This window comes from Miniopterus natalensis, chromosome 9 (genome assembly GCF_054644295.1).
Source record: "Miniopterus natalensis isolate mMinNat1 chromosome 9, mMinNat1.hap1, whole genome shotgun sequence".
Classification (NCBI taxonomy): domain Eukaryota; kingdom Metazoa; phylum Chordata; class Mammalia; order Chiroptera; family Miniopteridae; genus Miniopterus; species Miniopterus natalensis.
Window position 1 is genome coordinate 38588357 of NC_142089.1, and position 144179 is coordinate 38732535.

General features: G+C 43.9%; 1 protein-coding gene across 2 annotated transcripts; it reads left to right on the top strand.

Annotated features, from left to right (window-relative positions):
- Positions 1 to 1915: 1915 nt before the first annotated feature.
- On the top strand, positions 1916 to 48487 carry PGM1 (phosphoglucomutase 1). Of its 2 annotated transcripts, none has more exons than XM_016208430.2 (11): positions 1916 to 2235; positions 21883 to 22045; positions 22398 to 22544; positions 23954 to 24079; positions 26927 to 27117; positions 28353 to 28507; positions 30991 to 31106; positions 39612 to 39747; positions 42812 to 42995; positions 45407 to 45541; positions 47827 to 48487. In XM_016208430.2, the coding sequence occupies exons 1-11, from the start codon at positions 1990 to 1992 to the stop codon at positions 47914 to 47916; spliced, it is 1689 nt and encodes a 562-aa protein (XP_016063916.2). In that variant the 5' UTR covers positions 1916 to 1989; the 3' UTR covers positions 47917 to 48487. The 2 variants fall into 2 exon arrangements, with proteins under 2 accessions (XP_016063916.2, XP_016063924.2); XM_016208438.2 differs by lacking the exon at positions 1916 to 2235 and adding an exon at positions 17622 to 17936.
- The last annotated feature ends 95692 nt before the right edge of the window (positions 48488 to 144179 follow it).

Consider the following 144179-nt stretch of genomic DNA (forward strand, 5'->3'; position numbering starts at 1 on the left):
CCTCTTAAGTGAAAAGCACCATCCTAGTTCTGAAGATAATGAACACTGTAGAAAGGGCAAGGGATCTGAATCTGAGCCCCGCTACTCCACTCGACAGTAATGAGTTACCAATTATTGGATACCTACTAGCACTGTATTAGGAGCTCTATATTTGGTAGCTAATTTAATCCATACAGCTCTGTGAGGTAGCTATTTCTAACACTCAGTGATTCGATGCTATATTTTCATTTTGTGGAGTTAGGTACCTTTGATTACATTCACCATTATATCAATTCTCTAGCCTAAAAAATGGGGTTGATTATACTTAATTCACAAGATTATACTACTCTATAAGCTTTGTGAATTTCTGTGTAAATACTGGAAATCTTTACCAGCAGTCCAGGATTCAGTTTTCACGTGTTATTTTCCCTGCAACTCATCTATTATGACTATATCAAAACCTCTCTATATTGACATACCACCAATATCAACATGTATATCAACACTTGGTTTCTGAGAGTCAGCAGTCATGTGTCTTTTTTTTTTTTTTAATGTTTTTATTGATTTCAGAGAAAGGAAGGGAGAGGGAGAGAGAGATAGAAACATCAGTGATGAGAGTCATTGATGGGCCGCCTCTTGCATGCCCCCTCCTGGGGATGGAGCCCGAAACCCAGGCATGTGCCCTGACCGGGAATCGAACCTCCATCTCCTGGGGAACTGCTGAGCCATGCTGGCTGGGCTCTAAGATAGGTTTTATGTGCATTTTTAGAGTAAAGAAATGGATGCCCACAGATATTAACTTTCCCCAGGTCACATATCTTGTAAGTAGGAGGAAAAAGTCAGTTTTTCCCCACTTCACCAAAATGACACACTTCACCAAGCAGAGGAGACAATCACTCTCAGCAAATCGAGGGAGATGCTGAGCTCAAGATTCCTACTAAGTAGTCAGTCCCTTCCCTTGACTCTCTTCCATGAACCCTTTCTGGCCACCTCAGTCCTCTTCGATCTCTTCACCAAACTTCCATTACGTGAATAACTGGCGTGTTTGGATGGTAATCATACTCGGCCTTACCTTATATTATTCGTACCCACATTTACCAAGTCCTCCCTGTACACTTATTTCCTACTTGTTAAAGCTGGTGACAACGGCAGGCAAATCATGGTAAGAGCCCTGGTTTTGGAGCCACACCCATGTGAGTTGGCCTCCCGCATGTACTTATCTCTATGGCCTGGATGAACCATTTAATTTTTTGAATCTCGGTTTTGTAAGCATAAAGGGGGGGGGAGGGGGGACCCCTGTCCTTGAGCAAGGATTAGAAACATTCTATCCAGGGAACCTTAGTTATTCGTATACCCCCCCTAACCAGTGGAAGTGACATGGAGCGTAGTAGGAAGAATTAGACCTTTAGAGCTGACTTATTTTTCTAACACGAATACCCTGATATTTGGAGAGAGAATGAAGAAACGAGGAGCCAAAATCCAGTTATGGCTGCACTTTTATCCCTCAGAACAGGTGTCCAGGGAACTGTTTACCTGGGATACTGTGGCCCAGCCACAGGAAATCGTTATGCTCCGTATTTCTCTCACCTGCGTCAAGTTCTCGTCCTACGACCTGGCCCCTGCCCCAAGCTCTGCCCTTCCGTTCCGGGAGGAGTTGAGGACTTGGTTTTATAGCGGTTTGGTGGGGGTGGGGGTGGGGGTGGGGGCGGGGGCGGGGGCGGGGGGCGGGGGCGGGGGCGGGGGTGGGGGCGGGGTGGGCGGTCTGGCCCGTCAGAGGCCCCGCCCCTGTCGTTCGGCCCGGAGGCGTGCGCGCCCCATTCCCCTCCCACGGACAGCTGCCAGGGGGTGGGCTGCGGCGGAGGGAGGGCCCAGGCCCGGGCCCTTTAAGGAGCGGGGCCGGCGAGCCGGCGTCGCCCCTGCCCCGCCCGCGCCCAGAACAGCTGCCGCCGCAGCTCCGGCCGCCCCTCGGTTGAGCAGAGTCCGCCCGGCTCCGGGCAGCAAGGCGCCGACATGGTGAAGATCGTGACCGTTAAGACGCAGGCGTACCCGGACCAGAAGCCGGGCACGAGCGGGCTGCGGAAGCGGGTGAAGGTGTTCCAGAGCAACGCCAACTACGCGGAGAATTTCATCCAGAGTATCATCGCCGCCGTGGAGCCGGCGCAGCGCCAGGAGGCCACCCTGGTGGTGGGCGGGGACGGCAGGTTCTACATGAAGGACGCCGTGCAGCTCATCGTGCGCATCGCCGCCGCCAACGGGGTGAGCGACGCGCGGCCCTCGGGCCGCGTGACCCGGGGCGCGGGCCGTGCGCTACGTGCGGCGGGAGTCGCCCGCCCCGCAGCCCCCGCGCCTCGCCGCGCTCCGGCCTCTTCCGCGCGCGGCCGCCCCGGTCTCCACCCCCGCTGCCTGCGCTGCGCTCGCGGCCGCGCGCCCCGAGGCCGGGGCAGGTCGCCGTGTGCGGGACCGTGGCCACGTAGCGCTGCCGAGCTGCTCTCCCGACTCCCTTGGGGGCAGGGCGCGGGCGGGGGAGCAGGGCTTGACCTTGGGGAACCCCTCCTCCGCCTTCTGCTCCTCCCATCTCGCCTCCCTCCCGCCCGCCTCCCCCAGCAGGGCCTCTGACATTTACGTTAACCTTTCCTGCGGCCGGAGATACTGTTACCGAGCCGAGGGCGGTCGCCCCGCTCGGAACCCGCTCGCACCCAGCCCCGGGTGCCTTCCGTTCCCGCCCGGGAGCGGGCTTCCCTGGCTCAGCGCCCCGCGCTCGGGGGCAGGACGGCGGGGCGCGCGCCCCCTGGCGGGTCGGGCCTGCGGAGCCGGGGAGATGGCTGCAGTCTCGGTCCCCACCCCTTAGTTTGCTTAGGGACAGCTCCTGCCCTGGCGCTGCCTGGTTGCTGGGGCCCAGGGTTCTGAACCGGCTGGTTTTGCCGGCTGGTGCTTCTGGATCTGTTCCTCGGAGGGGGCCGGAGCTGAGTTTTCATTGGAACAGAAACCACATACTCCAGGGCGCCTCTGGGCAGGCAGTTGTGGCCGGCCAGGAAATTGAGGCAACACTTTGTGTCCCTTCTCTGCCCCTCGATAAGGAACGTTAACGGACTTAATTGGGCAGGTTCACTCGAATAGGCGAAACTTGGAAGTAGATTTTGCAGTAAACCTGATATATGGGGAAAAAACGCATTTATAAAGTAGGTAAATCAGGGCGGATTGTTCACTCACTTTTATAAAACGTTTTCTGACGAGTTTTTCTAAAGAACACGTTTTCTTTCTGTATTTGAAATAAGATTTGACCTTTACCCGAGTCTTCTGAAACTCATTCCCTTTAGTAATAGTTTAATTCATTTTAGTAGTACCTTACTTATCTTATTAACATATTTAGTGCCCTTTTGCCAAGCCCCACGGGAAGCCCTTCACTTGTAGTAACTCATCTGCTGCAGCCCTGTGAGTCAGTGCTGTTGTGGGCACCTTCAAGCTGCCAAGGAGAAAACTGCCGCTTAGGCAGGTTAAATAATTTGCAGAAACTGTAATGGCAGCACAGAGAACACAGTACAGAACTTGCACAGCTTCTGGGAATGAAGGGACCCTTAAATCTAAAGATCTGTTTTCCAGTAGTCTCCAAAATCTAAACTGGACCTAACTAACCTATGTCTGCCTCCCTGGGCCAAATATTGTCTGGATTTGTTTTATTCATGCTCGAGTTTTTGGACAACCTCAAATTCTCTTGAAAGAACAAACTAGCTGTGTCCCAGTAGATCCCTTCATTTTTCTTTATCACCTGTGTTGAATTTGCATTTAATTCATTCGTTCAACAAACACTGAGCCATTCACAGAGAAATGTGTGGAGTAAAAAGACAATTCGGACGCAAGACTTGTCCTTAAGGAGCTTATAGAATAGTAAGAATTTTGGGGGTTCAGGTGGAAAATTGTCTATTTGGTAGTAGTATGGGGTGGGAAGGAAAGAATTAGCTAAGACTAAAAAATTATGTTCTTAAAACCTTGTCACCTTTTAGCGACTGCCCTGTTGCTTTCACCCCTTTAGGCCAATCCTTGTAAAACTTGGCTGTGTTCACCATCATTGATTTCTCACCTCCCATTCACTTCCCACCCCACTGTACTACAATCTGGCTTCTGCTTTCTCCACCACTCCACTAAAATTTCTCGCCAAGGTTACTACTGACTTTCTGGTTGCTAAATTCATTGAACGCTTTTTAGGCCAAACCCACCAGAGTGAAGGTCACAGACACTGCGGAGAGCTCACAATGAACCCATCAGTTAAACTGAGCTGACTCTTAGGATAACACAGAGAACCAGACAAGCCCAGTGAGTCCTCCCCCACTTGGGACTTAGAGCCGAGAAGGTTTGTGTTGGAGGACAGGTGGGTTACAGACAGCAAACCAGCAACTGCTACAAGGTGCAGTCAGAGCTATGATAGGGGTGAGCAAGGCAGGCTGTCACAGCAGAAAAGAGGTGCACGTGATTCAGGCATAGGGAGCAGGGAAGTGACAACTACACCCAGACCTGGAGGTGAAGAGAAAAGAGTGTTCCAGGTGGAACCAAATGTGAGAGAGCATAGCATGTTGCAGAGGTAGGTTGGAAGCTCCCTTACCCCCAAATCTATATTTTTGTTACATACTCTACAAGAATTAACCTCACTAAAAACACACCTCATGTTTTATATTTTACGAGATTCCACACGCACTGCTTTATTTCCTCGCTACAGTGAAGATTTCAGGTGTCACAGGTCACAGAGTCAGGAACAGAGATGGGGAACTGCCCTTTCTGTTCCTAGAGTTTGAGAGATGTGACAGTACAGATACACCAGGACTGGGCTCTAAATACCAGGCTCCCACTGGGAGTGGCTGAGGACACTGCTAGTCTGAGGGAGGTTTTATGTAAGTGAGCATTTGGAGAGGAGACATGTGCAGACCTTCCTACTTGGGTTGAAGCCACTTTCTCACACTTAGATCGAATGGAAACCAGTTCATGGAATCACAATGTGAAGAAAGAGGCAAAATCCACATTACAACATGACTGTTTTTCTTCCTTTGATGATTCACATAAAAAACAAAAATAGCCAGTAGAATATAATTCTAGGATCAGCTGGCCTCCCTGAAGTCAATGGGGGAAAGAAACCATTAGCTGTCATCCAGTAATACTGGGACGTCACATTTTATCATGGGATGGTGTCTCAAGTTAGAATGGAAGGCGAAATTTTAGTATAGTCAAAATCATCCTTAAAATCTTTTAGGAAAGTACCACATTGGAAAACAAAATATGTCATACAATATGTATGTCTTTAAATCCCAGGGGCAACTAGAAATGTTTTGCCATGCAGATAATCATGCCCATTCTTCTTTCCACCCATGAAACACATCACTCTACCCCAGGAGAGGAGCCCCAGATTCCTTCCAATAAATACAGAGTTGTAAGTGGAGCCGTCACCAGCTGTAGTGTTCGCAATCCACAAAGAAAACCCATTAGCAGAGCCATAACCTCCATATATGCCTGCAGAGCAGCTCAGCCTTGCCTGAGCTCCTTTCTGTATTGTGGCAAGAAGCAGTTACCTTACACTCCTCTTGTGAATTCTCCCAACCATTTGCCTAGAGCTACAGAGTTGGTTGGCCAGTGGTCTGCCTTCCAAGGTGGCAGTGGTAATGCTTTTGCCATAGTACAAAAAGTATGCCTATGCCACACACTTTGGATTCTGTTTTGGTACAGAATACCAAATTTTATTATTAGTTAAAATGTAGATTTGGCTGCTGTAGCAGTTTCAGATAAGTTACTTAACCAAAATAAAAGTTCATAGTAACAGAGGTCTTTCTAGTAGACTGGGTATGGGCATTCCACTGGGTATGGGTGTGGTGGCTCCATTGTATAAGGGGACCCATGTTTCTTTCCTTTCATTGCTCAGCCTTCCCTTGTGAGTTGCCCTGATCTGCATGATCCACAATGGCTGCAAACCCCCGTAGGGTCAGTATGGCCAATAGGAAGGGGAGACAGGATGAAAAGCACTCCTTTTTCAGAGACTGTACATAATTTCACTTGTGTCCCATTGGTTAAAGCTTAGTCTAAGGCCTATTCTAGCAACAAGGGAAGCTAGGAAATATAAGTAGTGTTCTGGGTGCCATGTGTCAGACTAAACATTGTGGATATCAAGCTAAATGAAAGGGAGCATCGGTGTTGAGGAAAAACTGACAGTCCTCGCTATCTTAAACATGCTTTCCAAATTTGGTGAAAACCACTCAGTCACTTTCAAGTGAGATAGTTACAGAGAGATGACAGAAACTTAATTTTCCATACAGAAGTAGATTCTTAGAAGAGACCTTGACCATCATGTATTCTAACCTCCTTCTTAGAAAGCAACCAAGGCACAAATACTCCCATTGTGGAGGACTTTTATTTTTTATTATTATTTTTTAATATATCTTTATTGATTTCAGAGAGAGGAAAGGAGAGGGAGAGAGAGAGCTAGAAACATCAATGATGAGAGAGTCATTGATCGGCTGCAGCCCGCAACTCGGGCATGTGCCCTGACTGGGAATCGAACCCTGATCACCTAGATCGTAGGTCGACGCTTAACCGCTGAGCCATGCCCGGCGGGGCGTGGAGGACTTTTAAAGTAAGCTACTTTATTGAGATATAATTTGCATACCTCACAATTCACACATTTAAAGTATACAATTTAATATTTTTAGCGTATTTACAGATTTTTGCAGCTGTGAGCACAATCTAATTTTACTATATTTCTGTGACCCTAAAAGAAGCCCATGTATTAGCAGTTGATCCCTCTTGCTCCCTTATGTTTTCAGACATAACTAAGCAACCACTAGCCTACCCTAGGTCTCTACAAATTTATATGGATGGATTTTACATGGACTAAGTGTTCAGTTTTGGTTGTCCGACAGAAGACGTTTATTTACCAAGCGAAGCCCCCAGGAGCATGAGAAGCAAAGGCAGAGGGTTTGTGTCCAGAACAGGAATCCGTGTCCCAGCCTGGGGGCTTCTGTGTGCACTGCCCTGAGCATAGAGACCCAGAGTTGAATATGACCCCATTCTCAAGGAGACTGGTTGAATGGGAGAGGACTGACACACAGAGAGGCAATCGCCACTGTCTAGTGTAAGAACTAATACCTGAAGGAAAAGAGATGGCTGGGGGTGCTCAGGGCCGGAGTGCTTGCCCCAGCCTGGGGTGGGGCCGCCTGTCGAGGGGTAGTGTGGCCAGCGAAGGCTTTCTGTATGAGATGAGTCTGTTTTGCTCGGCAGACTCCCTGTCCAAAGCAGACCAGGCTGTCAAAAAAAGGGAGAAGTTTCTCCAGGAGAATAGCTTCTTCATTTCCATGAGTGTAAGCAATCAGGTTTCCTTTTTTACAAACACACTTGAACTTATATATCCAAATTAGTATTGTACCCTGCCAAATCACCACTCTGGGAACCGTACACTTATCCTAGTGCTTGAAGCATTTGCAGCTCCTCTCTGGGAATTATTTCTCAGCCAGTCGGTTTATGGGTCACCTAGGAAAACCAGTCACATTATTTTAGAGTCATGCCTCATTTTTCACCTAAAACGAAGTAACAAGATTTGATCACCCACTTTATTCATTAGACATGGCTCCAACCAATTTTTATCTCTTTTCAAAGTTCAGATCTATTCTCCAAGGATGACATTTGTTATGACTGAAGACTTTCAAAGAAAGTGCCACGGACTGTAAAGCCAGTTGCCCAAAAGAGTTCCAGAAATGTTAATACCGTGTCAGCATTGCTCGAACAAATACGTTGCTTTCCAAGGTGATTGTATTGAAGGAGGTGACATTAGTTTATATGAAAACAGTCTGGCAAAACTTTAAAATGAGTTACCATATTTTATACTGTACAAGCACACTGCCCCATTGAGAGGGTCTGAGAAGACAGTTCATGCTTTGGGACAGTCTGGCCTCTGCTTTCCTTCTGCAGTCTACCGTGGTGGCCTAGGGACACCGTTCTCTTCCATTCTGTAAGCATCTAAGCATGCTCTGGTTAGGCATTTACAAATTGTACACAATGGGGAGGTTTGCTAAAACAAGTAGACAAAACGGCCCTGACCTAGGATGAGAGTCCTGTCAACTCTAAGCCACAGAAACCTAGATATTAAGCCTGCTTCTGCCTGACTGCCAAGAGATCGTCCCATGGTTACAAAGAGCCCAGAAAATGGAGCTGGGATGGCATACCTGGATGGAGATGGGGAAAGATCTTTAGCTTTAGTAGGAAAACTATCATGTTATACCACCTCCCCGGGACGTTGAGAAATGCATTCTGTGGAGCGAATGGAAAGCCATTTAAGAAATGAAACAGAAGGGAAATAGGTATAGGAAACTCAGGTGGAATTGGTAGTAAGGTTGGCACCTGTCACTAAAGACAAATTGTCTCCCTGAGCTGGGCCACAAGGGGGCTGCCAAGCCTTCTGCTATCAAATCCATAAGAAAACCACTTACCACACAGTTTAGCCAGTTCCCCGTATGTAGATTTGGTATAAAAAGACTAATAATATCTACCTTGAAAGATTCATGTGAGGTACTTGTGAAGCACTTATCACAGAGCCTGACATTGTTTTTAGTAAACAGAAGATTCTGACGAGTCTCAATTATTATGATTATCCCAAATGCTGAGGCCACTGGAGGGCAGAGGGAGCAGAGGGAGCGTCTTCTCCCACCACCTGGATGTCCTGTCCTATCTTTGTCCACATGGTATCTTTTGAATTCGACCTGCGAGGCAGAGGTTCATAGTTGCTGTAAGTCTCAGTCACAGGCCCATTGATGTCAGACCTTCACCTTGTTGGAGTAATGAGCTAGCAGTGGATAGTCAGAGATGGATATTTTAGGATGTACCCAGACCAGTGCCATGTTCCAGGTGGGAAGCTGTAAGAAATGCCTGCTGACATTGCTGCAGACCTGGGCTGCATGGATTTGTTCAAGCCACAGCATTGTTGACCATCATTGAGCACTCTGTGCGCCAGGAGCTGTGTGAGATGGTTGGGGCTACAAATAAATGAGACAAAGTCTTAGGATGCTCATGCTAGTAGAGGAGCATCCATAGGTGGTTACAAAAATATGGTGTGAATACTAGGGCATTTGTTTCCTTTGGCTGCTGACAGATGACTACAAACTGGGTGACTTAAAACTACAGAAACATATTTTCTAACAGTCCTGGAGACCAGAAGTCTGAAATCAAGGCATTGGCCTGTAACGGCTCTAGGGGAGAAGTCTTCCTTGCTTCTCTCAGCTTGTGGCGGCTCCAAGTATTCTTGGCTTTGTGGCTGCGTAACTCCAGTCTCTTCCTCCGCTTTCACATGGCCGTCTCTGTGCGTCTTCTCTTCTGTGTCTTTTAAGGACACTTGTTATTTGATTTAGGGCCTACTTGGGTATTCCAGGATGGTCTCCTCGAAAGACCCTTAATTACATCTGCAAAGACTCTTTTATCAAATAAGGTCACATGATCAAGTTCTGGGCGGACATATATTTGGGGAGGTGGGTGGGGGTAGCTACCATTCAACCCACTGCAACTGAATGAGAGGAGATATTCAGGGAGTCATGGGGACAGAGGAGTCACCCAGCTCCACTCTGAGGGGGGGAAGAAAAGAACAAGGATGTCTTCTCTTCACAGGCGGGGTGATTTTTGAGGCCAACGAGAATGATAAGGAGGAATCAGGGAAACCTTAGTGAAGCGGGATGTGATGGTGGAGGCAAGGCCCAGTCTCTGGTTTCATGCATATAACTAATACCTTTGTAGTCCTACTTGAAAATATACTAATGGTAATAATTGGCAAGGAGATTCCAGAGCTCCATGATGCACGGTGCTTCTGTAGACTCTTGACATAATGCTAAATGGAAGACATGCCACTTGGTGGCTCCCTAATCTTACCAAATAACTTGAGTTCACAGTGATGGGTTGGAATTGAAAGTTTCAAGTCTCAGTTGTACAGTTGACTGTGCAGTGTCATGTATTATTCTTAACTGGTCTAAAGCCCAGTTTTCTCGCTTGTAAAATGGGATTAATTCTAATATCTGTCCTACAACAGAGTTTATGAAAATTAAATAATGGGCTTGTGAAAGTTTGGGGAACTCTAAGGTGCAACCCAAAGGTGAGTTGTTATGGTCATTTTGAAATTGCTCTAGGAAAGTCATCTCACTGAACTGAGGTCAGCCTCTTGCCAAAACGAATCTCAACATGCAGTTTTATCTAGCATCTGTCAAAGTCCAAAGCTCAGATGGCTAAAGAATAACCAAAAAGTAAAGCTATCACACCATTTTGAGGTTAGCAGGATATCAAAATCATTTCTTTACGTTAGAATTTCATTGCAGTATAACTTTGGTGTCAGACAGACTTGAGGCTGATGTCTGGATATACTGTTATTTATTAGCTGTTTCATCTTAGGCAAACGTCTCAAACTCTTATTTTCTTTACTCACTGATAAAATTAAAGTAGTATGTCATAGAGGTATGTTTAGGAAATAATTAGATAATGCATAGGAAGTTACCTAGCCTAATGCCTCACACATAGTCATAGTAAGCAGGCTGCTCCATTGGGCAGTGGGGATTTTGATGGGAAATACAGGCACTTTAAACTTCTCTTTGCCGACAGTCCCCCAGCCATCTCGCACCTTCTCAGTTTCACCTTCTCTTGTTCTCAGCTGTGTCAATGACCTATCAAGATGCTCCACAGCTGTCAGCCTATAAAATTCTGAACAGAAGTGTCTTTTGTATAGAGAGTGTTTCATGCACAGGGCCTGGGGGTGGGTGGGGGACCTGTTCTACGTAACTTTAGGTTTTCAGTAATATGTTATCTGCCTGATACTCAGTTGTCTCATCTCAAAAGAACACAGTGGCCATCCCCCAAATAAGCACAATTGCCCCAGAGTAGCTTAAGTACTAGTGAGAGTGTCTGGTGTTTGCATGCCGGGTCTACCCACGAAGGTTTTAGGGCAGTGGTTCTAGTAAATAGTTGCTTGGGTCAGCTTGCTCCAGCACCTTCTCCAGAACAGTATTGGAGGGGGTGCTTTCCATCTCTCGGACATTACTGAGCATTTTCTTGTTGCTGTTTAGTGCTGTGCATTTGGGGCATGCAAGGTGCGTACACAGTCTCCCGCTTCCTGTGGGGCTTAGCGGCCAGCGGGCATTGCAATAGAGTGTGACAAGTGCCTCCTGGTGTGTCCTTGGGAGCCCTAGGGAGGGGCGCATGGAGAGGTGGTCAGAGGAAGCTTCTAGGGGAGATGCAAGGAAGCCAAGTCCTGAAGGGTAATGAAGAGGAAGCCAGGGAGAAGTGGAGACGTTCTATGCCGAGGGAGCAGCCCAGGCTAAACAAAGAGTCCCTTGTGGGAAATAAGACCATGGGCTTAGACTTTAAAACAGAACTGTCTGAGCTCCCGCATTGCAGGAAGGGAGGAGGCGACAAGCAGCATGATGAGTTACCACCACACGGGTCCTTAACCCCTGAAGTTCACTTTATACACCGCTAGCCCAGGACCCAGTCTCAGAATTATCTTATGACCCCAGTGGGAAGGCAGAATCTTAGAGAGTTGGTAAGCAAAACTCAAAAGTTACTTGTAAGGTGGACTGGGTCACAGTATTTGTCCAGCAACACATTAAGGCTCTATCAGTGTGCCGAGACTGTTTTAAAGGAAAAAAAAAATTATTAAAGCTATTGGAGTAACATTGGTTAATAACATGTATTTCAGGTGTACAACTTTATGTGACATCTGTATACTCTATTGTATGCTCAGCACCTGAAGTCTGGTTGCCTGCCACCATGTATTTGACTATCTCTACACTCTTCGTGCCGCACCCCCCCCCCCCCCCCCCCCCCCCCCCCCCCGGTAACCAGAGTGTGTTCCATGGAGTGCCAACCACTGTCTGCCACAACTCTCCAGGGAGCATGGTTCCCATTGTATTCCAGACGAATGGGCCCCCCGAGAGTTGTGCATTGCTGCTGGAGCCAGATAGTGCGCCCCCTTGTGAGGCTATGGGAAAACTTGCCTGTTTTTCCTTTTGCTACCACAAGAGGGAAACATACAACCATGAATGATTTGAAAAGAAAGCAATTCTTTAGGTAGACCGGTTTCTACCAGGGGATTTTAATACAGAGTTTTGGGTAATAGCTAAAAGTGGAAAAATATTCTGTTAGCTCCAAATGAATATTCTGAAAGGATTTAAATGGAAAATTTTCTTGAGGATATTCCAAAAAAGGAAATTTAAAAAGATATACATAAGAATTTTATATGAACCATATACATTGCTGTTTTTATAGGTCAAAATGGTTGAAGACTGGTAATTTATAATAAAACAGGAGTCCTCCTCATATGTTCATCATGTATGAAAGGGATTGCTAAGCCCTAGTAGAAGGTAGTAGAAGGATATATGTGAATTATACCTCAATTTAAAAAAAAAGCCTCTCTTAGAGTTAAAAAAAAAAAAATAGTACCTACTACATAGGAGGTTTGTTGTGTAAGAACAAATTAGCAAGATTGTTTTTAGATTTAAGCACACAAATCCAGAATGGCATTTGTAGAGGTGGGGAATCCCTTCTGTAACTTCTCTGTCTCCTCTGAGTGCTCATAGCCCCTTGTAAGCTGACAGATTAGCTCTTTTTACTCCATTTCTAAATGATTTGTTGGCTTACCTATCTTTCCTTTTAGACCAAAAGTTTCTTGACAACTTGAGTCTGGCACCTTCCCGTGGTGCACAGTGCCTGGTGAAATGAATGCAGTAAGTCCATATATTCAATAACTGTCGGGTACATGGGTGGATAAACAGATGGACAGCAGACCAACGGATGCTAAAGGATGTACATACTCTGAGGCAGCTGTTTTGTCTTTAACTTCAAAATAGCTTCAGGACTTTTTTGAACCTGGGTTTCTGTACAGCTCTAAGCCATCTGGCCCTTATAATTCTCCTGGCCTTGTACCTTCTTTATAGTTGACTGTAATTTTTCCTTTTCTTTAAAGAACATTTCCTACCTCTATTAAAATGCATATACCCATAAATAGGTATGAAACAGAGCTACATTTCTCAGGTTGGTTTAGGATAGTAATAAAAGCTAACACTTATATAGGGCTCACAAGGCCCTAGAACCAGCCAGTGTGAAGCTCCTTGCATTTATTAACTCATTGTATCTTTATGCAACAAACCTATGCAGCAGGAACTGTTTTCTTTTTTAAACTCTCTTTAAGGAGAGATGCATTTTTTTAAAATTGAAGCATAATTTACATATATCATTCTCTTAGTTTTAGGTGTACAATATAATGTTTCGGTATTTGTATGTACTGTGAAATGGTCACCATAATGAGCCTAGGTAGGTACTATTTTCAATCCCCATTTCAAAGATGAGAAAATGAAGGCACCAAGGGCTTAAGTACTTTGCCCAAGGTCACCCAACTAGTAAAAGGTACTCTTGACTGTCTTGCTGTTGACTGAAGTTGCTCACTTTAGAGGTGAAGAAATTGAGAATCGGTAGGGTGAGGGGGCTCACATTTACTGACCATTTGCTACATGCTAGTCATAGTACTGAGTGTTTTCACATATGTTACTTGCTTCAGTTCTCAGAACAACCTTGAGAGCGATCCCCATTTTACAGGCTCAGTTCAGTTGAGTAACGTGATCAAAATTGTACCTCTCATATGTTTTAGAGTCAAAGGGTTGAACCCTGGCTGTATCTGGGTCCTAAACCTGTGGTCCTCACATTATCCTGCAGTGCCTACCCTGGAGCTGGCATTTAACACATGCTTGAGTATTGGAGAAATGAATGACTTTTTCCCAGCTTATGTGTCCTGTCACTGGGCTCAAATACCACAAGCAGTCAGGGGCAGGCACCTGCAGCCAGTCACAAGCTCAGGGCGTCGGTCCCCAGGGTCTGATGACCCCTGCTGCTTTTAGCCCAATTAGTAGCTTTCTTTCCAGTGCTTGCGCTTAGAGACAGGGTTAGCAGTTCCATGCTCTGTGCCCACTCCTGTGGCACTTGCTAAAGAAGAACTCTTGGAATGAAGAGGTGAATCTATTTAGGCCCTGGGTTCAGCATTAGCTATGAGCCCTGGAACATAATAAATACTTATTGCCGGAAAAAAACAAAGAAGGGTAGAATGCATAAAGGCTTGGCAAGTCTACTGTGTCTGCTGTGTTCTAGTAGGAAGGCATCATTGCTGATCAGGATGGGAGCTGAAGTCTTTGCAAGGCTGGGAGCGAAGGGGTTCATAGCTCTGCCATCGTGAAATTGATTGGACCCAAGACCAGTATGAAAGTTCCTTGTCTGAAGGAAGTAATCCTTAAGTCCCCCACATGGTTTAAATGTAATTTGTGTCATTGTGAAGGAGTACTGGCGATGCAGGCAAACTCATTAGGCCAAATTGGGCCCGCTATGCTCGACAGTAACGCTCCCGAAGATGAAGTTCACCCTTTGCTGGAGAGCTCAAACAAATGAGTTCCTTAATAGCCGTCCCACTTAGTCGGGGCGTCTTTGGAAGCTTAATGCTTTTAATGCCTCTCCTTTTTTACCACACTTCACAGGCCATCTAACATCGCTGCTTCTGGTAATATTTTTATATGGGGTTGAGCACTTTAGTGTCCATAAAATTATGACTCAGGCCCATTCTTAGAATAGATACTTTTCTAGGGTAAGGGTTATGTCTTTTTTTTGGGTCTGGTTTTGTATATTGACAAGCATCACGACAGACACGTAGTTGCTGAAAACATTGCTGTCTGTTTTGGGCACAGAACTCTTTCCTCAGAACCTTTGATTTGGTATGCATTTAAATTGCTGGGTGTTCATCAATGTGTGCGAGAGCCATGAGAGACAGGAATCTTCCCCAGCCCATGCCTGGCTTTACAGCTGCCTCATGCACAGGGAACTAAAACTGTGCACTTTCCCACACAGACATTCCCATGCAAGAGGGGGACCCTTTGTTTACCTGGTGACCTTTTTCCATAGACATATACGATCTCTCAGTGCTCAGACACTGCTCTCTATTTCCACTTGTGTTAAGTAATTTTTTGAATATGAAGATGACCGACTGGGGAGGTACATTTAAAAACCTTGAAATGAAGCGACAAACAAATAATGAACTCCAAAGGGGGAATATCAAGTATTTGGAAAGCCAAGACTGGAATAACACCAGCATTGTTAAGTGTGCAATAACTACTTTTAGAAACATTTTTTTTTTTTTTTTTAACCTTTAAGAATCAGAATACTTATATTTGGAAGACTTTCTGTATCAGTCAGTTTTTAGATCATTAGAAACTGGCAGGAGGCCCAAGAGTAGGCTTAATTCTAGAAGAGTGTAGCTTTACAACAGGTACAATGCGAAAAAATGTTTTTAGAAACAGGTTTTGGTTCACATGAATGCACACTGATAAGCTGAGGTGTCCTAGTATCCGATGTGGGCAGGATTTTCACATCCTTTGAAACAAGATCTACTATTGGATCTCATGCTGCGCACGAACCTACTCTTAGGAGTGTAATTTTGTGTTGAATGTCTATTTTAAATTTGCATACTTAAGCCTTGAGTCTTCATAATTTCTCATTTTATGGAGCCTATCAACCACAAACTATAAATAAAATAAATGAATGTGTGGGGAAAAACCCAACAAAACGTGATTCTTCTAGTTCTAGATTAGGGAAGAACGTCACCAGGACGGTGGCCGACCACCAGCAGAGAGCATGCTGGGGGCGTGGGCGCAGAGCACCCTCATGACCGAGTATCCCTAGATCTACCCTGGGATTTCAAGACCTTGTTAAGAAAACTACCAATTACGTGGTTGGCTGCTCTGTTATTCACAATGAGAAGATTATTGGGTTGATATTTCATGAATCTGCATCTATTATTAAATATGTCAGGATGCATATGCTGGCCTAATTTGCAAGCCTATCGAAAACCGGAGGAAACTTGGCAGGAACCTAAAAAAATGTGAATTAAAAAAAAAAATTGCATTGTAGTAAGTTGAAGAACAGAAGGTGTGTAAAAACTATTAATAAAGCAAGCTTAGTTTGTAAATTAACTTCTAAAGAATCTTAGTTTTAAAAACTAAGCAAAAATAAGCTATAAAAAGTCACTATCCTTCAGCCAACTGGTTTTCAACTGAATAGCTGTGTCTTGTGAATTGTTTAAATGTTATGTCTTGAGGTCTTCCCTGCACATGGGCCAGCCCGTGTATCACTGGAAGGAGAACATGCTCCCTTCCTGGTAGCTGCTTTCTGCTCACGGGGCTGTTGGTTCTGGTCCTGCTCAGAACAGACCGGGACACCGGGGCCTTTGTGCCTCAGAGAGGGCAGCCCGCTGCTCTCGGCACTGCTTTGCTTTCAGACCTTGGTGAAAATCTGGAACATACTCAGATTTTGTTTGTCATTGGATTATTCGCTTTTTTCTTGAAGACTTGACTCCTCAGTGCATGTCAAACTCCCCAAACATGTGGTGTAACTAGTCCTGGTTTACTTTTGATGCATCCTAAACAAGCCCACCAAAACCTTGACAGTGGCGCTTAATTAACAACTCCTGCTGAACCAGATAAAGAACACAGATGCATGCATTTAAATAGGTTATTAATAAAACCTCAGGGATCAAATGGGGTTGGACATCAAATATATTCAGGCAGTAGGTTTTAAAACACTTCAGGTTCTTCAAATGCAAAGGACTTAAACTGCTTCACTAAAAACGTTTTCTTAAAAGTCAACTCTATTTGAAATGGAGAAAATTAAAACACAAAGTTTAATCTCATGTTCATAGTATTTTTCCAAATACTAACTTGGTCAAACCTCATGTGCTCAAAAAACCTACTTTTCCCCCTGCTCCTGCTTACGTTTGCAAGGGCTCAGTGCATCTTCATGCCTACTTTTTCGTAAGTTCAAGGGAATGACCACGCTGTCTGTCATTCACGGCATATTTGTAGGTGTGCCTGTTCTCCTAGAACTGAATAGTATTTTGTTAAATCCTTAGTAGTCAATGCATAAATGTGTTCTGTTAAATGATTCCCCCCCCCCCCCTTCTAACTGGAATTGCAAGTGGGAAGTAAAAAAATCACTTGGGTATCAAAATGACGGTGATGTAAGAAAACCAGAGGTCGCTGATTCCTCACTTCCATTTTAAGATTGACCTTTAACTTGCTAGATGGCAAGAAACAACTTTAGCTTCAGATGGCCTTCTCGGCGAGGACTGCCCAGAGAGGCCCTGGCTCGAGGGGTGTGAGGAGCGGCGGGAGCCACACCAGGGTGGCTTCCTCACGAGCCTGCTTGCTGGGCCTGCGCTGGCTGCGGCTGGGCCCTGAGAGTGGAGTCTGGCGGCCATCTGGTGCCTGTGACAGTCTGCTGCACGCAGCGCCCTTCGGAGCTATCTCCACCCCAACGGGACATGAGGCAAAAATAATTGAAGGGTATTTGGCTTGGTTATGTGGGCAGAAGTGTCCTCATCAAAACAACTTTGAAGATCTGCTTTGTGTGTGGGTGTGGGTGGGTGGGTGGCCCTGAACTTTTCCACAAGGGCCGACGACAACAAGGAATTAATCCAGCTTCCTCCTCAAGGGCGATCATCCAGACAAGACCGCTATTTAAGTTGCTCAGACAACACTGTTGCAGCTTCGGTTTGGACAGACTGTTTGGGGGACTCTTGACTGCTTTCTGGATACCCTCGCTGAGCCCAGGGGTGGAAATGAAAGATGAGTGATTTTAATGAATGGATTTCTTGGAAATCCAGAGAAATGGAAGAAGGCCCTCTCCCTCTGTTGACTTTTGCTACAGCTCCCTACTATGACCAGAAACCGGGAACTAGTGGATTACGGAAGAAAACCTATTGTTTCGAGGCAAAGCCATGCTACCTGGAGAATTTTATGCAGAGCATATTCTTTTCCGTAGACCTAAAAGATCGCCAGGGATCCTCACTGGTAGTTGGTGGAGATGGGCGGTATTTTAATAAATCGGCAGTAGAAACAATAGTGCAGATGGCGGCCGCCAATGGGGTTGGTATATGATAAGTATTGTTGCGTTTCTGGCTCCCCACAATCTCTTAATTGTGCAGAAATATACAGAAGTACAAAGATTTGTTTGTGGTATACATCTCAGTTCTACTAATATCCAGTTAAGTTTCATTGTGACTTCAAAGGTTGACTTGTGAAAATACTGCTGAAATTACATGTCACATTGGGGTGTAGGAATGTAAGTTCAGCTTCTTATGTGTTGTGCTCTGTACCTGTTGCTTGGACAAGTACCTGTTGCTTGTTAGACGTGTAAAGCTCTCCACAGCCTTAAGCTGTCTTATCTGCGTTCTAACTGGTTTCGAGGGCACTCTGTCCTTTCTAGGAAGGCTCTAATGAGTAGCAGCGAGAGGGGGATTTTTGTTTTCTTTCAATGGCTTCCTTGTTGAAGTTCAGTCGCTTGTCAAACAGGAAAACTAAAGCCAGGGCATGCTGTTGTTCATGAATCCCGGTCATCATGCGGAAATACTAGGAGGGGTTGGAGAACGTTAGGTGTGAGCCTTCCGAGAGGACCTGTTACAGGGGAACCAGCTTATAATCACCTTGGACACAAAGAAACCCTGTGTGCGGTGAATTTGTGCAGCAGGCTAGAGATAATCACTCCTGTAAGACTATCCTGTAAGGAGGCTCTGCTAACACTTCACATCGTGAAAAACTGTGTTGGAAGAATTAAGCAAATCAGAAGGAGTCTTGCGCCAGAAAGCACTGGTCTCGATAATCTAACAATTTGCACAGTCCCACTGATTTATAGGAAGGACATCGCTGTTTTTGCTCTGCAAATTCTCTGAGACTAAAAATATATATTTTTAGTGTTTTGGATTATACTTAGCAATAATTTGGAGCACACAGTCTTTTCGTACTCATAAATTCAAGAAATCTTTTGTATTTCCTTTCTGGAAGAGATTCTGTTTCTGGGATCATAAAATTTAGCCTTGCCATCAAATGTGTTAGGCATTCATTTTCACTCTATTTTAATCATATGTCAAGCAGGTGTGATTGCAAAAGCCAAATTAAAAAACAAACGGACTACCAAATTAAAATTTAAAATGTGTGTAGATCCTATTGCTTATAATGCGAAGTTTCCTTTATACATAGTTTCAGAATCCAAATGCCTTTCATGTAAAAATTGCTGATAAAGCACTCAGCTATGAAATTATTATGACACACATACATTTTTAAGATAAAATGTGATATGCTGTAAATTTCACCTTTGAGGAGAGCTGCAAAGGGAATGGTATTAAGATGCTTTTACTCTTTTGAGAGAGAATGAATGGAACATTATTTCTCGGCATATATCTGGATTGTTGCGTGCATCTGGTACACTGTCCCCTTTGCTGTGATATATTTGGCTTCATTTCATTTTTGTGTGGAGCTGAAGGATGTGGAAGAAGTGGTAGGAATGTGTAATTCAGGCAGACCCTATAGACTTCCTCAGTTTTACAGTCTGAAGTTTTGCTAAATTATACATTTAAATGGTAATAATTGACTAAATATGGCAACTGCCTGTGTATAATGCTGTTATGAATACGGTGTATAAGTTATTTGTTTGAGTCTCAGCTTGCTTTTGTGTCTATACCTAGAAGTGGAATTTCTGGATCAAATGGTACAGGGAACATTTTTGAGTTGAGGGACACAGAACTACAGTTTAGAAAGGTGAGCTTGTTGGGCCTGAGGAGGTAAGATCGATTCAGCCAGGGTAGGGCCACGGGGTACAGGTGGGAGAGAAGCAGAGGCGACTGAGTCAGGAGCTGTTACAATGCTTCAGACTTCCTTAACGGAAGGAGGCTAATAGAATACTATGTCCCCAGTATCACGTGGAGAATTAATATTCCTGAGGGTGATTCGTGGGAAAGGGTCTGCTCTGGGAGGGGATATTTTGGCCAGCTATACCTCTTCTTTGGCCCAAGAGACAGAAGCTACTAAGGACTTCCCTTGCTTCTTTCAACTTTCCTTTTTACTCTTACCCCCTGGTGTAGTCCCCTCAGTCTTAGACCGTTACTGACTGTGGCTATCACCATAAGGAATGGCAGAATTAAGGGTGGCATAGCTTAATATTTTTTTATCCGTCTCCCTTTCCACACCAAATACATACAAAATCGAAGTAAAAGTCAGTGTGCTTGATGTGCAGATACACTTTCCAAATAACTAACTCCACCAGCCACTCTGGCTGATTAAGTTGCCATCTCTAAGCCTCTCCTATTGAAATTATTGAACTCCTCAGCCATTGGCTTTTATTCTCATCAGAACCATACCTGGAAACTGCTGGAAGTGTGAGATATCACCATTCCCACGGTACTGAGTCAGGAAGTTTCAATGCTTTCCCCAGCTATTGCCACTGGATGCCATGTGACCTTGTCATGTTATCTATCCCAATGTCTGCTGTAGCACCTTTCCATAATTGCTTGTTCTTATTGTTCTTAGATGGATGTAAGACTGAACAAATGGGCAGGATCATGACAACTCTGACCTCAGCTGTTTGATCTACACAGTGGGAGGAGCACTTGTGAGAATGAATCGAAAGTGCCATGGGCTGTGGAAAGCTCTCTGCAGCTCAGTAATAATCATACTGTTGATTTCACACCATCTTCAGGTTTCTCTAGTTTATAAAGGAGCCTGCTTACAGCCCGTACCTTGATCATTACAACTTCCTGAGGGAGGCAGGATATAACTAAAATATTAGTATAACAAAAATTGTTCAGAGATAGACATATGAGAGCCAAGAGGTGACTGAAATTGAACCAGCTGCTTCCTGGGAGGTGGGTGGTAGTGGAGGGGTGGAATTATAAGGCAGGGACCTATGGGAGGGTGACCTCTGGGAGGGTGGGTGGCAAAGGGAAGAGTCCCAGAAAAACTTTCCAATGAATCCAGGTATCTCATTGGCATGTTCACCATAAGAAACACATCTTCTACCATCAATTCATTCATTCGGCCATATTTATCTCTGGTGGGGCCAAAGAAAAATAACAAATGGAAAATTTAAAAACTTCCCCATCCCTTTCTTCTCTCAGAAGGGAGCATGGAGGGAGGGTACCAGCTCCTCACTTTATAAATCTTTTTATGCAGCAGTCACATCTTCTCCAAGTATGTCAGAGCAATGAACAGAACTTTATTTTGGTCCCATGTGGGTCATGTTGAAACAGATATAAATTACTATCATTTTAGTGAAGGAAGATCTAGGAGCTGTGCTGATACCATCTTTGAGAGCATGGGAAGGTGAGTTACGAATGCAACGGAAGTACTACTGGCAGCCCTTTCATGAGGGCAGTTCTGACTGGTTTACCCAGTAGCAGCTCCCAGCACTCCAGGCCTTGTACCCGGAGGTGACTCAGGGAACCCTGACATGGTACTGTACTGAAATCCAAGCTCAACTGGAAACATAAATTACAAGATACATTTTATAGTAGTCTTCATATAAAGTTTGCGTTTTTTACTTTTCCGAACATTGTAATTTACAGAAGTCTTCTCTTTGGGTTAGAATTTCTTTAACTAGCTGAACTCATGGTCTTCTCCCAATGTGGACTGAAAATGGAATCGGATAAAAATGTGGGTTCTCTCATACTCTTCAGTATCCAGATTATGAACCTGGTCTGGAAAGGCTTTGTTTTGCATATTCTTATTTTTTCTTGCCAGAGTCTTACAGTACCCCCAGCTCATACACTATTCTAAAACTGCAAAGTACGAGCAAACTATCTGAAGGAATGGCTTTGTTCAACAATAATGATTCTATTTCAGTAATAATATTATTCAACAACAACAATAATATTCTACTTTGAAATAATAATAACCACCCAAGCTGTAAAAATTCATTGAAGAACACCTTTCCTGGTCCAATAGGATAGTTCTTGGTTCATCTGCCTGTTGTATGGTGTTTCTGTGTAGTAGCTCTGGATGTATTGATATGAAAGTGTGTGTTCTGGATTTCTTCTTCTAGATTGGCCGCTTGGTTATTGGACAGAATGGAATCCTCTCCACCCCTGCTGTATCCTGCATCATTAGAAAGATCAAAGCCATTGGTGGCATCATCCTGACAGCCAGCCACAACCCTGGAGGGCCCAATGGAGATTTTGGAATCAAATTCAATATTTCCAATGGGGGTGAGTTTGCTGACATTTTTAGGACAGTCAATTTTATGTTCAATAGGATAAACCAATAATCAATGCCTTGGGAGGCCAGGGTTCTGGTTCTGGTCCTTAGCAAGAGGGTTCTTTGTTTCCTTTTGGTGTAAATGAAATGCTTCTCATTCTGCTGTACCTGAGTGTGAGGAACCATGCACGGATGGTCATTAACAAGAAATTTTCCTTTAGAAAATCCTGATACTTTGCTGCCTGGATGATGAAATGAATGGCAGATGTGTGAGTGAAGAGGAATTGATTGATGAGTTTTGTGTTTTTTGTATTTACATGTCAGCTGCACAAAGCAACCCACTGTTTGCTGTTTGATTTCCAGGTCCTGCTCCTGAAGCGGTAACTGATAAGATTTTCCAAATCAGCAAGACAATCGAAGAATATGCAATTTGCCCTGACCTGAAAGTAGACCTTGGAGTTCTGGGAAAGCAGCAGTTTGACCTGGAAAACAAGTTCAAACCTTTCACAGGCATGTTTACCGCCCTGCCAACGACTCCCACTCCTCCTGCCCACTCCTAGTTCAACTTGGGGGATTTGCCTTTGCAGGTTTTAATAGAAAGATTGTGGTCACTGAGCTTTGCATGCATTAATTAGCAGGTCTGGAATTGGGTCTGGGAGTCTAGAGACCTGGGCTCTCTGGCCCTGCATTGATCAGCAGTGTGACCCTGGGTAAGTCATTTCCAAATCTCAAGGCCTCAGTTTCCATACCTATAAAGTGAACTTGGCTAGAAGACCTGTAAGATTACATTCATAGCTAACTTTTATTGAGCTTTTATTATGTGCCAAGCTCTTACCATTGATTATCTAATTTTATTCTTTCAGTAGCCCTGTGAGGGCAGTACCTTTTCCAGATGAGAAAAAAAAGGCTGAGAGAGTTTAAGTAACAGGCTCAAGGTCTCACAGGAGGTGTGAATGATTCCAAAGCCTGGGTTTTAATTTTCTTTTTCCTGCCCTAATATTCAGTAAAATTAAATTAGACCATTTTGGGGGCTAAATTGAAACTCCCTATCTTATCAGTAGTGGTGAACATTTTGTTGTTAAAAGTCAAGGTGTTACAGCTATTGATGGAGTACATGTTTATGAAATTACTCATATTAGTCAAATGAGGATGAGATGGTCAGCATCGTGACTTGCATTCTGACTTTGCTGTACCGGGTGTTCTTCCCTCTGGACCACAATGTATGGGATGCATTTTTTTGTTTAAACCCACCCATCAAGAACTGGCAGTTGCATCCTAACAAAGAGAAGATGGTGCTTTGCTACGTCTTGAAGACATGCTTAAGGTTTAGAAAACACAAGTAGAGAATTTCTTAAATTCGTAATGTCTCAAAAGTGTTCAGACCCCTGAAAATCCAACAATACTGAGTTCTTATATTTCTTTTATTTCTTCAGTGGTGCATGTGAAAGTGATTCATTAAAAAATATTTTTCCCCGCTTTTTATCATGAAGCCTTGATGGCAATGGGCCTGGAAAAAAGAAAGGAAAGTCGGTGCCACATTTTCTGTTATTTGTGACACCCAAATACACTCCTCATGGAGATGGATAGGGAATCAGTGTGGCAGTAAAACAGAGTTTACTGCCAGGCAAACCTCCGTCAAAAATCCCCTGTATGCTCCATCCCAGCTGCGTGGACAAGTGATTTAACCTTACAGACCGTGCACCTCCTTGTCTACAAAATAGGATTCGTATCATTAACCTCTCAGGAATGTAGTTAGTATTGAATTCAAGATCGTGTACCAGTCCTGGCATCTTGGGGCTGCTCAGTAATTGGCTTTGTAACATAGCTATGGCATGTTTACAGCAGCGTAATCATTGCAGAGGATAACATTTCCAAATGTGCTTAGTTCCTCCATCTTTCAATATTGCCTGTTCCCACAGTGGAAATTGTGGATTCGGTGGAAGCTTATGCTGCAATGCTGAGAAACATCTTTGATTTCAGTGCACTGAAAGAACTGCTTTCTGGTCCAAACCGACTGAAGATCCGCATCGATGCCATGCATGGAGGTACGGAGCCACTTCTCTTCCACTCCCTTCTCTCAGATGCAAAGCTGCTCTCTGCTCTGTGCATCATGATGCTCTAAGAAGTCTTTTCTTAAGACTATCTCTGGCTTTTACCCCATCATTTTTAATTTAAGTTTATTGGGGTAACTTTAGTTAATAACATTTTATAAGTGTCAGGTGTACAACTCTGTCACACACCATCTGTATATTGTATTGTGTGCCCACCAGCCCAGGCCTAGTCTCCTTCAGTCACCGTGTATTTGACCCCCTCTACCCTCCTTCTCCTCTGCACCCCACTCCTCCCCTCTGGTAACCACCGTACTCTTGTCTGTGTCTATGAGTTTGTTTGTTGCCTTTTGTTTTATATCCCACACATGAGTAAAATCATGTGGTTCTTGTCCTTTTCCGTCTCTGGCTTTTTTAAACAATTATTTTGCAACCATTTCAGCAGTATCCACACAGATAAAAACCTAATCGTATGCAGCAAAGACAGCAGAGACATTCCCCGTGGTAAGGTAGTGCGAAGGGCAGTGTGTCCCCATTAAGCATCAGGCTCGTGCCATATGCAGGTGTGTTTGTGGACTCTTCCTGTCCCTCCAAAAATACCTTACATTCTTCCTAAATGCCCCCCCTATTTCCAAGGGGGTGTTCGGTCATTTACTAGACCTGGCAAACACATTCCTGAGCCCCACAGCCCCGCTCGCCTGCCCCCACATGCTCCTTTTCTTAGAAGAGGTAAGCAAGCCCAGGATTAAATTCAGGAACAACAGGATGTGTGTCTCTCCCTCTTCTTCCTCTGTGGGTTGTGGCCAGGTCAGTAGAGATGACAGCTGTCATTATAAACCCGAACCATGAAGCTTTCTTGCATGTAGGAATATGGAAATTCCTGAGCACTTAGGTGGTTCATTTGTTTTGTAATGATTTAGAATTTTGGAATCTCTGAGTGGCAGGATTTCCCCTGCTGTTGGAATCCAGCTGTTTGCCTGGTTGGGAAAGACTTTCTACCTATGCTTGAACCCTTTTGATGATGCTGTTCAGAGCCTTCTGTTAATACTACATAACCAGGGTTAGCAAACCTCCTGGAGGGCTGAATCTTTCATCCTGGAACTCCTCCCTGTGTGGCACTGGAGTCCCACAGAATGGGTCTACTTTTTTTTTTTAAATCCTCACCTGAGGACATGCTTAGAGAGAGGAAGGGAGAGAGAGAGAGAGAGAGAGAGAGAGAGAGAGAAACACTGATTGGTTGTCTTCTGTACGTGTCCCAACTGGGGATCAAACCCATAACCCAGGTATGTGCCCTGGCTGGGAATCAAACCGGCAACCCTCCGGTGCACGGCATGATGCTCATCCAGCGAAGCCATTCCAGCCGCGCTGGGTATACTTCCTTATTCAGACAAAAGCTATTCTATCTTTTCAAACCATGCACTGGGCATGTATTGAGTACCTACTACATGTATGCTTGGCGGGTAGGCAGGGACTCAGCAGGTAACTTCCTTTAAAGAGTCTGCAGTGCTTGGGGAGATGAGATGGGTAAAAAACCAACGCTCGGAAGCCAGCAAAATGAGGGTTAGATAGATTTCAGGTGTTCTCTTTGAGGGGGTGGGGGGTGGAAGACGGCATAGTTTGATGAGGGGGTATTAAAAAAACATTCTTGGAAGAAATGGCAACCAATTGAGCTTTTATGAAAGAAAGATTGAGGGTGGTGGAAAATCAAGTGATGGTCATTTCCAGGTGAGGCAGTGGCTATAGCAAATGCATGAAGTCTTATATTTTGAAGACGCCACATTAGAGGAATGAGAAGTCTGGGTTGGCTCAGGAATGGGACTTATGATGGAGTCTTTGCTGAGAGAAGCTGGTCACGAAGTAGATTTCTTTCTCCAGGCCTTTCAGTTGTTCCTCTAATGCCCCTGTTTCTATATCCCTTACAGTCCTGGCTGCCTCGATCTCCTTCTGTGTTGTGTCAATAGCCCTCTTAACACGTGGCCCCTAATAGGAGATACACATTCTATTCTGTTCTGATCTCTGTGACATGGTGTCAGGACCTTCCTTGAGGAAAACACATTCTCATGGTTTTAGAGATGAACGTTCTTGGTAGTTATACTAGATGTCACCATAAAGTATGGGACTAGTTTTTCGTGTTTTCGTCTGACTTTTTAAAATCAATTTGTCAGATAGCTTGTTAGAGTGGAAAGATTAGGGCTCTGAATTCCAGCTCCCACTCCTACTTACTGTATAAGCTTGGGCAGATAGCTTCATCTTAGAACCTCAGTTTTCTTATCCATAAATTGAAGGTGATAATCATAATGCAAACATTTATAACATGTGCCATATTGTTTTCAGTGTTTCATATTTATTAACTCATTTAACCCTGTTAGGCAGCTACTATAATTACCCTCATTTTGCAGGTAGGGTAGACAGAGGCACAGCGAGATGAAATAACTTTCCCAGAATGGTACAGCACGGGATTGGCAGAGCTGGGATTTGAACCCAGGCACTCTGATTCCAGAGTCCAAGCTCTCAAACACTAAGCTGTCCCACCTTGTGGGCCTTTTTCAAGCACCAAATGAGAAAACAGTTGAGGAGCATCTGACACAGGTGTGTAGCAGGGCCTAATTCCCCACTCTTTCCTTCATCAACTGTCCCCACCCTTTCCAACCTAATCTCTCCTTACTCCTTCTCATAGAACCTTCCACTCCAGCCAGGCTGATGTCTCCGTTAGCCCCTGAGTTCAGTGTGCACGTTCTCATTGTTGTTCGTGCCATTTCCCCAGAACGCCTCCACCTTGTCCCCCCACCCTCACAGACTTTAATAAGTTTTACTTTTTGATTCTTCATCTAATGCTTTACACAGTCGTGGGACCGTATGTAAAGAAGATCCTCTGCGAAGAACTCGGCGCCCCTGCAAACTCGGCCGTCAACTGCATCCCTCTGGAGGACTTTGGAGGCCACCACCCTGACCCCAACCTCACCTATGCAGCTGACCTGGTGGAGACCATGAAGACCGGAGAGCATGACTTTGGGGCTGCCTTTGATGGAGATGGGGTGGGTACAAGTGCCTTTAACGGAACTGTGAGGCAGGCCAGGCCTGATCCTACAGGGGGGGAAAAGGTGGGCTGTACCTGCTGGACCCTGTGGACCTAGTGAGTGAGAGTCAAAGATCTTTCATTGCACCTGGCGTCAGGGCTAAATTACTAGAAGACTCTCTCAAACAGAAATAAGAGTCCTTGAAATGAGCCCTCATTTTTTAAATTTCAGACATTGATGTTTGCCAGGAGTGGCAGGATTTTTCGGGCTTTGTTATGATCTAATGACTACTGATTCATGAGCTGGGTTCTAGATCCCCATCCTAAGATAGGTTTCTACCCTCAACTAGCAGCTAGTTACTTACGCAGTCTCTGGAAAGGATTTTGGAAATATAATATCCCCATTCATTCATTAACATTAGCTGAATGATGGAACTATAATGAGAGAACTAATCTTTTAGCCCTTCTTTATAATTAATATTTTTGATACCCTCTGTTTTATTTACAGTGGCGAACCCTATACCAGACAAGGAGAAAATGTGTTTTAGGTTTGCATCCTTGGTATCTCAGAGATCATAAGCACTACATGTTTACCTCATTGAAAAAAAGATATGTTTATTGTCGCTGTTGTTCTTTAACATCAGCTAGATTTCACTATTTCCTAAAAATTAAATTTTCCCATATCAAAATTTGGAGAAATGGAAAAGGTTCATAGTTGACACTATTTTGCAACGCATTTATCTGCAGCAGTGCATGAGGGGAGTTTCTCTTGCCAGGCACCAGTATGCCACGCACCGAGGAAGCAGGGAAGGTGGCAGCGTGTCTTGTTGGGTCCTTCACCAAATGGACAGGCCATGATGTAGAAGCCCGGATAGGCCTACCAAATTGTATAAACAGCCAACATTTCCATTCTTGTTTCTACCTCTCCTGTCCTCTGGGAGGGAGGTGTTTGGTTCCAGAGTTTGGAAAGGGTCTGGCAGGTTAAAGTCTGCTGGGCTCTAGAGGGGGAACAGAGTGTTTGGTTGAGGAGTTTGTGCTTGCACTTTTATTGAAAACAGTTTTAGCTCTTTGGCCCAGCAGAACTGTACAGACCCATTAGAAACAAAATCCAGTGTTTAGAACCCACTGTGAATAAATGAATCAGTTCGAAGTTTTATAATTTAAATTTTTATCCCCTCCACTATGTAAGATAGTTTGGTTTCTTCTACAGCTTAACTAAAAGCTCTTTCTTTGAATCCCCTCCCTCTCTCAAAGGATCGAAACATGATTCTGGGCAAGCACGGGTTCTTTGTGAACCCTTCAGACTCCGTGGCTGTCATTGCTGCCAATATCTTCAGCATTCTGTACTTCCAGCAAACCGGGGTCCGCGGCTTAGCGCGCAGCATGCCCACCAGTGGTGCCCTGGACAGGTGAGTCTCTCCGTTCTCTTGCCCCTCAGCAGGCCCTTTTCCATGCTTGGAACACTCTTCCTCCCCTCTCAGCCAGGGCACCTGATGTGTAGTATGTGCTAAATAAGTGCTTATTTTAGGAAGGAATGGGTGAAGTTTTTTTCTGGGTTAGATGTCCTGGCTCTCTGACCCCTTAGCGCCCTGTACTTCTTCCATCCCAGCACATACCTACCACACTGTGTGCTGATAGCCTGTGTACTTGACTGTCTGCCCTGCTGGACTACAAAATTCCACAGTGAAAAGACTGATTTATTTACCATCCTAAGCTCTGCCTGACCATAGTGTGCCCAGCGCATAGATAATAGGGGATACATACACGCATGTGCACACACATGTACACACGCACACGCAAACACACAGGTTTAAAAAAAAGGAATGATTGAATGTTAATGAATAAATGAATGGATTGCACTCCCACTGTAGCCAAGACATCATTCTAAAGAACACCTTCCCTTTAGCAGTGTGCAGAGTGTGGGGAAAGAGCAGTTTGAAGTAAGATCAATGTTTCAATAGAACTTTCAAGGAAACATTCCTTATCCTTCCCTCATGGGATACCCATGCACATACAAACACAGTAAATGCTCATTTATTCAAAATCTAAATAAAGTGAAAGCTCAAATAGTTTAAAAAAAAATACATTCAGGTTTTATAAGAAAGAAAGGATCCAGCGACAATAAACAGTGGATATCTCTGATTTCCTTATTTGTTTACTTATTACATATAACCTCATTTATAAAGGCTTTAAGGTAGATTATAAGATCACATCTAAAACTATTGTAAAATATCAGTAATAAATAACAAATGAGGACCAGTCAGGAAGAATGTTAATTAGAATGTTAGGTGCCCAGGAAATGTTTGCCGAATGAGGGGTAAAGAGCAAGTGAGTGAATAAAAAGTCAGACCAGGTAGGAAAGCAGAATGTGCACGTCTAGGCTCTTGTAATAATAACTGATATCTATGGAGCATTACCTTGTGTTAGACACTAAGTACTTGATATGTTTTAAGTTATTAGTTCTCTGACCAACCCCATGGGGTAAATGCTATATAAGCCCTACTTTCCAGGTGGGAAAACAAAAGGGCCAAAGAAGTTAAGTAACTTGCCCAAGGTCACCTAGCTAGTAAATGGCTGAGTCAGGATTTGAACCCAGAATCTTTGCTTCTAACCACTGGGCCTTGCAGTAGTTTCCTATTGTGGGTCTGAGTGTGTGTGTGTGTTACAGAATAGTGCTCACTTCAGCTAACAAGAAAATAATGACATATTTATAGAGTGGTTTGTAGTTTACATGGTACTTTTTGACATTCACCATCTCAGTTGACCCTCACAGCAGTCCTTATTTTCAAGAAGAGGAAACCAAAAGAGAAGTTAGCAGTCTCATCTAGGACCTCACAGCTAAATCAGAGCTTGAATTAGAACCCAGGGCTTCTGCCTCTGCTTCCTCCTCCTGAAGTCGTGAGCGGGTGTGTGGCCTCACATTGTACATTAGAACTGTCAGGTCCTGAAATACCTTCTGTGTCATCCAAGAACAGTTTAATTCCAACTTCTGGAAAAACTGACATTCCACATATAGAATCACAATGGAAACACCTCATTACCCAGATAAAATTTTATTGTGCTTTCAGAGTTTTCAAAATCATAGGTTAATTTCCCTCAAATGTTGGAATCGAAACATGACACTGTTTTGCCAGCAATAAGGCAAATATTCCGGAAAGCAAATTTCACTAAAACTAGATGAAATGTAGTAACTTCTCCTGTTCAAAGGGAAAGACATCTAAAAAAAAAGTCACAGAAGGTTTTAAATAATTTAAAGATATATAGGGAAAAGTAAAAGATGTGTTGGAGGGGGCAGGGGGCCAGTGTGGATGAAGCTGATACAAATGGGAGAGCCCGCTGGGCACTGACCTTGCGGGGCCTTCTGGTGAAATGAAAGGAACATTGACTGGGCAGCTGAATAGCAGGCAGCTGGGCTTCCTGGCTGTGTGACCTTGGGCTGATCACACAACATTCTGTGCGTTTCCTTCTCTGTAAAATACTCACCTCCTAGACCTATTCTATTATTTTGTGATTATAAGTACATCAAAAACGTCATTCTTTTTTCTTTATAGAGTGGTTATAGATGCTGACTGTTTCCAAAACACATGCGTTTAAATAACCCCCCGAACAGCCTTGCACATTTTGCTCCTGTTTCTTCTTCTAAGATATTAGAGTCAGTGAGCTGAATTAATTCTTTCTTCTTCCTCTTTTACCCCCTCCCTGGAGTCCACATAGAATAGCCCATTGTGCACAAGTTTTCTCTTACGATTTTCCACCAATCTTAGAATTGTGTGTACGTCTGAGCGATGCTAAATGGGACCCTTGATTACAATAATGGTTGCTATTTTCCATCCCTCACATGGCTATGCTAACAGTCCTGCTGTGATGTAACTTTGATTTCATGCCTTTGAAGGGTGGCTAATGCTACAAAGATCGCTTTGTATGAGACCCCCACTGGTTGGAAGTTTTTTGGGAATTTGATGGATGCAGGCAAACTGTCCCTCTGTGGGGAGGAGAGCTTCGGGACTGGTAAGTGTGCAGCCCTGCGCTACCCCTTTCTTTCCTGTAAACACTACCTGCAGTGAAAGCTTAGACGGCGAAGGCCGCACTGAAATAGCAACGGGAGCTGATGTGTCCTAAATCAAGATGCAATTTATTTATAACAACCCTGGTGAAGTGTACACATCACTTTGAAAAGCCATGAGCACATCCAGCCAAGGAGGGCTAATTTTACTTTCAGGAGGATCACATCTACCGAGACAGGAAGCTTGGGGGCCTCCTCGGCAGCCTGGTCATTGAGTCTGTGGGGATTAAACAGAGTGATAAACATATTTTTCTTCCCCCAGTGGTCAAGGAAACCTTTATAAATGTTTTCATTTCTGGGAAGAAATATGGTGGAGCGAGTCAGTTTTTCATTTTTATTTAAGGGAACGTTTCAGCACAGCATTAAATCATTCTCTTTAATAGGCCCAGGTTTTCTATAGCAATGAGTTGTGATTTATTGAGGTTAAATGAAGGGAGACTATTAGGGTGGGACTAAGTTGCTAGGTGATCAAGAAATTAAAACGATGTTCTTAACCAGGAGGATGAATGTATAAATTGTGATACAGTGAAAGAATGGAATGTGATGTGTTTGGGGGGTGTCCCAATACCCTTAAACCCCGCTTTCTGTGCTCTCCCTCCCCCCCTTTGCCTGTGCAATATTGACCTGCCTGACGTCCCACCTCTGTGGCCTTCCCTACTACCCCATCCTACCTACATCAATCTCTCTTTCCAAACATCCATTTCAGTGTGTGGCCCTTTCCCACGTGTTAGTCTCCAGCTGCGCTGCAAGGTACTTCAGTGGCTATATTTCTTCTCCTCCTATTCTCTCTACCCAATATTTTGAAGTAAAAGGGCCAGTCTTCTTGGTCCTTCAGCACTCTACTTCCATTCTTTAGCAAAGAAAAGATCAAAATCTAGCGTTTGGTGAGTCTTGCCATTGAGTTGCAGTTCATGTGAGGTTGAACAGAATAGAATGCTGATTTCATTTCTTTTCCTGCCAGTCCTGAGGTAGAGTGGAAATTTTGAGAAAACTATTTATAAAGTTCTAAGCAATTTAATATCCTCAAGGGAGTGGCAATACTTCTTGGTAATGAATTGGCTTGATAGAATTGGAGGGAATTAAGAAAGATGAATGGGTTGTGGCATTGAACAGTTTCCACAAAGAAGGCTGGATGATTCCCCAAGGTTCTAGGTCTTTGGTCAGAGAGTACAAGGCCACTGCTTAGTCCTTTCCTACCTCATAAAATATGGATGGTGCTGCATTACTCCACAGGACATTATTTATTATTTTTTAATATATCTTTATTCATTTCAGAGAGAGGAAGAGAGAGGGAGAGAGAGAGAGAGAGAGAAACATCAATGATGACAGAGTCATTGATTGGCTGCCTCCTGCACGCCCCCGACAGGGGATCGAGCCCGCAACCCTGGGATGTGCCATGACTGGGAATTGAACCCCGATTGCCTGGATCCTAGGTCGACGCTCAACTGCTGAGCCACGCCTGGCTGGGCAGGACATTATTGAACACCCAATAAACCTGTGATGTGGTCTTCTCCATCAAATCCCCCCTAGTGTTACCCAGTGCAAGCTTGGTACCAATCACTCTTCTTTATGGATGAAGCTATCTTTGAAGGCAGACACTATATCTAAATCTTTGGTTTTCTAACTCCTTATACCATGTACCTATTTCAAATGATGAGGCTAGTGAAAGAGAAAAGTCTAGAACAAGGTTTCCCAGGGTGTTTGGAAGAATACTAGTTCCATGAGAGGATTCTGAGTTCAATGAAGATTGGGAAACTTGCATACACCTCCCTCTTGGCGATTCACAATGGTATTAGCAGCACTTGAAGATTCCAAAACATTCTACTGTAAGAAATCCTGTCTGTACAGTTTTAGCTAAACATAGTTAACTGCCCATCTCTTTTTTTATGGTATATCTGGTAATGTCTTGCTCCACACACCCATGTGGGAATCACTGGTCAAGGTGGGTCAGACCCTTGGAGCCAACTAGGTGTCCCTGGTATTGACTGGCTGGGAATAGGCCTGAAGACAGGATAGCACAGGATGCTCCTCTCTTATGTGACATACCTGCAAATACTGGAAGGCAGCCCTCAGGTTCTCTCTTCTCCAGGCCACCCTCACTTCGCATTATTTATATACCCAAGCCCAGCTTCTGGATGCTTCCAAGTTTACAAATGCTCCTCTTAGAAAATCATGTCCAGTACTGAGCCCAAATCCTCCAAGGTTGACCTGGCAGGTAAAGAATGGAGTGGGATGATTATTTCTAGAGAACTGTACTCTGTATTTGGCTTGACATAACTTTCATGTATGTTAGCTTTTAGAATATTTTATAATACTGTTTGGCCCATATAATGTTATAGATAATTAAACCCCTTTAAGTTTTTGCTCAGGAGCATTTGCCAAGAAAAGTTTCCCATGTTACATTTGTGGAATTGATTTCTTTAAACTCGAGTATTAGACTTTAAATTATTCCTTGTGAAAGTTTGTTCTTGTTTATTTGTTAACCCACTCAACAAATACTAAGTGCAACCATGGTTCTGTCTTCCCTTACATATCTATTTTATTCAAAGAGAGGATGCATCATGAGAACATCCACAAACTCTCTCTCTCTCTGAAAATAAGAAAATTGTTCTGTAATATTTCTGTGCTAAACATTTTAGAAACCAGACTGGATAGCCATGGGCCTCCACTGCTGTGAATGAGTGCAACTGAACTTATTTAACTTCTGGTCTCCTAGCTTATAGGAGTTAATTTCTACCTCCTATGTCCCTTAATGGCAAGTGTTTCTAACAGTTCCTTTACAGTTTCTCAGGGTTGACATTAGAGATTCTACAAGCTTTGAAATATTTAATTCTATAGCTTAATTGAGCACAGGGTCATTTATTTCTGCATTTTTTCCAGGCTAGAGCAGAGGCAATTTCTCAGGAAAGCCTGCTTGACTTTCCAGAGTGGGTCAAATCCCCTGATTTTTGGCTCTCATGGCACCACACACTTCTTTGCCCCACATATTACAGCTGTCATTTAACAATTATTTATGATTATTTGATTAATGTCTGTTGGCTCCACTAGACTGTAATTTCCATGAGGACAGGAGTCACATGTGTCTTGTTCTCCACCATATCCCCAGAGCCTCCAATAAAGCCCAGCACATAATAGGTGCTCAGTAAACACTTGCTGAATGAATGAGAGAACACACTGTTCCCTTGGCACCCTCCATTTATACAGATAGAATCCTGGTGTTAGAAAGGAAAGGACTTTAAAAGTCACCTGATGTGATTTCCTATGAGTTGCTGAATTCATAAGTAACTAGTCAACGCTCTTCTGCTTAAACACCCACCTCAGTGGGGAATCCCCACCCCACCTCTTGCAAATCACAGGGGGACTCACCATCACTTACACTCCACAGTCCAGAGTTGGGGACCCAAGGTCTTTGTGAGAAGAGATGAGCTTATATAAAAGACAAAGCGAAGTTTACTTGCAAAGAGGTGCATAGGAGTCAGACTTCAGAAGAACTGGCTCACCGTATAAAACAAACCACTAGCATTTAAAAACCCAGCCCATGATGTTACTAATGTTACCAACTATATATTAGCCTGTTTATGTTGGAGAAACAGCCTTGGATTATCGTAGCCACAGAGGCTGGGACACTTCTCCTGACATCAGCATTACAAACGCCAGGGATAAAGGTGTTTTCTTGTTCAGGACTCAGAAATGGGCACTGGAACTAGACAGTGTGAGCCTGTTATTTTTGGTTGAGCTCATGGTGCATTGTTATTCCCCCCCATGTGGATGTACATGTTTATACACAACGGCAGAGGGCAAAGTGGTCAGTTCTGTCCCACCTTGAACTTACTGGGAAATTGGGAAGATAATAGAAAGTGAAGTCACTGAATAGAATAGAATGTCACTGCTTTTGAAACTCTTCATGTTTGTCCTTCTTTTCATCAATTCATCCCTCAAATATTTACGGAGCTTCGACTGTATCCCAGATGCTGGGTGATGCTCTGGGGACACAGTGCTGTCCTGGGGGAGGGCTCTGTGGAGTCCATGTTTGGGGAAGGAAGCCAGATCCTGGCCAGGTAATTACAAGTGTGCAGAGTGATTGGAGGCAAAGCACAGATGCTCTGGAAGCTTTATACTCAGGGCACCTAACCTGTTTCTGTGGTGTAGAGGATCAGATTTTCTATCTAGTTCCCTCTCCTTCTAATCTGCATACCTCTTGAGTGCATTTCCCTGTAGGTAAAGCCCCCACAGGAAGGGTAGTGTATCCCATCTCTGGAGTTCCCAGAGAGAATACGCCAGTGAAGCTAGGCCAATATCCTAATTATAGCTAACTCAGGGCAACTGTTACCTGCACGTCTGTCTCCCTCACCTGCATGTCTGAGCTCATCTGTGAGGGCAGGGAGTGTGTCTTACTCATCTCAGTATTTTCACCTGTACTTGGAACATGGAAGGCACTAGTTCGTATTTGTTGAGTATAAAATGGAATTTGGGTTGAGACACAATTCCTGCTCCTCAGACTCTTGCTACCTTTCTTCAAAGGAAACGAAGTTCCAGGGGCAGTCACAAGGCAGTGTGGGATCGATTGCTAAGTGGACAGTCTGGGGGTGGCTGGGGCAGAGCCCCATGAGGGCTGGTATGATCTGGATAAGGCTTCCTGAGGAGCTTACCTGGACTTTCAGAGTGAAGTCCTTTGTGCAGTGAAAGCCAAGGAGGACAGGACTGTGGGCACAGCGGGTCTGCTGAACTTCCCAGCCAGTCACTGGGGTCTGACCGTTCTTTGGGTAAAGCCTTATTGAGAGCTGACTGTGTGCCAGGCACCAGCCAGGGACAACTCCTAATCTAGGGCGGGGTGAGAAGAGACAGATGGTGATAGAATTTGCACAAAGGGTGAGAAGGAAGGCACGCTGGACTGAATGAAGTTTAAAGTAACTGCAGAGGGTGTTAGCCAGGTCCGTGTGGAGTAGAAATTTCCAGGCAGAGAGAATAGCATGTTTAGGAGACTGTAGGAGAGATAGAGATGGGCAGAGAAAGAGAGAGAGACAGAGAGAAAGACCGAAAGACAGACGCTAGAGCTTTCAGGGAACTCCGTGTAGCTCTTTTTTAGCTGCCACTTCCCCATCCGCAGGCCTGTCGCCTGGAGAGGGCAAGAGCCGGGTCCCTCCTGAGATGCCCATTGTCAATGGAACCTAATCCCTGAACCGTTAGCTTTTGGCTCCCTGAGCAGGGGTTGACATTTTTCTTGGCTGAGACCCAGAAGGTGCCCTGACTGAGCTGAGTTTATACTTATCACAAGGTGCTGATTAGGCCGAAGTAAAGCGACAGGTGGGTGAGGGTGCTGAAAGAGCAGAATTCCCGTGCGCTCAGTCCCTGAGCGGGACCAGGTATGAAGAGACCTGTGCGAAACCCGCAGCCACTGTGTCAGCCGGGACCAGTGGCGCTTCCTGACAGTGCTCTCCCTCTTCTCACAGTCAAGTGAGCTTGGCTGTATTTACATTTTTTAATTTAAAAAAATCGTACCAGTAATTCACATTTATAACAGGAAAATTAGATAAGGGAGAAGAGGAAAACATGACAATCCCACTGCCCAGAGAAAAGAGCATATTGGATGGTATTCTTTCATTTTCTTCCCCAATATGTACAGTTAAAGAACATTATTTTTGAAAACTTAATAACGCAGTGGAAAACTTTAATTTTCCCTAAATGTTTTTGGTTTGTTCCCTTATTCATGATGGTGTCTCACATTTATGTAGCACTTAACAGTTATAAAATATTTCCACTCTCTGTCACAAATGTCTTACAATTGTGTGAGAAAAGTGGCTTTATCCCCATTTTATAGTTGAAACTGAAGCTCAGAAAAGTTAAGTGACTTGTCCAGATTTTAACAGCTTCTAGATAACAGAGTCTCAGATTTAGGTTTTCTGACTCTTAAAGTACGAAGCATCTTCCATTGAACCTTAACTACCACAATTGTAAAAAAACAAAACCAATAGCTTTAGAAATACACCAGGGCAGTTATTTTGTTTATAATATTAGGTGTGTGACTTAATTATCCTCAAGTAACTTGATCAGAGTTGGGTAAGATTTTTAGATTTTCTTTTCATTTTCACATAAAAGAAAGCTAAATTCTTTATTTAGAGCAGGAAAAGAACAAAGGAACATTGCTGCTTATACTTTCAGTCTATCCTAAAACAAAATAAACAATAATAATAAAAGAATGAAGGAAGGAAGAAAAAAACCTCAAGAGTGCACAGACAAATAATTCCAACCTATATGCTTCTGTGATGAATTCTCAGTATAATGGGGAAGCTGCCAGGATCTTGCTTCCCAGATGAACTATTGCCAAAACATATCATTATTTGCAAAAGCTCTAAGAGTCAGAGAGCTAACTTTTTGTTCCTTGAAAGAGCAATAAAGGCAAATAAAAGTCTATAGATAATAAAATTAGGTAAACATTTCCAAAATATGTTATATAACACATTAAAAATCTCACCTAATATCTCTAGTTTTACCAGCACCCAGTTTTAAGAACTGCTGTTTCTAAAAGCGGTAACTTATTGAGAAAATCTTTTGAAAGAAAATGTGGATGTTTTTATGCACTTAGAGAAAATGTAGATTAATTAATTGATTAATTTATTCATGCACTTCTTCACAATTGGCTATTTATACCATATTTCATGTTAATTAGAAGCCTTAGTTACAAGGATAAATAAGAGATGCCTCCAAGAAATACATGGCTGGTGGGGTGAAAGGCTTATGAATAGATGTTTGATGCTCAAGGAGGATGGGGCTGCACCAGATGTTTTGAGTAGGTTGCTCTCGGAAAAGAGAGAGAAAGTAGCTCATAACTGCCTTGGGAAGCTGGGAGCTAGTCTCAGAGATGAGAGGATACTTGAGCTGGGTCTAAAAGGATGAAGAGGAGAAGGAAGCAAACCTACCTCATGCCTACTACTTAGCCAGTATTGTGCTAGATACTCTGACGGTTCTAAGAGGAATAAGACCCAGTGGGGAGTCAAGAAAGGCAGACAGGCACATAAATAATTCAAGCCATGATAATATACAAAGCACTAGTAGAGAGGGTTCTTATGGAGTCCTACTCAAAATCAGAAAGTAGAGCTCAACTTTGTCTGCGTTTTTTAGAATAAGGAAGTTAATGGCAAAAAATGAGAGTTGTGTTCCACATCAGGCTCTTGGTAAAGGGTCTCTATGCATATAACCACATCCAAAGGAGTCAATTTGTTACTTTGGGTAAAGATTTTAGCAAGGACTTTAGCAGGAGACAGATGTACCATAACTTATTTGACCAAATTCCTATTGGTTAAGGAAAGATGTCTTAAAATTAGAGTAGCTGGATTCACAATAGTTCCGTTTTTAAGGCTTTGATACTTTTTGCCAAATTGCTCTCAGAAGAACTGTACCCCTCCCAACAGCAGCATGTTGGAACCTCATTTCCTTTACCCCTCCCCTGATACTAGGTGTTGTCATTTTAAAATCTGTAGCCATTCATCAGGCAAGTAGCAGTTTCTTATTGTGGTCTTAACTTTAATTTAATTTATTTGGGAACCTGTATTTTTTCTTTAGTGAATTGCGTATTTATATCCTTGGCCTGCTTTTCTGTTGAAGGTTTGCTTTTTTCTTGTTAAATATAAGATTTTTTTCTATATTGAGTATATTAAACATATACTTTGTATTGCAAATGTGTTTTTTTAAGTTTGTAAATGATCTTTTTATTTTATCTATAATAGTTTTGCTGATAGAAATGCTAATTTTTAAGTAGACAAATACATTGATTTTTTCCTTTATGAATTCTGAATTTACATGTATTTAATCACTTCCAAGATTTTAAAAAAGCATTAATATTTTTTCTAGTATTTAAAGGTTTCCAGTGTTGACATTTGAATATGTCATCTATCTGTACTTTTTTTTTTGGTATGGTGTTCTATAGGGGAGAAAAAACTGAATTTTTTGCAAGTATTTAGCTAGTTAACCAATTGCTATTAAAAAAGTGATCCATTCTTTTCCTATAACCTTGAAGCAGCACCTTTTTCATATATTCAAATCTCATATAGATTTAGGTCTCTTTGTAGGTACTTCATTTTGTTCTATTAAGCTACCAGATTGTTTTAATTATTGAAAATGTATAATGGTCTCATTCTCTCTGTTTACATAAGATTTATTTTTTTACCACTCACATTAATAATACTTTATCATTGATACATCAAACTGCACCAAATTATTCCACTGACATTTTTATTGGCCTTTGCCTTAAAATTTTAAATTAATTTGGGAAACATCAACTTCTTTTCAATATTATATTGCTTTATTTAATATGTGATTCCTTGCGTGTACCCAAGTTTCTCAGTAAAGTTTTATGAACTCTTTGGCTGGATCTACATGTTTACTGTAGAGTTTATTCCCAAGTATTTTGGAGAAATCACATTTCTCACAGCTGTTTGCTCTCCCCACACCAGGGTCTGACCACATTCGTGAGAAAGACGGGCTCTGGGCTGTGCTTGCCTGGCTCTCCATTCTAGCTACCCGCAAACAGAGTGTGGAGGACATTCTCAAAGATCACTGGCAAAAGTATGGCCGAAATTTCTTCACTAGGTAAGCCACAGCCTGGCTGGCTGGGTAGGAGGTAGGGTGGGGAAGTGAGCAGAGAGAATTCTCACACATACAACTTCTTTCCTGTTTTAACTGATAATAAAACTCTACTTCATCCCACCTCTACCAATTGGGGATTTTAAAAATAATTCGGTCAGGGCCAGGATGAAGTCAGTCTTTACGTTATCCATAAAGAACGAGGCTCGCAAAATTTAGTTAACATTATTCAAAAGGATAAAATTTTTTTAAGCCTTTTAAATGCACCTATCAAGTGGATGTGATAACAGCATTGGATTTAGATTCAGAAAAATGGATTCAAATTTTATTTCTGCCCCTTGGTAGATTGGGAAGTCATTTAACTTCTCTCTGTACTCAGTTTTCTCATTTGTAGAAATGGAAATAACAGTCCAGCTATTGAGTGAATTAAATGAAATATGAAGGTAAAAGTGTTTTATAAACTCTGGGGCACTAAAAGTACGGGAACTTTTTTCTGAAATTATGGAAATGACTATGCTTAGTCCAAATTAACTTTTTGGACTCATTAAAATTGGTCCCCGAAGGCTGTGTAGTTGTCAATACTTCATTCATTGATTCAACAAATATTGACTGTGTACCTGCTTTCCACCAGGCACTAGAGATTCAGCAGTGAACAAAATACTTAGAATGTTCAGTAATTCTTCTGTACCCTGCGTACTTCTATTTTTAAAAAGTATTTATTTATGTATTTATTTATTTATTTATTTTTACCAGTAGTGCTTTTCATTAATTTCAATTTGCCTTTCCCCCAATATGTGTAAAAACCTAAGAAAATTTCTCCTGTGCCTCTAATTAAGGAAAGGAAATATGAAAAACAAAGATAGTAGGTTAATTGTTTATCTGTAAAAAACGTATAGTTGTAATTTCTCTGGATCTCAGTCGCCTTTTCTATAAAATAGGTGAACTAAACTAGAGAACTGAAAAAATGTATCACACACCTCATGGTCTGTGATCTCTGGATAGTCAAAAAAAGAATTCCACCGTAAGCAACTTGGCCTCCTTCATCAGAGTTCTTTGACCAGCTCTGGACAAGTTCATTGTTCTCTTCTTCCTTTAAGCTATTCTTTTGTGGAAGGTATAAGTAATGACTGCCACACAGTAGCCCTGGGAACCAAGGCAAGGATCTCCATTCTCTAAGAACCGGGAAAACCTGGTAATTCAGAACAGCTGTCATGAACTCTCTAGAGCATAGAGTATCACGAAAGCAGGACCACGTCTGTTTTTGTGCTCCATGGCACCTCCAGACACCTAACTCATAGTTGACACTGTAAATGTACTTTGAATAGACAAATGAATGAGTTAACAAGCAAACAATAGCCAAGGCGGAATAATGTTAGGAAGGTTGTTTAGAAAAAGGGTCACTCTTGAATGAGTTAAAAGTCTCCATCTAAAAACTATTTTAGAATTAATTTCAAATAACTGCTAACCAAGAATTGCAATAAATGTTGCAAATAAAATGGGTAGAACCTGCATTGATTGTTAGTTAAGACTCCATCATAGTCCACTTTCGTAGAACAAAAGTTCTAGGCACCTTCACACACATTGCTTCATGTCAGCCTCAAAACAGTTATTAATAAGGCGACTGAGGTTCTGAGAGAGGAAGCAACTTGCCCACAGTCGCACAGTTAGTAACCAACAGAGGATTCATAGTTTGTTCTGTCTGATTCCAAAGCCCAGATTCTTTCCATTATACCCCTCTGTGCCTAGGATTTATAGAACATTTCCCCTGAACACCCAAAGGTCACAGATGTAAAGCACAAACACCTGGTTGTAATTTCTGGCTGTTTATCATTTTAACTGGGGGAAAGAGCTGACTTCAAGATGAAGGCGACTGCTGTCCTTGATTCATAGAATCCTGGAGCCAGAATCGGTTGTCCTCCATTCTCTGGTATTTCTCATGTCTCAGAGGTGTCATCTTGCGCATATCATATTTGTTTCACTATTGCAAATAAATATAGACTCTGCTATCTTGAGCCTCTACAAAATAACCCTCTCAAGAGGGTGTGTGCCACGAGGTCAAGAAAAGCATCCTGGAAGAGTCTTTCACCTCCTGAGAAAGAAGTCAAAAATAGTTCTTGGAGGAAAAAGAGTAGTCATAAAATTTTATTTCTGATGCACTTTTCCCCCCCCTTGGTCCTTTTTTTAAAAATTAACTAAATTAATTTATTTCTTAATCCTCACCTGAGGACATGCCTACTTATTCTAGAGAGAGAGGAAGGGAGAAAGAGAGAAACATCAATGTGAGAGAGAAACATTGATCAGCTGCCTTCCCATATGCGCCCCTGATGGGGATGGAACCCGCAACCTAGGTATGCTCCCTGACCAGAAATCGAACCCACAACCTTTTGGTGCACAGGACGACGCTCCAACCAACTGAGCCCCACTGCCTAGGTTTGTCTTGGTCCTTTTGCATCCATGCCAGGTCAGCTCTGTCAGGGTGAACCCAAAGCAGTTTGGATTAAAATCTCCTCTCACAGGAAAGGACGGAGGCATGCCAGTTGTAAAGAGTTGGGGTTTGGCTCCTTCATCTGGTCACTGAAAACTTGGCCTTGCTTTAGGAAGCTCCTGTGGAGACTGGAACTCTCCTTAGCCAAAATCTCAGCAGCCTCAGGCCCGTCCCAGACTGGGAGCAGCGCCAGCACTGATCCCACAGAAGCTCTGGGCGTCTGAAAGAGAAGTTGCCTGAGTCACGTGCTCCTTTGTGCACAGTTCCCGAGAGATAACAGTGCTTTTAATTCTACGTCCTCAGGATGTGATGGTTAAATGTTAGATAGCATCTCTCCAAAGCCTTTGAAGCTTCTTGGAGCTTTCTTCTGCAGAAAAGCTCCTAACCCTTCCCCGAAACCCTCCAATCCCTTCCTTTCATCCCTGGCTGCTCCGTCCCCAGGGACTGACGGCTCATCTTTTTGCCAGCCTCTTCTGAAGCGAGGTGGTTTTGGGAGAGGGCCAAGCGGATGATGGAGAGAGTGCGGATGTACGTTGGTGGGATCTGAAGTCAGCCCGTGGGTCTCAACTTCGTGACTTCTTCCAGGTACGATTATGAGGAGGTGGAGGCTGAGGGCGCCAACAAAATGATGAAAGACTTGGAGGCCCTGATATCTGATCGCTCCTTTGTGGGGAAGCAGTTCCCAGTGGGTGACAAAGTTTACACCGTGGAGAAGGTCGATAACTTCGAGTACAGTGACCCAGTGGATGGAAGCATTTCAAGAAACCAGGTAGGAACAGATTTACCTGGATGTGGGAGAGAAGTCTCAGAGTGTCATCTCTGAAATCTCAGGGGGAAAACAGAAAAAGGCCTTGTGGTCATTTCTCTCCCTCTGCCCTGTTTTTCTGGGGTAACCCTTCTCCACAGGCTTTCGGCTGCATCACACATGACTTGCACATGTACTCGCTGGGGAAATGGTTTTGCCTGGTTCTTTACACCCCCTCTTAGGAACCTCATTCTGCGATGCTTAACATAGACTCCAGAGGGGTTTTTATACCCTCTAGATTCATATGCAAGATGTTGTGTTGAGTGCAGGTGCAGAAAGGAGCCACAAAATCCAAAAAATTAACCTGCTGCCTTAGGCATCAACCTCCTTCTTTTCTCTCAAGAGATTATAGCAGAAAGCCAGCATGAGTCATTATTATACTGATATGTTCCAATTTCTAAAAAAGAAGAGAAATAGATAAGCCATGCACAGAAACGTTCATTGTTATTACCCTGCAGCACGTGACTTACGGCCAACCCTAACATCATAGTTGAGACCTTGGCCGTATCTGGATGGAGACAGCGCTGTTAGGGTTTCCCTCATGGGTGCCCTGGACCAAGGCTGCAGGCTGGGTCAGCCCTTCTCCAGGCTTCTCACAAACACTCGGCCCATGGTCCTCTCTCTGGTTCTGTTGTTGCCGTCACAGAATGGACTCATCTCTAATAATTTAGAAACAGATAAGAAAGAGGAAGTTGCAGATTCTTTTACAACTTTCCAGTTTGCTTTTTCCTGATAGACCCTGATTTTTGGATTGGTCCCTCTCAAGGCATCTGGCAGGCTTTGGAGGAAACGGGGTGCAAGGCTTATTTAAAATCTTTCTCTGGAGAGCAGATAGTGGTTGGAGCATGATCATATCGACCCTCAGTGCCTGGGGTCTCCCTTTCTCAAAATTCTAACACTGGTTTTTCTTCCGTATGCCTTTTCACCATCTGTGAGAACTTTGGGTGCAGTATAGGCGATTGTAAATTATATCTGAGATAACTAGAAAAAGAGAGGCCTAGGGTGGAGGAAGGGGGTGGGCGTACAAAAGGGGAGGGGAGGGTGGGCGGTGGGGCCCAGGGGGTGGCAGAGCAGAACAGAGCAGAGGTTTTTGTAGTAGAGCCTTCAGAGAGAGAGAGCGCGACATTGCATCCAGCAGCTGCTGGGAGGGAGGAGGGGAGCAGTGGGGTGCAGGAGGGGTGTCGCCATGAGCCCCAGCACTTCTCTCTACTCTGTAAGGAAGAAGTCCACATTCTAGAATAAGAAAGTCCGAGTGTTTAGATGGAGGACCAGGTAGGAGGGGAAGTCTTCTGAAGTAGATTTAGCATCTGCAGTCAAGTGCAAAGAATTCAGAAAGTTCAAGTGGAAGCTGTGGGAGAAGAGACCGATCCTGGTGTGTTTCTAGAAAGCACGACATGGTGAATGGGAATTAACTACATCTTGCCATGATGACTAACTTGGGGCTGTCCTCTGTGTATTTCATCTGCGGTCTCCACTGCTGGATGGCAAACACTGGATGGGGTTTGGCGACCACTAGCAGGTGTGGAGTGGTGTCTTTCCTTCTGGTCAGCCTTTGGCTTTATACAAAACTCTTCTCTTTATGGAAGAAGTCATAAACACTGAAGCATCCTCAGAGAACTGTCTTGCCCATCCTGCTTACCTCAGGCTGTGCATTATCTACTCAGTCTTTTTCCTCTGATGCAAGGAGATTATTGAGGGTGAGAGATGCGGCCAGGGAGGAAAAGGAGGAAGGAGAGGGCCCAGAGAGAGGGGCCTGAGCTTGGCACTGCACCCACGTGGACCCACCTCTGGTCCTCAGGCATCAGTGGGAGATTGGCCTCTAGATCCTTCTTGATGGGTGGGAAATAGCCAGTCGGTGCCACTTGGGGCATGTGGCCTCCTATTCTCTTTTTGGGACTCTCCATCAGTGTTCTGCAAGGAGTTTTTCCTCTTGCCTGCCTGAAACCTCTTTTGCTCAGGTTTCAGCTTGTTCTGTCCACGTTTCCCTCCTGGTGTGGAGATCGATTTTCTGCATTCAGTGGCTTATTTATTTATTTACTTTATTAAGCTCCAAACTGGAATGGTTAGTCCATAAATCACATGGAGCGGGGAGGGAAGGGTGGGCCTGGTGTCACCCAGTGTTCCCGGGATCCGGTATCCCGCCTGACCCTGAGAATGCTTCTCCCTCATGAGCTCAGCCCCCATTGCTTGGATATGGCAACACATTGACCAAGGCCAGGCTCCCAGGGCTCTGCTGCTGCCATTTATCCAGGATCTAGTCCCCTGATTGATCAAGTATAGATGCGATTAGTCTCCAAAGGGACCCCTTGTAATTTGCTAGCCTTCAATCTCCCATCCAGCAAACGGGGGAAATGATCTCTGTTTATCTTTTCCAGGGCTTGCGGCTCCTTTTTGCAGATGGTTCCCGCATCATCTTTCGACTGAGTGGCACTGGGAGTGCAGGGGCCACTATTCGACTGTATATCGACAGCTATGAGAAGGACATCGCCAAGATCCACCAGGACCCCCAGGTAATGCCCAAGCCCTGGACCCTGCTGACTAGCTCTCTCTGTTGGAGAGAATGATAGTGGTTCCATCAAACCTGTGTTACTACAGCCTGTTTCTCAAATCATCGAACAGGTGTGCTCACTTTCCTGCATGTCTCCTTCAGTACATCATCACAACAATAATAGCTAACAATTATCTGAGCATTTGCTATTTGCCGAGCTCTGTTCTCAACCCATTACATGGATATCCTCATTTCATTCTCAAATGAGGTAGACTCTGTTATTATCCCTACTGAAGATAAGGAAACTGAGGCGGAGAGAGGTTAAGCAACAGTTAATGGGTTCACACCCCTGGAAAGTGGCAGATTTGGGACAGCTAATGTTTAAATCGGCCCCTCAGCTGGTGTCCTCGTCTTTCACTGGTCATTTACCACTTTGCTTGGCCCGATTGCCTGCCTTGTAGAACACGCACTGGTTCTAGATTTGGCGGTGAGGGAGAGAGTTTCATGGCCCAGCAAAAACTGTCTTTATGAAAAAGTCTGTGGACTTGTAGCCTGGTTGTTTGGGTTCCAAGTCCCATCCAAAGAGTCTACAGAAGTATGTCAGCGTATGGAGGGATCCTGGGAGCCAGAGATGGGACAGAGAACTTGGAGGACAGACGCCCAGTGGAGGAACCAAGGGGAAGCAGTGACACACAGGGTAGAGTTTTCCCATGTGCGTTTCTTGTCTTGGCAGATGCTCCCCAACCAGAGCTCCATAGCCAAAAATGTTTAGGAAGTGTTGTACATTAGCCCCTTCTTGGCAATTCACAACACACACTGCATCTGAGAGGCTCTGAGAAGACACCTGTTTAAATGGCATTCAACATGTTTATATTTCCACAAAGCCTTTTTTCTTCTAAACACCTAATTAAAATCATGTGAAACTCACTTGAAAAGCCCTGGCATGGTGGTTTCGATCATACGTTTTGGAGTTAGAGAGATCGTGCTTTTAATTTGGTTTCTGCCACTTGGCTCTCTGTCCTGGGTAAGTCGTTTCAGTGTTCTGAGCCTAGGTTCCCTTGTCTGTGAAATGCCAGAATACTATCTACTTCATAGAGTTGTTACAGGGATTTAAGGAGACAATGGATGCAAAATTCTAAACACTGAGCCTGGCATATAGGATTAGCTTTTGAGTGGCTCTCTCTTTACATTTTTCCCAGTGGCCAGGCTCCAGCTTCGGTCATTGCCAGATCTCTGTTGTGTTGCAGGCATCCCTAAAATGTAAATGAAAGGCATAGGTGTCTGCATTGTAGACCCACAGAATAATAAAGAGAAAGAGAAAAAGAGGAAGGAGTTGTGTTTCTTTGTCTTAATGCCTGTCAAATAATGGATGAAAGATAAGTTTCATCTGGACCATAGTCCCGAGGAGATGGGAGGGCTCTGAAGGGTACAGGGTGCCCACAGTGACCAGGTATACCACCATTCCAGCTGGGGAGATGCCTTCCCTCACTCTGGAGCTGCCGGGCCACACCTCAGCACTTTGTTGGGACTTTGGGAGCCCCAAGGGGCAATGGCAAGAGGCGTAGTCAGTGTGTGGAGTCAGTTCTCCAGTTTTCACCTAGATGTAATGAGCTGGTGGATTTGGTGAGGGAAAGCGACAGCGAGCAATAGAAAATGTACTAACTACTCTTGGCTCCTCCCTGGAGTCACTTGGTCAGATCACCTCTTTGGATATCTGTTTCCTCATGCAAAATGGGCTGTTCAACTGCATAAGTAGTTTTCATTTTCTTATATTAAAAATATTTACTTATTTATTTAAGCAATAGAACTTTTTTTCCTTAAGTGAGAGGAGGATGAGAGAGGGTGTCGTTGCCTTTTGAAAAGCCCTCTTTGGGTTCAGGGTGGGAAACAAATTGGAGGGTGTAGAAGTGGATCTGGAGGCACCGTTGTTCTAGGTGAGAGAGAGAACCTTGATTTAGCAAGAGCCGTGGCACGGGGATGGGGAGAAATGGGGGCCCTCGGGAGATATTTAGAAGATAGATTGGAAAGGGGTATGTGGGAGAGGAAACGTCAAGAGCGACTCTTAGTTGTTCCTTTGCTTTATGTGATAGATCGTGGTGTCAGTTCACTGCAATAGAGAATGCCAGTGGGGGAAAGAGCATGTCTTTGTCTTTAGACTGGCAGAGTTCGGGGAGCTTTTGGGATACAGGAGTAGGCAGTCAGTCAGACAGGTGGGTCAGGAGCTCAAAGGCAAGGTTAGGGCTGGAGCTATGGATCTGTGTCTAGAGAAAAGTGATGGAAAAGGTTCTTTCTTTGTGTCTCCCTCAGGTCATGCTGGCCCCCCTTGTTTCCATTGCTCTGAAGGTCTCCCAGCTCCAGGAAAGGACGGGACGCACCGCCCCTACTGTGATCACCTAAGAAGACAGGCCAGATGCAGTACGTCTCTCCATCCTGGGGCCCTCAAAGCCATCTGATTGAAGAACATGGATAGAAATAACATGTATTCACCCTGGCTTTGTAGGATTTGGTTTTTCCACTAACTAGTTTTTGATGAATGGTACGTTTGCAAAGCACTGTCAATCAAGATGCATGGAGAGCCATGTGGAAAAGGGGCAAAAAGAACCCAGGGGCTTATGCTAACGTCTGTCCTTTTCCTGCCCTTTCCCACGGCTGCTGTGTGGGTGTTTGTCTCCTTAGCACCAAGTTCTGTTTACACTACAGTGTAAGGTGGAGGTTGGGCATCAGCTAATGAGGCCACTTTTCATCCTTAGGATGTGCCGGTGAAATGACAGTGCAACTTTCTCCTTGGTGAACCTTTCCCCCACTTATTGTTTACATGAAATCGAGCAAAATGCAGTTTCTGGTGCCTTCTTTCCAATCAGTTCTTTCCTCAGAGTGAGACGTACTTGTCTACAGATTTCTGCCTTGTTTTGCAACATAGCCCCATTCACACAAATTTTGGGGGATATTAAAGCAAAATAAGCTGCTATTTCTTGATGTCTTTTTTTCCCCTTAACTATAAAATGCCTGTTTTATTTCAGAAAGAAAACAGATTTGTTTTTGAGAGGGAGGAGGGTATTATATTTTGTTTGGATGTCCTAGCTAGAAAGAAAAATAGTTCTCTGTGCTAGGTTTAAAATCCTTACACCCAAGACTGTAATTTCATATCTTAACAGGGTCAGTGCAGCCCTGGATCCTTCCGAGGTAAACAAAGTAAGCTTGGCCTGGTTAACTTGGAATGAGGGAAAGGAAGCTGGTTTTCAGGAGGTCTTAAATAGCAAAGCACTGCCATGTGCCTGGTGGTGCTGAGGTGTCATGATGCCTATTGAGGGATGGAGGCAGAACTCTCAGAATCTGAGAGCAAGATTACTGGCATTTGGCTGGATATCTTGAGCCCACTGGCATCTTACTCACCTTAGACCATTCAGTCCACGGGTATATTGTAGTGGCTAAAAGTATAGGCTCGGGAGTCAACAGACCTGGTTTTGAATCCCACCTGACGCCTTGAGTCACCTTTGAATATATTCTCCTCTTCTTTAAAATGGGGATGAAAATAGCTCCAACTCTATAGGGTCATTGAGAACCTCAAGTGAGTGGACCTGTGGGCACAGTATCTAATTCATGGTAGGTTGGTTGTCAAATAAGTGGGAACTAGGACTGTGCTTATTATAATATTGTTTCTAGATTTTTAGGTATTGGAAAAACAAAAACTCTAACACTAACATTTGCTATGCATTTTATGGTTTCCAGTTGGTCTTATTCCAAGAGAGACAGCTCTATACCCCTCCACCACCCAGAGTGGAATCCCTGTTCCAGGTGACAGGGTCTCTCTCTGGGATGAGATTTCCAATGTGGCCATTTAATAAGGGAGTCCAGCCCAGCAAACACAACTGAGTCTTGGCAATGAGGAGATGAAGAAGAGTACTTACTGAACATTCAGTGCCAGGCATTGTAGTGCGTTCCATGTACTCTTTTTTTTTAGAGTGGGAGGAAGGATGGGGGGAGAAACATAGATGTGGGAGAGACCCATCAACCAGTTGCCTCTTGCACGCGCCCCAAGTGGGGACTGAACCTGAAACCTAGTCATGTGCCCTGACTGGGAATAGAATCCCGACCTTTTGGTGCATGGGACAACGCTCCAACCAACTGAGCCACACCAACCAGGGCTCCATATATTCTTTAAATGCTCCCAGTAACTGAGGTAGGTACTGTGAATAATCCCACTTGACAGATGAAGCCCAGTTTCTTGCCCAAGGTCCCACCACTGCAGAGTGGTGGCATGCCCCCAGCAGTGCAGCTCAGCCCTGCTCCATTTGCCAGTACTTTGTATTGCCTCTTCTACTGACTGGCTGCTTCTCACAGGTGGAAGAAAGGCATGCAAATACCCCTGTATTTTACTTATTAAAGGGTAATACTGTGTGCCTGGGTGCCAGAGGCTCTGTTAGTTTCAGCATTATTGTCTCTGCCCTCCCCAAGATCTTGATGTTGGGGTGTATCGGTCAGCCAAGAAACATGTATTGACCCACATTAAGGGTGAGATGCCGTGGGAATGAGAGAATGTATAACATGGGTACTGTCCTCTAGCTGCCTGTAAGACTAGCCTGGTGAATGAAATCCGGCACAAATAGAAGGCTGTATAGGATAAGTGCCTTATGAGTTGTGTGGGCAATACCTGCAGTTAAAATCCAAGTTTCCCAAACACTTATTGTGTTTCAGGTGTTGGGCTAGAGGCTTTCCAGTAACCTGCAAAGCGGGGCGTTATTATTCTCATGTCGGAAGGGCAACTGAAGCTCAACAGAATTCAGTAATTTCCTCCAGGTTCCCACTACCATGTGGTGGAAATGGAATTTTGACCTGAATCTCACTCTGTTTCCATGACCCTCCCCTACCTCCCCATCTGTTGAATCAGCTGCAGACACTCCCAGGTCTGTGGCCCCTGGAATGGCTTCACAGATTTCCTCCTTGTCTCGGATCATAATTCAGCTGCTTTCCCTGACCCCACTTGGCTACAGGTTTGGGAGCTAAAAGCTCAGGGGAGGAAGAGGGAGGTGGCTGGGGCCATGGAGCAATGGGGGTGGGCACGGGTAAGGGCTACTTTCCCTCCCTTTGTGGCTTCCAGAGAAACATCCCAACACACGTGCCCCCAGGACTACCAGGAGATGGAGCCCCGAGGGGCTGGCCAGCAGCAGCCGAGCTTCTGCCTCTCAGCATTGATGTGGCCTATGAGTCACGCCTGCTTGCTTTGGGGTGTGGTGAGGATTGCGGTGAGAAAGTGGGGTTGGAATTGTTAGGGGCCCAACTCTGAAAGTTCACTTTTCTCCTCCCTCTTGACATTCAGCTCTCATTTAGGAGAAGCAGATTCCTGTGTAGGAATGTTCCCCAGGCCCAGAAAATGGCCAGGCTTCCGGGGGGCTGTGCCTCAGAGAACCAAGGCAAAGGCTGAGCTGGCGCGGGGCGAGGAGGCAGGCTCCGGGCCTGTGCCCCTCTGCCAGGCTCCGGGCCTGTGTCCCTCTGCCAGGCTCCCGGGCCTGTGTCCCTCTGCCAGGCTCCCGGGCCTGTGTCCCTCTGCCAGGCTTCCGGGCCTGTGTCCCTCTCCTGCCTGCGCCCCAGGTTCATCCATGCTGCTTCCCGCCGCATTTCTTGTTGACTCATTGGACAGAAATTGGCCTTACTATAGAAGAATCCTCCGGGAAACCTATTCCAATGTGTAAGAGATGCCCGCCTTATGTTTTCACATTCCAAAACCCCAGTAGACGAGGATGGGCACTAGTCATCATGCTCTGAGTCACTGCATCTCACCTGGGTCACAGCAGGACCCTCCTCATGGCTTCTGGCCTCATTGTCCCCCTGATCCATTTTCTACATTATCAGCTCAGTGCCCTTTCAAATGCTGAAGTCCAGATGCTCGTCATGCAACCTGCCTTCAAGGTCACGCAACCTGCCTGCCACCTACCCCAGCAATTCCTCTCCCTCTCTGCCAGCCTTTGGTCGATGCTTCATACACATGGACCCATCTGCAGTTCTCTGGAATTCCTACAGCCGCAGAAGGGTTCACCAAATTTGCTTGAATATAGAAAGAAGTTTTTTTGGGGGGGGTTTTGATTTGTTTTCAGGGAATAGAGTCAACAGAACCTCTAAGCCCTGCCCTAGCTGGTTTGGCTCAGTGGTTAGAGCGTTGGCCCTTGGACTCTACCTTGGTTGCAGGCTCGATCCCCAAGTGTGTGTCTCTGATATCTATGTTTCTCTCTCTCCCTTCCACTCTCTTGGAAAAGCAATGGAAAAAATATCCTCGGGTGAGGGTTAAAGACAAACACCCTCTAAGCCCTGAACCCCTCCCCCCCGCGACTGAGCAGATTCATGGAAGGGAAGCCATGAGGGTGCCAGGTGGGGACGCTGTCCTGGGCCTCCCTGTCCATGGGCAGGGCACACAACATGTACTTCGGGAAGGCTCAGAGCTCTTCTAGGTCCCTGTTATCTGAGCAAGAAGCATTCCCACAGCTTGGCTTATTATTAGACAAAAGAAGTGAGGTCATTGCCAGCAAGAGCGTGTCTCACGTCTGTCTGCTTGTCCTATGGGAACTTCTGAATGCTTTGGTTTGGTTTTCACCAAATGTGAAAGCTCTACCTAGGGCTTGTGGGCTGGGGCTAATGACTGTTTTCCAAAAAGCATGTCTTCTGTGACTCAGAGCGCTGCTCTCCAGGTGACAGAAAGACTAGTTAAGAGTAGCAATCTATTTGCTTTTCATGACTGTTGTTTGGGAAATCTTTGTCTCCATTGGTTTCTGACTGCATTTTTGGGCTCTGCTGAGAGGGCTATTATTATCCCAGCTCAAGAAAGGGAAACTTTGAGGGTTTGTGTGGCTGGTTAGAATCTAACAGTTAGGAAGGAGAAAGCAGACCTGCCAACTCCACCTGCCCTTGGTGTTTGGGATTCTTTTCCTGGCATAGCATTGCTGTATAAGAAAGCACCCCAAAATCTAGTAGTGCTGCACTTTTGCATGATCTTATTATGCTCACAGATTCTTATGTCAGGAAATCAGATAGAGCACTGTGGAGATAGCTCTTGTGTGCTCCACAGTGTCTGAGCCCTCACCTGAGAAGACTGGAACAGCTGGGGATGACAAGTGCCCAGGGGCTGGAATCCTCTGGAGGCTCCCAGACTCAAAGGCTGGGCTCAGCTGGGACTGTCCACTGCTGTGCCTGCACATGACTTCTCCACGTAGCTTGAGTTTCACGGCATGGTGTTAGCTTCTAAGAACAAGTGTTCCAAGACAGCCAGACAGAAGGTGTATTTTTCTTTCCTATCTAGTTTCAGAAGTCCTGTGGCATCACTTCTGCTGTATCCAATTGGTTATGACCAAGTCACTCAGACCAGTCCAGTCTGAGGGGAGGGGTAGTGCACTCAACCTCCTCTTGGGGGTTGGCGGGTGGCAAGGTCACATTGAGAAGAGCATGTGAGATGGGAGCTCCTGTTGCCATCTTGGAAAATACAATCAGTCACAATCCTCAAGTTAGTATTTTTTGCCAGTAAATGTACCATTCTGAGTCGTGTGTATGAGAACAAATTTAATTTAGAAATTCTTCTCACCAAGAACATTTTGTCAGTTATATAAGTATAGGCATGTGCTGTCATCTCACATTCTCATGCCCATGACAGACATAACTAATCAATTGCAGCACTATTTCATTAAGTCCAGATAGACTCCAGAAATCTCAAGATAATGCACTGGACAAGGAATATTAATCAGCGGTAGTGGGGATGTAAATGAAATCTTACTTGCTATGTCTGTGGAATATTCCTACTTGCTTACTTTTACAAATGTTCAACTAACATTTGTGGGTGTGGAAGCCTATTTGAAAATAGACCAGTTAATTTATAAGCTGATGAAAAATATGTGTCCAATATGAAGAAAATTAGTGGTTATTGCTAAATGAAATAAATTCCAATTGATTTCAGAAATAGTACAAAGCATATTAATATGCTGATATTTTTAAACTCGGAAGTGAATTAAAGGTTGACTTCACTATTTTAAGCCTTTTTCTATACTTTAGCTCTTTCCGTCTCCCACTTTGCTGTCTCAGCTGTAACAGTCCCCTTATCTCACTTCGTGATTCCTAAAGCTCATGTAGCACTTCCCAAAGCACTTCAACTCATTCTTTTATTTAATCTTCTCAACTGTGCTATGAAATAGGTAGATTTGCTATGAATATGACATTTAATAATCAGATTATTTGCCCCAAATCATACAAGTCACTAATAATAATGTATATTGATCACCTTTTAGGTCCCAATACCATTTAATCACTTTAAATACACCAGGTCATTTAAGCCTTAACAACCCTAAAGGTGGGTTTATTAGCTCCACCTTACAGATGAGGAAATGAAGACTGGAATTTGCCTAAGGTTGAAATTAGCCAGTGATGGAACTGAGATTTGAAACTGAGTTGATCAGACTATAAAGTCCAAGTAAAACCTAGAACTAGAATGAAGGCCTCAGTTACTTTCTTTGGGAAATAAAGTTTTATTTATATCTAACCTTTAATGATGTTTTTAGCAAAATGAGCTAATAGAATATTTTGATGTAAACTTTGATAATATAATGTTTTTGACTGTTGGGTGGTGGTAGCAGGGGAATTACACACTGATACTTGGGGAGAGGTCAAGTCCACTTTAAAATAGAAGCCCAAGTTCAAGGGTCCCAAGTGTCATTAGTGGATAACCCCTTGCAATGTGGCTGATTTATGGAAGGGAGGAGAGACTTGGAGGTCTGCCCCATGTATGCATTTTCTCTGACCCAGTCTGGTCCTGATTGTCCTGCTGGGGAAGTGCTTGGCATGATAGGAACAGATCATCCCAGGACCCTAAGTTCATGTTTATGTTCCCATCTACTTGCTTAAGGGAGATTTTCTTTTCTGTCATATATAATTTCCAGAGGATTAAGGGTTAGCTTCAAAATGTCTTTTTTAGAGTGTGGGTGGGAAGAGGGACCTCTAATAACAATGACCAGGGATCCCCACTCTAGTTCCCAGTGTGGTCTCTGACGCAGAGTGGGCCCACAGTGAGCGTCTGTGGGATAATGACTTGCCACCATCACTCCTGCCCTGCAGTGAAAGAATGTCCTGGCTTCCAGAGCAAAGGGACAATGGCCACCCAAGCTGGCTCCTCCCCAGCCTCCCTCTCCATTTTATCTCCCGTCACAATCAAACTTATCCACCTGCTACCCCCATAATTCCCCAAATATCTTGTACTTTTCCACAATGGCCTGACTTTGCAACATGGTGTTACGTCTGTTGGAATTTTTCCCCCTGTTACACTAATGATGTGTTGTCTGCTCCACCCAATTCCCTTTCTAAGGGAAACTAGCTCCTACTATGGGGAGGGAGGGTATGGCCATGCTTTGTACCATGAGCCACCATCACATTTCCTGGCCATGGCTGGCTGGACCAGGGCTAAGTACCTGACTCAGGGGCAGCCAATCCACTGGTTAGTCAACAACCTATCACTATGACCTGTGGCTTGGTTCAAAAAGGTGAGCTAGAATAATCAGGCACTCTCTCTCGGTAAGAGAGGTTAAGAGGTAAGACAAGAACAAATTTGCTTGCTCTACCTAGCCAGGAGTAAGACTGTCTGGATGACCACAACACTTTATAACTCCTTACAATAGTCATTGGAGGAGAAAAATGATATGTCCACCAAAATTAATTTTAGACTGTAATAAGGAGTAAAAGCATTTATTTGAATAAAAAGAGCTGCAGCCTGGGAGACACTGATTCAAGTAGTGGCCTGAATTGTGCTCTGTTGAGACAAAGCAGAGGCTACTTTTTATAGAGAAACTTCTCATCCACAGTTTTCATTTTGGTCCATTTCATTGCAAATGAAGCTTCCAAATTGTGTGGTTCTGATAGGTCAGTGAAGATGTAAATGAGGTTTCCAAATTGTGCAGTTCTGTTTGGTAGGGGCAGGTCACAGTCTCTTGGCTGGATGGTAGCATGGCTACTGAAGGGGGATCTTCCCGCCAGTGGTCAACTGAGAGGTCAAGGCAGACAGTAACTGTGAAAAGGCAGGATGGTGCAGCAGGTTACAAATCAGTTTGTGGTTCCTCCTGGGGTGGAGGTTTCATGAGAGGCCCCTATCAGCAAGTGGCAGCTAGGCTGTAGTTTAAATTTAGGTCCATTTAATCCCAGGGAGCCCATCTTGACAGGTAAATTTCTTCTCAGGGTTCACAGATATCTTGCATTGTATTCCCAGGGTCCAATTCAATGCCTGGCCCAAGAAAGGGACTCAGTAAATGTGTAGTGAGTCCATAAACTCAGACAGGCAAGGAAAAATTCACATTTCTTTATTATCTTAAAGCAATTTAAATCTGGCTCTGACTCCTATTCCACTAGGCTGTCAGGATTTTTTGTTTTACTTGGATACTTTACTCATTTAATACTCATAACAATAGAGGCAGTATGATTTTTATTCCCATTTCTAGATGAAAAAGCAGAGGTTCAGAGAGTCTGAGGAACTTGCTCAAGGTCAGGGTGGAAACAAGTGACAGATCAAGGATAAAATGTAGGAAGTCTGGTCCTCACTTTTCATCACTGCCTCTCAGATTTCATCTTAGTCGTGGGGATGGACCAATGAGTGATGAAGATGCTCTTCTGACCTGTAACTCCTTTCCACCATTGGTCGCCCTCTCTCAGGTTTCCTCAGCACTTATTTCATTCATATTTAATTTATCCACACCTTTGCCGGACAGCTTCCTGTAGTGTGATAATTCGAGCTAACGAGTACTTTCCTTGTGCCGGCTACTGTTCTAGGGAATGTGGAGAGAAAATTGATTAAATACGGTTGAAAATTATAGATTTTGAAATATTAATTCAAGTTGCTGTTAGTTCAAGAGGGGATTTGTTTTTGAAGCCCATCTGCTTTCCTCCTTTTGAAAAATTACATTTTGGAGGAAAATCTTCCAGATTGTCAAGTCCAGCCCTTACATGCTTTGCTTTGGAAGTCAGAGCTAAAGTTATGAAGTGGCTCCAATAATCAGGATATTTTCTGTAGATCATGTGAGGTGTGATGTGATAAAACCTAAACAGTATGTTTATGAAAGTTTTTTTTTTTTAATGGATCTTATTCTTAACAGATTGCTTGGTAATTTGAAATTATTTTGTGATACTGCAAATTAAAGTCACACTGGTCAAGTCAGCATTGTGAGTGAGCAAGGTGTTTTCCTCAGTGCCCCATAAGCTGATTGCCATTATCCCCATTTTACTGATGAGGACACTGAGGCCCAGAGACGGTGTAACCCATCCAAGGTCACAGAGCTGTAAGTGGCAGGCAGTTAGACTCTAAAGTCTTTTAAAAATTTTTAAATTTAGATATAACTCACATACTACTGGTACCCATTAGCAGTCACTCCCATTGCCCTTGCTTCCAGTCCCTGGCAACCAGAGATCTCCTTTTTGGCTCTATGAATTTGCCTATTTGCCTGATCTGGACATTTCATATAAATGGAATTGTAAGATGTGTGACTGGTTGTATCTGTGGGGCTCTTATTTTAACACAAAGTAAAAGCCCCTATATCGAGCTCTTCCAGCATGAAGACTATTGTGTTCTTTGTTTTCACAGGGCTCTGAATCTACGTACTTATTAAATGGGCTACTGAACACACGAATGAATGATGAAGCGAGTACACACAGACACTAAATAAACTTAGAGTGTAATGTTTGCCGAGTGCCTACTAGGCCTGGCACGGTGCTCAGTGCTTTGCAAAGGTGACCTCACTTCACCCTCCTAACACTCTTCATGAGATGAGCGCCTTAACATGCCCATTGGATGGATGGGAAGCACAGTGAGGTTAAATAACTTGCTGTGAGTCCTAGATAGGGGCGGTGGAGCCAGGCTTTGAACTCCTGTCTCTGGTCTCTGCATCTGCATACCTAAATTGTAGGCACAGGAAAGCCCTTTAGAAATGGGGTCTAATCTCTTCTGTCTGCAGCCAGAAAATGGAGTCTGTAATGCATTTGCAGCTATTTACTGAGCCCATATTATGTGCAGCCACTGCACAGTGAGGCCACACGCCAGTCAAGAACAAAGGTAATTAAGCCACCAATGGCAATCCCCTGGGATGGGCACTGGGGTGGAGGTAAGTGCATCAAGAGCTATGGGAATGGTGGCTCCAAGGCACTTGCCCAGGGCACACAGCCAAGGGCCTGAGCCAACCTTTTTAAGCACGCTGTTAGCAAAACACGTCTCCTGTGTGAGCTCATGGGGCTTCACTGTCGCCCTCCTCAGCACCCTGAGGGCTGCCTGGGAAGGATGCCTCAACTTGGTTGTTTTCCTGGCCTGTCAGGGCACAGGTAGAGAACCCTGCCCTGGCGCTGGCTGTCTAGTCCCTGCCTTTGTCTCTCAGGAAAGCAGGCGGCAGGCTGGCTTTGCTTCCCTGCTGCAGGCCAGGGAGGAGCTGCCAGCCAACCCCCTTCGTGTTTCTGGCCTGCTAATGGCTTCTCTCTTCTCACAAAGACTGCTATGTTGGGTTTGTTTTTCTAAGTCAGACAGTTCTTTGATTTTCACCTGGGAACTGGGTTCCAGCATTCCATGTTGCCGGCCTCACCACCCAGGCCATGGTGGGAGAAGGAACTTGGGTTCCTGGAGCAGGGTCAGGAGTGACACTCCTCCATTCCGGCAGGTGGACTCAGCAGAGGCTTCCCACGCCCACTGTCTAACCTGTGCCACACTTGGACCTGGTCAGCCAGAGGCAAAGGCGCTCTGGTGTCAGGAGGAGCCAGGCACTAGCAGGCCAAGCCCCAACCGGGAGATGCCACAGACTGGGAGGAAGACCAACCCAGAGCTTTCCCAACCCCCTTCTTCCTTTCCCCGTTCTCTCTGCCTCATCCACTGCTCAGGGGCAGGGCAAACTGCGTGTGGGTCATGCCCGGATGTAGAATCCCATAGCCAGGCTGGGCCTAAGAGGTGGAGAGATTGTCACTGGGGGAAGCCAGGGGCCTCATAAGTAAAGGAAATCCCAAACTAAGTGGAGAGGGAGGCAGAAGCTCCAAGCCAGAGAAATGATGCAAATATCAAAGCTATTGCTGGCTCAGTTCTGGCCACAGGCAGGAAAAGGAATAGAGAGGACAGAAACCAGGGAGGTCAGAGACAGGTTTGGAAGGGCTCAGGAATGTCCCGGGGGCCAGTAGCCAGCTAAAGGTCTATGTGGTTACCACAAGGGAGAGAGACGGCTGAAACCCTCAGCATGGGATTGTGAACATATGCTCAGTGGATCTTTCTCTGGGTGCAACCTAGATCAAGGGTCTCCAGAAAAGTTCTGTCTGTTTCTCCCAGGTACACCCAGAGTAAGACTAGTCTGGAACCCTTGGTAAAGTTGAAGATTTCAGGGCCATGCAAGTGGAATGAATTTCAGCACCAAACCCTTGAGAAGACTGATGTTTATAAAATCTCAAAGGAGAGGATTTTTTCCACCCAGAGTCCAGGTCTAGACACAATGCTTTCTTCTTATCTCTCCATGGAGATGGGTGCATAATTTTTTCAGGTCCATTATTTCACCTTTCATTGAAGTGGCCAGCTTTATGTGTGGTGTGGGCAGGGGAAAAAGTTTCTCAGATCCAATTCTCACTTAGGCCTAAGACCTCCTCTCTTTTTTTCATGCAGCTGTTAAAATATAAGTCTCTTGGTTTCCTCTGACTGGAAGAACTTTCCAAGGGAACTGCAGTTTCAGCTACTCATTTGACCCTCTGTTTTTCAGTTTCCTATTTGTCTTTGCCCCTTGAGGATTCCTCATATTTTCTTGTAAGCTCTCCTGTGCATTTAAAAAGATCTTTGCTATGGTTTATTGAGTATTTCTAGATATTTTTAGGTAGTTGGAAGGTGTTTCAGTTTGTCAAGAATCTGAAGTCCTTTCTGCTTCCACTCTTTCCCCTTCCATTCTAATCTTAACAAGAGCCAGTGTGATCTTTTTAAAAAAACAACAAAAAACTTTATCTTGTTTTCATTTGCATACAACCCTTCAGTGGTTTCTCATAGCTCTCTGCTAATTATGATATTGGTTTGTTTTTGTGTGTGTGTTTTTTTAAATATATCTTTATTGATTTCAGAGAGAGGAAAGGAGAGGGGGAGAGAGAGAGAGAGAGAAACATCAATGATGAGAGAGTCATTGATCGGCTGCAGCCCGCAACCCGGGCATGAGCCCTGACCAGGAATCGAACCCCAATCGCCTGGATCCTGGGTCGATGCTCAAATGCTGAGCCACGCCGGGCTGGGCTAATTATGATATTGTTTGGTCAATGTTTTTGTATCTTTCCCCTTTCTCTTTTATAATCAGCATCACTTTTCCTTGGAGGGAACTCCTCCCAAATTCCTCATTGTCCTGGGCTGGCAGTCATGGTGCCTCTCCTTCTTTCTTGACTCTTCACCCTTATTCTAGCTGCAGGAACATGGCCCAGGTTAGGCTAATCACTGTACCACATCTGGGTAGACATAGTGATTGGTTCAATAGATAGGCATGGGACCCAGTTTGGGACAGAGTATTTCCCTGATTATTTTCTAAACAGAGATGGAGGAGTAACTTTCTCTTCCTTTTAGATTGTAGGTTGGAAAGCTATAGGCTTAGTAAAAATCAGTTACTGTTTTCCTACCAGATTGCTAGAATCTGCCAGTGCAGGAGAAAATTGAACCAACTAAAAGGAAATGCACAAATAAGCAGAGACGATTAATTAGTTGAAAGGAAAGTCTTGATGACACTATTTGAATTCCTGGATCTAGCCATGCCTGAAGCTTTAACTCCAGACTTCCCAATTATATGAACCAAAAAATTTCTTTTCACTTAAACTAGTTTGCGTTTGGTCTTTATAGCAACAACAAAGACTTGACCAATTATGGGGCCAAATCCTTAATATGGCTTTTTAAAGCCCTGTGTGATCTGGTTGCTGCCTATTTCTCCACCCTCACCTCACACCACTCTTTTTCTCTTTTAATGGCTCATCAATACAGAACTTACTTAATTTCTCCAAATGCACCAGGGTCCTTCTTTTCTCAGGGTCTTCACACACGTTGCTCTCCTAATTCACTTCGCTTGGCTAATTCCTGTGCATCCTTCAGGTGTCTGCATATATATCATGTACTTAAGGAAGACTTTCGTGACTGACTGACTAGGTCAGAGTCCTCCTCTCCCTTTCTGCATTGTGTACTCCTACAGCATCCTGTGCTTTTCCTTGTAAACACTCATCACAGTAATAATGAACAAATTCTTCTTTATAATGAGACAATTCCTTGTTTATAGTCCATCTGGACTATAAGCCTCATGAAGTTAGGAACCATTTATCTGGTTCATCATTGTGCATTCAGTGCCTAGCCCAGTGCTTGACACAAAATAGGTGCTCAGTAAATACTTGTCAAGTGAAGAAAGAAAAAGGTTCAGTGTTTGACTTGGACGCTCATGCTTCCAATCTCCCTGTGCTTGGTTAACTAATAAAGAAACACTGGCAATCCTCACTCATAATGTGACTAAAGAAGGCTCCCTGCGTGGGGTAGAGAGCCTAAGGCATCACTGAGTCAGGTATTCTGAGCTGGATTTCTGCTTGGGAGCCCAGAGTGGACCATGCTCCCAGGAGATGGCAGTGTTGTACAGTCTCTGACTCTCCGAGGATCCCAAACTCACTTTTGTGAGGCCTGGAAGCTACTGGGACTGACTTTGACCCCTCCCACCCCAGAAACCAAAATCTATGGCCCTTTGAAAGGGCTGTGTGTTCAAAGCAACTCAGAAGCAGAGCCTTTCTTTCAGAGACCTAAGGTCCCTCAATCCAACATAAACAAACTCCAGATTGGTAGATTGATTGATCTGGTTTGATCCTCTTTGAGAATTCCATCTTCCTCAGGGTGGCTCCAAGGCTGCCTGTCAGCCCTCATGCTCTACAGTCTGCTAGGAGAGAAGGCGCGGGCCACTGTACGTACCTACCAGGACCGGGGAATATTCTCTCCCTAACCCCAGCCCTCAATATAACCCTAACCCTAGGTCGAATCAGAACCCTAAACCCCTCCCTAATCCCAGCCCTCAACACAACCCTAACATTAGGTCGAAAACGAACGCTAAAAACCTCCCTAACCCCAGTCCTCAACATAACCCTAAGCCTAGGTCTACTCCGTAAACTTAACCACCTCCCAAACCCCAGCCCTCAACATAACCCTAACCCTAGGTCTACCTCCAAAACCTAACCACTGCCTAAGCACAGCCCTTAACATAACGATAACCATAGGTCCAATCAGAACCTGAACCACCTCCCTAACCACAGCCCTCAACATAACCGTAACCCTAGGTCTCATCCTAACTCTAACCATCTCTCTAACCCTAGCCTTCAACCTAACCCTAACCCTAGGTCTAATCCTGACCCTAACCACCTCTCTAACCCTAGCGCTCAACATAACCCTAACCCTAGGTCTTATCCTAACCCTAACCATCTCTCCAACCCTAGCCCTCAACATAACACTAACCCTAGGTCTAATCCTAACTCTGTCTATCTAACCCTAGACCTCAACAAAACCCTAGCCCTAGTTCTAATCCTAACCCTAAACATCTCTCTAACCCTAGCACTCAACATAATTCTAACCCTAGGTCTCATCCTAACCCTAACCATCTCTCTAACCCTAGCCCTGAACATAACCCTAACCGTAGGTCTCATCCTAACCCTAACCATCTCTCTAACCCTAATCCTCAACATAAACCTAACCCTAGGTCTCATCCTAACCCTAACCATCTCTCTAACCCTAGCCCTCAACATAACCCTAATCCTAGGTCTCATCCTAATGATAACCATCTCACTAACCCTAGCCCTCAACATAACCATCACCCTATGTCTGATCCTAACCCTAACCATCTCTGTAACCCTAGCCCTCAACATAACCCTAACCCTAGGTCTCATCCTAACCCTAACCAACTCTCTAACCCTAGCCTTCAACATAACCCTAACCATAGGTCTCATCCTAACCCTCTCCATCTCAATAACCCTAGCCCTCAACATAACCCTAAACCTAGGTCTCATAACCCTAACCATCACTCTAACCCTAGCCCTCAACATAACCCTAACCCTAGGTATCATCCTAAACCTAAATATACTCTAACCCTAGACCTCAACATAACACTAACCCTAGGTTTCATCCTAAACCTAAACATATCTCTAACCCTAGACCTCAACATAACCCTAACTTGTGGGCTCATTCTACCCTAACCATCTCTCTAACCCTAGCCCTCAACATAACCCTAACTTGTGGTCTCATCCTAACCCTAACCATCTCTCTAACCCTAGCCCTCAACATAACCCTAACCCTAGGTCTCATCCAAACCCTAATCATCACTCTAACCCTAGCCCTCAACATAACCCTAACCCTAGGTCTCATCCAAACCCTAATCATCACTCTAACCCTAGCCCTCAACATAACCCTAACCCTAGACCTCATCCTACCTCTAACCATCTCTCTAACCCTAGCCCTCAACATAACACTAACCCTAGGTCTCATCCTAACCCTAACCATCTCTCTAAACCTAGCCCTCAACATAACCCTAACCCTAGGTCTCATCGTAACCCTAACCATCTCTCTAAACCTAGCCCTCAACATAACCCTAACCCTAGGTTTCATCCTAACCCTAATCATCTCTCTAACCCTAGCCCTCAACATAACCCTAACCCTAGGTCTCATCCTAACACTAACCATCTCTCTAACCTTAGCCCTCAACATAACCCTAACCCTAGGTCTCATCCTAACCCTAACCATCTCTCTAACCCTAGTCCTCAACATAACCCTAACCCTAGGCCTCATCCTAGCCCTAACCATCTCTCTAACCGTAGCCCTCAACATAACCCTAACCCTAGGTCTCATCCTAACACTAACCATCTCTCTAACCTTAGCCCTCAACATAACCCTAACCCTAGGTCTCATCCTAGCCCTAACCATCTCTCTAACCGTAGCCCTCAACATAACCCTAACCCTAGGTCTCATCCTAATCCTAACCATCTCTCTAACCCTAGCCCTCAAGATAACCCTAACCCTAGGTCTCATCCTAACCCTAACCATCTCTCTAACCCTAGCCCTCAACATAACCCTAACCCTAGGTCTACTCGGAACCCAAATGTACTCATAATTTCTCTCCAATCCAGAGGCTGCTACTGAGGGTGCAAGATAGGACAACTCCCAATGCAGATCCATGGGTTAGTAGTCCTCTGTTCACTTCCTGGCTCTAGCACTTATTAAGGATAAACACCTTACTTTCGCACAATAAAAGAATAGTAATATGTACTTTTCAGGTTTGTGCTGATAGAGCCAGCAGTGTGGAGACCACCTGGGGCCCTCCCTAGAGAATAGTAGGTGCTTAGCAAATATCAGTTTCCTTCCTTCTCCCCTTTCTGCCATCCCCAGCCCTGTGGGGCCACATGTACAAGGAGAAAGCTTGAGAAAGCCTGCTCAGTAGGTTTTTACTGGCAAATGTCTAAAAACAACAACCTTCTTCACTTCCCCCAAGCACCTTCCTATCCCCATTGTTACTCTAAAGCCAGATTCAAAGTGCCCCTGGTCATTGGAACACGCACCAGTCTGATAATCCACATCACCAGTCCCATCCACGTGAGCCTTGCTCCTGCTGCTCCCCACTGTGGGGAACCAGGTGCTCCTGGGAATCCCAAGATCCACCCTGGGCCCAGAGGCCTTGGCTCCTTTTCAGTTCATTTCTTTCTTTTGTGGTGGAGCATCTGGGCCGTAGAGCTGGAAGTGTTTTGGCCCTGGTGCGGGGGCCCTTATCTCCGGGCTGTGTGAGCCCCATTCCTGCCATGTCAGAACCCATTAGAGGCCACTCCGCTGAGGCTTTTGAAGGAGTAATCGGTTTGTAGAGGGAAGGGGCCGTGCCAAGCCAGGCCAGATGGAGTAAGTAATGAAGGCCCCAGATTAATCTCACTTGTCTCTTTTTTCCAATATGAAGGCTCAACCCAAGGGCTTGGCAGTCTCAAGACAAATTATACTTGTCAGCTTCAAAGCACAAGTTCCTTTCCAAGTCAGCATGTTTGTGCTTTCTCTTTTTCTCTCCCCGTCTCCTTCTCTCTCTCCCTTGAAATAAAAAAACTGGAGTAAAAAATGGGGTGCATGTGAAATGTTGTGACATTTTTGCATCATCGCAATAATAAGAGCTTCCATCAGGCATTTACTAGGTACTAGGCAACATACTGAGTCCTATACCTGAATTCAACTCATTCGTTTCTCACCATAACCCTACAACACAGGAGTATACTAATATCCCCATTTTACAGATTAGGAAATTGAGGTTCAGAGAGGATGACTAACTCGAGGTATACAGTTAATAAATGGTGGAGCAAGGGTTCAAACCTAGGTTTGTGTTACTTCAGCCACTACACTGTGTGTAACACATTCTTTAATTTTCAGAGCTGTTGATCTAATTTAAGTCTTTGCTGGAAGGAAGAATCCAGCTCTGAAGCCAAGAACGCAGTTTCCTGTTCCTTCCCGTTATTAAAAATTCTCTGTGGAGTCTTGGCCTGAAAGCAAAGAAGGGGTAAGGATTGGGTTCCCAGAAAGGTGCTTCCCAAGGTATACTTATAAAATTCTAGCCTTTGAGATGTATGGAAACAAAGACCCTGTGGTTACATAAATATGGGGAGTACCTGCTACATATAGTGGATCCCTCTAGTCTAGAGTCACAAAGCATATGAACAGGCAAGAAGTCCTGAAGGTAAAACAAACAAACAAAACTGACAAGCTTTGTTTTACCCACTGTTTCCCCAAATTATTTGACCCAGTTATGTTTTTCTAGGTACAGCTAGAAACATCCATGGAACTGAGTCATTGGAAACCAATGGGGCTCCAGAGCCCTGCTGCTGAGAGTTCTGTGCTCAGACCAGTGCAGCAGCATCACCTGTGTGCTTGCTGGACCCTCAGGTCACGCCCCAGACCCACTGACTCCGCAGGCGATGTGAAGGCCCTAACACTGGGAAGCCCTGCTCTAGAGCAAGTTGCCAAACCGAGGTCAGTAGACTAGGTAGCTCACTAGGTAGAAGGGTCTCATCCAGCCACCCAATGACATCAACACGAGTGTTATACATTTGTTTTGTTTGTTTGAGTGTTGTACATTTGTAAAACTAGATTAGAAAGAACTATTTTCTATCTTGTCCAAATAGCCCCAGCCCCACAACTAATCATAAACATGGCATGGAGAAAGAAGGCCACATTTACCTGGGGCACTGACTCACCAATACGTTTTTGGTAATCCCTCAATAAGAAGAGTTGGCTCTAGGAAGGGTTGTTTTCCCCTTCATTTCATACATGCTGCATCAGAACTGAGTTCTTATCATTTTGGTTAAAAATCCAGATGTCATCCTGGCCAGTGTGGCTCAGTTGGTTGGGCTCCATTCTGTGCACCAAAAGGTTGCCTTGCAGGTTTGATTCCGGGTCAGGGCACACTCACAGCCCTGCCCGAGTGAAGGTGCTCCCCCCGTAACCCCTGAGGGGGAGACAGTTCTATGTGTCACAGCAACCCGCTGTGTGTTCCTCCCAAATCTCAGTCCGGCCGGGGGCAACTGGACCACAGGTGGGCTCTTGACTAGGGCAGCCAAGATGTACCCTGACTAGCAAACTGATGTGCCCTGGGGCAAAATGTGAACTATTAAAAGCAATGGATGCCTAAGCTAAAAGTTCTAACACAGAGAGAAGTTGGACAGGACATGGACAGGCTAAGTGTAAGCGAACATTGTGATAAAGCAGAAACTGAAGAAGCAGAGCTCTGGGGTGGAGAAAAGATATAGCAGAGGAGGAGAAGAGTGAAAGAACAGGGCAGATGTGTGCAGGGCTGGGGCACGCTCGAGGGAGAGCCGCGGGCAGTGAGTCATACCTTGCGTTGGCTTCCTGTGGCTGCTGTAACAAATGACACAAACTTGGTGGCTTAAAACAGATTTATTCTCTCATAGTCCTGGAGGGCAGACATCTGAAACCATGGTGTCTTTAGGGCCACACTCCCTTTAGAGGCTCTAGGGGAGGGAGAATCCTTTCTTGCCTCTAACATCTTCTGGTGGCTGCCTGCTTTCCTTGGCTTGTGGTGGTATTTCTGGAAGGGAGGCTGGCCCAGAGTGGGTCTGCCTAGGGCCGGCAGGTAGTGTGTGAGTTCGTGACTTTGTGCAGGGAAGATTTCACAACATGAGTCCAAGTGATTTTTGAGAGTACGTTTACTAAAGCTGGGGACAGTGAAGCAAGGAAGGGGTTAGGATAGAAGAGGCACAGGAGAGAGCCTGGGTGGGGCTGCTTTGGCTCACTGAGAAGTCAAAGAAAAGGGGGCCTTGGAAACAGGTTCAGGGGGTTAGTCCCAGACAAGCTGCATTTCCCTGGTTGCAAGTCTCATAGGGACCCTTAGATTTTAGGAGATGCACACCTGTGGGGGAAGGAGAGCGGGAAGGAAAAGGCACGGGCATGCTCCTGGGAGAGAGAGCTCTCTCTGGGACCTTCATTTTGAGAGTTTTTACAGGCTGGGAGCTTAGGGGCGGTCTTAGGGGAGATTTCAATAAAATATTCATCAGCTTTTCCAGGTGTGCCCTTTCAGAGTTGTGGTTTCCACTGAATGGTCATCAGTCATTGCAGCTGGTCCTGGGTAGCCCACCTGGTTTTGCTGCTTTTCTGGGTCTGGAGCTGAAATACAACTGAGGCCTAGATGTTATCTCTACGGAGGAAGGGTCAGGTTGTCTAAACTGCAGGACCAACAATATGTCAGGGGAGGAAAGGCCACCCAGGGGGTGAGGTCTGGTGACAGTTTTGCCTGTTACTAGGTACCTGGGGCTTTCCACCCCGGTGACCTTCTGTGTTTGCTGTGAATTGCTCAGCCATCTGTCTCAGTTTCCCCATTCTACTTGCCAGGGAATTTTTCTAGCTTCTTACTATCTTGCCTCCTTGGTGACACTGTCTTCTCCTCTGTATCAAATATCCTTCTCTCTCTCTTAAAAGACACTTGTACTTGCATTCAGGACCCACTGGGATAGTCCAGGATAATCTCTCCATCTGAAGGTTCTTAATTTAGTTGTATCTGCAAAGTCCTTTGTCCAAGTAAGGGAATAGCTGTAAACTGGTTTTTGTGTCCCTCCCTTGTCCATCCCCTCATTCTTATGTTGAATCCCTAACACTCATTGTAACTATATTTGGAGATAGAGCTTTTAGGAGGTAATTAAGGTTAAATGAAGACGTTTGAGTAAGGTACTAATTGGGTAGGATTGGTGACCTTAGAAAAAGAAGGGAGAGTGCTCTCACTGAAAAAAGCCCATGAAAGGACATAGAGAGGAGGCATCTGCAAGCAGGAAGAGAGCTCTCACCAGGGACTAAGTCGACCAGCAGCTTGATCTTGCACTCCCCAGCCTCCAGAACTTTGAGGAATGGCTTTCTATTGTTTAAGCCTCCCAGCGTACAGTATGTTGTTATGGCAGCCTGAGCTGACTAATACAGTGATGCTTATAGGTACCATTAGGATGTGATATCTTTGGAGGTCATTATCCAGGCCGCTGCTCACCTAAAGCCCAGGATCCTTGCCTTGGCTGTACAATGCTTTCCAGTGTCTGTTCATGCTGGAGTCAGGGGTCAGCTCTTCGTGCTTGCTTTCTGTGTTCTGTTTGGAGAGTTGGAGAAGCCTCTGTAGTTTGCGATCCAAAGTCCAGCTGACCCAAAAGACTTACACAAACTTACATGATGTGTCATAAGGACCGGTTCTCTATAAGAGACCTAAATCTCACTTCTCCTCTAAAGCACAATTCCAGAATTTCATTCCTCCATGATACAAATTGCCCTCAGCCTATATTTTTCTTTTAAAATAAGCATACCCCTGGGAAAGGTAACAGATTAAGCCTGCGTTAGTCAGAGTCCAGTCAGGAAATAGAACTCAATAGAGAGAATTTAATTCAGAGAATTTGTTATGGAGGTGTCTGAAGGGCAGAAAGTGCAACCAGAGGAAGGTTAGGTGACCCAGAAATGAATGAATTTAGGAGGAGATGGTATTACCGGAATCTTGGACCAGAGTTGCCTCGAGGAAGCTGGAATCTTGAAGGAGGGGCTGTCTGAGAGGCCACCTGGCCTGGGTCATCAGGGGCTGCCTGACAAGAGCCAAGACCACTGAGAGAAGGGTGCTCAATGAGAAGTGGAATCACAGAGGAGATGCAAGTAGGGCTAGAGGTGCTGCCTGGAGCTGAGAAAGGGAGTGAAACACCCTGGCTTCTCCCGAACCCATGCCCTTGATTTCCCACTAGTGCCTCTCACTGTCTGAACCCAGCCCAAATCCTGTGGACAAAGGAGCCTAAAAATCATTTGCAAGGATGGCCATCAGATCAGGATAGAGCAGGAGATGGGTGGGAATGGACCAGAGAGCAGTATACGTATCCCTAGGACCTAGCAGAGAGACTGACACAGAGCGGGTGCATAAGAAATAATGTTGAATTGAAATAATCACTCTTCCTATGTCAGTTAATGCATTACCTTATCTCCTTCTAGCCAAGCATTATTTGAGTTGACTTTCAATGTCATGAGCATGTGAAACTAAAATTGAAAAAATTATGCTAAAACTTAGATTTATTATTTTTAAAAAGAATTTTTAAATTAATGTGTTTTCTAGAGAGACAGAGAGGAACATCTATTTGTTGTTCCACTTATTTATGCATTCATCGGTTGCTTCTTGTATGTGCCCTGACAGGGGATTGAACTCACAACCTTTGCATATCAGGATGACACTCTAACCAACTGAGCTAACTGGCCAGGGCTCAAATTTATTGACCTTACCTTGTGCCAGGCACTGTGGTAAGCACTTTCTATGGCTAATATCACTTAATCCTAAGAACAAGTATTAGGTTGAACCACATGGAATTGTTATTTCTATAGGTCAAAAATGGTTAAATAGTGAAAATTTCATATATTTCTGTCCTATACATAGGTTAGCTCTTATTATTGTTATTCTCTTTATACAGATGAAAAATCTGAGACTTGAGAAGGTGACTTAACCATGGTCTCATAGACCTGTGCTTCTTAAACTGTTGTGCGCAGGAATCACTGAGGACCATGTTAAAGTGCAGATTCCGATTCTGATTCCAGGAAGGGGCTGAGACTCTGCATTTCTGCAAGTTCACAGGTGGTTCCTGCTGCTCTGTGGCCCACACATTTTGAGTAGCAAGGAATAGTTAATAGCTGATTTGAGTTTACCTGACCCCTAGAGGACCCCTAGAACTGAAATGGGAATTAGGTAAGAAGACTACCAAACAACTTTGTACTATATTAATTTTTTAGAAAGGGATGTTTCTTTCAACTTTACTGAGTGCCTACTATGCATTGAGCATATGCTAGGCACCCATTTGCCAACCAGAAGAAAACTCCCCTCCTCTTCTTCCCTCTTCCTGCTCTCCTTTCTACCTTCCTTCTTTTTTTTGCTTTCATTTATCTCTCTCTCCTTTTCTTTTCCCTTTGGTTACTATTGTATTAGTTGAATTTTTTCAGATGCATGTAACAGACACTGACTCTGATTTGGTTAAAAGGAATTGATTGGAAGACTGTGCAGGCCCACAGAATTTTCAGAAAGTCCAGAGGACCATGCTTGAAACAGATGCTAGAACCAAGACAGCTCCCGAAGGCCAAGAAGCCAGAGCCCCAAGCCCTGTTGTCTAGAGGGAGCTGTGGCTGAGACACTGCCTCCTAATGCAGACATGGCCACTCCAGCCAAAGATACCCCTCTGTTCCCCATAATAGCTGCTAATATAAAATAATTTTAATGGTTGTTCACTCTTCCACCATCACGTGAGGAGTCCAAGTTCAGGGCAGGGGTGTTCAATTGGCTGATCTTGGGTTATATGCCAGAACCATGGCTGCAGAGGACCAGAAGGAGGCAGAGCACTGCGACTGCCAGGCTACCACAGAGGGCAGTGCCTAATAGAAAGGGGACTTATGCTGGACAACTTGACCTGTGAATGTCCACCACAGCTTTGTAGGGCTAGTCTCCTTTACTGTGCCTTCTAGAAAAGAGAAAATACCTCAGCTGCCCTATAATTACTGAGAACCTCAAGAAAAAGAAATGAAAAGTACAGCCTGTGTGGCTGAGAGCCTAATGACCACACTTTAAACAACACCAGGCTTTTTTTTTTCCCTTTTTTCTTTTTAATCTGCTCAGCTGCAGGAGAAAGGGAGAAAGGAAAAACAGTTTTTACCCTGGTCTTAGAATCTGTTGATGAAAGTTCCGAAGTTGCTGATGAGTAAATGGTTCTGTAAACCAAGTGTGGTTCACCATGAGCAGAGGGGCTTGTAGAGAATCTGTCCTTCCTTTCTGTCCCCTCCCTCCCTTCCTCATTTTTTCACACTTTCATTCATTTATGCATATATGTTTTTAACAAACTTTTATTCAGTTCTTACTATGTCTCAAGACCTGTGCTAGGTGCAGAGGGAACAAAGGTGAACAAAATAGAATTCCTTAAGAGGAGCTCTGAGAGCACGAGATTATAAGATATGATCATGATAAAATGAAACTATTGTACAGTTAGTGCTGGACGGTTCCGGGAATTGGGGAAAATGTTTTATTTGGGTGAGTAAAACATGTCTACCTCCGGTTGGCAGCTTTACTATTGAAAAAAAAATGTTCTTAGCTGCCAAGGAGTCAGGATGTTTTCCAGGCAAGCAGCTCCCAACCTTCACCTTATAGAGCCAGTGACCCGCCATTTGTCACCAATAGGGGGCGACAACACAATAGATTAAAACGTCCTTGGAGAAGAAAACCTACAGGAAGCACTTAACCTCCTCATGTAGGGCTGGGAAAATAAAGGCTGGCAGTAAAAAATAATTATATCTTTTCTTGTAGAAAGCTGTTTCAAAATTTTACAGTCTGTTCTCAGGGAGTAGGTCCTTATGTTAGTGAGGGAGGAAATTCACATAAAGAAATCAGGCCCAGTATAAAAACAATGAGATACAGACTATAATTACAAAGGCCTAAGGGACCAAAAACCTAACAAAAATATTCCTCAGTGTTAAATTGTAATGTGTCTTTATGGACCAATTGATTAGCAGTATTTATAGAGCAACTACTTGGTCGTGTTCTAGGGACCAGTGTGGCACTCAAAGAAGACAACATAACTTCAAGAGAAATATAAATTTAATTTTAAAAAAAATTTATCTTTATTGTTGAGAGTATTACAGGTGTCCCATTTTTTTCCGAATTGACCCCCTCCACTTTGCTCCCACCCCCTCCCCAGGCCTTCACCCTGTTATTGACTGTGTCCATGGATTATGCATATATGCCTATAACTTCTTTGGTTAACCTCTTCCCACCCTCCACCCCTCTTCCCTCTTTCCCCTGAAATATGATCATCTGTTGCATGCATCAATGTCTCTGGATCTATTTAGTTCATCAGATTCTTTTGTTCATTAGCTTCTTCTTAAAGAAGACCCTTCAACTTTTCCTGTAGTGCTGGTCTGGTGGTGATGAACTCCTTTAGCTTTTTCTTATCTGTGAAGCTCTTTATCTGACCTTCAATTCTAAATGATAGCTTTGCTGGCTAAAGCAATCTTGGTTGTAGTTCCATATTTTTCTCATTACTTTGAATATTTCTTGCCACTCCCTTCTGGCCTGCCAGGTTTCTGTTGAGAAATCAGCTGACAGTCGTATGGGTGCTCCCTTGTTGGTAACTAACTGCTTTTCTCTTGCTGCTTTTAAGATTCTCTCTTTGTCTTTAACCTTAGGCATTTTAATTATGATGTGTCTTGGTGTGGGCCTCTTTGGGACCCTCTGTGCTTCCTGGACTTGTAAGTCTAGTTCTTTCCCCAGGTAGGGGAAGTTTTCTGTAATTATTTTTTCAAATAGGTTTTCAATTTCTTGGTCTCTTTCTTCCCCTTCTGGCACCCCAATAATATAAATGTTGGGCCTCTTGAAGTTGTCCTAGAGGCTCTTTATGCTATCTTCATATTTCTGGATTCTTTTTTCTTTTTGCTCTTCTGGTTGGGTGCTTTTTGTTTCTTCATGTTCCAAATTGCTGATTTTATTCTCAGTGTCCTTTATTCTACTGTTGATTGCCCATAAATTATTCTTCATTTCAGTTCGTGCAGCCTTCATTTCAAATAGATACTTTATTATGTTATCGATTTTCTCAGTTATTTCCCTAATAGTATACTTAAACATCCTTATAAACAAAATTCTGAACTCTGTATCTGTTAGCTTGCTTGGATCTACTTCATTTAGTTCCTTTTTTAGAGATTTCTTCTGTTCTTTCCTTTGTGACATGTTTCTTTGCCTTTGCATTTTGGCTGCTTCCAGGTGTTTGTTTCCATGTATTAGGTAGAGCTGCTATGTCCCCTGGAATTGGTAGAATGGCTTTGTGTAGTAGGTGTCCTGTAGGGTCCAGTGGCTCAGCCTCCCCAGTCACCTGAGCTGGGCCTTCTAGGTGCTCCCCTGTGTGGGCTGTGTGCACTGTTCTGTTGTAGTTGAGCCTTGTTTGCTGTTGGCATCACTAGGAGGAATTGACCCCCCAGCCAATCAGCTGTGAGGACCAGCTGCAACTACAGCCAGAGAGCTGCTGTGCTGGAGACACCCCTATGGAGCAGGATCTACTTCAGTGGAGCTTTGGTGTTCACCAAATGCACCCCTGAGTGACACTCATGGATGTGGTAGGGTTGTAATCCAGCGTGGTCGAGTCTGACCACCAGGTGCACTGTCTCTGGGGCCTCCGGGGAGGTGCAAAGTCAGCGTGTGCCAGTGCCCTGCCCAGGGCCACCCAGCATGAGCTACACAGCAAACCGTAGTTGGCTGCTCCTTGTGCTGGGCTTGGAGGTGTCCAGGAGAGGCCAAGCTATGAGCCAGTGCAGGCTGCTGCTAGTGTCAGGCCTGGGGCCGCTTATCAAGCTGTATGGGGCCGGCTGCTGCTTGTTTGAGAGATTTTAGGAAAGTCCTGAGCATGAGGCTCGAGAGGCCGCTTGCAGAGAAAAGCCCCTGGAAATGGCCTGGATGAGCTGCAGGTGGGGAGGGGCGGGGCCTCCGGGAATCACGGGGCGGGGCCAAAGGTGGGAGTCAGGTGCTGGCGATTCAAACATGGCGCCTGCCTGCGGGCTCGGCTCTGTCGGGGGAGGACTTGCCAAAGGAGCCATGGCCTCCGCCAGCCCGTCTGCCTGGGAGGAAGCCGCCCTCCACCTCTCGCCCGGATCTCAAGCAGGTTAGTTCCTCCCCGAGTGTCCCGGGTCCTTTCAGGCTGCTGCCCGGCGCTGGGCTCAGAGGGAGCGTCCGAGTGAGTCCGTGCCGGGCCCTTTAGAGGAGCTGCTGGGGCTCCCGCAGCCTCCGCGACCCTCAGGGACAGTCCCCGCTGGTTTCACAGCCTGAAGCTGTGGGGACGTCTCTTCCCGGCCTGGAGCCCTGGGCTGGGGCCTGCTGTGGGGCTGGGGCCCCTCGCTCCTCTGGGAAACCCCCGCTGCTGCCTAGATTCCCTCCGGGATTTAAACCGCAGCACCAGATGTGTGTCTGTGGCCGAGTCTCCGTGATTCAGCCCCGATCCGCCCGCGTCTCCGCCTCTCCTCCCGGTCTCGGTGCTTCTTCAGGTCCCTGGTTGTAGGGCTTCTGTGCAGCCGGGTTTCAGAGGTTCCGCGTGATGGTGGTTCTGTATTTTAGTTGTAATTTTGATGCGATTGTGGGAGGCAGAGGGTACAGCTGTTACCTACGCCACCATCTTGTTTCTCTCTCTAAATTTAATTTTTTTAACTGAACACATGACAATAAGATTAACAGTTTTGCTCCAGGATCTACTTTATATGGTATTGAAAAGCAAATGGAGTCTTCACTGTAACTTTGGTTTGCTGGCTTCCACAAACCTCCCTGTACTCGAAAATAGAAGCCTGGCTGGTGTGGCTCAGTGGTTGAGCGTCGACCTATGAACCAGGAGGTCACGGTTTGATTCTCCATCAGGATGGCTCGATCCCCAGTAGGGGGTGTGCAGGAGGCAGCAGATCAATGACTCTCTCTCATCACTGATGTTTCTATCTCTCTTTCCCTTCTCTTCTCCCTTCCTCTCTCTGAAATCAATAAAAACTTATTTTTTTAAAAAAGAAAATGAAAGATGATTTCCATCATGCCACCATTGAGTTGTCTCATTAATCAATCAATCAATAGTGCATAAGCACCCATGTGTTGGGAAACAGAGATACTGAGATCTCAAAGGCATGTTATCTGTCCAGAAGGGACTTGCAATCCAGCTAGAAAAGTAAACCACTGGAATGAACATGCTGTTTAATAACAAGGGAAAGAGCCAGATGGGTGGTTTGGATAGACAGTCAGGGTGATGGAAGACTGTCTAGTACAGGGGACAAAGTCTGGACTTTCCAGTCAGCAAGCATCCTGAGTCTACCTGTGGTGGTTGTGGTGGGGTGGGGGGATGCTGGGCAAGTCCTCATTCTCACTAGGAAGTCAATAGGGCTCCAGAGACAGAATACTGGGTTTGATTCTGGAACAGGACCCTCATCTCTGTGGGAACTTGGGCAAATTCACCTCTCTGAGCCTCAGTTTTCTTGTCAGTCAAGTGGAAATTATAGTAAGAGTGCCAACTTAATGTGGATAATCTAGGTAACCGGTGAAAAGTATTTAGTCCACTGTCTGGTACATTATTAGATTTTATTATATTGATGGTGCCTCAGTTTCCTTTTCTGTAAATGGGGATATCAGTGGCCCACATTTCATAGGGCTGTTGCAACGGTTAACTATTGAAGGATGTAAATTGCCTAGCACAGTTCTTGGCACATAATCAATATTCAAGAACTCCTGTGAGTGAACAAGATCGCTTCATGCTGGCAGAGTTGGGAGGGCTCCTAAAGGAAAGGAGTCTTGAAAGGTGGTTTCTGGAAAGAATACAGAAGGATGCATTCTAGGCAGGGGCACACACATAGGCGAGGCATCGAGGTAGAAAGATGAAAGACATGCTCGATAGAGGGTAGGGTCCCTGAAGAGAGCATTTGATCAAATCAGAATCTTAGAAAGGCCATTAGATCCAAGGATTAGATTCATATTTGGCAGCAGCCAAACTTGTTCCTATATCATGAGACAAATCACTTCAACAAGCCACTTCCCTCCCTGAACCTCAGCTTCTGGGCTGGAAGGGTTGGACGGGAATGATTCTTCATCAGGGACTCTTTCAGGGCTGACATTCTCTACCTAAGTCCAAGCTTGTTCCACAGTGGATTAAAATAAATATGTGAGCATACATGTTTACACAACTCCTGAGGACTTTGAAACTCACATGCGAATATCTCAGTGCTTATTCCAGGAGGCAATGTTTCCTTGAAGTTGTTCATTCATTTTTTAAGTTCTCCACCCATCTGTTCCTCAATCAAATGTTTACTGAGCACCTACTATGTGCAAAACACGGCTCTAGATGCCAGGGCTTTCTTTCTAAAACCAAGATCTGAACATGTCACAACCCTGCTTAGATGCTTTCCATGACTTCCCATTGCCAAGTGCAAACTCCAGGTCACACACACCATGTACTTGCCCACTTGCATGCTTTTGTTTATGCAGTTTTCCCTCTCTGGATTGCCCCTTCCTAGTGATCCAGATGCTTTTGAAATGTCCCTTCTCTGAAGTTGTCAGAAAATCTGCCTAGATTCCCGCCCCTACCCTACACCGGCATAATGCTCTCTTCTCTGTGCTTCTGCAGCACTTTGTACTACTTCTATAACTGCACTTACTGCTTTTTATCTTAGTTCATTGTTTGTGTAGGTTTTTCTCCTGCTAGATTTTGAGTTCAACAAAGCAGGAACAGTGTTTCATTCATCTTAGTATCCTCAGCACCTAGCAAGCTTCTTGGCACATGAGAGAGAATTAAATATTTGATGAATGAAAATACTGTCTTGGCTGCATTCTTACCAGTCAGGGTAGGTTACATGCTGCAACAAACAACCCCTGAGTTTTAGTGGCTTACACAATTTAAGTTTATTTCTCCTCACATCAAGAATGGTCAGCATGGGCTCAGAGAGCCCTCGGTTTGGTGGAGTTATCAGCGACCCAGACTCCCTCCGTGTTATGGCTCCTGTGGGATCTCAGAGTCCTGTTCTGGACCATCTGCATCGACTGGCAAACAGGAAGAAAGGAAGTCTGTGGAGGATTGTGTGGGAGACTCTGTAGGCCCCTCACGGAAGTGCTGCACATCACTTTGCCCACATTCTACTGGCCAAACCTCAGTCACCTGGCCAACCCTAGCTGCAAGGGAGGCTGGGAAATATCCAACAATATGCACAATATTGTCCTGTCTGCATCCTCGGTACCTAGCACAGTGTCTGCAGTAGAATGAATGTTCAGTAGGCATCATTACATAGATGCATAGATGCACATTACCTCGTTTGTTCCTCCCCACTATTCTCTCTCCCTGGGCCCTGCTTGAGGTTCAAAAATAACATAGACCTAATGTCCTGAGTATGAGCTAATGGTCAGGCTCGTGCTTAGAGCTGTTCTTCCTGTGATGCTGATGTGCTGCAGGGATCCATTCATACTCTCTGCACCTGTATGTTTGCCACCTGGAGTTGGCCTGAAGTCTGTGCTAGTCAAGCTGGTAGAGTGATGCTGTTCTCAGGGAGGTAAAGATCAAGATCTTTTTCCCAAAGCCCAGTACGATAACAAGTTGAACTAATCAGCCAGGAAAATACATTAACCAATACCTGACCTGCAATTTCCAATCCAAATATGAGCTAAGCAGCCTGTAATTTTGCTAACCAGATCCCACCTGAACTATCGAGCCCTTTGCTAAACTAACCAGCCCCAAGATGAATAAGAAGTCACTGACTGAGTTAGCCATCCCTCAGTTAAGCTAACTAGTTCTAAATCAAACTGTTGGCCACAAGTTACCACTAATCCATCTGCGTTCTACAGAGAATGGTTACAAAGCCCGACTGGGATTAATCTTCTCCATAACCTTTATAATGGCCCTTTTTATGAATAACATGAGCTCTAGAAAGGGAAGGAAAGCTGGTGGTGTGAGTCATAACTTCCCTAAAGGGCAAATAAAGGACTCCTTATCGAGCTGGCAAAGCTCACCGGCAAGCAGAGCTGGTTCAAAACAGTGTCGGGCAGGGGATGCCGGAGATATTTTTATAAACAACTCCAGAGATATCAACAATGTGGGGCTGATGCAGAGATGCCCATATTTGCAGATGATATTTCATGAACAAGGGTGCCCACAGATGAGGGCGAGTGCCAACAAGCCCAAGAAGGAAGAAGGAAGCAGAGGCTGATGGTTATAAAACAAGTCACTGTTTCAGACTTGCGGAGACGCAGAGGTTTGGGCCGACATCTCTGACTCAGCCAGCCCAGTGCGGGGCAGTAGACACGCGTCTGAGTTGCTGGGTGGATGTGAAAAGGGGACAGTGTGACCAGTACCAGAAGCCCTGCCCGATTGAAGGGACCACAGGATGAGGGCCCCCTTGATGGTGAGGAGATGGACATCCCCTTTAAAGGGGACAGAACAGTGGAGCCCTCAGGGAATGCAATCCCCTGTCCCCCACCTGAACTCCAAACCTGCCTGGAGAATTTGGCCATCTCTCCAGACTCCTGAGATGATAAGGGTGATTTACCTTAACTACCCAACTCCAGTGAGGACTGCACTGAACTATGCACAATAGAGCACCTTATATCAAAGCAGTAGTCGTGACATCACAGGAAAATGCCAGCTCTGTTTAGTGAGTTCTTTTTTTTAAAAAAATATATCTTTATTGATTTCAGAGAGAGGAAAGGAGAGGGAGAGAGAGAGATAGAAACATCAATGATGAGAGAGTCATTGATCGAGCCCGCAACCCAGGCATGTCCCCTGTCCTGGAATCGAACCCTGATCGCCTGGATCCTAGGTTGACACTCAACCACTGAGGCACGCCTGGCCGGGCTGTTTAGTGAGTTCTAATCCCTCCGAAAACCATTTAGAGCTGGTGGCCTTGGGCAATTGGTTCAACCTCTTTGCATCTTGGTTTCCTCTTCTTTAGAACAGTAATTCTATTTTGCAGGTTAGTAAGGATTCAGTGGGATTGAAGAGCCTAACCCCCTGCCTAGAAAGCCGTAGGTGCTTATAAATATTCACTTCCCTCCCCTACGAGCCCTCCTCAGTGCTCTCCCAGCCAGGCTTAAGCCTTCCCGCATCACTGTGGACCAGCCTCTCGCATCATTCCTGCAGTGACCACTCTGACTGGCCTGCCCTGGCCCACATGGGCCTGTAACGGCTCAAGCCTGCCTGACAGAACTTCCAGCTATTCCCAGGCTGTGATTAAGACCCAGGCTCAACATGCTCATTCTTCTCTGATTCTGGGAAAGCACAGGCAGGCAAGGTGCCGGCCTGTGAGGAGTCAGGGGTGGTGGATGGGAGCCTGTGCCAGGTTTCACATAGGCAACCACAGCCGGCCTCGCCATAGAGGCAGTGGCGGCTGGCATGCCTAGTCCTTCATGTCTGTGTCTAACAGCATCCAAATTAATGTTCAGTCCTGCAGATGGAATATTCTAAAACACAGTGGCCTAAAGCAGGGCTAAAACGCAGGCACATTTATACCATGTAATTTACATGAGCTGAGCTGGTGTGAATGAGAGCTTGTTCATGGGCGACCAGGGAACATTCTGCATTCTTGAGTCAGGTCGGGATGGTGTTGATTGTGGTCCAGGGAAACTTTAGCACCTGCGAAACTCCAAGCTGGTGTTTATTGGGGGAAGGAGAGAATCTCTGGGTTACCTTTCCCGGCACAACCCCTGGGATGCTTATGCATGTTAGGTTTTGAGAACCCCGTCCTTTCTCTTTGACCCCATCTCCTATCCTTCCCCAGTCTCTCACTCTGCTCCAGCCACCCTGTTCTTCCTACTTGAACTCTCCAAGCACCTGGAACCTTGTTCCCACTCTGCTTCCTGCTGGGACTCTTCCCTCACCTTCTTCAGGTCTCGCTTTATCAGAGAGCCTCTGCCTGACCACCCTTAATGAAATGGCAGCCCATTTCCATCACCCTCTATTTCCTTATCATGATGATTTTTCTTCTTAGAACTTAGCATCAGGTCTATTATTTATGATTTGTTTATCACCTGTCGGCCCCCACTGGAATGCAAGCCCACGAAGACAGAATTTTGTTTTGTTCACTGCTGTCTTCTCAGTTCTTAGAACAGCCAGGCTCATAGTAGGCCTTTCATAAATACCTGGTGGATAGATATTGACAATGACCTTCAATTTGGTCTATAGTCAGCATAGTGAATTAAGTAGAAAGTCATCATTAGTTACATTATACAGATGAGAAAACTGAAGTTCAGAGAGGTTAAGTGACCTGCTCAGGGTCACCAACTAGTTGGAGGCAAGGTCAGAATCAGAACCCAGACACCCTGAGTCTCAATCTAATGCATGTGCTGAGAGCCATTTATGTCTCCTTAATTCTTCAGCCAATTTTCCAAAGGAGAGCATGTCTCATTGCCTTAAAGACCACCCTTAAATGAAGCACTGACTCCATTTTAGTTTGATTGATTTTGCTCATGGACTTGTCAGAAATTGGAATCTATAGGTAATAGGCAGAATAGGGTGTTTTAGTAAAACCCCCTTTTCAGTTCACCCAGCCTCTGCTCTGAACTCTGTTTATACCAGTTCTTATGCAGAAAATATAAGCACTAAAAAACAAATTTAAAATAAACGATAAGTGAGTTAGAAAATGCCCGGGGCTGTCACGAACTTATGCTCCATGCTATGTGGGTTTTGAGTAAATATTTGCTTTGCAAGCCAAGAAGCAAAATGTATTTACCGAGGCAATCTCCGGCTGAAGGGCACATATGCTACTTCTGGGATTTGGCACAATTTCTCCAGAGAAGTGTGTCTAAGCACCAGGGAGTTCTGAAAAGGGGAGGCAACTTGACATCAGGACACCTGGGTTCCCATTTGCATTCTGCCCCTCTCTTGTTGGGTAAATTGGGGCAACTTATTGCCCTCTCTGGACCCTTTAGTCCTTAGCAGAATCCTATCACTTCAAGAGAGAATGTCAATAGTTTTCTTTTTTAAAAAAATTGATTAAATTTATTTATACTTTTTATTGATTTTTTAGAGACAGAATGAGAGAGAGAGAGAAAAAGAGAGAGGAAAACATCTATATAAGAGAGAAACATTGATCAGCTGCTTCCTGTATGCACCCTGACCCCCTGACCGGGGACTGAGCCCGCAACCTGGGAATGTGCCCTAACTGGGAATGAAGCCGGCAACCTTTTGGTGCATAGGATGACACTCAACCAACTGAGCCACACAGGCCAGGGCAAATTTCAGTAACTCAAATGAGAGAGATAGAGAGAGAGAATCTAGCTTTCTGTTTCTTTTGTCTTTTCCACCGACTCAACTCTTTTTTCTTCTTCTTCATTTTTTCCCATTTCAAGGATCTCTTTTTCCAAGAGTTTGTAACTGATGCAAGAACCTTCGGAAAGTTTTTGTTCTGTTCTTCAACAAGAGCTAGTACCTGTGCCCAGGGCCACCTGGGCTCGTGGAGTAAGTGGTCGGCTATGAGGCTTCTCTGTCTGACAACATCCATCATCGAATCCCACAGTGATAAAGATGCTCATCGAACACATTCATTCAGTGACTATTTATTGACCTCAGGGACACACGAGGGAGCAAAACTCAGTTCCCACCCTTATGATGCTTGAGGTCTGGTGATGGAGAGATAGTTAAGGATTGGGTACATTTCCTGCTCCGATGACACAACCGCAGGAAGCTATATCCATAGGAGGCCTCTCCAATTTGTTTCTCCATCTTGAGGGGGAAGGTTCTAGCGAAACCTTTCCAAATTAAATGAAAGCTAAATCAAGATGCGAAATTGGGAGAAAAGAAGATATTCAGGCAAAAGTGAAGAGAGAGAAAATCTTCAAGGCTGAGGGTGTAAATGTGTGCGAATGCAGAGGCCAGGGTGGGGATGGGGGTAGGGTTTGTAATCAGTTAGGGCAGAAAGCCCAGTAGCTGTAGTCTGGAGTGTGAGGGGGAGGGGGAGGAGATGAGGGCTGGGAGGAAGTGGGGTGGCGAAGGTATTGCCTCCAGCCTTGTGAGCCACTGAAAGAGCTTGGATTTTGTGCCCATGGCAGTGAGGAATTTCTGGAGCCCTGGAGTGTCCCACTGGATTTTTATTTTAAAAAGATCACGGACACTGCAGTGTGGCTCCCTCCTTGGAGGGACTAGAGACTGGTGACTGGGTAAGAGGTATAACTGCACAGAAGAATCTTTTGACTCCGGGAGCAGGTCCAGGCTTTGGGACTTCTAGAAGTTTTGACTCCTGTCCTTTCTGAGATCCCCATTGTTCCTTTTCTCCATGAGCCACAGCATTCTTAAATTTGATTTCAATAAGTTCTGGGGCTTATGTCACATTAGAACAATAGGCTGCAGCCCCTTTGAGCATGAGGACCCTTTGTGAATGTGAAAGACTTCACCCCCACGTCACGTCAGCGTGCTTTTAGTATCTGTTCATTTAGACAGTACCTAAAGCACTAAGCCTGATGCAAGCACGTTTGGAAAGTATGCCTATGTATATGTGGGAGCCAGTATTTAGCCAGTCTATTGACGTGTCTATTGTAACATACGAATCCCCAGAGCCATCTGAAAGAAGCCTGCATCCCCCAAGGGGCTGGGAATCACTGCGCTGGAACATGTGTGTTAAGAAGCCACATAGACATCTGTCCCCAAAGTGCAGTGCATGGCTGCCTTCTCTGTAAATGGTGGGGTGCATAAACTCAGCTGGTTCTAATTGCACGGGGCATGCCATATTGTTGCCCGATGTAATGTCAATTTTTATTTATTTGTGTTGTGAAAAGCAGGGCTGATTAGACCACTTAAAACTACACAGGCTGGTTAGAGCCAGGCTGGCGTTAGTGATTTCAGCTGCCCTCCCTACAGTCATCAGCGCTCCCAGCTCTCGGCCTCCCTCTGAGAATGTAAACTTGGGGCCTGGTGCTATCATGATTTCTATTTCATCCTGACTCTTATAAACGACCATATAAAAAGCAGCCGCTGAACGTTCTTTTTTTTCAATTTCATTTTGAGGCTTGGAAAATCACAAAATAAAAATAGCCCTGAGAGTGGAAAGTTTGGGGGAGTTTGTTTAGCTTTCTTTGAAATACACTTTGTGAAGGAATAAGTAAGTCATAAGATCCCTCTTTGTGGAGTACTTTACAGTTTATGTAATTTTCACATCCCTTTTCTGTTGTTTGATCCTCATGGAGACCCTGAGAGGTGTGCATCATTACTATCTTCATTTTGCAAATGAGACAGAAGCTCCGGAAATTGAAAGACTGGCCTGGGCCAAGATTACGTGACTGGGTAATGGCAGAGTCAGTCCAGGTAGATCTTTATCCCAAATCCACCCCCCCCCCATTCCTCAGTCTCTTCTAGACTCCCCTCACCCAGGCCAACTCTTGTCTCCTTCCCTCCTCAGGGCCATTCTCATGAAGAGAGGTATCCAGGCCATGTCTGGACAAGCACAGGCTCCATGCTGATCACCCAGCATCTCCCTCTCTATATCAAGGGACCTACTGCTCAGTATAATATTTACTTACAAGCCTGCCCAAGTCCCCTCACAAGCTGCCAACTCCTGGAGGGGAGGGCCTTTGTTTTAAAAAATTTGTCTTTATTGTTGAAAGTATTACAGATGTCCCCCTTTTCCCCCCATGAATCCCCTCCATCCCACATCCGCCCCACCCCCAGGCCTTCCCCACACTATTGTCTGTGTCTAGGGGTTATGCATTTATGCTGATAAATTCTTTGATTAATCTCTCCCCACCCACTCCCCCACCCCAGGGGGGAGGGCCTTTTTGCCTTATCATTTCTATCCTTAGGGCCCAGAACAGGGTTTAGTACATAGTAGCAGCTCTGTAAATGTTTTCCAACTCGAAACAGTGTTGAATAAGAAAGTTGATTTTTAAAAATAATTCTCTGTATCATTCAGTTTCTGTCCTGATTTATGAATTGGCCATGGGAAGACTGATGAGAGTCTTGAGGTTATTACTCGACTCATCATTTCCCACACTGACTTGAGGAGTGTTCTGAGATGCGTCAGTAGATATTTCAGAAAAATTAAAAGTTCCAGAGTCCTTTAAGTTTGGGAAAGACCAATTCAGTAAGTCCAACAGATTTTTTAAATTGCAGCTTCTCTCAAAGCATAGATTCTCTTTCAGGTCTGGTTCCCTTCAAGATCTCATCTGTGTGAGTTTCAGGCATAGCTCTCCATTCTCATGATTGTTTAATGAGTCACTTTAAACACACACATCTGCACTCATGCACAGAACTGTTTTCCCGAATGGTCCTGAGTTTTCAGGGCTGCTTCTCTCATGGTGTTGGCAGTTCTCAGCAAGGGGAGGGGAGTGCGTGAACCTTTCCTTTTTAATATTCTGTGCATTCTATCCATCTTTTGGCCATAGACCTCTTGATGGCTGAAAAACTCCCCTTCCTCCAGTTCCTTCTCTTTAGCCTAAAAAGTGCTCATGTCACTTTGATTTAAAGAAAACTTTCCATGACCAAACCATATCCCCATGATGTGATTCCATTTCTCTTTGACTTGAACCTTGTGAACAGTTGCTCTAATCCAAGGTCACACCAGCTTCCTGAGGGCAGCCTGCACTCAGTGAAGAGTGAATGCAAAGGAATCAGTCAGCCTCCTTGCCTCAGTTCAGCTTTCCTCTGCAGGTCCACCCAAGCGCAAGAGCTCCATTCTGAATTAGCTGAGGACTTCGCTCTGAGCGCTTCAGCACCCAACTCCTTCAATCCTGTTTCTTCATGTCCTTCAAGATGTTTATTCTGAGAGTATTCCCCAATAAGTTTCCTATATACTGATGTGTATCCCAGAATATGCTTCCTAGGAAATCTGACCTGCAGCAGTTGGTTCCTGGAGTATCCAAAAATGCCTATGTTAATATAAATTTTTTGAGCTGGCCACTGGTGACAAGAATGCCATCACTAGTGGTAGATGAACACAGATAGCCTCTGGCACAATTTAAACACTGCAATTATTGAAATTTCCCCCACTGTGAACTGGGAAGCTATAGAAGTATATTTCCATACAATGGTGTGTCAAGTGTTTGGGTAATACTGTACAGAGGGAACAAACTACAAAGAGAATGAAATTAGATGGGTATGGCTGGGAACAGTTGATGCTTTGGAGAAAGATAATGAAAATCTGAGTGTAAATATTCAGTAACATATACAGAGACTCTCATTTCCTGAAGTCTGGAAAAGAAAGAACTGAAGGTCAGACCCAGGATTTAATTATAAGAGTCCAGAGATTCTAAACCCAGACAGGGCTACTCCATCAATGTCAAACCCTGATTAGTAAGGAATGGGACCCTGAGATATGACAGGAGAATATCTGGGTTGATGCATTTGAAAATCTTGAGTCTCCAGGTTGCCCTAAATCTTCTGAGCCTGCAGAAGTAGCCAGCCCCTTCACTACTATAATACAGCTCTCTTGGTTATTGATAGATCAAGTAGAAAACATTGGCAAGGCTATCCGAGGCTTGAACAGCACAATTATAAAGCTTTTGGGAAATTGCTTTGGTTGACTATCTCTCCCATTGCCCACAGTTCTCTCCTTTGCTTCACCTATACTCTCATTGTTCTTGCTCCTGACTTCTTCACTTGCACATCTCAGGGAAGCTCTTGATTCCTGTTTGTGCCTCAGTTTTGTTATTTGCCTTTGGTTTGAGGCTCTCCTCATATTCTCAATTTTGCTTTCCCATCTTCTTAAGCAAGATCACTCTCTCTTCCAGTATCTTAGCCAAGAGTCAGGGCCAGACTTTAACCCCTTTCTGTCCTCACATTACAAAGTGAATAGGCAGATTGGTTCAGGCACCACATAAATATGAGTGGTTGGCACATGTTGGGCAAGTGCTCATAAATGTATGTATAATACAAACAATAAATATTAACTTATTCGAAGGGTTTTCTCCCAGCATCCTTTACCTCCAGACCAAAGTGCTTAATCATATCATATCCTAATCCCTAACTGCAGAGAACTTTATCAACCTTCACTCTCCCAACCCACATCCTTACACATTCCAGGTCTTTGTCTCTCTTCTCTATTTAGTCCATATTTCCTACCACTTAGTGCCAATCATGGGATGAGAGTCTGGGAACGGTTTCTCCAGTAGGGCTTGTGACAGGAACAGCAGTGGCAGACGGAAACCGCCCATAATATCTACCACATATGTAGGGCTTTCCCAGCTGACAGCCTTCTTAGAAAATGAGAATCCATCTGGCAATAAAGAACAAGGGCTACAAAGCTGTTCCTATTCTCCGACTCAGTAATTCTACTTCTGGGAATTTACTCCAAGGAAATAACTTGGGGGGCGGGGGAGTCATCTGTCTAAAGATGTTCATACCAGTCCAATTCATAAGGAAGGACAATGAAATAATCGAAATTCCCAGCATTGGGAAAACAGCAGAGCAAATCACGACATTGTCACAGCAGAATACTCTATAGCAATTACAAATGACAAGTTTACACACTAGGCAAATCTTGGAACTGCACTTGCAAAGAAAACATTCATTGAGTGTCTATTGAATGTAACATGCTCCAAATCCTGAAAGGTGATGGAACCATCTGGTTCTAAGGATGAAGAAACTGAGGCTTCAAGGGTTTGATAACCTGCCTCGAGAAGACCTGGAATTCAAGCCTGGATCACTCTGATCCCAAAGTCCATATCTTCCTATAAATGCAGCTTCCGGCTGTGTCTAATTTTCTAGCAAACATCTAAAGGGAACATAAAGCGATCCAAGGAGATTAGAGTTTATTTTTAATTGTCTTATTAATAAAAAATTGTTTTAAGTTAGAAAAAAGGGGGGGAATAAAATGGGATCTGTCCCATGAAGGCTAGACCTTACCATAGCTTGACTGGCAGCCCCCATTAGGATCCTTGTAGTGGAGAAGCTCACACTAATTATCTCCATTATGTATCCAAATCACTTGAGGGTTTTTCTGTCCACGCCTGGCTTCTTCCCTCTGCTCACATCCTGCTTTGAAATTCTAGGACTATGCCATGGTGAGTTACTGATCCTGGTGGAAACATGAATATTGATTTTTGGTTTGTTTGGAGCCAAAAACAAAGACTAAAAATCACTGGTAAAAGCACTGTCTTTAAAAGGTTCCTGTGAAGTCCCAGGAGCTTGTATGTCAGATGGGAAAAGGGAGCATTTTCTTATTTTAACCATATTACCTGGACAGGTAATATTATGTTGGATGCATGGTATTTCTGTGGATCTTGGATTAAGGGTGATTTGGGTTCAAGTTTTGACCCAACTGTCATTGTAGTTAAGACCTATTTCACACACACATCACTCTCTCCCTCCACCCCCCCCCCCCTTGGCTTTTCCTTAGAAGCTCTTAGAATGGCACCTTTATCTTGCCCCTTTACTCTACTAAAGTTGAATTTTGTAACCAAGGAAATGTCCTGGTTCTTAGACTAATGATGTGTGTCAGCAAAAGATAAGGATCAGAAATACTTTGTCCCTAAAGATCTTCTGTTCCTTAGCTGCTGAGTATTCATGTCCCCTCAAAATCATGTGTTGAAACCTAATTCCCAATGTGATGGTATCTGGAAGTGGGGCGTTTGAGGGGTGGATTAGGTCATGAGGGCTCTGAATGGCATTAGTGCCCTTATAAAAGAGGCTCCAGAGAGCTCCTTCCTTTCCTTCAGCCATATGAGGACACAGTGAGAAGACAGCCATCTATGAACCAAGAAGTGGGCTTTCATCAGACACTAAATCTGCCAGCACCTCGACCTTGGACTTCCCAGACTCCAGAACCCAGAGAAATAAAATTAGGTTGCTATTAAGTCACCTAGCCTACGGTACTCTGTTGCAACAGCCTGAATGGACTACGACGCTGGCTGATGCTTGTGTTTTGACTCCTTGTTCTCCCCTAATGCACGCTGCACCCAAAGCTGCAGTGGCGGCAGTGATCCTGATTTCCCCCGAGGCCACCCTGCACCTGCGGTCCAGCTGGCTAACTTCATCACCTTCTCCTTAATTGCTCCTGACTAGAGAAGCAATTGGATCACATGCTTGAACTGACCAATGCATAAAGGGCAAGGGACCGGACCACTTTGAAATGGCAGCAGCCTCCTGGTCCTAAAAAAACTATAAAATCAATCCAGGTAGAAAAGTGATAGCAGTCTCCAGGCTCAAGGACAACAGACCCAGAGGATACCTTGCCATGAGGGCAGTGGCTTCTGAATTGCCTTTCTTGGGTGCCCTTTAGAGCCAGAGGCTATTCCCTTAATGACTTTGCAGGAGTAACTAGATGAATTTGGTAAGAGAAGACAAGGGACATGGGCGTGTGAGACTCTTATAATCAGCTGGTCTACCTGCCCTCCTTCTTCCTGCTGACATGACCACACCCTTTTTGTTTAAAGTATTATTTTTCTTAAGTGGCGGTTGGTTGGGATTTTTTACTTGCTATTGCAGACTCATAGAAAGGAAACAATAACTGTAAGGGTCAGGAGCAGGCAGAATAGCTCAGATATTAAAGTCAGGAACTTGGCCACAGGGCAGGGATTAGAAGAGGAGGCCCATGTTGTATACACCTCTAAGAGCCATCAGCAGATACAATGACTTACTCGTTGGAAGTGTGATATTGGGCCAGGTACTGTTGACTCTGAGAAGGAATATATCTGCCAAAAAGGACTCCTTGTGGGTAACTGGGCCCAAATTTATAATCAGAATCTAGCAGCCATTGTTTACAGAGGCCTCTCAGATTTAATGCATATCTCGGAAAAGCCTCAGACGGAGCTGCCAAGCCTTCTACACTCTGTTCCTGCTGTCTGGGCCAAACCTTACAAAGGAGTTCCTGGAATTTTTTTGATCAATGGGCTAAGAGCTGCACCGACCAATTCTGGACAGAACACGAAATTCTAACCAATCAGAACAGAGCTATTTGGACCGGTCAAACTGCAAATTTGGGTTCCTCATTTGCATAAAAATGGACCAATCAGGAACTAGGGCAGGTACTTTGTCTATATAAGTGGGCTTCCCCTTTGTCTCCGGGGAGTGTACTTTGAGTTTCCACTAAGGCTAAGTTTCCCAGGTTTGCAAACTCTTGACTTGAATAGTCTCTCCTTTTATTGCACCCCAAATTGGAGACTTCTGTTGGCATTGGCGACCTTCTGTTGACATTACTTAATGTCTCTGATAGAGAGAAGTTTGGTTTTGTCCTACTGAAGTAACCATTCCCAGACTCTCATCTCACAATTGGCACTAACTGGTAGGAAATATAGACTAAATAGAGAAGAAAGTTAAAGACCTGGAATGTGTAGGAAAGCCGGGCTGAGAGAGTGAAGGCTGACAAAGCCGTCTCTGCTCTTGAGGTTCCTTATGTGTAGAATGGGGATAATTCTTCCTAGTTGCAAAGTTGTTATAAAGATTATAGAGAATGTGTCTAACATGCCTGGATATCAGTAGCCACTAAGTGAATGACATTTACTTCTTGTTGTTGTGCTTTTGTCTATCAGACTCTCTTCCTCTCTTTTTTGCTTCCAAAGTAAATAAGTAAGTAAATAAATAAATAAATGCACAGGCCTAGGGGAAGACCTGCAGAGCCAGGGGAGGCCTTCCACTCTGAGAAAGAGGATCCAGCTGCAGAGGCCGAGAGCAGGGGTGATATGTAAGAAAGGACAACTTTGCTCCCTTCTTTGGTTGCCAGCTTTAACTGCCAGAGACATCCTGACCTAGACTGGTGCCTCTCCGTATTCTAGAAGTGGTCCCTGTGTGGCTGACCCAGAGTGACCATAGTATGGAAAACAGGCAGAACAAAGTGTCCCACCTTCTATGTGCCCTGAGCACTTTGTCCATAGCGGAACTACGACCATTCAGTATCCCACTGTTTTAATTACATGCCCGGCTCACTGGTCTGTGAACTCTGTGCAGAGAGGAACTGAGTCAGATTCTTCCCCATTCTCTCAGTTCCCATCACCATGCTTCACTCAAAGTGGACACTTTTGAACTTTGAAATTGTCAATCAGTATTTGGGTGATGGAAACACCTCATTCTTTCCTTCTTTCCTGCACATTTGCCTCATCTATTTCTCAGATGTAAAGGAATTTAAACCCAATAGACTTTTTTTGATCAGGTTGGGCTAAGCTGTGCTGCACATAGAGCCCACTCTAAAATCTCAGTGACTCAATGCAAGTTTATTTCTGAGTCATGCAAAGTCCCCTGTGGTTATGGGCACCCTTCCAGGGCAGCTGTTCTCCATACAGTGGCTCAGCAATCCCAGACTCCTTTGATTTGGTATCTCCATCATCTCAGTACAGGCAGGGCAAGAGCTTTCGGAGAAAACACACCCTCCTGGCTGTGCTTCAGCCCAGAGGTGTGAGCCATCATTGTCCCTCAGAGCCCCTTGGCCAGATCTACTCATGTGGTCACACCTCACTGCAAAATTGCTGGGATGAGTCGTTTTCCATGTACCTAAGTAGGAAGGGATGACTGATACTGGTGTGTAAGAATCATGCCTACCACAAAGGTCCAAGCTTAAATGTAGGGCAGCCCAAATTAAAAGTGGAAAAACTACCAAAATTTGGTGTTCTTGTTGTGATACATACATATATTTATTTAGCCATCCAAAAAATAGTTATGGAGCACCTACTAAGTGGCAAGCATTATTCTAGGGACTGGGCCACAGCTGTGAATAGAACGTCTCTGACTTCATGAACTTCCATTCTATTGGGGAAAGACATACAATACCTAGGTATATAACCTCCAAATGATTATATGTGATATGAAGGAAAATAAAAGAGAGTAAAAGGGTGGAGAGAAATTAAGGAAGTTGTTATTTTGGTGGTAGAGGAGGTTCTTGCTGATAAGAGATTTGGTAAAGTGAGGGAGACACGCCAATACATGGGGGGAGGTGCAGCAGTGCTGCAGGCAGAGAGAAGACAGTGCAATGCTCAATTCATTCCTCTAGTTCATTCATTCAGCAAACATTTACTGAGCTCTTGCTACTATGCGAGGCCCTCTCTATAGAGCTGTTGATGCAACTATGAATGAAACCCAGACAGTGGCCTCTAGCAGTCCACATTCTAATAGGAGGGTTCAATTTTGCAAACAAACATGTACAGTGAGAAGCAAGGGGTCAGAGAGGACACAGAAGGGACTGCAGTTTCCATTTGGGTGCAGAAGGGTCAAGGAAGATGTTATACAAGAGGTGACTTGATGGTCTAAAGTGGAAATTAGGAAAATCAGCTATTAAAATAAAAGTGTTATATGCAATATCTACTGCTATGTGACATAATAGCCCAAAATTGTGGCTTAAAATCACAACCTTTTATTATTTCTTATGATTCTGTGGGTTGGCTGGGCTCTGAGGGACAGTTCTTCTGGTGTCTGTGGTACTGACCAAATCACTCCTGTGGATCATTCAGCTGGGAAACCTGGCATGGGCTGTGTATCCAGGATGGCTTTGTTCTCACGTCTGGTTCTTGACGGTGGCTGGAACATCCTGCTGACTGAGTCTCTCTTTTTCCCTCTCTCTTTCTCTCTCTCCCTCTCTCATCTATTCTAAACTGAACTTCTTTACATGGTGGCTGGATCCCATGGTGGCTGAACAGAGGCTACAAGGCCTGCTAAGGACTAGAAGTCACAGTGTCTTTTCCACTGCATTTTATTGGTCAAAACTCGTCAACAAGTCAGCCCAGATTCGAGGGGAGGGGAAATAGGCTCGACTTGCCTGCCTGTCCAGGGCTGAGAGGGATGGTAGAGGCCATGTTTCCGGACAATCTGCCACAAGTATTAACAATGTAGAGAAGCAGGTATGTCTGTGTACTCCCATGCTGTCCTCTCTCCATGACATGAGCCACGGCAAAAAGCACTAATTGCTCCAGCACGCTTACCTGCCGAACCTAAGATCTTTTCAAGTCAGCACCCCAAGCAGATTGGCCAGAGTCAGGGCAACAGATGAGACCCGTTCATTATTCCAGCCCTAAAAGAATTTAGCAACTGTCCAAACTGTATCTGTGATATGATTATATTAACTTTATAGCTATTGTCTGAACTAGGAATGGGGATAAGTGTTATTAGTGTTTATCAGCCCACATGCCTTCAAATGAATGAATTTTATTCTTAGCCAAAGACTATAAATTCCGCTGCAACTTAGAGGGAGCTAGTCCAGTTGCTGAGCAGTCCTATATGTAGTGGCCCTGGATTCCTACCTAACAAATATAAAGAAATCCTTTTGGGTTGAGGCTTCAAATTGACTATGAGGCCAAATCACTACAGGTTCTGGAATTCAGGGAAAGAATTTTCCCCAGGTAAATATAAAATTGCCTTTCCTGACATCGAAGCCAGCATCTGGGTTTCCTCCTACATCGAGTATCATATTTTGGCTACTGTACCCTGTTAAAACATTTACCATAAGCTCTATGCTAGGGAATTTCAAGGCCCTCCCCATAAAGCTTCCTAAGCAGAAATATCCTTTGGGATACAAGGGATGGTCATGGATTAGGAGAAGATTGAGACACTTCAATTCATTACATGGGAAACCTTCACAAAGGTATTTTATTGAGGAATTTCTTCTTTTGTTTTATTGTAAGTATAAAGTCATTTAAGTCCAAAATATTTCCAAATTGCCATCTGCTGTAGTGTTCATTGGATCTGTCTGGCTGAGAGAAGCTCAAGGCTTAGTGCAGATTCTTTCCTAGATATTTTAGAAAAACTCCTGTTGTTTCTGGTTTCAAGATATTTGCCACAAAGTTTCAGAGTTTTAGTCTTGCATTCATTCACTGTGTTCTGGTGGTGAGGACGATCTGGGAGGTTATCTATTCGTCAAACACACATTGATTGTGTACTGTGAGCCAGGCACTTTGCTAGACATGGGATATGGAGAGCAGGGAGACAGGTCTCAGCCCTCGAGGTGCTCAGCCTAGTGAAGGCCGACCTCTGACCAAGGGCCTTTCTTGTCCTCAGAAAGACTGATTTACCTATATGTGCCTTATTGATTTATTGACTATCTGCAAGGAGAATGAATTACGCTTTGCAACAACTCAGAGTCTGGCACTTTGGCCCCATCTACCATATTTAGTTAAAGTAACTCTAGATGCTGTAACAAATACTGCCCCCTCCCAAATGTATAATGGACCGATAGAACAGAAATTCATTTCTTGTTCATGCCAAGCCCAAGTGTGCACCTCTGTTTACCAAGCTCCCCTCCCAGCAGGGATGCAGGGACCCAGTGTCCTCAGGATCCCCAGCTTTTCACCAGTCAATGGAAAAAGCGGGAGTAGAGAAGGCACACCCATTTCTTAAACACTCCGCCCCAAAAGTGACGTACACTACTTCTGTTCACATTCCATTGGTGAGAACAAGTCACAAGGCCATATCAAGATGCAAGGGGAAAGGGAGTCCCTGGCTTGGCAGTTACTTCCCAGCAACATCTCTCCACTATGGAAGAGATACTTTGTGGACCATTAGCAGTGTTACTCACTTCTGCCTTCCATTGGTAGGTAAGAGAAATTTAATCACCTTCTCATTGATTTATTTGCCTGTCTCACTCCTTTTTGTATATCTGCTTTGCTCCTGTATTTCCTCCAGGATCTTGTAATTCCTTTCTCATGTGATGGGATTAAAAAGAATTCTGAAATGGAAGTCAGAAGATCCAGGTTCTATAATTGCAAACACTATTTCACTGGATGATCTTGAGCAAGTCATCTTGCCTCAGTTTTCTTATCTGTAAAATAAAGATGATAGCACCTACCATACAGGGGTGTGATGAAGATTAAATGTGACTCACACCCAAGTGCCTAGCACAAGTGCTTGACAAATAAGAGAAGCTCAATGTAAATTTACTTCTTATTAATTGAGTGAATAAGTAAAGACATTTTTATGTGCCACCCACTTAACAGGACTCAATGGCAGAGTAGAAAGAGCATGGGCTTTGCAGATCAACAGCTCTGGCTTCAAATCTGGGCTTGGCAGGGAGGGTCTAGGTACTTTATTCAACCATCCCAAGCCTCAGTTTTCTTATCTGCAAAATGAGAACATAATTTCACTACCCTCCTTTCCTATTTCCTTCCATCCCAGGGTTGTTAAGAGGCACACTAGTGTAAAGGTTGGGAGGTTAGGCTCTGGAGGCAGACTCTCGGGGCTTGTGTGACTGTTGGCAAGATATCTAGCCTTTCTGTCTCATTTTCCCCATATGTAAGATGGAGACAACAATACTTCATACCATACATGCTTATTGTGAGGACTAACTAGGTTCATTTCTGTAAAATGCTTAAAGGAATGCCTGGCACAAAATAAGCAATCAACTGCAATAAATAATAGTTATTGTTATTATTACTATTAACTAGAGAATTAAATTAAGGTAGAGTTGTTCGATAACTCTAAAGCTACAAATGATAGGTTTCACTGCTAAAGCAATGGGCTTTCCCCTGTCCCCACCCAGCTCTATTTTCTGGCCTCTTTGGAATCATGGATAATTTCCCATTATAGAGCGGGGCATCAGCTTGACTTTTATGCTCATGGTCCCTGTGGCCGAGAGCTGGTGGGGTTCTTCCAAGCAGAGCCTGTGCTCTGGTGCTTTTGCCCTGTCGTGTTTGGAATACACATTCCCTTCAGTGCAATTCCTATTTGTATTAACTGAAGCATTTCCCACTGTGTGTTTACGCTGTCCTTGGAGTGTAGGGAACTGGCCCCAGGCCAGCACCAGACTACAGAGGAGAAGCTGGGTGGCAGGACCTCTGTTCTTGTGAACCATCTTCTGATGCTCCACCCTGGGAAATAGGGTGGGACATGGAGTGAGTAGAGAGAAAGACCTAAGCATGTGGATCTTGTGGTCTGACAAACCTGCATTTGAATCTCAGCTTTCCCTTTCTATAGCTGGGTCACCTTGGTTCATTGATTTCACCTATTTGAGCCTCAGTATGTTTTCCTATAGACTGGGGACAATAATATCCCCTCCACAGAGATGTAGTGAGTGTGGGAGGCCATGTTCAGTGTCCAGCACATAGCAAGCACTCAAAGGGTGTGAACGAAATCAAGCCAGTGGCTAGGAGGTCAACGAAACTGGCTCCTGATAAAACATCTGCTACAGATGTTCTGCAAGGCATTCAATTTCTCTGGGTCTTAATTTTCTTCATCTGTACAAGGGGGGCGTGGTGACTTTATACCTTGTCAGCCTAGCTGAGCTGGGATCATGTTTCCCAGAATTCCCCCTCTGTGTGGATGCCATTTAGAGTTGGCTGCAAGACAAATCTGTGCTAGATGTGGAAGGCAGAAGTGAAACAGGACCATTTTTGTGCTGGAGCAGGCCCCGTGGCAGCATACAGACATTGCGCCTGATCCTCTAGCTCAGCTTGCTTGTTGCTGCTCCCCAGCCCACAGCTCCTTCGTTTTCTACAAGCCCCTTCGGCAGCTTTTTCAAGTCCTGGGTCAGAGTGCATGTAGTTGCATGCAGAGGGCACGGCTTTACCTGTAGGTCACCCATGACAGTGAGGTGAGAGGTGGTGGGAGACAGACGCAGGTTGCAGGTTGTCTTCACGGGGTCCATATTTTCCATGCGGGTTCCCGTTTGTCTTTTCTCTCTATCACCTCGCATCTAGCTTTCCTTCCCGACTTCCAGTTCGACTGGCCTGTATCAGCTTTAGGCACAACAACCAGCACAGACAGTTCTCCAGGAGCTCACATATTGCAGAAGGCCTAACTTCTATAATAAATCCTGTATTCTGTATCAACCATAGTGATTCCACTTCTCTGCTCACATCCTAACAGACACAATGGGGATAGAAGCAGCCTCACAAGGCGGCTTTAAGGACCGAATGACATAATGGATAGGGAATTGCATTGAAGAGTGCAATGAGTGCTATGTGCGTGTGTGTCTTTAAAAAAAATCACAATGGAAGAATTTCTTAATTAAATCCACAATTCTTTTAAATATATATTTTAAAGGAGAAACCCTGGCCTCCCTAAGACTTGTTCTACTGTCTTTTTCCACTTGTTGAGGCCAAAATCTTGGACCACAGTTGACATCATTCTCTCCTGCACATTTTTTTATGTCCAGAACCCAGTCACTTCTCATCACCTCCACCATGAGCTCTCTGGTCCAAGTCACCATGTCTCTGGTCAGGATTCTGGTCTCCTCACTGGTCTCCCTGCTTCCACTCTTGCCCTGAAATGATCCAGTTAGAACCTGAGTTAGATCATATCACCCTCTGCACCCTGCGCTGCAGGGTCTTTCCCTCTCGGTGCCCTCGGAAGTCCTTGTCTCTTACTGCTCATTTCTTGCCACCTTTTCCCTTGCTCGCTCTGCTCTAGCCACACTGGCTTCTTTCGCCACTCTTCAAACATGCCAAGTATGTGCAAGTTCTTAAAACAGGATGAAGTTTTTCAGAGAAAAGCAACCAGACCCTGGAATGATGGCTGTCTGGAGTTACAGTACCTTAGACACATCTGAGGACATCTCTTGCCACCTGTGCACAACCACTGATGGATAAACTCTATGACCACAGGCTGAAGCTGGATGTCATTCTGGAAAGTGCTTTTCACCAGTAGTTAAATGCAAATTGAGGCTACTGTTGGTATCATGTGAACAATGACAACTGATTTTACTTCACAGGAACATCTCACTCTCTGTGGCTACACAGGGCTTTCAAAGTCCTTTCATGTAGATTATTTTATTTAGTTCCCACATCAGCACTAGCAGTAAGGTATTATTTTTTCTCTTTTTACAGGCAGGAAAACTGAGGCTCAGAGGAATCTACTGACTCGGAGTCAAAGAGTTAGCATTTGATAAGGCTAAATCTCAAAGGCAGGCCTGCCGATGCCAGGCTCGGTTCTTTTCTCTTTGTAGTACAATTAGAAACTACTTGTAAGACCAAACTGATTTACAAGTAGGGTCAGATGGGAGTGAAACAAAATTTTTTTTTCCATTGCCACCATCCACAATTCAAAATGGGCAGTATAACTTAAGGTGCTCAAAACAGCTAGTGGGCACCGAGCAAAACCATCATGTCATGTTCCCTTGTAAATGAGGGGCATTGGATTAAATTTTGCTAAATTCTTTTCTAACATACCATATGCCCAACTTGCTGAACTTCTGCAGCAAAGTTGTGATGAGGGGGCTACAAAGAAGTCTATTCTTCATGAGAAATGAGAAAAGGTGCACATTTCTCAGCACTGCAAGTATGCCCCATGAAAGCAAACAAGTGGTGCCCTTCCAGATTGGCTCAGTGGTTCGAACATTGGCCTGTGGACTGAAGGGCCCTGGGTTCGATTTTGGCCAAGGGCATGTACCTTTGTTGCAGGCTCAATCGGCCCAGTTGGGGCACATGCTGGAGGCAACCAATCAATGTTTCTCACCCCTCCCTCCACCTCTTTCTGAAAAAGCAATGGGAAAAATATCCTTGGGTGAGAATTAAAAAAAAAAAAGGAAACAGATGTTTCAAAAACACATAATTTTCTGTCACTGAAGCAAGCACCTTGATTCTATCACCAGGACATTATCATGGACCAAGAAGTGCATGTTCCTGGCATGGTGGAAAAGGCTCTGGTATTTAAAGCCAGGAAACCCGCAGTGTGCGTTGTGGTTCCGATACTTAGTGTTTATTGCTAATAAGCACCCCCATTTACTGAACACTGATGCCAGGTGTTGTGCTTTACCTGCACCATCTCACTTAGCTACCCACCCCAACCGCATTAGGGAGGCCTGATGTATGTCCAGTTTATGTATGAAGAAACTAAGGCTCGAGATCACAAAGTTGCTATGTGGAAGAGGTGGAGTTCGAACACAGCTTATCTCACTCTAAAATCCATGTTCTTTGCAATATGGATCATGAAGGCAGAGAGGAAAGGGCACAAAACCAGAGGTGATAGCCTTAATTGAATTTAAAAGACTGTAGACAAAATTCATTTGACTCCAGGTTACTTACTTCTATGAGATACAGCCCCCCTCACAGGGTGGATTTGGAATTAGAGAATCCTGTATAAAGGCCCCAGCACAAATCCTGGCACAAAGTGGGTGTGGGCACTGGAGGGGGTGCCATACAATGGTTAGGAATGAGACTGCCGGGGTCCACAGCCCACCTCCTCCACTTGTAGCTATATGACCTTGGGCGAGTCATATAACCTCTCAAAGCCTAAATTTCCTCACGTATAAAATGGGGATAATAGCTAAGTTATATTGTTATAAGGATTAAATAAGATGGTCCACAGAAAGTACTTAGTACAAATAAATGACCTGACTCATTGTCATCACTGAGAGATTTTTACCGTTATTATTAATATGCTTAATTTTTCAGTCCTCACATGTGCTGCTTTTGCTCTGTGAACAGGACCATGATAGGAGTGGTGGTGAGAAACAAATGGGGAAGGAGGTAAATCCCCCCATGTCCGCAGGGCCCCTCACACTCAGGGCCCTTCTGCACGGTGAGGCCTCCAAGACGTCTGCTGGACCCACTTTCTCTCCTTATTGATCAGCTCAAGTTTCCTCGCGTGGTTTAGGGGGGTGAGTGGAGGAATGCCTGGGGAGGGCCACTTAGGGTCCTGAAGTGAGGACGGGGAGAGGGTGAGGGAGGCAGGAGGAGAGTGCTGGGTTCTTGAGGAATGGCATGGAGACAGAGGCACCCAAAGCTGGTTGTTGGATCCCAGCAAGATGGTGCTTCTGCATTTACATTCCAGTGTGGAAGGCACAGGGGGCCAGGGACTTGAAGGGAATGAGGCTTCAGGCTGACTGCCATGGAGGCAAGAGTGGCAAGTTGGGGGCTGCTATCTTGTTTCCTCTAGGGGCCCGAGGGGCAGGACAGACTGTAGACGTTTTGTGCTCTTTCCTTGGGACAAAGTGTTCAAGGCATCCAGGTTGCACAAGTCTTAGGTGAGCAGGGGTGAGAAGGTGTGAGGGGTGTGGAGTGAAAGACCTGCTCCTCTCAGGGAGGTCATTTCTCCTTCCCTGCCAAGGGCCCATGTGTGACAGGAGCCAATCGGCCTGCCTAGAGATAAGTGCTCTCCAAACAGCTAAGGTAGCTTTTCCTCCTGGGCACAAATGAGTAAGAAACAACCGGATTTCAGACCCTGAGTTACTTTCCACCCTGAGGTTATCCCAATACACTCCTGGGACATCACCTTGGGGTTCAAGGATGGAATTTAATTATGAGGGTTTCTATGTTGCCTTTTTCTTTTCTAAATGCTAAGCTGTGTATACAGTGAAAACGGGGGGAAAAGATAGTGTTTACCACAATGACTACAACAATGGAAAAGGGCACAGTGACTGACACATAGTAGCTGCTCAATAAATATTTGCTGAATGAATGAATGAAGCTCATACAGAGGAAAAAAGAGAGGGAAAATAAAACCAAACCTCTAAAATGTTATTGGTTAGTGATAGTTTTAGTGGTGATTTTTATATTTTCTCTGTCCTCTAGAGTTTTGTATTGTGGTAATAAGATTATAATAATAAAAGGCAATTATGACCAAAAGGAAATTAGAACCAAACTTAAGGGGTCATTTTTATATGAGGCAGAAGCCTGCTTCTAGATTCTGCAGTTCAGCTGTGGGAACAAAGGCCTGTTGAGGAAGGGTGCATTTATATATCTATTTCACCTTTGCTATTTTTCTTCAGAAAGAACTAAATCTCTCCCTACTTCACGAGAAGGCATGCCAGTCCTCTTTCCCCCCAAATTAATTAGTACCCAACCTAAAATCTTCCCAAGATTCTAAAGAGGGGAGATTTTTTGTGGTAGTTGATTAAGGCATAAGGCTTAGACATATCATTTTATTTATTATTATTTTTATTTTTTTCAAACTATAAAAGAAAGTTTATTTAGAAAGTCACAGAGGTTAGAAGAAGTGAGCTATAAAAGAAATGGGCTCAGAAAACAAGTTACAGAGACAAAAGAAGGGCCCTTGGACCTCAGGGGAGAGAAGGGTAAAGGTAACGCCCTGGAGGGAGGAGGAGGGGGATGGGAAAGGCGTGGGCGAGCTCCAGGGAACAAGAGCAGGCCTGGAATCGACAGATCATCTTAGTGCCTTAAAATGTACTGTTAATTCTGGAAAAAAAAATGTCCTCATAGTACATATTTTTTCAAAAAGCATATTTCCTGATTTTAACATTGGGTTGTGAACCAGATAAAGTTTACAGCAAACAGTTAGCTTTTTACTACGACCTGGCAGGGTCCTAAAGATTGTTGTCCAAGCAGGGATAGATTAGATTTGGGGAAATCCTCTACCAGACCTCCCTGTTCTTTTATGAGGAGTTAGTCCTAAAATATTTACCCACTATCTTGTAACCCTATAACCCTCCAGGCTAAAATAAAGCCTGCCAAGGGGGCTGTGGCCATTTTAGGATTAAGCCAGAAGAGCCTGGCTCCTGTGCTATCTGGTGACAAGATTCAGAGACAAGGTGGCATCACCCTCTTCATCTCCTAAGACCTGGCCCCAAACTCCATGCCCCATGGGGAGGTACAGTTGCTATGGACAAGGGCTGACGTAAGCACACCATGAACAAAAATGGCATTTAAAAAGAACTTCACCTTTCTTTAAACTACTCAGAAACCCTCTTGGCCAGAGTCAGGTTGAGGTGCTTGAACTTCCGAGTCAAGAACAGGTCTGAAAAGTCCTGATACTAGAGATTCCTGGAGAGCACCTTTCACACCAGGGCAGTTGCCATGGGGGTCTTGATTTTATTCGTGGTTCTGCCAATAACGGATTGGGCAACTGTCCTCAAGTCCCTTTGCTTCTTTGGGTCTCAGTTTCCTCATCTGTAAAGTGGGAGCAATGATCCTCACCTCAGAGGGTGGTTGTACAGATGGAATGAGATAAGGTTGGTGAGAATGCCTGACTGGTGGGCACTACTCGAATCATTTTAACCCTCTCCCCTCCTTCTTTTACCACAAAGAGACAGGATGGTGCCTGGTGCACTTAAGTTGGTCAGCTGCTGCACCAACCTAAGCTGAGTCACTCCACATGTCCCACCTGAGTCAGAGGTTGTACGGAATTCCAGGTGCACTGCCGCCCAGCTCCGTAACAGCCCCGCAGTTCTCAGTGTGTTCCTCAGGGACTGACTGCAGGAGCACTTTGGGTAGGACTCTGCTGCTCTGGGTGACTGGGGCCACACCCTGGTGTTTGGGAGCTGGTGGCCGTGGTTGCATTTTGTTGTTGGTTTGTTTGTTTTAAAATATCCACATCCTGTCCCACAGCTGGGGCATAAAATCAAGCTTTAGTTGTGGGATTTTTGTTTACTTTGTTCACTAGCTGGGCTGGTCAGGAGTTTAGCCAAGGTCAATGCCTTTATGATGCTTGGATCCTGCAAAGAGACTGCAGCAGTTTCTGGCTACTAAATCTGCTGGTGTACGAAAAAGGAACTTAAAAAAAAAAAAAGGTTGACCCACACAGTCTCGTTGCTTTGAGGATAAATTCATTTTTGTTTTGCTTAAAAAATAATAACAACAAACTTCTAAATGTTTACATGTTTTTATTTTGCACAGGCAGCTTTGGCAATAGGGATTTTTGTTAAAAAATAATAATAATAAAGAAATAAATAAATGTGGCAGCTCTCACAGCTGCAAATCATTGATTCAGCTCTGGAGAGAGAGGAAGAGAGAGAGAGCGCAAGTGAGAGAGAGAGAAAGAGAGAGAAAGAAAGAGCAGAAGAAAAAGAAGAGGAAAAGAAAAAGCGCTCAGCCTTATTGCCAGGGGATGGCTCCCTGTCAGCTCCCATAAAGTCTTCCTCACGCCCGTTCTCTCAGGACATCTCAGAGGTCTGGAAAGTATTTGATTTGTAAAGGCTGAGATTAGACAAAATAGAGCTCAAAATATTTTTTCAAAATTTAATAACACTATGCTGTTTCTGTGATAAACATAATACATGTTCATTAAAGAAAAATGAGAAAAGATTGAGAAAAGAAAGGGAAAATTCTTGGCCGTGCAAACACAACTATTACTGATGTTTTCAAGTACTTTCTAGCAGACTTTTTACTTTACATATGTTTCATCATTTGTTTCTCATAGATAAAATGACGGGGTGTGTATGCTTTTGTGCCCTGCATCTCTCACGTAACAGATAATAGCATTTATGGAAACCTTGCTATGTGCCAGGTACTGGCTGCCATTACTCAGTATCTCTAAGCCAGCTTGACATTCTCACAAGTCCGTCATCACCATCAGCTACATAAACATGATTAAGTTCCTGTCTGTTCCTTTGGCATCTCATTGTGTGAAAACAGCTGGATGAAGTTTCACTCAGTTTGAAGGGTACTTGAGGATGGTCTTACTGCAGACTTGAGCTACATGACATGAAATTTTTACCATGGGAAGCCTTGGGTGGAGGGAGGCCTCAGCTTTTTTATTTCCACTCGGAGGGAGTACTGTGACATTTAATTCTTAAGATTTCACTGAGTTGAGTTCAGACATTTACACTTTTAGAATTTTGCTATTTTATGGGTTGGTTCAATACATTTTAAAATAATCATAATTTTCCCCAATGGGTACATATAAGAAATTGTACCTGACCTAATGCCCTCAAAAGGAATTAATTCAATGTCAGGAAGAATTTTTTTAAAAAGAGAATTTTAAAAGGGTCTAACATGTTAGTCAGAATGGGGTCAATGTTTGAAATCCAAAGAGGGGACATGCAATGAGACTTTTTTCCTTGGCAGTTGGCCAAGAGAGACCCACTTTTCCAAGGGCATCTGGGGCAGACGTCCAACCTGAGAATGTTGAAATACCCAAGTCCACAGGTGTACATCCTTCAGAACAATGTAACTGAGGTAAAAAGAGAGGCATCTGTGAAGAGACAGGCCATGGGATTTAGCTGCCATGGACATATAAAACCAACCGTAGCTTCAAATATGAGGCTTAACCCAAAATTCCTGTGGACAGATACTCCAAGATATAACAATGAAGCATGGCATTGTGTATATATATAAACTTGGTGGTTTGCGGTGAGACATAAAGATGTATTTCCCTATACATCTCAATCTGTAGGCCGACAGAAGTGTATATAAAAACATTTTTTTTAACTAAGTAAAAAATTATTAGAGGTTTGTTTGAATTATTACAACTCTAAACATTAATTTTTAAGTAGGTTCTATTAAACTTAATGATTCTCCTGAGCAATTTCATATAATAATACAGCTCGAAATAATAATGACTACACTTATTAAGCTAAAACACTCACTGATACTCAATAAGAAACACAGTGGATTGCATGCTTAGTGCTGCGTGCTTCATTTCAAATAATCCCTACCATCATCTCACAAGGGAGAAACCATTATTCTCCTTATTTTATAGATCTGGGCCAGGACCTAAGTTTGCCAGGGTGCAGAATTTAAGGGGGCACTCGCTCTCAGGCTCTTGAAGTTTTGCCAACCCTAAGAGTGAGTGCTTCCTTAAGTTTTGCACCCCAAGTGCCTCGCTTGCCTCACCCTGGTCCTCGTGCTCTTATAGATGAAGGAACTGAGACCTAAGGGGTTAAGGAATTGTCTGAAGTCCTCAGCGAGTAAGTGGCAGAGTGAGAACTTGAGCCTGGCCCTAATCAGCCCCAGATGATTTCAGTTCTTCATTTACTAAATATTGACTGAGGATTTTCTACGCTGGGCACGGAGGAAACACAACTTCTACCCTGAAGAAATGGGTAGACAAGGTGGGGTGGGGAGAGGCGAACGTGCAGTAAGAGGAAGTGTGTATTCTCTCAACAGTCAATATCAGATAGCGTTCTTTTAAGGGATGGATGTTCTTTGCAAAAATGTCTTGATCAGCCATGGAGAAGGACGGGAACCTATGCGTTGGTAGAAAAACAAATAACAAATAAAATGGCTAAGCTGTTCATGGGAAAGGAGTGAGGAGGAGGAAGGGGAAGAAAGAAGGAAAGGGGAGGGAGGAGGAGTGGAGCGGAGACGGGAGGGGTGAGAGGATGGGCCCGGCCAGAGTGAGGTCGGGGTTATGTAGGAAGAAGTGGCACTGAAGCTGCCCTGGTGGAGAGGGAGCCAAGAATATTTTAAGAGCAGAAGTGCCACGACCTCCATCCCTCCCCACTTCCACACACAACCCAGGATTGAAATAATCTTCCGTATCTCAGAAGCTTGCTTTCTAAGGAGGGGTTTGCACTGGAAATTAAGGGAGGGCACAGGCCGCTGCTAGCCCACGCTGTGCATTTGTGCAGACTGTCAAAGGAAGCCCCTTCTGGGTGGATGAAGAAGGTAAAAAGGGCATAGGCTGGTTTTCAGATCTCCTTGCCCCCTTAGCTTGGGGCCTTTGATCAAGGCACAATCTATATAGCCCTTTGTGATGGCCCTGCTCACACCTGGGTCAAATTGCGCAGACTGGAGGCAGCAGGGGTAGAAGCAGGAACTAAGGATGGGGGACAAGGGAAATACAAACCCCTGGGAATTCACAGAAGCCATAGGAAAATCTTTGGACTTCACAGGGCACAGGTTTGGAATTCGGTGGGCCTTGTCCAGCTCCGTAAGATAAAATCTAGATTGCCTATGTAGACACACAACTATAATATGGTGAGTGTGCTGACAGAAATAGGTACGAAGCGCTGTGGAGTCCAGCAATAGCTTGGGAGAGCCGGGGAGACTTCCTGGAGGAGATGACATTTAGACTGCTATACAAAGTCTGAGCTTGCTGAGAAGAGGGGTGGGGAGGAGACACTTCATGAAAACGACATGGTGTGTTAGGGGCATGGGGAGGGATTCAGTTTGGTTGCTGCAAGGCTTATAAATGGGGAAGTAGCACGGCATGGGAATGGAGAAAAGCCACCTTTAAGGGGCATAAGTGCAAGGTTTTGACTGTCCTATAGGGGCTTGGGGAACCACTGGCTAAGTAATTAGCAAGCTTTTTCTAACATCAAGGAAGAGGGCGAAACTGGGAGAGGATGTTTGCCATGTTCCAGGTGACACAGGATGAGACCAGAACTTAGGTAATAGCAGTAGGGATTGGGGAGAATGTGCTACTTTGAGCCAGTATCAATTAATTCTGGTTGCCAGGCTTGGTAGGGGGATCTATAAGGAATGAGTCACAGTTGAATTGAACTTTCTAATTGGGGCAACTGGTCACATTAGTACTTTCCAGTCCTCAAACCAAAGTGTACTTTGCTACGTTTTGAGGGCCTTGCCCTGCTCCATGCCTTGCCCTGAGGACAGCAGAGTAGTTTCTCAGCCTTCTTGGACCCAGAGTCAAAGAAAGGGGGGGGTGTTGGGAAGGGAAGAGTCCCAGGGCATGAAGGCCGTGCACAGCTTGGCTGTTGCTTACACAGTCAAGAACAGAGTTTCTGCAGGTCAAGTGGGGTAGATGTCCTGTCCTTCCTGATGGTGGCTGGTGGAGCAGGGAGTGGGCAGAGAGCGAGGAGTCCCACCACATGGCTCCCTAAAGCAGAACAAATGAGCTGAGCTAGCACCTAGCATGAATATGGGAGAGCACCACTAGCACTGAATTCATGAGGAGGATAATGAAATAAAACTAGTAGAAGATTGACTGAATCCTTCTGTACCCTTCCAAGTGTCCTATTTTTGTGGGTCAGCCTGAGGCAAGGCTTGGTTCCAAGGACCTCTCAAAGGCAGGAAAGCCCATTTGAGGTCTGAAGCTGAAGAGTCCAGTAAGGTGAGAGCTGCAGGTTTGACAGGTAATAGTATTCCCATTTTATAGATGATGGTATTCAGGCCCAAAGAGGTTAAGTAATTTGCTCAAGGTCCTCCAGGCAGCAAAAGTTAGAGCCAATAATTATAGGCAACCCTCTGCTGGTGGGTAGTCTGTGCAGATGGTGTTCTCAGCATCTCCTCCCACCACCAGCTTTATGGAAATATAATAAATATAGCATTGTATTTGTCCAAGGTGTACAACATAACGATTTGATACCTGTCTATATTGAGATATGATTACCACAATCACTTTAGTTAACATCCATCACCTCACAGAGTTACAATTTTTTTCTTGCAATAAGAACTTTTAAGATCTACTCTCTTCCCAACTTTCAAATATACAATATGGTATTATTAACTATAGCTACCATGCTATATTAGATCCCAGGACTTATTTATGTTATAACTGGAAGTTTGGACCTTTGGATCAACTTCTCTTATTTCTCCCACTTCACTCCTTGCTTCTGACAACCACCGATCTATTCTCTGTATCTATGAGTTAAGTGGAATCCTACAGTATTTGTCTTTCTCTATCTGACTTATCTCACTTAGCACAATGCCCTCACGCTCCAACCATTTTGTAACAAATGACAGGACTTCCTTTTTTATTGTTGAATAATATATTGTATTATATATATATATTCCCCCCAAACTATATACACACTCTGAATAATTATAAAGGCAATGTTTATTAAAATGCATTTCATTTTCAAAATGTAATAGAATCAGCTGTTAAAGTGTATATACATTTATATATATATATATATGCGCCACATTTTATTTACCCACTCATCCATTGGTGGACACTTAGGTTGTTTCCATGTCTTGGCTATTGTAAACAATGCTGAGTGAACACAGGAGTGTATATATCTTTTCAAAATAGTAATTCTGTTTCCTTGTTTTCAGCATCTTATTTGAATTATGTCAACCTTGTGAGGTTGGTACTTGTATTATTTCTATTTTATATACAGGGAAACTGAGATACAGAGATCTTAGGTAACCTGCCCAAGGTTATAAAGCTTGTACGATGGAGCTGGAATGCAGCTCTAGGCAGCCTGACATCAGAGCGGGTGCTTGTCCACGGTGCTCCTTTGACTTCAGTCCCTGCCAAGTCTTCTGATTCCAAGCCCGCTGCCTTTTCCAATACATTGTAACAGTCAGTTCTTGGCATACAAATGTCAAATATCATGCAAATGTTTTCATATGTAAGGGATTTCAAAGGTATACCTCTGGGGAGCCTATGATCTCAGCCACACTGTAAGGAATAAATTGTTGGAGTTTAGTGTCTTAAACTCAGATCGCAAACACAGTATTAGCAGTAGGGTGGAAGTATTAGTAAAAATCCATCTTATTAGATGAACATCTGCTTTCTGGAATTTAACAGCATTCTCATACACGTATGGTTAGGCTGGGATGGCTCACAGAGAAAGTTTAAGTGTACTCTCTATTGTAACTTTCTTAGTTATAAAAACTAGAAAGATGGAGTCAGTGGGTAAGCAGTTTAAATTTTAGTACCCCTACGAAAAGAAGGCATTCTTTTTTTTTTTTTTAAATTTTATTTTTGTTTAAAATATTACAGATGTCCCTTTTTCTCCCCAATGACCCGCTCCACCCCGTTCTTTCCCCCTCCCCAGTCCCTCTCCCCACCATTGTCCATGTCTTCGGGTTGTGCATACATGCATATAAATTTTTTTAGCTGCCCAAATCTAGAGTCATTGTGTCTCTCTCTCCAGTTTGGTGCTAAGAAGACACAGAAAGACTGGGCAAGGAAATGTCACTTACTGGACAAAAGGCAGGGAAGTGGGCATGATCTAGAATACTGGGCAATGCCACTGCCTTTCATCTACTTTTGGGATTGAATCCTGTGGTGGGCTGATCGCAAAGTACATTTGTGATTCCTCAAGCACATTGCAAGGTGACTCTCCCAGCCATCAGGAGATGGAATCTATTCCCCTGCCCCTTGAATCTGGGCTGTCTTGTGACTTATTTGCCAGTAGAATATGGCAGAAGGATTGGGGTGTCTAACGTGTAGAACACTTCTACGCTCTCTTGTTCTCCTGCCTCCACCATGAGAAAAATCTTGAACGAGCCTGCTGAGACGTGAGACACCACGTGGAGTGTAGCTGGCATCCCAGGCGAGGCCCTTCTAGACCAGCCTTACCCAGCACACCTTCCAACCTGCGGCAGACACATGAGCAAGCCCAGCCCACGTATCTGAGCCTGTCCCAGATCAGCACAGCTGCTCAGCCAGCTCTTAAAAGCATGGGAATAATAAATATTGGGATGGTTTGTTATGCACATTATTATGGGGGAAAAATAACTGATAAAACTACCACGGGCAACTGATCAGTGACAGGAAGCCCGTTCCCGCCTATCATGTCCTCTTTCCCTACAGCTCCGCTTGCTTCTTTTGCGTTTCTTCCAACGGCGGCTGCAGCTCCACCCTCACCCAGCCCCGTAGAAAACCTGAAGTCCAGCCATGGGTTACGTACTTGGGAAAAGCGGCCAACTCTTACATTACACATGTACGGAGGAAACCACACTCATGCTCTCCAAGCCTAAGGGAAAAAAGTCACCAACGTGGAAGAAATCCAGACCTTCCTCCCTTGTTCCCTTCGTGCTTCTACTTTAATCTGTTTCCGTTTAATTTTCATCCGCGGCTCCACTTCCCATTTTGAGAGGGGTGGAATAGAGAGTTTAGAATCGGGAAACCCGGAGTTGTACAAATCTGGATTCGAACTCTGGCTCAGCCACTGTGCGCCATGGAAAAGCCCGTTAACTCATTGAGCCTCTGTTTCTTTGTACTTGCAATGGGGATGGTTATCTACAGGGTTATGTGAGGATTAAGTGAAGTGTGCACTTAGGACATATTAAGTGCTCAATAAATAGTAGTTATGACTACTTTGTTCACCATTCGACCCCATTCTCTCCAGTTCCAAACTCTGGGGCTCCCTTTCAAAACTCTGGTTTTGATTCAGACTGCCTGCTCCACCCTGAGCAGAACTCCCGGGGAACCTGGTCTCTTAGGACCCTAGTCTAATCTCTAGTCCCTGTGAGCACCCAGACCGATGTACTAGTGTGTCCCATGCAGATTCGTTCTAGAATGGCACAGAATAAAATCAAAGTCTTTTTGCAAGTGGGTCAGTGGGCAAGCCCACCTCCCCTAACCCCCAAGCTCTGCTGACCACTTGCGATTATTTTCACATGATGCAATGCTCCCTCTCCCCTTCGGAGTGGTATTAAGTTTCCTCCTGTTCCCATACACTTCAGAGACTGCTGCCCCTCTCACATTTCAGACGCTGACCCGCTCCCTTGCACTTTTCCCCTCCGCTTGTCTGGAGCCCTGCATAATGAAATTCAGACAGTGGTGACTGCTGTGCTTCTCGCTTCCCCTTGGAATGGGTGACGAGGACCGGGCAGCTCAGTCCTGCGGGGATCGTGCTTCTCCCATGGCCCCGACGCCAAACTGGGCGAGAGCGAGCCCGGTGACTTCATTTCTTTTTGTCAGATCAGAGGTTCCTCACTCTGAAGAGAAAGGCAAACACGTTTGATCTGACGGTGGGGAGGTGGGGGGGAGGGTGGGGTGGAGAAAACATGTGATATATAAAATGAAACAAGCTTTCCAAAAACAACAAGGCTGAATCATAATAACTTACATTTGTGGAACACTAGTTTTTTCACACGCATTGTCTCATTGGCTTCTCACAGCAGCCCTGGCCAGCAGACAAGACACGGATTAACATCCCTGTCTGACCAGGAGGTCACATGGTAAGAAGGTGACAGAGACCCAGCCCACACGCAGGTCACTGGACCCCACACCCAGGGCTCCGTCCTCTGTTTTATTCTGTCTTCTCTCTTGCATTTCACCCCATGACTTAGGCCCAACATTTGCAAAACTTTCCCGTAAAAACATCCCTTATGGCAGAGTGGGAATGAACATCCTGGAAATGCAAAATTACTACCAGATCCTGTGTTTTATCTAAACATATTTATTCAAACTATGAGTTCTGATTCATTAATTATGTCATATGCAGTAAGTATACAGTTGATGCTTGAACGACATGGACATTATTGGCACCTAACTGTGTGATCGAAAAGCTGTCTATAACTTTTGACCCTAAAGTTGGCCCTTTGCATCTGTGGATTTAACAAACAGTAGTTTCGAATCTTGGTTGGGAATCCGTGGTTGGGAAAGCCAAAATACTGTTTTCTGTCTGCAGTTGGTTGAATTTGCGGGTGTGAAACTCATGGGTAGAAAGGACTGACTGCATTTATTGAAAAAAATCAGCATATAAGGAGACCCGTGTAGTTCAAACCCCTGTTCTTCAAGGGTCAACTGTATTTTATATTCTTAATATATAAGTAAGCTTTTATTTTAGCTTCCTTCAGATAAAATAGGTGCTTCAGGAAGATGGCTTTGCTTAGCCCTTGATAACTTCAGGAGTTTGTGATACCCGGTTCTAGATGCTTCCAACCAGTACGCAAGATGAGTGTGCAATACACATGCACAAACCACAGCAATCACCTAAAGAAACACTTTATTTTAGCCCCTACCTTGCTAAGGATGCTATTTTTTAATTAGCACTGTTGACGGGGGCTTCCTTTAAACCATCTGCCAGACTTTCCATCCTGCTTTTTTGACAATGGAAAGACACATGTTGGTAAGGTATGTTTTGTGTCTGAGAGGCTGAAGGAATGAGCTTTGGGGCTTTCCCAGCTGCACTGAGTGCATTTGCAGAGCAGAAAGCATGCGCTCTAAGCAGGAACCAAAAATGGGGAGCAAGAAGGACCAACTGGGGGGAGGGGCAGGCTTTCAAAGGGGCTGAACAGAAGATTTAGGTCCTCAGGACTGTTGTAACTATGCACTACGTTACATCACCCTCTGGCGCTCTCTCCTGATGGAGCCTTGAAGAGGAGCCCTCTCCCTGGGAACGCTTTTCTCTCTACTCCCCGCAGGAGGCCAAGGATCTCTAATTCCTAACTCTGATTCCAAAGGGCCCTGCTGGCTCAGTTAGCCTTGCCAACCTTCGCTGTCCATCCAGAACACTTGCTGGTGGGCTGTTTCCTCCAGAGAGGTCTGCGGGTGCCAGCAGTCAGCACAGGCGCCAGGGCCAACTGCAGCACCATCGTCAGAACAGATGGGATCTGAACCCCAGCAGAGGTGGGGAGATCATCATGAGAGCTGGCTCCTTTGGTGTGGGTTTCAAACAAATGGGAATATGTTTCAAAGCGGTCTGGCAATTGGTTGCAACCATGGAGTTGAGATTTGCTGAAAGAAAGTGAGAAGGATGATCTCAGTAGCTAGCATCCGAGAGAGCTTCTTGCGTGCGTGCCCAGCACTGATCCAATCATCTTAAGTGCATTAGCTTAGTCCTACAAGGTAGATGCTATTATGTTCATCCTCTTCTGCAGATAAAATCACTAAAGCACAGAGAGGGTAAGCAGTGTGCTCAAGGAAAACAGCAAGTATGTGGCAGAACTGGGATTTGAATCCGGAGACTCCACACTTTCAGCCACCATGTGGTGGTGTCTCTCGCTGCCTGCATAACACGCCCAAGAGCAACAGTAACACAACCTTCTTTTGCCTTATTTATGCCAGGTGCTGTGCTAAAGGCTTGGTGTGCACTACTTCCCACAGTGCTTACTACATTCCTGAGGCTCAGAGATGTTAACTTGCCTGAGGTTACATAGCTAATAAATGACTCAGACAGCCCATACTCTTAATCATTCTGTTTCGTGGCCTTCCATGTAAACTGTATAAACTATAAAAAGCAGAAAACAAATGAAAAAGGTTTACAAGGAACTTCCTGCTATTCTAGACACTAAATAGGTACAAATTTATTTCCAAGAAAATTTTATAGGGTTGGAGACGTGGCAGTATGGAGGAAAGCAAAGAACCCTGAGCTTGTGGTCAGATCTAGGTTCGAGTCCCATCTTTGGCATTTGGGTTCTGGCCTCAGTTTCCTTATGTGTAAAATGAAGGTGACTAAAAGCCTGCTGGTGGGAATTGAATGATAAGACCTTTGTGGGGTTTTTGTTTAACACATGTAGGGTGGAGTTTTCTGTTTTGTTTTTTACATTAGAGTTCACTCTTGGTGTTGTACATTCTAAGAATTTTGAGAAATATATAATGACATGTACCTACCATTACTGTATCATACAGAATAGTTTTACTGCCCTAAAAGTCCTTGGTGCTCTGCCTGTTCATCCCTTCTTTCCCCTTAATCCCTGGCAAACACTGATTTTTCTTTTTCTTTTTTTTTTTTTTTTTTACAGTTTCCATAGTTTTGCCTTTTCCAAAATGTCCTATAATTGGAATCATACAGTCTTTAAGCTTCTCACACTGGCTTCTTTCACTTAGTAATATGCACTTAAATTTCCTCCATGTCTTTTCATGGCTTGATAGCTCATTTCTTTTCAGTGTTAAATAATATTCCATTCAGTGTTAAATAATATTCTATTATCTGAGTGGAATGTACCAGAGTTTATTAAGTTTTTTGTTTGTTTTGTTTTTGAGCTCACTCTCTTCATTTTATAGACAAAATATCTGAATGCTCGAGAGGTTAAAAAAAAACTTGCTTGGAGATCCAAGATGACAATGGATTGAGTGGAAACTATACTGACACTCTCCCAGGGCCAAACTGGAATTACAACTAAAATATAGAAAAACCATCCTGAATAATCAATTGCAACTGAAAACGAGCTGGGGAGCACACTCATAACCAAGGATGAAGAGTGGAGACTGGTAGGAAGTGCAGAGGTGTGAGAGGGCCGGCTGGGCTCCCATAGCAGCAGCTGAAGGTCTGGAGGGATATCTCAGCTGTTGAGGGGTTCCCACTGAGAACTCGGGTCTAAGCCCCAAATTGGGCTCCCCAGCCCAGAGCACCAGAACTGAGAAAGGTACCCATATAACATCTGGCTATGAAAAGCAGCAGGGTTTCTGTCTGCCAGGGAGAGAGAGCTGGAAATGCAGGCACCCTCTTAAAGAACCATCGCACAAAGTTTTTTGTGCAGCCACTCAACTTGGGTTCCAGTGGAGGGAAGGCAGAGTGGACTAGAGCAGTGTGAGGAGAATCCAGAGGGGCTGGCTGGGGGACTAGATCTCAGACGGCACCCATCTGGACCCCAGTGCTGAGTTATTCCTCCATACTGTAGAGGACATCTTTCTCAGGCAGACATTTACCTTCCAACCAGCTTTTGCCTGGGGGGTAAGCAATTGCCTCACCCTGCTGGAAAACCACTGGACTCATCTCAAGGAGTTTCTATAGCCTGAGAGGCTCCTAAAGAGACTGATAACAATCAGCAGCCCGGACCTATGGAGTGTCTACAGCCTGAGGCTCATTAAGAGACTGAATAACAGCCCCTGGGGCTTTGAGTCTTTGCCTGACTTGCTTCTGGACCCAAGGCTTGGAAAAGCAGACCTTGGTACATATCTTGGTCCTGTCCAAACACACCCAGCCCCAGTACAGGAAACAAGAGGCTGTGGGGTGTAGAAAACTTCAAACAGGGTATTCAAGGCCAGTCACAAACAATGTCTGACATTGGCCTGTACCAGAGACCATCCAAAAAACTGAGAGTCCTAGCAGATCTACCTAACACATAGAAACAAATTCAAACAGGCAGCCAAAATGGGGAGACAAAAAAACAATGCCCAAATGAAGAAACAAAAGAATTCTCCAGAAGAAGAGCTAAATGAAATGGAGATAAGCAATCTATCAGATATAGAGTTCAGAATATTGATCATAAAGATGCTCAACAGCATGAAAAAAGATATAGGAACTATGAAGGAAATTAAGAATTACATAGTAGAAATAAAATAAAAAAAACATTGGAAGGAATGAACAGCAGATTAAGGGAAGCTGAGGACCGGATCAGAGAATTAGAAGACAGGGTAGAAAAAAAATCACTCAATCAGAGGACCAAAAAGAAAAAACAATTAAAAAACAGGAGGACAGTGAAAGGGAGCTGTGGGTCAACATGAAACATTAACAATATTTGCATCATAGGAGTTCCAGAAGATCTAGAAAGTAAGCAAGGTTTAGAGAAGAAATAATGGCAGAAAACTTCCCTAACCTGGTAAATGAAAAAGTCACACAAGTTCAGGAGGCACAGAAAATTCCAAGCAAGAAGAACCCAAAGACACATCATAATTAAAATGCCAAAAATCCAAGACAAAGAGAGAATCTTAAAGACAGCAAGAGAAAAGCAATATGTTACCTACAAAGGAGCTCCCATAAAGCTGTCAGCTGACTTCTCATCAGAAACTCTACAGGCCAGAAGGGAATGGCTTGAAGTATTCAAGGTAATGCAAAACAAAAATCTGAAATGAAGACTACTCTATCCAGCAAGGCTATCATTCAAAATAAAGAGCTTTCCAGACAAAGAAAGGCTAAAGGAATTTATCACCACCAAACCAGCATTACAAGAAATGTTAAAGGGACTGCTGTAATAAGTTGAAATAGAGAGAATGAGAAACATAGGCATAAAGAAATAAAATGGCAATAAATAAGTACTTATCAATAATAACTTAAATATAAATGGATTAAATATCCTAATCAAAAGACATAGGGTAGCTGAATGGATAAGAAAACAAGACCCAAATATATGCTGTCTACAAGAGACCCACCTCAGACAAAAGACTCATGCAGGCTGGAAAAAACAAAACAAAAAACTTCTGGAGGACTTTAAAGGGGAGATCGACAGTAATACAATCATAGTAGGAGACTTTAACACCCCACTGACTTTTAACAGTGACTCTAAATGACACACTAGATCAGATGGATTTAACTGACATTTACAGAGCATTCCACTCCAAAGCTGCAGAATAGGCATTGTCCTCAAGTGCATATAGGACATTCTCAAAGATAGACCACATGTTAGGACACAAAACAAGTCTCTATGAGTTCAAGAAAATTGAAATCTGCCCCGCTGGGTGTGGCTCGCGCTTGAGCATCAACCTAGGCAATCAGGGTTCGATTCCCCCATCAGGGCACATGCCCAGGTTGTGGGCTCAATCCCCAATTGGTGGCGGGCAGGAGGCAGCCGATCAATGACTCTCTCATCATTGATGTTTCTATCTCTCTCTCCCCCTCTCCTTTCCTCTCTCTGAAATCAATAAAGATATATTTAAGAAAAACAAACAAAAAAACCCCAAATTGAAATCATATCAAGCATCTTCTAGACATTTGCATAATGGAATAGTATGCAGCTGTAAAAAAGAAGGCTCCCTTACCCTTTGAGACAGCATGGTGGGACCTGGAGAGTATTATGCTAAGCAAAATAAGCCAGTCAGAGAAAGACAAGTGTCACATGATCTTACTCATATGTGGAATCTAATGAACAAAATAGATCCAGAGACACAGAAGCATGAAACAGATTGATGAATCTCAGAGGGAAGTCCAGGAGGGGGGAGAAATTAACATAAGAATTTATATGCATATATGCATAACCCATGGACACAGACAATAGTGGGGTGAAGACGTTGGGGGAGGGGTGCAGGGTGGAAAGGATCAATGGGGGAAAAAGGGGACATTTGTAATACTTTCAACAATAAAGATAAATTTTAAAAAAAACAACACAAAACAACCTTGCTCAAGTCCCATAGCTAGTTCATGGCAAAGTCAAAAAGCAACTCTTCAACCTCTAGCCCAGTACTTTTTCGACTTTCCTAGGCTGATTTTCAATATTCTCTAGAGCTTGTGTTTGATGATGCTCCTCTAATTACTTGCACCCATTTGCTAAAGTAGTACTTCTGTACCTGTGGAATTAGGGGTTGAGAAGACTTTGGATAAGGTTATGCACATTCTCTACAACCATCTAGCGGGTTAACCGTTTTCCTCTTTCCTCATGTAGGAGTTTTAAAAGAGCACCCGTGGCAGGTGGATTTTCATCTCCTGTCTTCTTTGGAGGACATACCACCAAAGGAGAATGTGAACTGGGAGATGAGAAAGGCATAGTCAAGTCCTCTAGGGCAGTCTTGTCTGTTGTAAAGGCAGGTGTGATATAGTGGAAAGAAGGAAGCACTAAAGAAGAAATCTAAAAGATATCAATGGAAAGTGCTACACTTTGGTTCAAAATGTCAATTGTACCCAATGCAGGGTATAGTGGAATAGTCCACACAAGAATGACCTTGGCGTTTTAGCTGTAGAAGCTCATTAAGAAACAATATTGCTGTGGGGTTGCCTAAAAAGTGATTGCACTGTTAGAGTGTGTTAATAGAGTTGCTCTCAGCCCCGACCCTGTCTAAACTGTCTGAGACTCGATGAGTTTTCAACCATTTCAGAGTGAGGAATACAGAGTGAAGAATCCCTCTGCATTTTGTACTAAGTACAAGGTTCAGATATGACATCCACAAGCCCATTTGTGGATGTCATATCTGAATCTTGTATTGACGAGCTAGAGCACAACCAGAGGCTGTCGACTGGGCACTGGAAAGGAATTCACCTTTGTGGGAGCCTCCTGTGTACCAGACACTAGGCTAGGACTTTACCTACAGTTACCTACAGTCTCAGTCAATCTTCACACCAATCCTGACATGTAGTTTATATTAATGTCATATATATTCCTTAGGGGATGAAGCTTACCCAAGATCACTTCCCTCAAAAGTGTCAGGGCTGGCTTCCACCCACACGTGTTTCCTACCACCAGGACAGTGAAAAATCTAAAAGCTGTATCATAAGAGGGTAACTGTGGAAACCAGGCACACACAGATATCCCAAAATATTTGAAGGACTGTCAAGTGGAACAGGGAATTAGGTTTATTCCTCTTTGGTCCCCAAATAGTAGAGCCACAGGATAAGTGGTACAGGGCAGCACATTCTATTAGAGAAGATTCAGCAAGCAACCCAGCTGCCTTAGCTCATCCTGAGTGCCACCTCACTGAAGGAGCATTTAAGGAGGTACAGATTGGTCGGTGGTGAGGGATGCTACTCATTCATTCATTCAACCAATATTTAGTAAGTGGCTATGATGTGTCATCACTGTTTTAGGCCTTGAGGATTTGGCAATGAACAAAACAGACAAAAAGAATTTTTGCCTTAGTGGGGTTTGTATTACAATGGAGTATGATGGTAGAGGGAATTCCACCATGCTCTGGGACATCAGTCTAGTGGGCCCCCAAGGTAGCAGTCATAGATGCTGTCTGTGCCTGCCACTGTCCCCTCAGCTTATACCACTATTGGGCATGATAGCTCAATTTCCAATTATCAAATCCCGGGACTCTTTGCCTAAGGGCATCCTCTGGTCATGGAACCCATTCTACCTGAGTGTTGCAAGTGATAGGGGAATTAACACTCTCCCCAGCAGCTGTCACCCAGTGACTGATTGCATAAACACCCCTGCCTTCCTGTCCCTTAGGTGGAACAACTCTAAGGTGCATGATCTGTGCTGTTTCCCAGAGTTCCCCAGCAGAATGACACTCCAGTTGTCCATGGTAGAAATTTGCTTGATCAGTTCCTTCTCTTCCCTGTCTCACTTTCCACCACCCAACCAATGGTACCTGGAATTACTGCCCAGATAAACTACTTACACTTGAATCCTTGCCTTAGAGTCTGCTCCTGAGGGATCACAAGGTAAGGCAATCCCTGTGATTCATGATTACTGGCTGAATGTCAAGGGATCTGAGTTTTCATGTCTCTTGGCTGTATGCTCTTGAGCAAGTTGCTAATCCTCTCTGGCTCCTCATATTCTCAAAATAAGAATGAGGAAAAATAAGAGCATTGGACTAGATATAATATATCTGTGCCATCTGTATACATATCCATAAGCACACCTAGCACTTTGTAGACTCCCTTACCTGCTTTTGGAAGACCCTTCACATTCATGTCTCTTTGATACTCAGAAATACCTCCATGAATTAGACTGACCATAGACAACTTTTCCCATGTAAGGGATTAGACTATTGTGTACCATAAAGGACTTAACTTAATTTTCTTTTTTCTCTCCTATACCTTTTAAGTAATGTCCCAGAGTTTGAGCGATTCCAGGCACACACAGCTCCACTTCCAATCCTGATTTTCTCTAATGACCAGGGAACAACCGAAATTGTGGCTAAAATAAGAGTCTTTGAAATATAAAATCCTACCTTCAGCAGCTCATACAAGTTAGGTGCCATGTGGGACAAGACTGTGGGGGTAGACACAGACCCTGGGCTAGGTCAGATGGCTTTGTGAATCGCTTGCCCACACTCTGAGAAAGGCAGCATGGATATATTTTTATATTTCTCTATGGTTTATAGAAGCACTTTCATATCTTTGATCTCACTTGATTCCCACTAACCTTGTGAGATGTGATTTTTATTCCCATTTTGATGGGGAAACGGAGGCTGAGAGAGGTTGAGTGGATGTGATAAGTGTGAAGTCTCCTTTAAAATGTTCAGGCAGAGGCAAACGAGGGTTATCATGCTCAGGCCTGTTCATGGCAAGCTGTTGTCATGAGTTCTGTGGTAGCTGTGTAGACTTAGTCAGAGGCTGCTTTCCAGGAGAAACCAGGAGAACTCAGTCATCAAGAAGGGAAGAGTAAAGACAGTGACACTACAGATCCTGGAATTATGATTAGAGAGATGACTCCATGTCATCATGCAGAGAAAGAAGTCAGACTTTAGCACTGCAGAGAACCTTAGAGATCATTCTGGTCCGGACAGGGGAGTGACTTTTTTTAAGGTGACACAATTTGCAGGGTGAGCAACCATCCCATTTTGCAATGAAATTACTGCCTCCCAAGAAACCCTTAAGTCCCAAGCAAACTGGGCAGTTGGTCACTCTGCAACTCGTAAATGTTTTTGAGATTCCCAAGTCTGTCTGATTCCCAAAGATGACCTGTTTTACCACACAGGCACTAAATGTAATCATGGATGAGTTACTTTGCCCCTCCAAACTTCATTTTCCTCATTTGTAAAATGGGAGCAATAATATCTAACTCAAAAAGTTGTTGTGGGATCATTTAGAAAATGCATGTAAAGTGCTACCTAACTGGTAAATACTATGACTATTATTACTACTTACCAAGACTAGAAATAGGCTTTTCTGGATTTCTGCCTGCCTCTTTTTTATTACTCTTGGTTGCCTCCAGCAGGATTAATAAATCATCATTAAGGGTTTCTTTCTGCATGTGAAATAAAGTCTCCATATTATAGCTGGCAATTTTTGTGAACTTATATGCCCAAGAAACAGCTCTTTTTAATGAGCAAAAAGCTTCTGCTACCTATATTAAAAGTCACATCTTCCAAGAGGAATTTTGGTATATGGTTCAACTGTACCCAAATGATTTTTTTAGATTATAAGAACAAGCTACTATCAAATATACAACAGAATGGAAGAATTTAGATGCATCTGGCATCAAGGGTTTAGCTAATATTTGTGGCAGGAGAGAATGACTATACGTCTTAAATCACATCCAATTAGGCAGAACAAAGACTATACTGGATATAGCTACCATTTATCACGTTTCTCTGTTGTTGCCATTTCTGCCCATGCAAATATGCTCTAGTGCATTGCGTAAAGAGAATTTAAAAAGCGAGCGTTTCATGCTAGATTTAGAATGCTGACCTGTCTTCCTGTTGTAGTGTCCTGAGTGGGCGTTTGAACTCTGAAACCCTGAAGACCGACAGGCTCTTTCTGTGTCTCAATGGGAAGCTCTTTGTTCCTCTTCAGTTTCTTCAGCTGTAAAACAGGAATCCAAATAATTCTCTCTAGCCCAGGGATTCTCTGAACCGGTCTGTAAAATTACACAAAGATGAAAAACCCTGGAGTGACCATACACGCCTAACATCGTTATAAGTCTAGAGACCAATGAGACTTAAAAAAAAAAAAAAAAAGAATCTATCACCCAAAAGGAAAAAGCCAAAGTGTTCTCTGTTCAAACTGGCTATCTTGTGATTAACTTTTGGGGATCGATTTCTGTGCGCCTGCCTGGGGTGACCTTGCGTATGTTTTTCTACTCTTTTCCCTAAAGGAGGCCCCCTCCATCATCATTTTGTAGAATCCCCCCACCCCCTTCTTTCCTCTTCTTTTTTTAACTGTACTAAAGAAAAAAAATTGACTGCAGCTTCCTCGCTGATTGTGGAGAACAAATCTGTATCTCTTTGGAAGCTTGTTGATCAAAAGATTCGTGTCATCTGTGTGTAGGCCGTTTCTCCGAGGGAAAGAGGCAGAGTAATCAAGAACGCTCGCTTCTCTTCGGAGAGGAAAACAGATGCACCGCGTGCGTAATGGGACAGTGTTTAAAAAACAAAGGCCGGGGCCGGGCAGAATTATCCTGGCGCTCTCCCTGCAAATGTGTGGAGATAATGGTGGCTCAGAAAGAGACCCCACATTCCAGAGCTTTGGTGTCTATGGCAAGAAGCAGATGAGATGTGTCAATAAAATCTGGCATTTATTAGGCAGATAAGGAAGTCTGGAGTAACTGGTATGCTCTGAGCAAGACAAGAAAAGGGAAACAGGAACATTTCTGTGCCGTGATGCCAACTTTTGTCTTGGGTCTGGTGGTACCTGGGTTTATGCTTTAGAATTTTTAACATCTCTCCTTAAAATGACTGTTAGTTTTTGGAGGGTTCTCTTCTTGGCTTGATAGGGTTCACACATCACAACCGATCTTTAACTGCATTGTTAAAAAATAAAAATAGAAGATGGGTTGTGTGCAGTGCATTTTCTCTAGGGGAATGAAATCCACAAAAATATTAACCACAAGCATTTCACTGTTTGAAAAAGCAAAACAAAACAAACCGTAGACACACGGAGTCAGCTGCCTCTCCTCCCACGGGCGGCTCTTCCATAGCTGTATCGAACTGTCTAAGGCAATTATCCTCACGGTGACCTGTGTTTCACAGTGACAAAACCCCCTATGGTCAGAATGCTTAAAACTTCAAGTTATTCTATGTATTTCATAGTTATGAGGAGAGACAAATGAGAAGATGTATCTGTTTCTAGACTTTGGTTTTCAAAATGTTTTTAGATTGGCTAGTACTGTCTAGTTCATTACAGGCTTCCTGATTCAGTGTTTAGGTTGAAAGAGGGAAAATATTTTGTATTGACAGAAGATCAAGAGCAGATGTACGCCAAGGTCTCAAGCATACGTTTTAACTTACATTGTGTGCTGTGAGGAACTCTCTCAGAGCCAAAAAGTGATTTGTATTCACTAATTGTAGGCAGTTTGGCAGTTTTTGCATATAAAAATAACTTTTTTATCTGTTACCTGTTGGTTTCCCCTCTCTTGCCCTAAATAGGTTTTGTGTTTTTACTTTGTGGGCTGATTTAAGGTTTCATGTGGAGCTATCTCAGTATCTTGGGCAGCACTGGGTTTTACCCCCATCAGTTTCCTTGGGAAAGTTAATGTGGTTATGAAATAATTTAAAACTGTAGCTATTGGAGCACAGGTCTATGGAAAGGGGGCAGTTGGTTGCCAGGTAAATTTGATCAAGGTGAAATGTCAAGTTGGATCATTTGAGAGTCAGGACCCCCAAAATGTATCGACTTTGGTGTCTAGAATAATCCAAATCGAATATCTACATTGCTCAAATGTGCTGGAAGATCGCCAGATCTCTGCTTCAATCGGGGTGTGTGGAAACTGCTTACACATGCAGCCTGGAGGGAGTCGATTCTGTTGAATGGCTGTCCAAACGTCAACAGAGCTCATCATCATTTCTAGATGACAAATCATAAACACGGTTGGCCCTCGGGCAATGGCTGTTAACTGGGAGGCAGATGGTGGAAAACATGAGTTGCACATAAAAATGCCCACAGGGGCCAGGTTTATGTGAGGCGTGGTGTCAGGGAATGAGAAATGGTGGGGACCATCGGGACATGAAGGAACCACCTCACCTGAAGGGGCACCTGTTCCTCACCTCCAGCTCTCCACGGCTCTTCCTCCGTGCAGCCTTGGTGTTGCCAGATGTACTCACTGTTTGTTCAAAACAAGCAGGAAATTCCTATTTTTATGTGAAATCTCTCAAACTTTATATGCTGACTTAAAATTTTAAAAACACTGTACACTCAGGGTCTAAACACTTCAAAAGGCCAAATATGACTGCCATTTCGAGACATCAGAATTAAGTGACTCTGGGAAGAGAATCTCCCTACTCTCTATCTAGAAATGTTTTTCCAGTAATCTTGGTGGATGTCTTTTTTTTTTTTTTAACGAAAGAGCACTGGATTGGGAGCTGGGAGCCTGGCTGAAAACCAACTGTACCTACCCTAACAGCAGATCAAAGGCATACCCTTAACTTCATTCATCTCCAGCTTCAGAGTATATCAATTCATAATACATGTCTTACCCATTTATCTTACAAATTAAATTCACCCAACTAATATTTATTGAAAACTTACTTTAGCATATCCTATTTTATTTAATCTTCAAGAAGGCCTTATGAAGTAGATGGTCTTAACATGCATATAGAGATGAAGACACTGAGATTCTGCACATTTTAAGGAAACTGCTTAAGGCCATAGAACTAACTAGTGATGGAATGGAAAATCAGACCAGATCTTCTGATTTTAAGCTTTGCTTTTTATTGTGAAAGCAATTCTTAAAATATATAAGGAGCTATGATCCATTTAAATCATCATCCTTATCAACATCATTAAAAAATATGTGTATGTGTATATATTTAATTCTCACTCGAGAATACTTTTACCATTGTTTTTCAGAGAGAGTGGAAAGGAGAGACAGAGAGAGAGAGAAACATCGATGTGAGAGAGATACATCGATTGGTTGCCTCCGGCACAGGCCCCGACCGGGGCTGGGGATGGAGTCTGTAACCGAGGTACGTGCTCTTGGCCGGAATCAAACTGGGGCCCTTCAGTCTGCAGTCCGACGCTCTAACCACTGTGCAAAACAGGCCAGGGAAATATATTTTTAAAATTGATTTCAGAGAGAGAGGATGGGAGAGGGAGAGAGAGACAGAAACATCAATGCTGAGAGTCATTGATCACTTGCCTCCTGCACACCTCCTGCTGGGGATCAAGTCCCAAACCCAGGCATGTGCCTTGACCGGGAATTGAACCTCCATCTCCTGGATCCTAGGTTAATGCTCAACTGCTGAACCATGCCCGCCAGGCAACACAATTTTTGACCTTTTCGTATTTGGCCGCTAGATACAGAGTGTAGGAACAGAATTTTACCTGGGGCAAGTTACTGTATCTTTCTAGGTCTGTTCCCTTATCTCCTAAATGGGAGGAGTAACACTTGAGCAGAGGAGGTAAACTGGTATTTCAAGGGCTGTATTTAGCTAGAAGATGTCTTTCTTGGGCCTAAATTAAGTTTTTTTCTTTTTGTAAGAAAACAAGTTATTGAGGTGTAGCTGACATAAAATAAAGTGTACATATTTTAAGTGTATGATTTGATAAAATTTGACATACGAACACACCCTTGAAAACCATCACCACAATTACGATAATGAACTTATGCATTACTCTCAAAAGTTTCCTAAGGCCCCTTGGTAATCCATCCACTGTCTCTCCACTCCTTGTTCCATGTAACTACTGATGTGCTTCTTTTTCTTTACTTTTGTTTGCATTCCCTAGAATTTTATATAAATGGAATCATACAAGATGGACTTTTTTTTTGGTCTGGCTTCTTTCACTCAGCTTAACTGTTTTGCTCTGTCTCCGTGTTCTGATGTGTATCATCAGTGCATTCCTTTTGATAGCTGAGCAGTCTTCCATTATGCAGATGCATCATAGTTTACTTATTGACTCAACTCCTGATGCACACTGGAGTTGTCCCAGGTTGCGGCTATTACAAATATATCTGCCATGGCCATGCATGTTTAAGTCTTTGTATAGACATACGCTTTTGTTATTAGCATAGTAAGAAGCTAGGAAAATTCCAGGACAAGTGGAATAGGGAAACTAAGACAGATAGTTAAACAGCAGTTTGCAGACACCTAGTAAATCCCATCTTCCCTAAACCAAGGACACTTGAGAGTAAATGGTTTGCACTTCTCCTCTCCAGCCAGAGGGTAAATAGCTTAAATCACCCCACCCAAGGGAGACAGATAACAGAAATCCTATTAGTGCCATTTGCCAGCCACACCGGAGGACAGACTAATTAAGAGAATAAATCTCATTTTGGTACATCAGCATAAAGCTGATGAATATTCTATGGTTCCACGCCTAAGCCCTCCCCTAAATGCCCAGACTTTAAAACTCCTGAAAATGAAAGTCCCAGTGCCATTCCTTCTGGGGAACATGCCCCTTCCCCCTCTTCTTCCCCCACAGGCACATATCTCCTAACCTCTAAGGGGCTCTATGAGACTTGGGGAGCAATGGGCAGAGGCAGGTTGCCCTGGGCTAACCCCCTGAACCTGTCTCCAAGGCCCCCTTTTCTCTGACTTCCCCGTGAGCCAAAGCAGCCCAGTCTAGGCTCGCGTTGCTTCTTCTGTGCCCTTCCTTGTCTCACTGTCCTAAGTATATTTTTGCTGCGGCCAATAAATTCTTGCTTTCTTTTCCACATTTTGTCTCTTGATTGAAATCTTTCCGTCAAGAAGACAAGGGCAGAGGTCTCCTCATCTCACTAGTAACACTTTCATCTCTCTGGGCTAAAAGCATGGAAGGAGTATTGTGACAGGCGGTTAGAGAGACATGAGCAAAGCAAGGACAAGGGGCCAGGTACTAAAGGTCACCAGGGCAGAAAGCCCTGGGTGCCTAGCAAAGGATAATTGTAGGTGGGACCTCATCACCAGGGTGGCCTTTTCTCCCCCAGCATATTGCTGGTAATGTGGTTTCGATTCCCTGACCTTTTCTCCCTAGAGATAACATCTAGGCCTACAGTGGACATGAAATCAACCTGGATATTCTAGAAGATTCACTGTAAGTAGTATCTTCTCTTCCACCATAAGGGTGTGGTTTAACAATCTGGGGAAATTTTTGAAGTAGTTTAAACCTGAAAGTGATGATTTGACATAGCCCTGGGCACCTGCCTACTCCCAAAGTCTTTCTCATTTGCTTTCTGCTGTAAAAAATTTTTTTTGAAGTATAAATACATACTGTAAAATGTACATATCTTAATATGTAGTTTGATTAGTTTTCAAAAATCTATCACCCAGTTATGATATATAGCATTCCTACCACTAGAAAAATGTCCCTCCTGCCCCTCTCCAGTCTATCCATGTGAAAAATAGAAGGGGGATGTTAGCTCCCCGTCTATCATCAACCACTAATATAATACCTAACCATAGCTGAGTTTTATTTGTTCTTGAAATTTGTAAAAATTGAGTCATAGCGCAATCCGGTTTGGGTCCTGGGTTCGATTCCAGCCAAGGGCACAAAACTCAGTTGCAGGCTTGATCCCTGGCCCCGGTTCGGGGCACGTGCAGGAGGCAAACAATCTACGTGTCTTTTTCACATAGATGTTTCTCTCTCTCTCTCTCCCCCTTCCACTCTCTGAAAAGCAATGAAAAAATATCCTCGGGCAAGGATTAAAAGAAAAAAATTGAATCAGAGTAAGCTTTTTTTCGTGTCTTGCTTCTTTCTCTCGCATATTTTTGAGATTCATCCATATTGTTGCACCCACCAGTTTGTTCTTTTTATTAACGAGTAGCATTCCACAAGATGAACATGCTACATTTTATTCATTCATTCTCCTGTTGATGGACGTCTGCTCTGTTCCTAATGTTTTGCTATTATGAATCAAGCTGCAATGAGCATTGATGCACAAATTTTTGTACACATCACACATATTTTTATTTTCTTTTGGGTAAATGTCTCAGGGTGAAATTGTTGGATCATAAGGTAGGCGTATATTTGGCTTTATAAGGAACTTTTAAAAAGTTTACCACAGTGGTTGTAACATTTTTACCCTCACCAGCAATGACTGAGAAATCCAACGGCTCTCCATCCTCTCAGCATCTGGGGTCTGTCCCATTCTCTTTAACTTTAGCCATTTTAGTGGATATGTAACGGTAGCTCCTTATGATTTTAATTAGCATTTCCCTGCTGACAAACGATGCTGAACATTTTTCCATGTGTTTATTGACCATTCACTTAAAGATGTTTTTTGATTAGCAGGCTCTTTTAATTTTGTTGAATTCTAATTTATCAATTTTCTTTTTTACAATTATTGCTTTCTGCATCCTAAGAAATCTTTGTGTAGCTCCAATTTACAAAGAATTCACGTATATTTTATTCTAGGAGCTTTATAGTTTTAACATTTACAGTTAAGCCCCAATTCACCTCAAATTAATTTTTCTTTATGGTGTAAGGTACAGCTCAAGGTTCACTTTTCTTTCTAGTTGGTATAGCACCATTATTTAGACTTTCTGTTTTTCATTAAACTACATTGGTGCCTTTGTAAAAAGGAAAACAACAACAATTGTCAGGATGTATGTGACCCTATTTGTGGACTCTTTTTTTTTTTTTCCAAGTTTCATAAAAATTTTTACTCGGAAAAAAAAGTTTTAGAAAATCCTATTCTTCCAACAAAGAAATTTCCCCACAAACTACATGGAGCTTCCTGCCCTATTTGTGGACTCTTAATCTGTACCACTGATATATTTTTCTGCAATTATGACATATTTGCAGTATTGAGTTTTTCAATCTGTGAGCATGACATAGCTCTCCATCTATTTAAGTGTTCTTTAATTTCTCTCAATAATATTTTGTAGTTTCCCAGTGCAGAGTTCTTTTTATTTCTTTCATTAAATTTATTCATAGATTGTTTATATATTTTGGTGCTATTATAAATGAAATTTATTTTGAAATTTCATTTCCAGTTTTTTGTTGCTAATATATACACATACAATGAATTTTTGTCATTGGTCATGCATACTGAGACCTTGCTAAATTTACTTATCAAATTTAGTATAGGTTTTCTTAAATAATTGTTACCAATTTTTTTCTTTTTTGGTTTTCTGTCCATCATCATGTTCCCTCCAAATGAAGACAATTTTGTTTCTTTTCCCCTGATATTTGTGGCTTTTATTTCTTTCTCTTGCCTTATGACATTAGCAAGTACCTTAAAGTGATATTGAATAGAAATGGTAAGAGTGCATATCCTTGCCTTGTTCCCCACATTAAGAGAAACATGTTTAATATTTCACCATTGATCATGATGTTAGCTGTAGGTTTTTCCTTAGATGCTTTTTATCAGATTGAGGAAGTTCTTTTTTATTCTAGATTTGTGAGATCTTCTAAAATCATAAATGGATGTTGGACTTTTTCAAGTATTTTTTTCTCTATTGAGCTCAGTAGATAATTTTATCTGTAAGTCTGTTAACTTCATTCCTTAGATGTGTGCATTATGCTATTTTAGAATGTCAAAGCAACCCTGCATTACTGGGAAAAACCCTACTTGATCATAATACATTATCCTTTTTATATTATTGAATTTAATTTGTAATATTTTGTTAAAGAGATTTATATCTAGTTCATGAGAGACATTGGTTTGAATATTTCTTGAAATATCTTTTATCAGGTTTTGTTACTAAGGCCATAGTATCTTACAATCCTGCAATGACTCTTCGAAGCCCCCAACCTGCATTACCCTAACCCTAGCTCAGAATGTTTTATCTCACTCAATTCCCCTGATCTCTGAACCTCTCCTGCATATGGGGTCTCTGACTCTCTCATTTTTGTGGGGTTTCCACATGTATGTATGTATGTATTAAATTTTGTTATTTTTCCTTATAAAATAAAAGTAAAATAAAATGAGTTAAAAATTGTCCTCTTCTCCTGTATTTTGTAAAAAATGTTTGGGTAATATTGTTATTATTTCTTCCCTAAATACTTAATAGAATTCACCTGTAAAGTCATCTGGGCTAAGGGTTTTCTTTGTGGAGAGATTTTAAATTAAGAATTCAATTTTTGCCCTGGCTGGGTTGCTCAGTTGGTTAGAGCATCGTCCTGATATGCCAAGGTTGTGGGTTCTATTCCCTGTTGGGGAACATACAAGAATCAACCAATGACTGCATAACTAAGTGGAACAACAAGTTGATGTTTCTTTCTCCCTCTCTCAAATCAATAAACTTAACATTTTTAAAATTCAATTTTCATTCATAGATGCAAAGCTATTTAAGTCTCCCATCAGTTGTGTTTTTTAAGGAGCTTTTCCATTTCATCTACATTGTTTAATGTGTTGGTATGAAGTCATTTATTATTATCCATTACTATCTGCAGGACCTCTGGTTATAGTCTCTCATACTTGATGTTGGTAATTTGTAGGTTTTTTCTCTTATTTTTATGGCTCAATATTACTAGGGGTTTATCAATTGCATTAAAATTTTCAAAGAGCTAACTTTTGGCTTTGTTGATTTCCCTGTTATTTGTCTTCTATTTAATTAAGTTGTCTCCTTATCTTTTACTTCTGCTTACTTTGGGCCTACTTTGCTTCTCCTTTTCTAGCTTCTTAATGTAGAAACTTAGATCATGATTTTAGATCTTTCTTGTTTTCTAATGTACACATTTAGAATTATGAATTTCTTTATATATATATTGATTTCAGAGAGAGGAAGGGAGAGGGAGGGCAATAGAAACATCAATGATGAGAGAGAGTCATTGATCGGCTGCCTCCTGCACGCACCCCACTGGGGATCGAGCCCGCAACCCGGGCATGCGCCCTGACTGGGAATTGAACCTGATATCCTGGATCCTAGGTCAATGATCAACTGCTGAGCCATGCCAGGTGGGCTATGAATTTCTTTTTTATAGCACTTTAGCTGTATCCCCCAAATTTTAATATGTTGTGCTTTCCTTATCATTTAGTTTACCATATTTTTCTAATTTTCCTTGTGAATTGTTTTTTGATTCCAGGGTTATTAAAAAATGTTGATTAATTCTCAAAATTTTATGGATTTTCTACATATACTTTTATTATTGATTTCTAGTTTACTTGACTTGTGGTCTTGTATGATTCCAACCTTCTGAAATTTATTGAGACTTATTTTATTTGCTCAGCATTATGGTATTTCTTGATGAATGTTTTCTAAGTGCTTGAAAAGAATGTGTATTCTTCAGTTGTTGGATAGTGTTCCATAAACATTTGCTAAATCAAGTTGGTTGATAGTGTTCAAATTTTTTATATCCTTACTGATTATTTATATTATTTTCCTATCAATTACTAAGAGAGAAGTTTCAAGTCTCCAACGATGGTTGTTCATGTCCTATCCTCCCTTTAGTTTTGTCAATTTTTGCTCTCTGTGTGCTTTTAAACTCTATTATTAAGAACATACACATTTAGAAACATATACACATAAACATACAAAAATTTAGGATTTTTATGTTCTTGATGAATTGACTTCTATAATTATGAGATATTTCTTTTCATCTGTAGCCAAACTCTTTGTTTTGAAGACCATTTTGTCTGATGATAGTAAAAGCACATCAGTTTTCTTATAATTACTATTTGTGTGCTATATCTTTTTTATGCATCTGCTTTCAAATCGTGTTTTTATATTTCAACTGTTTATATCTCTTGAATACAGCAAATAGGGAATTTGTGCTTCCCCTCCCCATAGCCTTGGACTTTCCTCCCACTAAAAAGAACTCCTCCACTACGCTCACAATAAGAGTCTCGTTAAAATTTAAGCTGCTATCGCCCTGGCCGGGTGGCTCGGTTGGTTGGAGCATTGTCCTGTACACCAAAAGCTGCGGGTTCAGTTCCTGATTGGGGCACATACCTAGGTTTCGGGTTCTAGCCTCAGTCGGGGTACATACAAGAGGCAACCGATCAATCTTTCTCCCTCTCTCTCTCCCTCTCTCTCTTTTAACTCAATAAAAACATATCCTCGGGTGAAGATTAAAAAAAAATTAAGCTGCTATCCAGTTACTTTGAATTCCTCACATAAAGAGACCAGTAGGCAAGTAAAGGAGTCATCATCCTGGTAGGAGAAATTGGCCCCGGTCATCAGGAAGAAGATGCTGTTTTTGAACAGTGTGTAGTTCTTTACTGCACATGACATGGTCACACAGACCCCTAGAGTCTATACTGTGATTCTCCTATTAAGGTTGCCGTTAATTAACTCCATACGGCACCTTTCCCCACCACAGACTCTCTTCAATAACTTATGGCCTACTGGGTCATATGGGCCCAAGCAGCAGGGTCACTTGCACCCCACTTGATTCTGTTGAAGAGCTTCCATATACTTGCTGCACTGCTGTAGGGACCTTCTTCCTGAGATCTAGCCTTTCCCTTGGTCAATTGAGTTCTGGTCAGAAAACTGTCCTGGCCTGTAACCTGGGTAAGGTACCATGGTTTTTTACTGGGGAAGCTGTCCTCCACCTCCTGGTCATTCATCCTTGATTTCTTCTGGCTAAATGGTTTGGACAATTCCATTGTTGGCTGCCCATGTATCTTGCCCTTAGGGATGCTGTGTTCTATTAAACATCACAACTCTGTGAGCCAGGCTTCCCTGGCTGCCCCTCCAGCCTCACTGCTCATCACAATTATTGTGTCCATGTTGCATCTTCAGTTAAGCACTTCCATCTGGTCTTTATTTTGGGATATTATCATCCCTATTACTATCAACAATCCCGGTTTTATAACGGCATCTCTTATCATCAGCTCTGGCCTGCAGAGGAAGGCCACTATTGAGCATCTCCTTGTGTCCTCCCATCATCCACCCCCCTTTCCCACAACCGTTTCTTGATTTCAATTCTTTCAATTCTTTCTTTCAGTATTTATCTTCATGATCTTAAATAGCATATAGCCACATCTTGATATTTCAGTTTTAATAATTATCTATTGACTTTCCACTATGAAATAAATATGAGCTCTCTTTCACAACCACCACCACCATCACCGTCATACACTTCCCATTCTTCTGCTCTCCCATCATAATTGATCATAATTTTCTTTAGATTCAGGGTATGCAATATGAATTCTATGCAGTCTCTAGCTACAGCTAAACCATGTAACATACTATTCATTTTTCTTTTCTTTTTTTTTTTTTTTGCACAACACTTTTTATTCCATGAAGTAAATAATTGCTTATATTTGTGCTTGTTTGTTTTTCTATATGCTTATCACCAATTCATTATAAAACTCTTCCTCAAAGGTAAAAGTCTCTTTCAGGCCTAAATCCACCTGAGTGTTGAACAGATGATAATTTTCCCCTAGAGTCTTCAAATCTGTTCCAATTTTGGCTAATTCTCTCTAATCAGTTATTCCATTTTCTTCCTGAAACATGCTTTCATTGTCATCTTGGAAATTCCTTTCTCCTCTCTTTTTTCTAGGTTCCACGTGTTCTTTTTTCTTGGTTTACTTTCTGAATAACTGGTGTATACCCTATGATAGCTTCCTTATAGAGGGTGTGTGGTAGGCTGAGTGCACCATTCAACGTATGCTCTATGATAAGGAGCTCTGAGTCTTAATCCCCAGAACCTATGAATATGTTCCTTTACATAGCAAAAGGGACTTTGCTGATGTGATTATGTTGAGGATTTTGTGGTGAGATTATCCAAGTGGCTTTTTTTGTAATCACAAGGGTCCTTATAAGGAAGAAGGAGATGTGAAGATGGAAGCAGAGAGAAATTTGAAGATGCTACACTGCTAGCTTTGAAGATGGAAGAAGGGGCTGTGAGCCAAGGAATACAAGAAATACAGCTGTAGAAACTGGAAAAAATACATTCTCCCCTAGAGCCTCCAAAAGGAACCAGCCCTGCTGACACCTTGACTTTAACCCAGTAAAACTGAGTTTGGACTCCTGGCCTACCAGAATAAGAGAATAAATCTGTACTGTAAAATTGGCAAGTTTATGGTAATTTGTTACAGAGGACATAGGAAACTAACACAGGGTACATGGGAGATACTTCTGAGGCTTTGCATGTCAGAAAAATTTCTTCTCTCACTTTAAATGATAGTTTAGCTGAATATAGAATTCTAAGTAGAAAATAAATTTCCTTCAGAATTTTGAAAGCATTTCTCCAAGGCTTTTCTTTTTATTTCAACCATAATAATTATTTTTAATTTCCAGGATTATTGTTGTTCACTGCATCTTTCTCACCCTCCTCATGTCCCCCTAACATCCTGTCCTTATTTCATAAAAACAATATTTTCATTTATCTCTCTGAATGTATGAATGCTAGAATGTGTGTGTGTGTGTAAGTTTCGTTTACCTAAATAGTCTATTATGTGACTTGATTGGGAATCAAATCTGCAACCTTTTGGTGTACCGGATGACACTCCAACCAGCTGAGCCCCCCAGCCAGGGCCCAAGTTGCTTTTTTTTGTTTATTTTTATCTTTGTCTTTTATGTTTAGAACCTTTTTTCAAATGCTGTCCTTTGTTCTGTCTGGATGTATTATATTGAAAGTTGATTGAGGTGTAATTGACATACACTAAACTGAATATATTTAAAGTGTATGATTTGATTAGCATGTCAGTTAATAGCTTATTGCTCTCAGTTCTGAGTGCACCATTCAATATATACTCTATGATAAGCAGTGGAATTCTTCGAGCATTTCTCCTTTAAAGCAGGCGTTTTCGGTATTAGACTCTGAAGGGTCACTGCAGGAGAAAGAGGCTTCTCGTAGTTTCCAGTACGGGCTTAGTGGTACGAGTGTGAGAACATTAGTGGAGGCTACCCCAGCACAGGTCCAGAACCCAGTCTCTCTGCTACTTTCTAACTTTGGCCTGATGATAATCTTTTCCCCAGCCTTCTCAACGTGGAAACCAAAGGCCCAGTATGGCTTACCTGCAATCACCTGGGGCTCAGAGGGTCACGCACTCGGCAGCTGCTCCTGTAAGTCCCTACAGCTCCACTTTGACTCCAGGGATTGGAGGGGTAAACAGAGCTGCTGCTTCCTCTGCAAGCTCCACACTGCCCCACATTCTGAAGGCCTGCCCACACCAGCACCAGATGCCCACTGCAGGCCCATGCCACTAGTTGCTCTCCCCTGCCTGCACTCCAAACTTCTTTGCTATCCAGTGGGTTGAACCATGCCTTTGCGAATGAGGTCTGAACTCCTCTTAAGTTAGTTCTTCTTGGAGTATTCTCCCTCAGCCCTAGGGTACCACATATATTTCCTTGCATCCTATAGTTGCTCTTTTATCATTGTTAGTAATTATTTCTATTAAACTTCTCCTGTTTAGCCTACTGTGTGGTTTCTATCTCTTTATTGGACCCAAACTGCTACAATGGGTTTTGACATATGTATACAACAATGAAATTATCACTGCAATCAATATAATAAACCTACCCATTACTTCCATAAGGTCCTTATGCCTGTTTGTTATCCATCCTTCCATTTTTCTATCCCCAGGTGAACAATGATATACTTTTTGTCACTATAGATTAGTATGCATTTTCTAGAATTTTATATGTATAAATCATGTACTATATGTTCTTTCAAAAAATTCTAGCTTATTTCACTCAGCATAATTATTTTTATATTCATCCATGTTATTATTTGTATTAATAATTTATTCCTTTTTATTGAAGAGTAGTATCTCATTGTATGGATACACCAGAGTTTATCCATTCACCTGTGGGTGGAGATTTGGGTTGTTTCCAATTTTTACCTATTACAAATTAAGTTGCTCTAAATTTTTATGTGAAAGGCTTTGTATGGACATAATGTTTTCACTTGTCTTGTGTAAACACCTAGAAGTGGAATGGCTGGATCACATGGGAGATGTGGGTTTAGCTTTCAACTGCAAAACTATTTTACAAAGTGACTGCACTATTTTACATTCCCATCAGTAATGTATGAAAGTTCTAGTTGCTCCACATCCTTGCCAACACTTGTTATGGTTTATCTTTTTAACTTTAGCCATCTAGTAGGTATGTAGTGGTTTTAGTTGCATGTACCTAATTATTAATGATGTTGAACATCTTTTCATGTGTTTCTTTGCCATCTGTATGTCTTCTTTGGTGGCATTTATTCAAATATTGTGCCCGTTTTAAAAATTAGGCTGTCTTCTTTTCATTGAGTTGTGAGAATTCGTTATATATTCTAGATGCAAGTCCCTAGTCAGATACATGTTTTGCAAATATTATGCTTCAGTCTGTGGCCTACCTTTTATTTTATAATAATGTATTTTGAAAACAAAAAGCTTTTAATTTTGAAGAAGTTTAATTTATCAATTTTTTCTTTTATAGTTCATGGCTTTGTGTCTTCTTTAATAAATCTTTGCCAGACCTAAAATCACTAAGATTTTTCTCCTATGCTTCCTTACAGAAGTTTTTTAGGCTATCTTGGTATTAGTGTTATAAACAGTCCCTTATCATTCTTGAATTTCTTGTTAGTGAACTTCTGATGATGATACTAGATTGAGGAGATGTCACACACAAACACATACACATGCACACATAGCACCTCAGAGATGGACAAAAGTATCAATAGGTACTATTATTATTACTTTTTAATTTTCATCCGAGGATATTTTTCCAATGATTTTAGAGAGAGGAAGGGAGAGAGAGAGAGAGAAGCACTGATATGAGAGAGAAACATTGATCAGCTGCTTCCTGCATGTCCCAGCTGGGGATCAAACCCGCAACCTGGGCCCTGGCCAGAGTGGCTCATTCGTTAGAGCATCAGCCTGTGCACGAAAGGGTTGCAGGTTTAATTCCCAGTCAAGGGCAGGGCATGTACTTGGGTTGCAGGTTTGATCCCCCACCCTCGTCGGGGCTCATGCAGGAGGCAACCAATTGATGTGTCTCTTTTACATATATATCCCCCTCTCCCCACTCACTTTCTCTTTCCTCTCCTCCCTCCCCTCCACTCTCTCTAATATCAATGGAAAAAGTGCCCTCTGGTGAAAATTTAAAAAAAGCACAAAAAGCCTGCAACTGGGTATGTGCCCTGACCACAATCAGGCCCACCATCCCTCGGTATACGGGGCAGCACTCCAACCAACTGAGCCACACTGGCCAGGGCTCAGTAAGTACTATAATGATCATCAGTGTTTTACGGAGGAGAGACTGAAGCACAGAGGGACTAAGATGTTTGTCCAAGGTCACTCAGCAGAGACCAGAGAAGCTGGATATGAACCCGGGCAGCCTGATTCCAAGCCTGTGCTCCTAAGCACTGGCGTTTACTGAACTTGCATAAATATTTCCTTTGTCTTTTTGTTTTGTTTTGTTTTTTTAATCCTCACCTGAGGATATTTTTTCCATTGCTTTTCAGAGAGAGTGGAAGGGAGTAGAGAGAAAGAGAAATATCGATGTGAGAAAGACACATAGATTGGTTGCGTCCCACACGAGCCCTGATAGGGGCCAGGGATCGAGCCTGCAACCGAGGTATGTGCCTTCGCTAGAACTGAACCCCAGACCCTTCATTCTGCGAGTCGATGCTCTAACCACTGAGTAGTACCGGCCAGGGCTCCTTTGTCTTTTTTTGTTTAAATAGGAAGAGCCTTTCCTAACTTGTCCTTTAGGAACTAGTATGTTATAGGATCTGGGATGACTGAAGGAGTGCTTACCCAGGTCTTAACTGGTTGAAGTAGGTTCCAGTTCTGGTTCTGGTCAGCTGTGTGACCTTGGGCAAGGAATTTTCACCTCCCTGAGTCCCACATTTCTTCTCTATAAAATGCTGAGGGGGGTATTCTAGTTAATTTCCAAGGTCCTTTCCAGCTGTCACATTCCTCACGTCTATGATTCTGTGATTAAGTTCCTGGAAGGTTTAAGTACTGATAAAAGTGCCATTAAGTTCTGTATACTTAGTCCTGGCAGCCATTGTTACCTAAGATACCTGGGTGGGGGTTGGGGCTGGGGTGGGTGGAAGGGAAAGCCTTGTGTCTGGCCACTGTGTTGTACGGTAGATGATGGAAGACTGTTCAAAAATGTGCAGTGTCACTGAGTTTCCTCTGATTTCTGGACCGTGGTATATTGTGGCTGACCATCAAAGACAGTTTTCCAACAAGAGAACCTTGTGCAGTAAGTTCCTCCGGCAAGTAACTGGAGATAACTGAGATGGGATTGAATGGGTCTCAGGCGGAGAAATTTGGAGGACAGGCCTTTTTGGGCAGTGAACTGGCTGACCCAAGGCCTCTCTGTCTATCATCCGTTGACCTCAGGTCAGAGTGATAGAAAGGGGGGAAGCAGCCAAGGCAGTTAGGGATTCTCCTGCCCTGAAGTCTTGGAGAAGAATAAATGACTGTTTGTCCCACGTGGGCTAGTCATTCACCTGCCTGAAGGCAGAGGGCTGTGAATCTATGACCTGCTGGGATATAGTTTGGGCTAGAAGTCCTTGGTTTCAATGAGGTGATTGCTCAGTATAAAATCCTAAAGCTGGGTTCTTAGAGGCTATTGTTGCAGCAGTAACAGCCACCGTCACTGAGTGCTTGTTATACGCCAGGCTCTAGCCAAGAACTTTTAGCTCCATCATGGCAGACTGTGTTGGCTTGGCCACCCATTGTCTGCATGACAGCAGGCAAGTTACTTATTTTCTGTTTGCATTTCAATTTCTAAAATTGTGATATAGGGATAACCTATGTAAACGGGCAAGGTGGTATACAATTTTAATGACTTTTTACAAAGTGTCAATGGAAGATTTATGAGCAAATGCACACAAAGCACTGAGCAAACAGCAGGTATTCAATAAGTGATCCATAGACTGTGGGCTTCTCAGTGTTCCTTAGGGCAAGACTGACTGGTGTCTGTATGATGCCTATATCCTCAGAGCCTAGAGCAGGGCCTGGAACACAGCAGGTACTCACCACTTTATATGATCAAGGGCCCCCTCCACAGGAAAAGTCAAACTGTCATGAATATTTATACATCACAAAATTCATAAAGCTGAACCAGGAGAAACAGACAAAAACATACTGTTAGTAGGAGACTTCAATGTCCCTCTTTCCTCCCCCCCCAAAAAAGCAAAGATACAAAAAGCCTAAATAACATAATAAATATAAAGGGGATCAAGTTAAAATAGTCATCTATCTTCGCATTCTGAATACAGAAAAATACCTTCTTTCTGGAGACCATGGGACATTGACAAAAACTGACCACAGAGAAATCCTCAATAAATCTCCAAAGGGAAGCAGTACAGATGACATTGATTTCAAGGCAATGAAACTAGAAATTAAAGACAAAATGGGAAATATAAGTCACTTGGGTAGAGGAAATCAAAAGGGAAATTGTATGATATCAATAAGTATTCAAGTACCCAGGGTCACACAACAGTGGCAGAGCTGAGACTGACAGAATCTGTGCCTCCTAATTAAGCCATCGGTTTGCGATCCTGGACAAGTCATCCCGGGCCTCAGTTTCCCCTTCGGTCAAATTGCCTCCAGGGCCGCAGGGCTAAGGTACGAAGCACGATGGGGGAGGGGAGGTGGGCGTGCGGGACGCGCGGGAGCGACAACTTTCTAGGAAGTGGCAGGGTGCGCGTGTGGAGAGGCGGCAGCAGAGGGCGCTGGGTCGCCGGCCTAGGCCCGCGCCTGCCATTGGTCCGGGCTCCGGCTGGAGAGTTGGTGGAAAGTGACAAGTTGCAGGAGGCTGAGAGCAAGAGAGGGAGCGCGAGGAGCAGGAGGCGCCGCAGCAGCCGCCGCGGAGGGAACCCGGGGCCACAGTCCGCGGGCGCAGCGCTGGCTCTTCTGCATCCCGGCTGGGGGCACTCGCCCTCGGCTAGTGAGATCCGGACAGCCCGGGACTGACCGGCCGGCCGAGGCGAGGCTGCAGCCGGAGGGCTGGGCAGGGACCGCGCTTACGGGGTCCCGAAGCTGCCGGGCGGAGGCGAGGGAGCAGGTTAGAGGGACAAAGAACTTTGCCGACGCCCCCAACATCCTGCGGGGAGAGCAGCCGGGACGAAGTGGCTGGGACCCCGGGCAGAGCCCGTGGATGTTCTGCGCGCGGCCTGGGAGCCGCCGCCGCCAGAGGAGGAATGCACCGGCCGCGCCGCCTCGGGGCGCGCCCGCCGCTCCCGGCGCTGCTGGCCGCGCTGCTGCTGGCGGCGCGCGGGGCCGCTGCCCAAGGTAAGAGGCGCGTCCGCCGCTCCCGCGCCCACCCGGCCCTCGCGCACCCTCCCGCCGGCGAGCGCGGCGCTGGGCGCGCAGGAAGAGCCGCGCGCGCGCGCGTCGGGAGCGGCCGTGACCCCTGGCGGGTCTCGCGAACGCGACTCCGGGCGCCGGGGAGGCCGGCGACGATTTGCCCCGAAGCCCCGCTGCGGGCGGGGGGCGCGCCCGGGCGCTCCTTCCTGGGCGCCCAGCAGCAGTTGTCAGCGCTGACAGCGTGGAGGGGTTGGGGTTCCTGGGGCCGTGGGGCGCTTCCGTGCTCTCGGTCGCCCCATCTCCAGCGGGACCCTTCTCGGTGCTCAGGCCAGTCCGCCCTCCTAAATAGCAGCCGTCCCGGAAGGCGCGGTCCAGGAGGCACTTTGTATTTTCGGTGGTTCCTGCGAGAGCCCAGGCTGTCCGCAGACCCACCCAAACAAAAGCCCAGTCCTCCCGGGACTCGGGCGGCCTCGCCTCTCCACCGCCCCGGCTCTTCAGCCTTCGGGAGGGTCACGAGGGAGGCCACAAAGTGTGCGCTGCCGTTGCCGCCTCCACTTTGTGCAAAACGTGCTGTCAGAGGCGGCCTGCGGCCCGAGTGCTCTGAGTGTGCACGTGTGTGTGTGTGTGTTGCAAACAAGGGAGGAAAAGCCGTCCACTGCATACTTGATTTTGGTAATCTCCAAAGACAATTGCAACAGTTAGAGAAAGACTCCCCCGAAAGCCGGAGCGTCTCAGTTCGCTGCGGGAAGCTTGGATCCGTGCTGCGCCCGAGCCGGTACACAATGAGGGGGAAGCGCCCGGCTGCGCCCGCGGAGACAGCCGATGCATTCTTTGGAGGTTGGAGGGGGAAAGTTGATTAAAGTCTCCAGGGTCTTGGGCTTCACTTTTAACATGCATCCCTTGAGGGGGTGCGGGAGCCCCTTGATTCTTTCCTCCTCCACTCCCAGCCCAAACCCGTGCGGATAAGTAGCCTCTGCTCTTTTATCATGCATCTTTCATTTTAGTTAGGCTGTGTTTAGGGAGAGAAAAGGCTCTGGGCTATTTTGCAGTTGAGGGGAAAAGATCTATTCACTACATAGACCGTAATTTCAGAATTCATTTTTACTAATACCTAGCTAATAATCTTCATGGTAGAAAACACACCCTGGAAGGAAGTTGTGTGTGTGTGTGTATTTTGATTTCTTAGAGATGTTTTGGGGGAAGTGGAACCACATTTTCTGAGGATGATTCTGAAACTGACCCTATCGGGGAGGTTGTGCTAATCTGGAGGCTCCAGGGGTAAATAGAGCTTCTAATTGTGATTAAGATGTACATCAGCTGGGAGTGCACCTTTGTGGTGAAAATCCCAATGAAATGTAAACAGTTTGGTCACATGGATGTTTGCTTCCATGATGCCTAACATCTGGCCCCAGGCCACAACACCTGGGTGAAAAGTGAAAAATGGCCATGCTGCTGAACAGTGTAAACATCCTGCTGATGTCAGGTTGCCCAGCAAATGGAGGTGGAGATGACCAGGTGATTCTCACTAAAGTAGGGATCCTAGTTTGGGGCCTTGATTAATCCTGTTATATCCTCTGACTCCTTTCTACATAACCTTTCAACAGTGGTTGCTTTTAGATCATGGGCGGTGGGGGGGTGGGGAGCACACCTTTCTGTGGTCATCTACTTTAAATAAAGGTCCATGCAGTGATTTTGCTGAGGGTATGACAATTTTGATATCAGCATTCACCCAAATTCTATCTTGTTTAACTGTCTATAGATTTTTAAAATTTTTAAAAAGAGTATTGCCTATTCCAAACTTCAATAATGAGCTCAAATCTGTTATTATTGTCTCATTTGTTGTCTTAGAAATCCCTTTCTGTTTCTGTGCATATTTGACCTTTTCACTGGGGACAGAGCTTCTAGTGGAACTCAGATTTACTTTCTTGTCTGATCCAAGATTCCTAAGGTAACTCAGACACTGGCTCAGGAAATCAGCATAAAGGGGAGATATGTTTCGTTTATTTATTTATTTAAAAAGCTCAGCATTTCTTCTGTGACTTTGTTATCATGTTAGCCAGGAGGAGAAAAACCTTTAAATTTATTTTTTCTGGTATGTGCATTGTTGATTTCCTCATCCACCACCTATCTATGCAGAGCTAAACCTCTCTAGGAAGCTGAAGCCTTTATAACTGCACCCGGAACCCAGAGTCTGTGGAACCTGCCTGGGCCTTTCTCAGAATCCCATAGATTCTGTGGTTTGGCTACTTGAGAGGGAGGTGGCCTGCTACTGTGTTTGCTGTCATTTTGTAAACTTTCCAATGCCATTTTAATAGGTGTCTGACCTGTCTACCTTTAGAATAGGTCTCTTGAGGGTAATAACACTGAAGGCCAAGTCAGCCACCCCAACTTTATTGGAGAGTCCTGGAAACACTCCCTAGACAGAGCCACACAGAGGCCCAATAGACAAAGGGTGTGGTCAAACCCAGCCTGGCAGTGTGTGGAAAATATCTGATTTCCAATATTGCTTCAGCATACTTGGTAGGCTGTTTGCTACCCTGATGCCTTGGATTATCTTTCTGATATTTAGTTAGAAGTCCTTTTAAAAACTCAACTTTAGTCTATATTTTCCTCTCCATCTCCTGTGTGGTGAGCATAGGCCTCAAATTAGACTTGAAAGTTAGAAAGTTAGTAAATGGTGTGTCACTTGCATCCATTAGTATCCAATTTGGCTGTGGTCTGATGGTGACCACATACCCCATTTTAAATATTTTTGAAAATTTTACACAGCATCCTATGGAGAATGCAATGCTCTGTAGACTATGTATATTGATGTAAATATATATCCACATATAAATGGCATATGTGTATACACATAGATAGTATGTGGTCCATAGATTTTTGTTGAACAAATGGAGAATAACTTTTTTGGTCATACGTAAAATGCAACACAGTGTATTTTCAAGGGTTTTACCTTTTCTTGCTGCATTTTCTAGAATGAAGGGAATGCAGTAGAACTTAATAGTAGAGCTTTATGGTTATGAGCACAGTCATTGGCGTGTAAGACCTGCGTTTGAATCTTTTCTCTGCCACATACTGGGTATGTGAATTAGTTTTTCTGAGCTTTACTAGTGTATTACGAGTTTTAAGTGAAACCATATATGTCAGTACTGGAGAAGAGCACCCAGCCTAGAGGGTCTTAACTTGGGGTACTGGAAATTGAGGATGTGTGGACCCCTAGAAATGATACACAAAATTTTATGTGCATTTTTGTAGTTTTATGTTTTAGCTATAATTTGATTTTTTGAGAAAATTAGCATCCCCCAAAGATAGGAACCATTGGTTTGGAGTGTTTGATGCCTGGAGCAATGAGTTGCCTTTCTGGGTAGGTAACAAGGGGTTTAGGGTTGGTGATGTGTCCTGGACCTTAGCCCAGATCTGCATAACCATGGAACCTCTACCTCTCCTCACTTTCCAGTTTCCCTCCCGCCAGGCTGGCTGTTATTAGGCCTGGGAGAAGCTGAAGAATGATGCCAAGTCCTTTGACCTCAACTAAGAATGTAATTCCCTAAACACAAGCATTCTGAGATGCTTCTGCTACTACAATTTATTTAACAAACACTTGTGTTTGGACAAGTTACCATTCTAAGCATTTTGCAAGTATTAACTCACTGAATCCTCACAATAACCGTACTAAGAAGAAGGCATAAATAGCTCATTTACATTTAGGCACAGAGAGGTTAAGTTACTTTTTTAAGGTCACATGACTAGGAAATGGCTTTGTTGAGCTTACAGACCCTGAGAGGTCATGGCTTTTATATTAACTTCTTAGAATTTACACTATCTTTATGAATGGGCCAAAGGTGCCCTTTCCCCAGGTTTTCTAAAAGTAGCAAAGGGGCGTTTTCTTAGCCATATCTAGGGGTTATAAGAGATGGTTGGAGACAGCCCATTTCAATTTTTCTTTCCTGTGCTGGGGTTCCCCAAGCCAGTGTTGCTGTAACTCATAAATGGGCCTGAAGGGCCTCCAATGGTCTGCGCTCTGATCAGGAGGAATTACATTGTTGTAATGAATTGCAATTTTGATGAGGTTTGAGGAGTGTGTCTGGCGATTCCTTCCAACCAGCGATGAGATATAGTTTGATGAAGTGCCTTTGTATTTGCATCTTGGTTGTGGACTGAGTTGGGGTGATTTATTAGAGTGCTCGCTGGTGGGAGAGCTGGCTTGCCAGCTCCACAGCCCCGATGTGGACCAGACCCTGGCAAATCCAGCCCCAGCTGGGAAACGCTGAAGTCTCCGAGGCCTCCTTCTCAAACAGAAGGGCCTCAGCTTGGCCTTACCTATTCCCCGAGGGGTGACAGGAGAGACTGTTCTGCAGACACACGAAGAGAAAGAAATAGTCTTCTAGGAGTCTGAGAAAGTTCTCTGGAGCTGAGGGGGAGGGGACGGCGGGAGTGGTGGGGGAACTCTTCGAAATCCTTAACTAAATGCAGCTGCTTGTTACATGGAGCCTGACTTGCATGCCAGGAATATCTAAAAAGCTAACGAATACAAAATACAAATAAACAGCAGTAAAAAGGCTCTCTCTTTGTTGCAGTAAGCTCGGTTGGGGTTTTCAGTTTGTTTAGGAATGGGATAATTGTGGCGTCCACTTTATTTTGGTAAGGCAGTGAAACGTGGATTGATGTTATTGTCATTGGGATGCTACCACCACCTGAACTTTTTCCTTCACACCTCCCCCCTCCGAAGGCCCAGGACATCCACAGGGCCCAAGTCTCAGACTGTTGCCCCTGAGTGAATTACACTGGAAGAGGGCAGATAATTTAATGGGATAATCTTGGCAGGGCCAGCAAATTTCACACCCCATCTCTCACTAATAGAAAGACAGTAGAAGGCTACAACATCCTCAGATGAAAATAAAAGGCTCTGCTTAACAGTAACTGTCTGTCCATAAATAAGGTTCTGTAGAGTTTTGATCCCAAAGCTGTTATTAAATACTGATAAGCCAAGCCTCGTAATGTTTGGCCTCCTTACATTTCCTCCCCCCACCCTTCTCTCCATAGAATCATAGGTTAAAAAATTTTTTTTTTAAAGAGGGGAAAGGGACCTAAAAGAGCAACCAGTTCAAGCTGTTTATTTTCTCAAATATTTCTAAACAGAAAGGACTTTCTTTTATAGCCATTTAAAGAGGCAGTATGGAGTAACAGAAATGGAATGGGATTTGAATCTGATAGATGAAGGTTTGAATTGGGGGTTTTGCTGCTTACCGGCTGTGTGACCTTGGGCAAAGTTCTTTGACCTTCTGAGCCTCAGTTTCCTCCTCTGCAAAATGGGGGTAACAGTGAAATCTGACTCACAGAGTTTTGTGATAATTAAAGGAGATACTGGACATAAGACACTTAACAGCATCATGGACCTTGTGAACATAATGTGTGTTAGCCACTATCATTATCAGGGGCTTGCTGGAAAAATTAGAAAATTTGGCTCCAAAACAATGATTGTTATGCTGTGAGATATGAACCAAGACTCAGAGAAGCAGTGATTTTTACAATATTTTTAGACTCCTGAGAGTTTTGTTTTGCAGGGAGCAGCATATAGACACTCTAGATCTGAACAGTACCCAGGCCGGTGCTGGGGACCTGGATGGGAAGAGATTCCACAGTGCAGTTTTACAAAGTCCTAAAACAAAGGCTTTTTCAGAACAGCGAGCTCTTTGGGGAAGAGCAACCTCTCCCTGGTGCTTGGTGTAATTCCAGAATCCTGCAATGGGGAATGTTACATTTCAGGGACCTCCACTTGTAATCTGACCGTTTTTAGCTCCAATATCCAAATAATCTTGCTGAGCACAACTTGAAAGAGAAGGATAATGGCTGGAGGAAGGAATCCTGAGGTGCTCTGTTAGCCATTTAAAATTTCTAACAAAAAAAAGTTCATGTTACCCAAAGAGAGAAGAGTAATGAAGTGTGTGGGAAGGGACAGGGGAGATAAAAAGGACTTCTAAAAACCATAGCAGGGTTTGTGTTTTTTATTTTTGTTTTTCAACAGTAAAGCTTGTCATTCAATGCATTTCAGCTAACATTTATTATATATTTATTATGTGCAAGATATAGTGTTAGTGCCCAGAAACAAAACATTGTCCCTGCCCTCAAGGGGAGATGGAGTGTGGGGGCGGGGGGAAGTCTTCCTTTTTAAAGAACCTACTATGTGCCAGGCATAGTTCTTTCTAGATGCTAGACTTATGTTTCCCAGCAGCCCTTTGAAGTTGGACTTCTAATCTCACTTTACAGGTAGGGAAATCGAGGCTCAGGGAGGTCAGTATCTTGGCCAACCTCACACAACTGTTCAGATAGGATTTGGCATTTGAACCTGTACATTTGAACATAGGTATTTTGACTCACAAGCGTATGCTGTTTTCACTGTCTTCAAAGTATAGTTGGGGAGACAGAATGAACAGACGTGGCCCTCCATGTGGACCTCTCACAAGTGAGCTATAAAAAAGGGTTTTGAAAAAAGTGCTAAGGGAACACAGAGACAGGAATTCTCATTTGGGGAATTGGAGGGTCAGAGGGAGAACATTAGTGTCTTTCATAGACTTAGTGTGAGGATGCTGTGAGATAACGTGTAGAAAAATGCTCAGTACTGTTCAAACACATAGTGGGTGTTAGCGAGTGTTGTGCTGTAGTTATCTACCCGAGAGAGGCCTGGTCAGGATTTACCTGCCTCAAAAGCCGTGTGCTTGTCATTGCTCTGCTGTGCTCCTTTTCACCAGGCCAGTGGTTGTTGGAAGAGTAAGTGTCTGTGCTGTCCCCAAGTGGAAGGGAAGACACCAAGCTAGTTTCTCTGGTATCTTCCCCACCTGCCCTAATCCAGATTTTTGGACTCAGCTCTGCTTTGGGTGGGGAAAGGTATTTGCACATGTGTGAATTTGGAGAGAATCACAATGCCCAATCACAAACTATAACACTCCTGGAACTCTGGCCAGAATCTACCACGTTCCCCATTCATTCACTGATCATACATTTTCTCTGCACTTACTGTGAGCCAGTATTTTGCTATGGCAGAGATTGCTAGCTAATCACCAAGTCTGTTTCCATCTCTTCTTGGGCATGTGGCTAGACTCCATTTCCCAGCTCCCTTGAAGTTAAGTGAGGTTATGTGACTAGATATTAGCCAATAGCAGGAGATTGGAAGCAATGACTGTCACTTGTAGGCTTAACCCATAAAATACTTCCTAGGCAGGATTGAGA

Coding starts and splice junctions, on each gene's coding strand:
- PGM1 (XM_016208438.2), top strand. CDS start 17,637: ATGAGTGATTTTAATGAATGGATTTCTTGGAAATCCAGAGAAATGGAA. Junction 17,937..21,882: donor AGATGGCGGCCGCCAATGGG/GTTGGTATATGA, acceptor TTCTTCTTCTAG/ATTGGCCGCTTGGTTATTGG. Junction 28,508..30,990: donor ACCAGTGGTGCCCTGGACAG/GTGAGTCTCTCC, acceptor ATGCCTTTGAAG/GGTGGCTAATGCTACAAAGA.